Source organism: Dermacentor variabilis, chromosome 11, assembly GCF_050947875.1.
Source record: "Dermacentor variabilis isolate Ectoservices chromosome 11, ASM5094787v1, whole genome shotgun sequence".
Classification (NCBI taxonomy): Eukaryota; Metazoa; Arthropoda; class Arachnida; order Ixodida; family Ixodidae; genus Dermacentor; species Dermacentor variabilis.
Window position 1 is genome coordinate 25,058,742 of NC_134578.1, and position 142,853 is coordinate 25,201,594.

Consider the following 142,853-nt stretch of genomic DNA (forward strand, 5'->3'; position numbering starts at 1 on the left):
TACATAATTGACTAATTACTAAAATGCACTTCTTAGGTTTTGAACTGGTTTAAGGCACATATTGTGATTTACAAGTTGCAGCCCGTGAGACTGCAAGCAGGTACTTTTTGAAAGAATTCTGTGAATAACTGTTTTAGAGATAAGCGCCATAAGTGCCTCAAAGGGAAGCTGAAGAGTCTAGAATACAATAAGACGCTCATATACGGATGCGGGAACCTTATAAATCATGCAGGTAAAATTATTTTTTTTTGGGGGGGGGGGGATTTTTCACTTAGGAGCGACGTAATCGTCGGTTGAAATTGCACTGTCGCTACGCCCATACAAACGCTGGGCCGATTTGAAGGATTTCTGTTTAGCATTTGAGAGTGAAAGTTAGATTGTAGCGACTGCAGGGAGCAGAATTTTAATTTAATGCCTGGAATGTATTTTCTTAACTGTAAAAGATCGGCAATATATTCGAATAAAACAGAAGCACGAAGTTTACAAATCCCAGGTTCGGCACCTAAAAACATATTTCACAGTTTTGTGAACTGCGTCCTTTAGAGCACCTAGCGCCTAAGTCGGACAAACTTGATGGGTGAATTTACAGCATACGTGAATTCGCTACAACATTTACAAAGGTTTTGCAAAAGTCCTGCTCACAAATTAGCGACATATTTCTGTCGTGACTGACAGGCCAGGCCACGTGCGTGCGGGTGGGAAGATCGCGACGCCGGCTGGCAAAAAAATGAGCCGAAAACATTGCTCACGTTCCACGCACTGTGGGAATCGATGTTATGAGAAGCCTTTTTGCACGTAGCTGGCTATGAAGCATTGTTTAGGGTTCCGCAAATTGACACCCGTGGTGGGCCAGCGTGTTTGCGCAAATTGAGTAGTTGCGTGTAGGTCGCGAGGGTGCGCTACTGCTGCGACGGCAGCTCGATGACGAACGCACGGAAGACGATCGTACGACGGCCGCGGCCTGAATTCTGCAACCGCCATTCGACGTCAGCTTACGACATGGTGATTGTTGGGTTCTGCATATGTACAGTAGGATACAGCTAAAAAAGAACAGCAGTTGGCAACCAAGGCACACGGAGTTGTGCTACTCCGCCTGTGTTACTCCGCCTGCCAATCACGGACATCGTCGTCATATGAACCTTTCAAAATGGCGTCGTCCTTGATACCTCCGGTGCGGTTGCTGTTCTTGAAGAGTCTTCACCGGCGGAAGCGATGACGTGTGCAACAGACATGGACGAAGTGTGTGGCGTCTGAGCATATGTTTCACTCTTCAAAAGTCCGCGATACGGTTCATTCCACTGCTGACACCGTTTTACTGATGAAACTCAAAGCCAACTGTAGTGAAACCTTGCAATAAATAGTTGCAGCGAAGCAAACGCTTTATTTCAGTTCAATAAAGAATTAGGCTTTCGCCGTTCCGCTATAATACACGAGTGAAAGCGTACAAAATTACGCGCTTGTAATTTTATTTTTGTGGTTACAGCCTTATTTAGGTAACAGGGAAAGTTTGAAGTCCGATCTATTTGCAACTTCGCGGAGGAAAAGTAGCTGGCGGTTATAAGGACGTGGCCGGGGCTTCACTGCAGACTTGAGTTGTATTCGATTATAGTCGGCGAGCGTAAGTGAGGGAAACGCGAACTGTATGGTCAGTAAAGCCACGAACGGGGCTAGCTGGTGCACGTTCATGATTGCATTGCGCTTAGTGTTACACTGACGAAAGAAATGATGGGCGAACATAACGGAACAAATTTAAACGTGAACGTACGGGGCGCAAACTGCCAACTCATTTAATACAGTTAGAGAACACGCTTATATACAAAGTGAGGGGGGGGGGGGCTATAAGGTATGACAAGGTGACGACATGTGATGGTGCGGTGGACCGGAACAGCAGCGTTCACTTGCACCCGTGGGCCCTAGCATACTCGACCCCAGCTTCGATGAACATGATGGGCGGAGTGCTTCCGCACTATTTTTCTTTTGCTATCGCAAGTGTTTCCCATATTTTCCGCTACGTTATCGTTTTTGCTGCGCCAATGGCTTTGGTGCTTTCTAGCTGCGTAGAGCACATTTGCACTGTTTGCAGTGCCTGGCCAAGTGGCTAGGTGCTGTCAGGAGCTGGCTCGTGTATTTGTGCTCCCTTAATCTGTCGTTTAGGTGCAGCGTCCCGTTTGCCCAATATACACGTTACCGAAATCTAGTGGGATGTGGTAAACTACGCAACTAGCCCATTCCGCGCACTTTTTCACGTGCTTAGTCTGAGAGAATGTTGCACTCGTTTCTTTTTTTTTTTTTTTTTTGTGGGGGAGGGGGGGTTCCAGCGTTCATCCTCTTGCACATGCATTTTAGCTTTTGAGGAGCGGAGAACAGTACTTCGTGGCGTTGGGCGCTGTCGTTTTTATTCTGTGTGACAGTCCATGTATGCGAAGCAACACCACGCGTTCTTTTTTCTATTTCCTGTTTTATGCCCTTTTCTGTTCGCCCTGATTTCCGGCAACATGTTTTCACAGATTTGAACCACCATGCTTTTGGGGTACCCACTGTTATTTAAGCGACTTACGCGCAAATTAATGCTCTACCCCACAGAACAGCGGCATGATTTTTCAAATGCTTGACTGATGCACGCCTTGACAATGCCTCATTTTATTAATTTTCAATGGCAAGACATGCCGCAGGACTTTTTCATCTCCTCTAGTTTTGAAGCACGTGCGAGAGCCGCTGAGCCTTATGCTTGTGTCAAGATACTGCAATCGCCCTTCGGTAGGAGTCTCGTACGTGAATTCTAGACCTTCGTGCGCTTTCTTGAACATGCCGATAACAGTGTCTACGCTCTCTGGTTCGCTCTGGTTTTGTTCCTCTGGTTCTCTACCCGCCTTGGTTGCTCAGTGGACACGGTCTTGGGCTGCTGAGCACGAGGTCGCGGGATGGAATCCCGGCCACGGCGGTCGCATTTCGATGGGGGCGAAATGCGAAAACACCCGCGTACTTAGATTGAGGGGCACGTTAAAGAACCCCTTGTGGTCAAAATTTCCCGAGTCCTCCACTACGGCGTGCCACGTAATCAGAAAGTGGTTTTGGCACGTAAAACCCCATAATTTTCTCTCGTTCTGCTCTGGTTTGAGTCCGGGTGACAGAAAGCTCGCCGTCTTATTTGAGAAAACTAACGTAGCTACCTGTTTTATATATGCTTACCATTGTTTGGTGTGCATGGAACGAAGTCACAGCGAACCTTTGAGACTTCACAGATGTTTTGAGCCCACCTCCCCCCCCCCCACACACACACACACCAGGAACACTTTCGAAGCCTGTAGTTCGTGTTGTGCGCGTAATAATTGTCCCTTTCTGTCATCCGGAATTGGTGACGATTACAGAGTGGTGTACATCACATGAATTTTGTCTGCTTTAGATGCATTATTGGGCGAAATTTACAGAATTGTGATGTCGTTTTTCATTGCTGTGTCAGAAAGTTATTAACTTGATAGTTTCGCCTTCTGAATATGTTTAAGTTGCAACAATTTCTACAAAAATATTGACTGCCTATATAAAAAACTGCTTTCAAAATTCACTGTATTTCAACTTTCGCAAGTTTAACAAACCTCGTCAAATTCGGTGCCGTTCACGATTGCCAAAAAAAAAACGATTTCTCCTTTACATGGATTTAAACAAGAGCCCCCCAGCTGAAGATTTCCTCTTAAAAGAAATTTTTCTGAGAAATGTTGTATAATTGTTACCACATTTATGTATTGTAGTTTCTTCTGAACCGTGCAGGTTGATTCATGCAGCAGCGAAAATTACCTTTTGTAAACCTTCTGGCTCTTCTGAGAAAGCCTTGTGTAGCTTCGGGGCAGCGGTATAAGTGCTCAGGCAGAGCAAGTGGACGCGTCCTTTCAAACCCGGCAGGCAGCCTCCTCGACACCGAAGCTGTTGACCGACAACGTCGAACTAGTCGAACAATGCTCGACCCGCTATCGTGTCAGCCAAGAAGGAATGAGCTCGGCAGATCTGGAGTTCTCGACCTTACGCCACCGCTTTCCGCTCGACGGGCGCTTAATGAGAACGTCCATCATATGGCGTCAACACAACTGAGATTGTTTCTTGTTTTGTTTTTTTAACCTTTCTGTTTTATCGTTCTGAAGACAGCGCAGGTTTCTTCCGAGTCCCAGCCGCGGGGCTGCCACAGTGGCTCAGTTGTAGTGGCGTTCTATAGCTAGCGTTAGCACAGCCTCCGAAATATTGCGGCGCACACAGCGCGCGCCACCCAATCTCGGAGGCAATAGCCCGATGTTTCTCCTTTGAATCCCTGCTGCAGCTGCTGCTTCTGAAGGAAGCAGAAAGCGACGAACACTCGTGTGCACTTGTGCTTGGGCACCCTTTTCAGCTTTTCTCTCGTAATAATAATTTCTTTCTAACAAACCCGTGGCCAAAATAAAGTTGAAGTCCGCTGCCCTCATGAATATATCAATTGCTTTGAAACGATAAATCCAATGAATAAATAACCTTTTAGTGTTAATAGTTTTTTACCGCAAAGAAGCGCATGGGCACGAGAGAAGGCACACAGGACACAGGGCTACTAAAAACTGACGCTTTATTGTAATATGCGTTTCTTGTATTGTATTGCGTTACTTCGGGCTAAAAACTATTAACGATACCAACTAGCCCACCATCCTGCTTTGCTAGACAAACCTTTACCGCGCCAAACCACGACGAATAGATTAACGTTTAAAGGTGCATTGCGGGCAATGCGAAAAAAGTGAACCACATAATAAAACTACTTCAAAGATATTAGTAATATTAGGTAGACAGATAGGGGAGACATTCGGCGAAACATGCAAAAGGCTTGGTAGCGCAACCCACCACCCAGTTTCAAAGAGAATACTCATAGCATTCGTCCAGCAATCCTTACTTTTTTGTTTTGCTTATTTATATCGGCAGTTGAGCGCTTGTAGATTGTGCGTTCGAGCTGTTGTGGCGCCGGCTCTCGTGGGTCCATTGAGTGAGTATTTCGTTTGTATATTTCTTTTAACTCTTGCCAGGTTTGCTGCCGGCAAGCGCTTGCATTTCGCTGTTTATTCTTTGCGAACGAGCGATAACGTCTCCTATGCAGAGGGCGCCGACCCTCACGACTGACATTGCAAGCGACGCAAAAATAGGAAAAGAAAGAGCGCGGCGCCGGTTTTATCGGGCTAGTGCGGTGCAAGCATGGGTGCAAGTGCACTGATTTTACTTTCTCACTTTGCCGCGGAGTTCTCCATTCCTCGAATTCGGCGAAGGTCGGCAGCCAACCCGGCATCTAGTAGTGCGAGTTAACTATTGGAAATCTTGCGGTAATTGCCTGTTACTAGCACTTGGTTATGCAAGGGTTGTTTGAACGGTGGCATTGAGCTTATGTCGTTCCGCTGTGTTACGGAACGCCCACTCACGGCTGTAAAGTGAAAGCTTCCAAACTTATCCCATCGTGGGCCGCAGTCTCGTTTCGTGAGCCCTCAAGCTTTGTCAATTTGGTGTGCGTACCTGTCGCAGTTACTTTTGCGAGGCCGGTTCATTGAAAGTAAGAGAGTCGGAAGAGTTGTGACGAGTGCAGAAAAGTGTTATTGCTTTGCTACCTAAATTACAAGCACTGCACTGCGAGTTAGTGCTGGCAGATTTACAAACGAGCATGCAAGAACAGCAATGTAGCCTTGTTACTGTTGTGCCTAATATTAGTTTACGTTCTGTGCCGCTGTTTATTTTCTTGTATTAACACAGCACTGTGTTACATTTCATCTGCACATTTCCTGCACCTTTGTTGCCTGCCTTTCACTGTGGCGGTATTCTTGGACGATCACCCCCGCGTGCCAATACACGGTGGCATCAGCCAATCAGCGCGCACTGAAAGTGATATCTCTTAACGTGATCGTCCGAGAATTGTTCCTCTATACACAGTTCATGAGGTCTTTATTAATACGGCGTGATATTGGAATGGGCGTTAACTGACGGACAAAACTAGCAGAGACTCGGCAGGCCATTTCATTTTATGAATGAAGCTTGCTTATATTGTGTTAATTCAACTGGTTACGGCAGACTCGGTACTGTTACTAATAGTGGTTGCTAATTTACATTACTTCTAATAAATTACTAATCAAGGCCTTGATGTTATTAATGTGTCAAACCAAACGTATAACATGCAAGACTACTTCATTATTGTTAAATTGATTTGTGTATAGCTTGCAACCGTATACTAATCGTCGTTGAGTAAAGGCGCTTTCCCACAATCATGAAGAAGCTGGTCTTTTGCGTTCAAGAAGGGCTGTGGGTAGACATCTGTCTGTTGAACTCCTTAAACCTGGTGACCCTGGTGGCATTGCAAGCAGATGCACTGAAATGTAGCCACTCTTTTCAAACACAAAGGCCACATTGTTTATGCATCTATAGAAATACTTCTTTATGAGACGAGGGTCGCTCACATATGTGACACTTTTTGCTGAGACACATACTGTACTACGGCATGTAGGACTGATGTCAAAATTGTCACTGAGAGTCATCTTTGAAGCTTTATAGACATGCAGTCCAGTTCTTTGAAAGCCTAGTCAGTGGCATTGCTTTAATACAGGCAAAAGCATAGCCACAGAATGCATGGGATGCCACATAATAAATATCACCTGTGGCGTTCCTCTCTGTAGCTCTGTTAGTTTTCAGCCTCTGCAAGAGTGACAAGAAACAATTCTTGGTAGATGCACTATAGTCGGATATAACTTAAGTCTGCAGTGAAGCCGCCCCGCCCATGCCCTCATAAGCGCCAATCACTGCTACTCCGTGAGGCTGCAAATAATTAGTACTTCAAACTTCTCCTGTTACCCAAATAAGGCGGTAACCACAAAAATAAAATTACTAGCACATAATTTCATACATTTTCCCTCGCATATTATAGTAGAATGGCGAAAGCCCAATTCTTTATTGAACTGAAATGAAATGCTTGCTTCGCTGCAATTATTTATTGTCAAGTTTCACTTCAGTTGGCAGTGAAATTTCATGAGTAAAACGAGCTCAGCAGTGAAATTAACTGTACCCCAGACTTTTGAAGATTTAATTATGGGTTTGTCCGTACCAAGCCCATCATCTGATTATGAGGCATGCCGTAGTGGGGGACTCCGGAAATTTCGACTGTCTGGGGTTCTTTAACTGGCAGCTCAACACTATTGTTGACTTTACAGAAATATCTGGAAATACCATACAATACCAAATATTAGTCTGTGCCTTTCAATTTACCTTAATTTACGTACCTGCTCAACAGATGTAGTCACGAAAATGTTGACCGTGAGCAGTAGCAGATGTTTTGGTGACGAAACTCAAAGACCTCATCAGTACCATCTTAGTGTACGTGGTGGTCATATTATCACTAACGCAAACATTTTTTCCTTTAAGAAAGCTAGTATTTTTTTTCTCCATTGAGGCACATCTCAAGAACACACATTTACTTTGCCAAACCAAGTGCCAAACACAAGTTTTGGACCATACATTTGCCTCTAACCAGCTGGCCAACAATATTTTTGACTCGCTATATCTCACTTACTTTTCAGAAAAACTATTTCATATTTTATTTGGTATGTATTTGAACAATATCAAGAAGAAATAAAGCAATAAAAACATTCAAGGTCAGGTGTTTCTTATCCTGCCAGTTAAAGGGCTAACATGCACCTAAATCTAAGTACATGGGTCTTTTCACATTTTGCCCCCATCGAAAATGCGGTCACCGCAGCTGGGATTCAATCCCATGCCCCCGTGTTCAACAGCCCAACCAAGGTATATGTAAACTGGTAGCGAAACTTCCATAGAAGCCCACATGTCAAGAAAATGGGGCTCGTAACTGTCGCCATCTACGCATCGTGGGGACAACTAACAGCAAGCAAAAATAAAAAAAATTAAAGAAGTGACGTCACAACCGGAAATGGCAGTGACATCAAATGTTATGCTGCTTGGCATGAATGTTTGAATTTCTTTAGCATGCAGCATTACAGCCGCTACGACAGCAGTTACTTTTCTTTCGAGGCTGAGGCAAGTTTGCGACTCATGTCGGCTTAAATGCCAGCGTCTTCTTTAACACTTAGGAGTGGCGTATGTCTTAATGTGATTGCAATTAGCCCGTTATTGACAGCAATTGCTTCAGTAGCTTTCTTAGGAAAGTGAGTGAATAGGATGGAAATAAATGGCACTGCCAAAGAGCTTTCAAAATCAACTTCACTTTTATTCATCTTGAATAATGCAACCATTATAACTGACCAAAGAAAACATGTTTCAGTGATGAAAAGTACTATGGCCAGCAAACAGTTGTAAGGCACAGCAACATATGTGAATCCTTTTCACAGAATCATTCATAATTCCTTGCGACACCATGTATTCATATCCGAAAATTATCGGACAACATTGCCCCACGTTATCATTTAGAAAACATTCCACTTACTAGTTTTGCTGCCTGTCGGACACTCGGAGCCTGTGTTGCAGAGGGCAAGCATAGCGCGACGCATCTTCGCGGGGCGTTTTGCATTTATCGTTACAACAAGACAACCGCGTCAGATGCCGTAGCGTGAACTTGCATGATAACAAAAAAAAACCTGCACTCACACCTTTCACCAACGAATGCAGTGTGCTTGTTCATGCAAAATTTGAAGTTAAGTGCACGCCACACTTTGAAGGAACACGCAAGGAAATAAAAAAAAAAGAAACTCGGATAAAACTGCCGCGTTCAAGGGAGCAACGCCTTTCCTCATGACATAATAGCTGGCTTGCACAGCCTTGCCAAGTCTTGCACCAGAATCACTGGTTGGTTGGGGTCGCCAAAAAAGAACTAATAAATTGTGAAATAGAAAATAACTTTCATTCTTCTTGGGCAGGAAAAATATCTGAAACGGAAAGTTTACTCGTATGCCAGTGTTCTGGTTAAAAATTTTAGAGAATTTTCGTACACATAGGTTTTCTAATTTCAGTGTTTTTACCACCCTCACCTAGTCACGCTTCAATCATGCACCACTGATACCTTTGGAGATAGGTTTTGGCAAACTTTTCGTTCCAAGCTTCGCTTGGTCCAACATCATAGCCACTAAGCAACTGCGGCAGGTAGACTTTTGAAGAGTAAAATGCTCAGACTCCATACAATTTGTCCATGTCTATTGCACACCTTATTGCTTCTGTCACTGAAAAGACTGTTCAAGAACAGCAGACGCTCCAGAGGTATCAAGTACGGGGCCATTTTGAAAGGCTGCATGACGATGATTTTGTTTGCTTCTGTGATTGGCTGGCGGAGTAACACAACCCTATGGGGTTCGTGTGCCTTGGTTGCCAACTGCTGTTTTTTTAAGTTGTATCTTACTGTAACAAAAATTATACATAATTGTTAAGACACTATATGAACCACTTAATTCCAGATTCCTTTCCTCTTGTCATTCGTTTTCACACACATTACAGCGATAGATCTCACCATCGCTCCACGCGTTATCGTTGGTGCCACTAATGGGATCGGGCCCGTGCCCTGCCTCTGTGAGAGTACAGGACATGAAAGTATTCATACTCTTATCTAAAATGTGCTTTCTTGAAACCTATACACAGCTTCTGTTTATTATGCACATTTCAAACTTTCATAATTAAGCACCATCGTTTTTATATGGCTATATACCGCATTCACCACTGAGAGTACCATTTCTTCTTAACATACTTGCAATACTAGATTTTAGAACATTGCTAGTTCTGGCACTATCTGGCTATGGATGACCTTACACAATAACATACCATTAGTCGTGTACCAGAGGTGGGCTGCCTTTGTATCTATGCTGCTCATGAAAACAAGGTATGCACCAGCACATGTCAATGGGATATGGCACACATAACTCCATCGCGCTTTCATAATAAAAAAAGGAGTGAGAATTGCTTTTTCATAAAGGTGTACTGATAACATGCAAGTCGTCCAGCTGCGTTATCTCTGTGGCCACTGCAGTTACATGAATAACCTTATCAATCTTTTGCCCGCTGGATATGATACATTCTCAGAACAGTGGGCTGAAGCTGTGATGATGTACATGAATACCCAAGTGATGTAAACACAACTGTACTCACCATAAATGTACTCGTGAAACCTTTCATTAGGGCAGTGTCCTCTCAGACATACTTCCTGCTGCCAGGTCAGAGCAACAGCATAAACTACTCCTCTAGGGCAGTTCACGAACCTATTTCTATGTTTTACTGTGCACTCTTTCCTGCAAAGCACTTTTGAGGTCGGGACAAAGTCATTCTGTGATGAGCTTCATGTTCTTAATAAAAGAAATGAAAGCAGAAGAAAAGACAACTTCCTGCTTGCGGGAGCTAAATCCATGACCTCCACACAAGGCTGTACACAGGAATTTTTTCGTGTTAATCAGTCACATCATTGACATGTAAAAACATATAACTAGGGTCCTTTGCTTTCAGGTAAAACCCGATAAGGCTAGATTTTTGCACTTTGAACAAAATTTATCAGGTTAAACCTGATGTCTCCCTGAAGTTTTCCTTAAACAATAATAGTAAATGCTGGTGTGACAGAACTAATGGACACTGCTGACCTTTTGTTAAGATGTATTGTAATAATTATATGGTGCAACTGTGGCATATGGACCTCTTTTTCACTTAACACCAGCAATAACTGGCATATAAAAATATATTTCTTGCCTACTGACATGTGAACAAAAGCTTGTTGCTTTATTAGCAGCATTTAATTGAATGCAACAGTGGTGTACCATATTACACTTCCCTCTCGTCACATACATCTAAAAAGCGGTAATGCGCTAGGAATTGAAACAATGCAGCACTGATGGTGCTTTGCATTGTGAACAGTAGCTGTAACATCGAGATGTTTACCTAACTACTTTATGTTCAAAGACAGGTAATTCTGTTCATTTTGTTGCAAGAGCATGCATTGGGAAACGGTAAAGCAGGACGGCAACAAGCAAGGTCGAAAAGCCTGACAGGTCTAGCATGAACGCAGAAATGCTTGCAATGCATATGATAAGGTATGTCAATAAGGGCTTGCAAAATAAGGAAAAGCACGACACCTTCTGTGCAGTATGCCTATGTGCACTGTTTTTTACGCTTTTCTTTTCTTTATTAAAAAATATGCAGACGAAATTCAAGAATGGATTGCCAAACCCATCTCTATTTGTTGTTTTGTTAATGTGGTTTCTTTTAATAATGCCTGGCAATGAGTATTTGTAGATATGGGTTCTCCATATGATTTGCGAGCAGCTCTATTTGCCATTATGTTATCCTGCAAGTGATTTCACTTGTTTAAAAAATGTTCGTGTCCAAAAGGAAACCATCGCTTGTGCCAATCATTTATAAATGTTGTGGAAAATCACTAATGTTGGACTATCAGACAACAAAAGCCTGAATTTCTCCCCACTCTTCCTCTTTAATATTAACACCCAACTTTTACCCCTACCCCCTTGAATAAAAAAAATACAAAACCCGAAAATGAAGGACCCTACATGTAATGCATATATTGACATGTACATGTAATATAATGATATGAATGTAAGTTGGACTGGGCAGTACATCACCGCAGTGATCATGAGGCTGTTGGGACTCCCTAAACCTCCACTTGGTTACAGACCTGCCTTCACATGACGCTCATTTTTTAATTGAGCTTAGACAGTGGCTGTCTCCCCATTGACTTCCTTTGGTATTCGTGCACATGTGCTAAACCTAAATATAATCCTCATTTGTAATTCTGCGTTTCAGTTCAAGAAAACGAAAGTTAATTTCTCCTATGCTTTTTTTTAACTTCCTAATCCTATAATTTCTCAGTTCCTAGTGTAGCACTACAGGATGTTTCATGTTGCAAAATTTTCCCGGCAGTGATTAAGCGAAGGCGGAACTTGAGGGGGCATTGCTCGCGATTTTACAACCGGCATTTCAGGGAGTGACTTTATTACGTCCTGTGCATGCCTGCTTAAAGGCTCAGAAATGGTCTGCTTGTGCTACATTGCCTGCTTACGACCTCTGCTGCAGTTTTTGTTCCAACTGCAGCTGCACCTGTGACAAGAAATGCCTCCCGAAGCGATTATCAACCTGTCGGGCAAGGTGGCCATCATAACAGGTAAGAGACGGCCACATACTCAAGTCTGCCACAGTGGCCCGGTGCCTATGACTGGTGGGCATTGTGTGAATGTTTAAAATTTCAAACACAAATGAAATGCTTCTGTTCTATATCGAATCGGTCAGTTTAAAATTTTCGTTTCAATTTCTCAGGATATTCGACACCTTGACCAAACATTAGCACTTGATACCTTTGTCAGAGCTAGCCTACTGTGAAAATAGAGGGTATATGCATAGACGAGCCATTCCAAGTTATTGTGCATCGTAAACCGACCATGAAGTATGGCAGCATTTTGCATTTTAATCATTTTGACACTGCCCCATTGAATACACTTCCAAATGCTATTTCTTGTAATGAAGGGAGTAAAAATATTTTACCGCCTGTTTATTCATGTGATATTAAAGCCCGCATATAAGGAAAAACTTGTGTTTGATTTAAATTGTAATAATTTTAATACCCTTAATTGTGCCATTCTACTGACAGCAACTAAGCTCATGGGTTTACAGAGTTGTGACATTTATTGCTGAGCTTGAGCTGCAAACCGAGCTCAGGCCTTAAAGGTGATCAGGCCTTAAAGGCTACACTGATATTCGTTGAAAATGCTTCTCTGAATGCTGCATGGAGTGCTGCCAGGAAAAACGTAATAACAGTACTTTTCATTAAATGTTTGCACAATGAAAGTTGCATGAGTTTCACACCATAAGGGTTCACTAGTACTTCGCTCAATGAGTGCTGACAAGTTTGTGCAGCGTTGCACCCGCACATCACATACATTAATATCATTCATATCGTATCATTCATACATTCATATCAGAGGAATAATCAGTCATCTTGAACCAGCAGAAGATGCCTTAGTGTCAGTCATTGCATTTTGCATTTAAAATAATTGTACATCTTTCATCAATCACATCTTTTTAAAAGTTCAAGGTCGTGCTGATTTGCTTCGGCACATCTGTGCAATGCTTTTCTGTATCTTGTCTGTGAAGCAATCAGAATGCGAAGGGTGTGCTAATGCATACAATTGCTACAGGTGCATCTTCGGGTATTGGCTGGAGCACAGCCAAGCTGTTTGCGAGGCTCGGGGCCAGGTTATCTCTCAACGGCCGGAAAGAGGATAAGCTAAAGGAAGTTGCAGAAGCATGCCAGCAGTACATGCCGCAAGATGCCAAAGTACGCAGTTCACACCTTTGCCTCATTTCTTGAATGTTAGTGTTCTAAAAGCTTTTACAGTAAATATATTAGTGGGACATCCACAACCTTTTTCATGTGGCAGCAGCATGCGGTGGTGCGCTCAGTATCAAATCAGTGCCAGCAACACAACCCCTGCGTTGGAGTCCCCAATTTTTGCTTTGAAGCATAATTATCAACGATCATAAAAGTAACCTCGCATATTTGTCACTCGAGTAGACATCAGCTTCTTTTTACTGTTCTTTTAGCCAGTAGTTAGTCATTTTTATTTTGAAACACAGATTTGTAAAACACTTCAGTGTACTTTAAGCAAATATTCTAGAAGGACGATCATGAGGAATGTCAAAATTAATTGTGTTAGTAAAATATGTTTAAAATACTGTCAAGGTCCCCTCCTATCATTACCTGAGGCTTGGCAAACCAGAAAATAACCTGCCATAGTTGCTTAGTGGCTTTGGCATTACGCTGATGAACATGAGGTCTTTGGACCAAATCCCGGCCGCAGTGGCATCATATTGACAGGGGTGAAAAGCAGGAACACCCGTGTCCCGTGCATTCGATGCATGTTAGAGAACCCCAGTTTGTCAAAGGGAATCTGTAGTCCCCCACTACGGCATGCTTCATAATCAGATCTTGGTTTTGGCACGTAAAACCTGAGAATTCAATCTAATTTAAGCCAGAAAGTAAACAAAAATGAAAGATGGGTTGCAGTGCCCCTCTGATGCTCCTATACCAGCTCCCCGTGGGACTGTGACAGGTTGCCGTGATCTTTGGTAAATTCTTTGTCGACAAATAAAAAATGCATTTGCATTCCAGTCAAACCAATTGCTTTGCCTAGAATACAATCGGAACTTTTTCTGCACAAAACCTTGAGTATGAGAAAATACTTTGCAATTTGTCATCACATTGGCATACTGTAACCTTGACTTTGATACTTTAAATAAAGTTCTTTGAAAAAAAAGGAGGGGGGCATGAATTCCAACCGTAATCTTTTTTTCTCTTAATAACACTTTATGCAGTGATGGAATGAAGAGAGTTTTCATAGAACTCGTTTTCAGTCTAAACTAATTTACTATTGCTACTTAGTGCCCCTTTAAGCCACCACTTTATCAATTATCTATTAGTTGGTGCCTTACCTATACCTAATCCGCATTAAACATAGCTTTAGTCCTAATGTTTTTCTTTGCAGTCCCTTAAACTTTTCTTCACAGCTTCATCTTCTGAAAACTTTGGTAGTTAGAGGTATATCAGCTCTCAACTAACTGCTGCATTGAATGCTAATGGTGCTCCCTGTATGTTGATGTGCGTTCGTACTAGTCGTGAATGTCTTATTTTTAACTTTTAATAACCTTGCTTATTGATAAAGTTTCAGTGCAAAAGTTGGGAAGGACGTAGACGATATGACCGATAACACCCTTTAAAGAAACCTAACTTTCATGCAGTCCTCTTTTGCTGATGAAAAAAGCTAGCCCATCAAATGTTAAGAGAACATGTGGAAACATGTTGTCATGGATTAAAATTCTCTCAAGCGTAAAGCTCATTAAGTGTGAGCATAGTTCATCACGCTTAAACAAACAGCTCCGCTTCTTCCCTGCTGCATCAGCTGCTTTCAGTGTGCATCCTTGCTCCATTTCAAAGACAAAGCTTTGAATGTAAGGCTCACAGCATATCTAATGATGAGGCTTGCGTTTGAGACTACTGCTATGGCTGGCACACAAGTGTATTGTTGTAATTCTTTTTAATTTCACAGGCATTCTTTTTCTACTTTTTTATTTTTTGTCATAAGTAAGGTTCACACAAAACGATTTGTTGACGTTTTGTCGAAGTCCGTTTTGTTAGACAAAACATAGGTTGTTGCTATTACCAGTAATTTCTCAACAACCTCCATGACTTTTGGATTTACACCGTATTCTATAGGCAAGTTGATAGGAGTTAGCGAATTAAACTTATGGCGTACTCTGTGGCTATGGCATTGCACTTCTGAGCTCGACGTCGTGGGTTCAATCCTGGCCGCAGAAGCCACATTTCTATGGGTAACAAATACAAAAACACTTGTGTACCTAGGTTTAGCTGCTCATTAAAGTACCTCAAATGGTCAAAATTAATCGTAATTCTCCTATTATGGTTTGCCTCGTAATCAGGTTGTCGTTCTGGCATGCAAAATTCTGTAAATCCCCAAGCTAGCTTGACCTCGCTCGTGAAAAAAGAAATGCCCATGATTTTTTTTTTATCCTGATGACATTTAGTCCGGACAGCCATTATAAGGTGGGAATTGAATCTGTGCATAAAATTGTTGAATGCAATGTGCATAAAAATACCTTTCCTTTTCAGATTCTCCAAACTCCAGGCGACCTAAGGGACACCCAGTTGGCAGAAACCCTCATAGAATCAACAAGTAAAAAGTTCGGTAAAATTGACATTCTGGTACGTCCCTACTTTAAATCATTTTCTCCCTGTTACATACATTGAACCTCAATATAGTTAATTGTCAGATGTGATCAAGCAAACCTAAAATGTCTGTCAGTGATATCGGCATGTAAGGAATGCATGCTCATAACCAATATTGGACATAACAAAGTTAAATTAAAACCTCGTTGATATATTCCCATTTCATACGATTTCCTAGCACTAACTTCTGCGATCATGAACACAAAAAATTACCCAATACAGTTACGCTTCTTCCTTACCAGTTAATACATTCCCGAAAAACGCTACCTTTGGCGGCAACGTTCAGTACATCGCCAAACTGCGATCGTATAATGTTTTACAGCTGTTACATCCCACATGAACATGTAAAGGCGCGAGGCACGCACGATCGAGAGCGCGTAGATTCCCATTGCGGCAGGTTACCCGCAGTCGTGCCACGTCATGTGAAAATGCCAGTGCATACTCGGTTTCCTCGTCCCGTACCAGCAAATCTCCTCACGGGTCACCGCATGTCGCATTCACAGTTATGGCTGCCAACCCTACTGTGATTAACATCTTCACCTGTTCCACGGGATGTGCGGCATAGTGTCTCGGAAAGTGCACTGCGTGCTTTTTGTAGGCTATAACCCAAATGCGTCGCCGTTCCCTGCTGGCGTCGGTGGGAAGTGATTGTCGTGTTTCAGTTTGGCAGCAATGTATTCTGGCGTTGCTCACCAGCTCGATTTTGTTTCGGTTTCCCTTTGCTGTCTTAAAATACTGTGCAATAGGAAATGGCCCCACCAGGTCTGCGTGCGTTCGCGTCTCATGCTTTAACAATTTGTGCAGCACTTCACATTACGTAAATGTCGGCTAAAGTTCAGTCTGCCAAATATTTTAGTGACTTCAGATCGTTAATTCCCATCGTTAGTATGCTTTCCTCACACATTTTTTCTTCTTTTTCAAAATGTATCAACAAGGTTTCACTGTATTTTGTCATATGGGACTTCAGTGTAGTGAGGGTCAACTGAATCTTTTAGAACTGATTGATCATGTTTACTGGAAACTTTTGTGAGATTCTGGTGCTGTCAACTAGCCTGTTGTTCATTTATTCGTACAGGTCAACTGTGCAGGCATAATTGCAAATGGGAGTATTGAGAACACGTCTCTCGAACAGTACGACGAAATGTTTGCCATTAACGTTAGGTACGTATTATCCAAAGTACTATTAGTACTTTGGGGCCTACTGTATTTCATTTTCTTGCGTACTGATTTCCGAGCGGATCAGAAGCACTGACCTTAAAGTGGGGCTAGTACTAGCACTTTTCCTCTAAACAATTTGCAGTGTCTCTTTAAGTATAATCTGCTGATCCCATGCTCAATTCTTTTTTTTTAGTCTTTTTTTTTTTTTGTGAGAGACGATAGAATCAAAAACTTCATTTTTTACGTACTTTTGCCCTGTACAAGTGCATCGCAATGAACAGGTCTTGCAACTAATATGAATGAAGCAAAAAAATCCTTGCAGCTTACTGGACGGTATAACTTGGATTTACAGCTTTCCAAGGGAACTTGAAAGTGGTTCTCTGTGTATCATCAGATCAATTGACAGTGCTGTCAACTTTAGGGAAATTTCCCTAGATCTAGTTATTTTGTGCCTAATTTATGGAAATAGTGACATTTGTTCAAATGTAAAAAAATGTTGTGCTGTGACATTGAAGCTGCAAAACTGCTGATGTGATGGGGTGCTTTGATCTGCCACTTGCAAATTACCTTCGTATTAAAATACAAACTGTGACTTTTGATTGTACAGCAGCACAGTGAAAACATCTAGTCCAGTAAAAGGCGGTGTGTAGATGCCTTGGGCTTGTTAACGAAGTATTGCTACTGTGATTTTGCCTATCATTCCTCCAACTGGGCTGTCGATGTCCATACAGTCTGAGTGAAATATTTAATAACTGCCAAAACAAACGTCTGCTGGAACGTCAAACAAAGCAGCACAGGCAAATCTGTGTATAAGCAGGCACATGTACCTTGAGCAACCTTCAACAGTCGCATTAGTCGTGTGTGGGCGAATTTTGCTTTGAAGGAAACAAAAATTAACCGCGTATCTTTGTGCTTTGTTGCAAAATAATGCAGCGTGTGGTGATGCTACATCAGTACACAGCATTAAAAAATGTGAGGTCAACCCCTATGTGTACATTGGGGTCATAAGCGGTGCACTTTTTTGACACTGCTACATTCTGTAATGGAGGTCCGGTGCCCATCCTCCATACAATTCAGTTAAGCTTCTGTATAATCTCGGCACTTTGGTCTAGATGCAAAAAAAATCTTCAGGCAACAACACAGTGTATAAATGCTGACGTCGTCTTCTGTGAATATGGCTTTGAGCAGGAAGCTGTGTTGTTAGCATAACAACTTGCACTGCGGCATCATTTTAGCTTGAGTCCTACGACTTTATTATTTAAATATATTGATAGAAAAGCGCCAAATGGTCCATTGAGCAAAAATAACCGGCAGCGTCCATAGCGGAGTAGCTTCCCTCTGGCTGCAACGCTACATCAGGAGCACACCTCATCGCTCATGACGCTGGGTCACGCTTGCACACTCAGGCCTCGATGGAGCAGCATGGGCAAAAGGGAACACCTTCTGCCGCGGTATTGCGTGAGGGAGAGGACATTGGCATGACACCATGTCTCCCACGATCTCGCTCTCGGAAGCCATCTTCCTTGTCCGCGCAAACTCTCACCTGCGTTCTCACTGCGCCTTGGTAAGGCAAGATCAAAACGTGCTCGCTTGCCCGCGAGGAGTTTCATAACTCAAAGGACCGCTCAGCAGCATTCAATTGGCCATTAATGCTTTCACATTCACAACTCATAAAACGTGCTTAATAAGTGTCCTCAGATTTTTTTTTAAAATGAGCTTTGAAATAAATAAAACTTTCCAGTCTATTTCATAACGTAAAGCTTTATTACTGAAATTGTACTGACAACCTAAACATTTTGCAATATATCTAGGGAATCTATCTAGGTTGCCAATCCCGTCCGCAGCAGCCACATTTCGCCCCGGCAAAATGCAAAAAGCACCTGTGTCACATGTATTGGGGGCACATGAAAGAACCCCAGGTGGTCAAAATTAATCCGGAGTCGCCCACTACGACACGCCTCATAATCGGGTCGTGGTTTTGGTGTGTAAAACCCCAGAATTAAATTTTTTGAAGCCTCCTTTAACTAAAGCAGTGTGCGCATACTGTCAAACTGCAGTAGTCTGTTGCCACTGATTTGCTGTGAAAGAAATTAAGAGTGAGCCTAAAATAAAAATGCGAGAGACAGCATGCCTGCCAATTTTCAGTTTTGTCCGCAAAAGCCCATTTCTAGCTGTCGTTTGTGATTGTCATATTGACACAAATATTTTACGGTTTTTCATGTGCATGTAGCTTAAGGCGGAAACAACTTTGAAAAAAAAATGTAATGTCACTAAAGGATTTTTTATAGCCCAATATTTGGAGCTATTCATTATATGCGCATACCTGCACATCGGGGACATCAACTGATAGAACCAATGTACAACAGCAACCAAATATTTGGCAGCTGTTACATGAACGTTGCATTAATAAACTTCATAAACATAGACGCTTGTCTGCGGCACAGATCATTGTTGCTGCGACTATATAGAGCGGAGTGCCTGTTCATAGAATCCCTACAGAACAATCTGAATCTTTGATAAAGAGTAAGCATATTGAGCAATCAAATAATTTTGTATTTTTTACATACCACTATAGGGATTTTTGAATTCTAAGGTTTGCAGGTCTGCATTAGGTACATTTTATATCTTTGAGTGTTCAGATAAAAAAAAACACCACCCACAATAACTTTTCGGGTTATCTTAAAAGTGAACAAATTTTCAAGGCCGTTGGCCGAACAATGTCAAGTTGCATTCTTGTTATCAAGTTAAGCAGCTTTGCTTGCTGGAACAAACAGGAACACAACACAGCCAGTCTATCAGCTGCATGTCTCGTTGATATGGAAAAGTCAACATACCTCTGATGGCAACGCATTTATCACTGTCTCAATATTCGTTCCCATCTGTGCAGGACGGTCTTGCACCTAATGTCTCTGGCCGTGCCACATCTGATCTTCAGCAAAGGAAGCATTGTCAACGTGTCTAGTGTCACTGGTATCAGATCGGTATGCCTCAGCTCCTTCCTCCATTATAATACAGAAACTTTAATGTCAACGTTACAAAGATCATTCAACAATCTATAGATGTAGAGATTTCTAGAGGGATTCTAGAGGCACACATTGAGTTAATCTATAACTTTGGATAAGCTTGTGCAGAATTCAAATGTTTGTTTCATGCCGTGAGATGACTTGCAGAAAAAATTGCAGCTGGAAAGGCCATGTGATTGTGGACTTCTAATCGCCCTTGGCATGTAGGGTGGTTTGTCAGAATCGTAATCTGCCTCTGCAGTATTGCAGATTATGCTCTTCCCTTTTCTAGTGCTTCAGTGTAAGCACTGAGGGGACAATACCAAAATAAATTCCATAAAAAATTGGCCAGCATTATTGTTCAGCAGGCACGGGTACTATTGTTGCTCAGTGCACAGTCACTTTTGCCAATCCTGATAAGGATTATAATCATTCATGCTCATCCACAGCAACTTTAATTTTGTCATACTCTCATGTGAATGATGTACATTTTTACCATCTTTAAGGACATAAAAAACACTGACTATGCGAAGCCAGAACAATCTGTCACGTGATTATAGAGTACCACAAATGTCTGCTTATAATAAGCGGAACTTGCCTCCTAAATACTACTTTATTGTAGCATGAAAAGTCATAGACTGAGATTAGAACACAAGATGAGTGCTATCCATCTTTCCTAAGTTTAATTTTCCTTCAGGGTCACTTTTCTTGATGCACAATCGCACTTGTCCTGCAACAAATGAAGTATATACAGTCATACCCAGTTATAACGAATTGACTTATGCACTAAAAACAGTTTGATAATGGGCCCCTCGGTTAACCCCCTTTCTTCTTGATATACTATTTAGTAATCTGATGTACGCAAAGTTGCCTTTGGTGAACTTGAACGAACGTTTGTGATGCATTCATTACATAGTCAACGTCAGATGATTTCTTAGGGCTCTCTACGGACCCCAAAAGCATCCGAAAAGCCGGGAATTCCGAAAAAAAAAACGAATGTGTGCCTTCAATTTTCCTCAAGGGCTCGAATTGCCACAGCCACGTCCCTAATAGCTTTAATGGCCTGCCAGTACAATTATTAGGCGCCTTAGTGCTTTGACTGCCACAGGAGACGGGGTGCATGCAAGTATAATTAGCACATTTTACATTGGGTATTGTTGACCCTATAATGCTGCTGTATTGCAGCAAAGCTGACTTTTGGGAACCAGCATTATGCAACGCTTTAAGCCCTTGCCGTTGTGTCCGCACTTTGACACCATTGACAGAGAATGACAAAGGCTGGGTGTGCACCATTAACGACAGGGTAATGAGGGTAATTGGGTAATGAGGTAATGGCAGAGTAATTTCTTTAAATGAGAAACATGGCAGTGTATAGCAGGAAGCTCGATATCAAATGTCGAAGTAGTAGGTCTAATTTAGACAGCGCAAAACGACGACTGTGGCTGCCAGTGAATCAGCGTGCCAGTGAATAAATAGCGGCGGTGGTGACTTCAATAAACGCAGTTTCATACTTGAGGCTATGGCAGAAAGTCAGAAAAACTGGATGACAATATCTTCTCCTACGTAGAAAAAAAAGCCAAGATGGAATTCGTTTATTGAAAACAAAACTACGCCTAGTAGGCAGTAATTTCTAACAGTGCTGTGAACTTTTTCTCAGCATCATTAAAAACATAGTTCTAGATGTGCAAGATTGTGTAAGCCTGCCCCAGTCCACTCCAAAAAGAAAGTATACCCCGAACACATCTTTCACAATGGGAAAACGGCTTTGCGGCTATGGCAGCCGACGCCCCGAGTTCTATATATCTAATGTCCACTTCGTTATGAGGGAATTATTTTACGTCAGAATCAATCAACAAATTTTGTACCTTTGATGTAGAGGATAGTTCACTTTATTAAAGTTTTGTGATATTCTGGTTCAATTGTATATATCTGCGACAAACTTTGTGTTACAGTAAATTATGCATTGACTAAAGCCCAAACAGACCCTGGTGTATATGTGTCTGGCTACTCGTCTGTGTCAGCTTGTGTTTCAAAATCTGTATGCACCTAAGGGCAGAACGGGCGACTGGCCTTACAAGGTGCACACAAATGTACGCTTCTTCCATGTAACGCCATGGCCTGCGGTCCAGCCACAGTTGAAAAGGCTACGCTCATGTGATCGCCATCAAGTACAGTTTGAATGCGCCACAGCGTTGAATACACGTTAACAGGGAATTTGCATGTACCAGTTTCGGCTACCCTTGATCCATGAACCTCTGCATGTTGGGGCACACAGCCAGTCGCCTCAACGTGTGCGCCGATATCCGACATGGGTAGATTGGCATGCGCAATGTTCCATTGAAGTCTCTGATATAAGGACTTCTATCTGTGCATTTTTCATATCTCTTTTTCTTTTTCTGATGCACGAAGTCACTCTTTGTTATTGTTATGACAGGCATGTAGCTACTGGTTTTGAGAGACTTAGGGGTATGGTCATGTGCATGTGCCATTTTTTGTTGTGGATTGCGCATAAGACAGATACTAGCAGTATTCTTATGCTGTATCTGCATAAGTATACAATACATAGAAGTTTGCTGTTACGAGGCGCATGCCAGTGCTTGCTTCAATGGGATGGAAATTGAGCCTGAGCCTGCTTTTGAGCCTAAACTTTTGGACTTTCACAGAGGGGTGGCCCCATAAACATTCAAAGTATGCAGAGGAGTTCCTGTCCAAAATTTGAGTGCAACATTGAGTACAAATTAAGCCCTTCATCGAACACCCACAAATAGTCATTACATGTCTTTTACTTTATGCTTGGTTTTCTTTTTTCCAGTTTCAAAACGTGTTGGCCTACTGCATGTCCAAAAGTGCTGTTGATCAGCTGACCCACTGTTCGGCCTTAGGTAAGGTCACATTGCTTTTCTTACTAGGTTGAGCATTCAGCCGTATTATCACGTGATCCCTTCGCCTCACTTGTACTGCCTGTCATGCTGAATGTTGTGTCAGTACGAAAGCCCAGTATGACTGGCTCTCCCAGTCAAGCTGATAGCCCACTTTTTCTCAGGTTGTGTACAGGGTAGCTCAGAGGTAGTGTATAAAGTTAAAATTAAATCATTAGGCTGAAGCAGGATGATGCTTTCTCAGAAATGTACCGAAAAACATTGGGATTCCTTAAATAAAAAAACTAGCAGTCTCATGCTGCAGCCACTACATTTCGGACACAGCTCCTGCCGAGGGGCTACTGTACTTATAGGTTGCTTGGTTTACCAAGAAAAATAAGTGTGAATTTTGGTTACCATGGTTACCACATCATGCACCCCCCCTCCTCCTTTCCCACATTGAGTAATTGAAACCGCTTTCGAATGCCATGCTTTGCGGTACTGCAGAAGCCGGAAGTGACCAGGTGATGCCATAGGCACTATGTTTCAGACATCATTTATGCAAAGACTTGGCAGCGTAGGCAAATTCACATTAGTTCATTTTCTTTTCTTTTTCTTTTTTTGCGAACCATGCAAGTGACAGCTCCAAGTGTTGCCGTGAAAATCAGGACCACAAAATGCAATCTTGCTGTGGAATTTGAGAAAACATGAAGCAGCAGCAAGAGCAAAATCTTTTTTTAATATTTGAGATAAAAACTCGAGTCCCCATACTATTTGAATGATTAAATTTTCACTTTTTATGGTTACCTTTTAAACCTCCCTGTATGTCTTAGTGCATGGCATCAAACACTGTTTGCATGCAGTATACTTGCCTGTTTTGTCTGGAAGAAATTAAAAATGCTGCATGTTACTTGGGTTGATGCCAGACAAACAAAAGTAATGTTATCATCTATCATAATTGCTGCTAAGCCCGAGGGCACGGGATCCAATCCCAGCAATGGTGGCCACATTTCACTGGGGGCGAAATGCAAGAATGCCTGCGTGCCGTGCATTGGTTGCGTGTTAAAAAAAACCAGGTGGTCAAAATTAATCCATAGTCCCCAAATACGGTGTGCATCATAATCATATTGTGGTATTGGTACGTAATGCTCCACAATTAAATTTTCATCATCATCATCATCGTCAGCCTATTCATGTCCACTGCAGGATGAAGGCCTCTCCCTGCGATTTCCAATTACGCCTGTCCTGCATCAACTGAATCCAAATAGCACCAGCAAATTTCCTAATTTCGTCACTCCATCTAGTCTTATGCCATTTAATTTAATTTAATTTTAGTCTATCAAAATGGGGCTGGCCACCTGATTTAAGAGGGAAAAAAATTCGCTGTGGATAAAATGTAATGTAGAGCAGTTTTGCCTTTCTTACAGCAGGTTTTAGTGGCACTGAAATCTTCTCAAAGCTTTCCAGGTGTACATTCACTCCACAATTAATTAAACATGCTTGAATATTCAGACATCTTCACAGACCTGCCACAGACATTATATACACAATGTATCCGAACAACCAAAATTTTGGGCTCTGTTCAGCACTGCTTGGTAATTGGGACTTTGCAAAGAGCTGCGTTTTTCTTTTGATGCATCACCAGCACATCCTCGAAACCAAAAGTAGTGAAGCCTAGTCAGTCATATAGTAGACGGCCATGTCGAAACCATGGAACAAGTCTAGCCAATCTGCTAATTTTTCAATGTTGCATTTGCATTTGCCAGTGTGTGGTCAGCTTGGTCCCACTCCTGTTCGACCCTTGTTTGTTCCTCTACATGTTAAACAGTAACACTGTATCGGGCGACTTTGTCTTTGACTATTATGAACTTTTGTCTCAGAATCGTCAAGCAGGTTCAAATGGCACTAATTCCATTCTTGCTTTGTCGCCGACGAGGGCAGCGATAAAGCCAGGGAACTGCCAAACAGTGACTGTTTTTAAGGGACCTACTCATTTTGGCTTTCGAAGTGGGGTCGACTTCTGTAAAGTTATTAACGAATGCAGATTTAGGGCATACATCAACAAGCTGTTGCAGCAGAATGACAGTGGTAGAAGTAGACTGACCAGTTTGCGTGGAAGCATATGTATGTGAAGCAACACGTTGACAGACTTTTGCCACAAATGTTTAAATATATGCTTATCTTTAAGCAAATCTGTTATTTTCTGGCTCCCAGTTATTAATACTCTCAGGTGGTCCTCGGCGACTCCAAATTATAGGTCAGAAATTGCATTCGGAGACGTTATTCTTAAGATCATGTGTGTCCTGAATGTATCATGGAGTCAGGTGCATAGTAATTAAATTGAGGGAATTGGTCACTGAAGTCGGACGTGATTTTTTTTTAATGAAGGCGTACACAGAAGATAAAATGCAGTAAGACATCTCATGTCTCTACTTGAATTCCTGTGCAGAAAGCAGATAAAATTAAATAGAATTTCACTTGCACCTTCTGGAAGGGCCAGCATATATCAAATTTCAAAGTGACGTGTTCCATCCTCCCATCCCACACTAAATCACGATAACATTAGGATTTGGTGCTGCAATATGTATACATTTAACAATGACCTTCCTCTTTCAACAGAGTTGGCAAGCAAGCAAGTGAGGGTCAATGCTGTCAAGTAAGTTTTTCTGCACTTCAGTCATTGTCGCATTTTATGTTGTTGCACATGGCTTTGCTATTGCTGTAAAAAGTGTGTGCACTCATGCACACATGTGTTTGTGTGTATGGTTGTCGTACAGTCTAACAATGTGAGCAGATGCAAACAACTCATTCCCGTGACACTCGCAGCCAAGCCTAACTTTGCTTTGTATGCTCTTCATTCCAGCCCTGGCGTAGTGGTCACAGAGCTGCAGAAGCGTGGAGGCATGTCGGACGAGTCCTATGCAACAGTGAGTTGAAGATCGAGATCAAGTTGTTGCTGTACTACGGAATGTACTATGGAATGCATGCAACCATGGAATCTAGCAGATTAGACGGAGTGATGATATGTGAAAATTTGCATCTGGTTGATGCAACAACATGAATTGGAAGTGTCTTTTGAGAGACCTTCGTCCTGCAGTAGGCCGAAAATAAGCTGATGATGCTGGTGATGATTATATTGTTAAGTCTAAAACAGGACCGATAACACATCTCACTAAATAATATCCTTTTCATTGCCTTTGTCATTATCATCACCACCTCCACTGCAGCTGTGCAAGTGCAGGAACTAAAGCGCATTTGCTTTTTCTTTGTTCTTAGTTCCTGGAACACTCAAAGACAACTCATCCCCTGGGCCGAGTTGGGAACCCAGATGACGTGGCCAAAGCCATTGCATTTCTGGCCTCGGACGCCGCTTCGTTCATCACAGGAGTCACGCTACCAGTGGACGGCGGGCGGCACGCAACTTGTGCCCGATAACACTTGGCATTGTCAGCGTATTAGAGAGGCGGGTTTCTCCCTGGCGATTCCCCCGGTGATTACTGTGAGAAACCTGCTATGATTTCTACAAGGAGCTTCTGCGGACACATTTCTGAGTCGATTTGTTCTTGTGGTTTGTTTTGCTGTTACGCTTATTTAAGTGCTCTGTTTAATTAAAAGGAATATGTATACTTCACAGATGTTTGCTTTGGTTTCTTCACTCGACTACTCGGACATTTTTGCACGTACAACCGCCACCAAAAATTCAAGGAAATGTAACAGTAGTGTCGAAGTGCTAGTTATATGCAAATTTAGCCTTGAGCTGCAAGGCCACATCACAAGGCAAGGTGCTTCACCATTCGAAGTTTAGTTATCGCCTAGGGAGTTATCGCCTCCCCACCCCTGAGTGTTGAAGCTCCTTTCTCCCCTTTTCATGGTTACACATTCTCCCCTTTACGGGTCACAATTTTGCATTTAGCAAGCGAATAGTGCATGCAGCGCTAGCAAACTCGTGCGTCATTTGTTCCCGTGGCACTGCCTCAGTCCATACGAACTACTCTGTGAAATGGCGGAGAGCCATTTCATCGTAGGGATTTTCGGCTCAGTCGCATTCGCTCATTGCCCGTGCGAGGGCTGCTCCATCTGCACTGTCATCCTGTGTCGTGTGAATGCTAGCTGCGAAGTGATCCGATTCACATCAGATTTCACTTGACTAATTCATCTTCAATCATATTCGTCGTGTGAATCCGGCTTAGCATCACCAAAGGTTTGGGGGGAGGGGGTTAAAGAGCCGCTGGCTGAAGTGGATGAGTCATGCAAATGTAAATGCAGACGTTTTGCAAAGGTTCTAGCATTGTATGCAGTTCTTCTTGCGGGTTATATGTGCAGAGTTTTTTTTTTTCCTTTGCCGTGTTGTAATTGAGGGTGTGGGTTATATGTAGTCGCCGGTTATACGCAGTAAAGTACTTTATTTACTGTTTGTCATAAGGGTGGACCAGGCTGACTACAGGCTGCATTAGGGGGCTCCTTTGGTAAGGCAGAAGTCGCAGCATCCTTGAGAGTGAAAAGAACTTTTGCAATTGCCATCCAGAGATCTGAAGTGTCAAAAACACCACATGAACCACACCACACGGCAATAGGACCAGGGCTACCAAACCTAGGAAAACTTCCCTAGATCTGTGGATTTGGGGCCTGGTTTAGGAAATATTTTCCATATCTAGGGAAAATTTGCGCTAACAAGTGGAGGAAAGAAAAATTGGTCGTTACGTGGAGCTCTTGGCGTGACGGCATGCTTTAAGTTGAATCGGTTCAAATAATCTTCGCATTAGCATGCGAAGTACGACTTGTGGTCACATTGCAGTTCAGCGAATGCCTCTCGCCAAGTAAACGACGTGTGGATATGCCGGGCTTGTTAATGAAGCACAGCCATGCCGCTGATTTATGCGCCCTTTGAATCAAATATTTGTGTAACCGTATCTACCGACGCATATCTACCGCCGAGCACAACAAGGCATTTTGGAAGCTGCGTCGAGGACCTGTGCACACAGATTTACCTCTGAACACAGAACAGCATTTTGGAAAAACTATGCACACAGATTTAATAGGAACTGTCCACAGGCACAGAAATTTTCTACAGAGTCGCATTTAGAATCCTCATGGTCGCATGTATGGGGGAATTTTCGCATGAAGGAAAGGAAAAAAAAATCCTGTTTCACCATAAGGGCGAAGCAATGAATGCGGTAGCAACATGTTAGAATATTACATGAAGTGCAAGACTGGTAGCTATAGCAGCAGCATGAATTGAAGTAAACGTAAGCTGACTAAGTAAAAACAATCTGTTGTGCTAGGAGCACTCTGTTTGATTCCTGCCATCGGGCAATTTCATTTATGTTTATTATTTAAAGCCAACGTTTTTCTTGGCGACTTTACAACCACTCTTTCGTGTCGGGTATGTTTCAAACCTCTTTCCTGGGCTGATCCCAGGGGTATTGCACAATCGTGCCAATAAGCTCTTATTGTTTTGCACTTCTAATATTTAGGTCTGAGAACATTAAAGATAAAAGGCATGCACTGTTGCTCTTTTGTTTCATGACATTTGCTTGAGGGCTGCCATTCTCAAAATTCTGAAGGATAATTTTGTCAAGAATGCAAGACCTGGTATGAGCAACTTTAGTGGTAGAATGGTGTGGCAATATAACCTGCATATGCCGCATGTCATGTAGCATGCGGTGGCATATAGCATACATATACCTAAATATATATGGTACCTCATGGCACCGACGCCAGCAAAAATTCGCTTTGAGTGTCCATATGATTCCTAGCGCAATAAAAAAACTCGACGCCTGTCTGCAAGCTTCACTGCAAGTAACTTGTAATTATGGGAGCGTGGTGGTGCAGTGTCTGTACATCACGGCATGCAACAAAAATTTATTGCACGTGCATTATATTGGTGTTGTGAAGTCACGCACTGTTTTGACACTGCTACATTGTGCAATGGTCGCCCGGTTCAAGCTTCCTTACAATTTGAATAAGGTACCAGGTCAATCTTGTCATTTTGCTGTTGCCCCAATTTGTTTTGCACCTAGATCGAAGTATAAACATGCTGACATCGTCTTGTGTGAATAATGTTTCAAGCAGGATGCTGTGTTAGCACACAACTTTCACTGCAACATTATTTCAGTTCGAGTCCAGTCACCTCATGATTTAAATTTATAAATACAAGCTAGGAAGTAAATTTAAAGTATAAATTTGATGTGTACTTGCATAAAAAAGAAAGCTTGTGTTTACAAAAATGATCATACTGTCAAACTGAACAACTGTATCTTACAAAAATCTAGGGAATTTCTTTATCCAAACTAAAGGAAGACTGTCTTTGGATGTGGGCAGCATTGCAAACGAGAATGTTGAAGGCACACAGTAGCCTTATATACACATTTAACAAAGGCTATACACTATAGGCCAAACTTGTGGTGGACACAGTCAACCTTTAACTCACGTAGCACTGACTTCTGCATTTCAGCTGATTTATTTAGACAAAAATAAAGGTGGTCAGTATTGTATGTTTCGTCTCCTATCAAATTCCAATTTCCAGGCGTCGGTATCTTACCTCAGACACGATCAGGGATCAAATACTAATGGGGTATGTTCATTTCAGTCGAGCGCGTCCTGTGCAGAGGGGAAGGGGGAGCCAATATGAAAAGCAAGATGTTATATATGCATTAAACGCTTACGTGCCTTCATTTCTTACTGGAAATTTCAAAAATGCATAGGAACAGTTTCCTTGGCAGCACAGCTACTTGGCAATTATTAGCGAACATAGTGAAAAATGCAGTTTGGAAATTTGTTGACTTACCCGCCGCGATGCACCAGTGGCTGTAGAAATTCACTGGTGAGCATGAGGTTGCATGTTCAGTTGTGACGGCATGTCAATGTTGGTGGAAGGCAAGAACGCTAGTGTACCATGCGTTGTGTCGACGTATGCGAAGTGGTCAAAAATTTCGAGTCCTGCATTATGTCGAAAAAGAACTTGGAGGACTCCATCATAATGCTCAGTTTTGGAACATTAAATACCAGCTATATTTAAATTTGTCGACCGGAACAGCAGTGCTTCTTGCCACTTGTTTTTGGTGCACCTTTCTCAAAACTGAGGTGAGACACAGGAAATTTATAAACGAGCAATGCATATACACTGGTTAGGTTCAATTCTTTAATTACTATGTGCCCCTAGAGTTCATTACGTGACTTATTTCATCAATTGCAGTTATTATATGTGCCTTGATGTCTGCTCCACAAATGCTATGCCGCCAAAAAGCTCTGTCGCAGTCTTCACTGTGCTGTATTTCATAGTCGCTCACCTCCCCCACTATCCCTATACACACGCAATACAAACATCTTGTATATCTTTCATTTACGCTGTTCTAAATTGAATGTGCAATGCTATTGGAGTTGATTACGGGTGTGCACAGAGTTTATATTTTGCTTCACCCAACTGTCCACACGGTCAGAAACGGTGTTTTTTCCCGTATTTGCATGGTCGAGACTGTCAGATGTGCCCACTCTGTTGTTTTGCCTCACAGTCATCATCATTAGCAGTCTTAGCAGCTTCTGCCCGGGGTGATAACCCTGATAATGTAGTGGTTGATCTGCGAGCTACTCGCATTATGTACATGGTGCAGGGCACAGAGCATTGCACATATTTAGGTGGGTATGTGGTTGGCACACATAGCTAAAGGCGTCTGCAGACATTGCAAGTCTGATTCTTTATTCACACACCAAGCTGGGCCATATTCATTAGCAATAGCTGCTGAACAATTGACAAGTTTTTTTATTATTTCTGTGCATTGAAAGGACGTATTGCTGATTATGAGGTAGGAAACACATGTGACTTGAGAAGTTCACTTGGGCACGCACACACACTATTTCTCTTTAAACTGTCATCATGCTCAACCGTCCGAACATGCTTCTTTCGTGGCCTCTGCTATCAGCGGCATCGGTTGTTCTCCCCATCTTCATCCTCGTCATCATCAAGTAGTCCCAGCAGCCTTTGCAAGTGCCTGATGTAGCTGATGGCATAGCGCAGAGTCTCTACTTTGCTCAGCCGACGGTCCTTGTCTCGTGGGGGAAGAGGCAGTCGACTACGCAGTCGCTCAAAGCCATCGTTCACGTGCCGAACCTGAAATTATATGCGCTGTCAGAAAACTAGAGTGAAAAATGGTTAGCGCTTAGATACGGGCAATCGTGACTTATGCCAAACTGCCAGAATTGTATGAATGTCCGCTCTTGAAGACAACAGATATCACTGATGACCCATTGAGCATTTCCGGCACCCACTTGCAAATATTGCCACCTTGCTGTGCTTATGCCAATGGCTAGGTTGCCTCGAGACATGGTCATGGAGTGCTGTAGTGCAGTCACCCAGTCATAACTACAACTGCACAACCATGTTTGATTGGACCCAAGAGCAGGTAACAAGCTTGTGTATAATGAAACCATCATGAAATATTGTATTGCTCTCATATAAGACAATGAGCATACGAGAACAGGGTGAAAGCCGGAGCCAACATTTCAACAAGCGGACTTGTCTTCTTCAAGGCCTTTAAAAAGACAAGTCCGCTTGAAAAAGCCAAGTCCACTTGTCGAAATGTTAGCTCCAGCTTTCACCTTGTTCTCGTTTGTCTTGAATTTCCATCTCCCGCCTTCCCCGTATTTCCCCTGTCCTCGTATAGGAATCACTTCTGTTGAATTATTTTTAGCGCATGAGGCAATTTGTTAAAATATGGTTTGATTAGTCTATCCAGTTCATTATAAACCGGGTGTTGCAGTCCATGCACTTAACACCAGTGGTCCAGAACAGCACCCGTGGCGACTGGGCGTACATGACCTAGCTGTCCTTCCTATCCGAGAGCCTCATCACGTTCTTACCCTCTGTCGCTCCCGCTCATTCCGGCGCCGGATGAAGGTGGGCTCAAGCCAGTAGTCGTACGGGGAGTACGGAACCGGTAGCGGGATCTTGCACTCGGGGGCAAATGGATCGGCCGAGCCTCCCTGCAGATGGATGCACACCAGTCGCCATACCACAGTGGCACACGTGGAACTCCGAAAGAACATTTAAGATAAACTAACACTAAGATAAAACATGAAGTTCAAAGGACGCTAAAGAATAACTATAAATCGATTGGTAATTGGAAAGTATTTTTGAGCGTTTCTTCTGATTTACTTGGCCCTAGAAGTGTTACTAGCTGAGAAAATGAAGGCTTAGTTTTCCCCTATTGCATTTCACGCACAAACTGCGTCACTGGTATGTCACTTACTTGAATGTGTTTCCACATGGTTGGGCTGTTTCTGTGCTGAGGAAGTTCTCAAGGTTTAGTCTTGCCTTTTTCATGCAATGAACCACTTTGTTTAGTGCCAGAATGTTAATTAGTGCTGTGCATGCAGGCACTGTCCATGTACGAGACGCCGCGAGCAGATAGTGCGGGACCGCCATACTGGTGTCGTCACCCGTGTTTTGTTTAACCTTACAACGCGTGTGATGAGACTGGTGTTTTTGGTGTCCGAGGAGCCTTACTGAGTGAAACCGTGCATACTATTCTTTGAGAAATTTGGATGCATCAGAAACAACACGTAAAAAAAATGTGTATTAACTATCGAAGCAAACTGTCAAAGCAAAGCTCATACTGTTATTTATCCTACTGTGGTCATACCTGTTCTTTTTTTTCCCCCTTATATAGTTGAAGCATCGTCTTGTGCAGCTTTTTCACGACTGCATGTCGCAGTCCAGCGCAGGTATGACAGCTAGATGTGCGACTGTGCATGAACTTCTTCGTGAACATTTGTATCGTTTTTCTCGTGTATAGCTAGTGTTGCATAAAACACAGTGCCAGGCGCGTTCTTTCTAGCGCCGACCTGAGCCGATCCCGAAGGTGTTGAGTGGTGTCACATAGCGTATCAAAACGCTAGCTACCATAGGAAGGGATGGCGAATGCTGTCGCTCTCTTTTATAAGTAAATTGTTGCCATGCGATGTGACATGTGCATGCCCAAAAGTCTCAAGACGCTAGTTTGCACGAGTGAATGTGTGGTAGGGTTGTTACTCTCGCTTGCCATGGACATGCGGCTGTGTGGCTGTACTTTCAAGACATTTCTTCCATATTTTGCAGGGGAAAATTATGCGGATCTAACCCACATAAGCTGGAATTGATATATGAAATGAATTAAGCATTCGTGAGGCAGTGAATCAAATACCATACGATTATGTTCTGCACAGCGCTCTGCGCAATAGCGATTACATGCCTGCAAGCAAGACGAGGAGACCCTCACCACGTGACCCCATTACACACTGTCTCTGGGATGCGACTTTGCAATTGCTATGAAGTACAGCGAGGCGTGGCATTTCCGGAGGCACCGGACGTTTCTGCGCCTGCCTGAGTAAGAGTGGGCGCGAGAGAAAAAAATTTGGGAACTTTTGCTCCTTGAATATCTGACTCTGCCTAGGCATTACGGAGGAGAAGTTGTGTTTGTCCCTAGGTGTGCCGGCATTGCAGAGTGTGATCGATCAAGACTTTTAGCGTGTCCGCTATTCCGGCAAACCGGGGCAGTTTGGGCGGATTACCGGATGGTCGGGGGCGTAAACATGAGCGGCCGGAGCGTTGCAGCTGCCTGGTGTTGTAGAGCTCAGACACAGAGCTAAAATTGCGGCAACCTACTTTATTCTGCTTCGCTGCTAGTGCAAATTTCGGCAGCGGCGTAATTGTGCAATTACGCCGCTGTCGAAAACTTACACCCCAGCTAAGAAGAATATAGTAATTGGCTGTGTTTAGGTGGCTGAGCTTTCCGCCACCAGCTGGCGCCACCAATCTGGCCGCTCACGCTTACGCCCCTGACCATCCGGTAATCCGCCCAAACCGCCCCGGTTTTCCGGAATAGCGGATACGCTAAAAGTCTCTATTAGAGACTTTTAGCCTGCCCGCTATTCCGGCAAACGGGGGCGGTTTGGGCAGATTTGGGCGTAAACGTAAGCGACCGGAGCGGTGCAGCCGCCTGGTGGCGTAGAGTTCAACCAGACAAACACAGAGCTAAAACTGCAGTACACCCATTATATCCTGCTTCGCTGGTGCAAACTTTCGGCAGCGGCGTAATTGTGAACACAATTACGCCGCTTTCGTAGATTTGCACCAGCAGCTAAGCAGAATATAGTAGTTAGCTTTGTGTTTGTGTGGTTGAGCTTTGCGCCACCAGCTGGTGCCACCAATATGGCCGTTCACGTTAACGCGCCCGCTCAACTGGCAAACCTCCCACGCTTGCCGGAATACCAGACGCACTAAAATTCTCCAGTTTCACTCGGATGCTGGCTGCCGGCGCGGCGAAACAGGTGAAGCAGCGGGCACTGACGCCCCATTTGGTGATCGTTGCGTCGGACAGGCTCTCTCGCACCTGCGGCGCTCGTGCTGAATCAGTAGTCTACGGATTGTGCCCTTCTCGCGCCATACGGCGCTCTACTTTCAAAGTATCATCCTCAATTTTCCCGGGGGAGCAGTAGGGACCGTAGAGGCCGGACCGCATATAATGAAAATCTAGAAGGTACAGCGTGCTAGCAACTGCGGTTGAACGCGACTGGCTGAAAGGCCGTCTGTGGCGCTCAATAAACGCCTTTGCAACCGCTGAGAGAGTACGCCGCGCCATCTTAACGCCTTTTACGCTAGCCTTACCTAACGTGCGCGAGACGCAAGGGCAATAATCTTCACGGCGTGACATCAAGGCGTCGCCTGCGGCGTTTCAGCCAATCGCGTTCAACCGCGGTTTCTAAGGCGCTGTGCCTCGTAGATTTACCTTTAGCTTCTGGGAGTCGCCTACGCCAGACTTAGCTTTAGACAGCGATCAACAAATGGGGCGTCCGTGCCCACTGCTTCACCGCGCCGGCAGCCAGCGTCGGAGCGTAAAAAACAAACACGACCCCACTCCGCAACGCCGGCACGCCTAGGGACAAACGTGTACAATACGAGCACAGAAAGCTGTCCCCGTAGTACCCAGGCAAAGACATATATGTAAGGAGCAAGAGCCCCCATATTTTCTCAGCTACACTTACGCCTGAGCACAAACATCGGGCACGCCGGGAAATGCCACGCCCCGCTGTCGCCTCCGGGATTGGCCCCATTTGCTGTGACACTCCAGCTGCAGGGTCGGCACGCCCGATCCTGTAGACAGTGTCACCCCAAATCCTACGAATGTAGGCATAGAAAGGTTTGCTTTGTTAAAGGAATTCTGCTCTTGGTGACTTCGTTGCAATGAGAATGTTTAGATGCCATTTCTTCTTTCACTGTGTAATTCTGTAGAAAATAAGGCCTGCAGCCAGTACAGCTGTAAGGGTAGTAACTATGGGAATGCTATCCTGCGTGTGAGCTGTTCGGCGATAAAGCAGCGTAAAAGTGGAAGGAAAAGGCGGAGAAACCTTTTTAAAATTTAAAGAAAAAAGGCAACAGGGCGCAGTGTCGTCATGCTGTCAGCTCTAAGAGACGGCATGGAAGACATTTGTCAAAAAGAGCTTCTGCTGAAAGATCGCATGACGCCATAGGTGCTTCTCAGTCACTGGATGTTTCACGCGTTACATCGGCTTACTGTGCAGCATTTGCTTTTACCGCGGCAAACGTCTACGAGCCCACACCACACAGAGCACTAAGGTACGTATGACGTCATGTCGTGCAGCCGAGCCGTATATGGTGCAGTATATGTTGCATTCAATATATACAGACAAATGCCCTTTAAAGGAAGCCTTCAGTGCGTCGATGACGGCCAGAACAAAATGAGTATTACTTCGTCCGTCCTTTTTCCGTCTCGTTCACGTCCTTCGGCACGTCGGGATAAAGTCTAGAAATTCAGTGCAAGCTCCGGCCACAACATAGCGTAAGGTTCCTAGGTAAATTTCAAGGTAGAGCCATTCTCCATCTCCGGCTCCCTTCCTTCTCTAATCCTCCTTTGACATGGAACGCCGCTAGCGTCCCGAAAGGTTCCAAGCCTCTCAACACCGCGTGCATAAGCAAACGGCTTCTGGTTTCTGTCGTACTACATTTGTCATGAATACTCGTTTTGAAACTATACTCCGCGCAGTAAGTATCCCTACTCTTGCGTACGCTGGCGTAAACAATACTTTGGAACCTTTTCCAAGAAATTTGAGAACCAACCCCGGTGGCTATCCAATAAAGCGTTTAGCATATGCTTTGAAAAGTTGTGTGGCACTGTGTTGCACTATGTGTTACGGGTGGCGCTACCTTTACCATCGTGCCTTAACAATGGCCTTACCCGTACGCGGGAGCCAACCGGTATTTCGAACGCCGGTTCAGAGCCCCTTGCAGCGTCTGCGTCTGCAACTAGGTCAGAAAATTTGGTTATGGGAGTCCATGGTGTTTTTTTTTCTTTTTTTTATTGTTTAACCTAGGTAGGACATTAGGCAGTATAATAGCAACAGCTTGGTGGCGCAACCCACCGCCCCGTTCCGAAGGGGACGCTCATAACATCCATCCAACGTCTCAAAACGCTAGCTGTCACGAGGTGAGAATGCGAGAAAGCGCTCCATTTACCACCGTTACCACCATGCTGTTAGACGCTCGAGAAATCGCGGTTAGTTCCAAAAGAAACACAGTGAACGCTCGTAATAACGAACTTTTGCAGGCGCAGTTGTACAAAACATGATACTCCTCCGATAGACGAAGAAGCACCAAGGAAAAAAAAATGGCAGTGGCTTAGCTCGGCTATTCCAGGATATACGTATCAAAGGCTAAGGCATAGCATGGTTAGCCTTGGTTAATCTTGAATGCAAGTCCAGGTTAGTCTGGTAGTCTAGCTGTGTTGCGGCGTTTAGCCGGTCGTTCGGCGCGCTGGTCGTCTGTTTCCTGGGCGATTCGTTTCCTCTTCACCTCGTTCCAATGTCGATTCCAGAGCTCCTGCTTATCAGAATTGTCGCCGTTCATACTGCCGCCTCAACTGTGGTTGCGACGCACGCGAGCTCTCCTTTTCATTCCTCCGACATGTTATCAGGCATGCGACGCAGCTGGCGAAGCGAGCGGAGGCGAGTGCAACGACGAGGAATGCGGTGCGACGTCATACCAAACGGCGACGGCGGAAAGGTGCGGCGCTGCGCAGCGGCGGAACACCTGTGGCTCGTTGCTACTAGTGGCGCATGCGCAGTAGTGACTAGGGAGCGAGAGAGAGAGAGAGAGAGAGAAATATCCGCGGCGAGGCGCGCATTGTGACGTCATGTGCCTCCTCGGAGCACCGCCATGGCGAAATCGCAAGTTCGCGGCCAGTAATGCTTTCGCTTTAAAAGCGCTGCAGGTCTCGTTCGCAGAACGTGAATAAGCGAGAACTTACACGGTAAGATTTAGCACATTCGGAAATATCACGGTAAGGATTAACGCGAGCTGATAGTTTCCCGCGTAGCCTAATGCACCACGCGATGGCGCTCGGGTGGCGCTAAACGCTAACTTCAGTCACCCCTGCGTGACACACAGTGAGGACACTGCTTTCGATTGCAAAGCGCAAAGGATTGAGTGTGTCGCAGAGCTGGAAAGAGGGAGCGTTCCTTTGTGAGCAAAATATGGCTCAGCGAGCTTCGGCCGGTTCGTTGTAAGCGGGGTCCCTGCCAGCGCACTTTGAATAATCAAGTGCGCTTCTATCGGGACCACGGAAGACGCCGATTAAGGCGATAATTCGAATAAAGGGATGTTATTATAACGAGGATCCCCTGTCGTTCTCACTGTACACCCATATCGGAAAAAAAGTTCGCCTCCGTCGCGGCACGCTACAGAAATGAGCTAACGTAATTTGCTAGCCCATCTATGCGAATTGTCGTGGTGTTGCACAGCTGTGTATATGGTAATGCATGCTTAGGTTATTGTCGAGTGTAAACGTTTGTATATCGGAATGAATGTGGTACTGCCGGGTGTGTGAAGGCATACTAAAAAGACAAAAATATCAGCATTCATTAATTAGGCCTTTCTACAGTTCCAAAAATGCCTTATCGACAGGAACATTAGAAAAGACGCAAAAATGGACAAAACAGGGGCGACACCACCGTGCAATTCCCGCACCAGCTTGCTATGACGTCATAAATTTTTGGCGGCGTCTGCTCGGACTTAGTGTTATTTTTTCGCCCGTATACATTGTCAAATAATTTACACCCTTAAATGTTAATAAGGGTGTAAATTTGTCTAGAACTCGCACCATATATTTTTGGGTGTAAGGATGTGAGTTGCAGATAATTTAGACACTTATTGATTTTTACGGGTGTACATTGTTTTACAATGTAGAGTGGACATGATCGCATTATAGAGGAGATAATTAAATGTTGAATTTAGGGAAGTTTCGACCGCAATGCCTAAGTACAAAAAAATACTTTGAAGTCCGTGACGTCACGCTTACATACCGGCGCTTTGATATCGACGTGAAAATTAACAAAAAAGTCCTTATTTTATCTTCCATATAGCATTCATCCTATTACCTCGAAATTACCGAAAATGGTGTTCTGATGGAATACTTTTTTGAGCTCGAGGTCGCTGTTTGACACCGGCCGCATTTCCTATGGTGGCAGAGTGCAAAAAAAAATGCTCGTGTACAGCGCATTTCATGCACGCTGGAGAACCTCCGGGAGTCACAATTACTCCGAAGCTCCTCCCCTACTATGGCGTGCCTCAATTACGATATCATCGAGCGATGCTCAAGAGACGAGCCGCCGCGAGAACGATGATGAAGTTGGTGGGTGCCCTTGGCGCGAGCGAATGTCGGACTTCCACCTACATGATATCACTTTGATGCATGGTACTCAGCGTCAATTGCTAACAGACCGTGGCCGTACGTTTTTGGCCAAAGTCATTGACGACATCATGCGTGCCTGGTCAATACGGCATAAATTTACCATTTCCTACCACCCCCAAACGAACGGCCTCACTGAGCGTTTTAACCGCACCCTTACAGACATGCTACCCAAATGTTTCAGAAGACCACCGTGACTAGGACCTGGCTCTACCTTACATTACCTTTGCGTACAACTCTTCCCGTCTCGAAAATGCTAGCTTTCCCCCGTTTTACCTCTTGTATGGACGCGAACCGACGCTACCACTGGACAGTGTGCTTTCGTCCGCCACAGCATCAACTAGCTATTATGCCCGTGATGCAATCGCCCATGCTGACCATGCATACTCGCCAACTTGCGCGCGCTCGTCTACAAGTGTATCAAGACAAACAGAAGCAACGCTACGACCTCCGTCACCGTGATGTCCATTTTGTCACCGTGATGTCCATTTTGTGCCCGGCACCCTCATATTGCTTTGGTCACCATCGCGTAAAGTTGGCCTTTGTCAAAAACTGCTTTCCTGGTACACAGGCCCATATCGAGTGCTCCGCAAAGTGACCGATGTCACCTATGAAATCTTTCTAGCCACGCCCACTACGTCCTCCGCTGTGACAACCAGTGACATTGTCCACGTCGCCCGACTCAAGGCCTACAACCCTCCATGCGCCTTCGATATTTAACAGCACCGTGACGGCGCTTTTGCCGCCGGGGGGGGGGGGGGGCGGTAGTATTACGATATCGTCGAACGATGCTCAAGAGACAAGCTCAGCGAGAACGACGATCAAGTTGGTCGATGCCCTTGGCGCGAGCGAGTGTCGGCCTGGCTGCCTGGCTCCAGTGTAAATATCCTGCAAATAGCCTCTTCCGTCTGTGTCTATCCATACGTAACAATACTGTGGTTTTGGCACGTAAAACCCTAAATATTGCAAGAATACTCTCGATCTAAAGTGATAGTGTTTCTCTTTAGCTAACGATGGCTCCAACCTCCTTCTTCAGCGGTCCTTTACAAATTTTATGTTCACCGTTCCTCACACGCCAAGGAACGCTGGGAGACGGAGTTACCTTCTCCGACGAAGAGTCGTCCGAGTCCGAGTTGACCGAGAAGTCGGGAGAGGGAACGCCGCCCACCGCGGGCGGCAGGTCTTGTAGCTCGATCGATGTCGTCGACGTGGTCGTCATCATCTCCGGCACTGCGCCGCCGCAGAAGAAGGTCGGGAACACGGCCACCGTCGGCGGCTGCTGGTGGTGCGGGTACAGCGTCGGCTGCAGCTCCACGTGTTGGTGCACGTGGTGTGCGCCGGTGTAGGACATCGGTGCCACCGGAGTCAGGGTGGCGTACTCGCTGCCACCCGTCGACAGCTTGCTCCCGACGGGGCACGGTGACGCCTCGTCGTCCATGCTGCGTGAAAAAAAAAAGGAGTCAGGTGCCGAGTTGCCAGATTAGATTTAAACTTGGAAGAGAGGGAACGCTCTGTATTGAACAGTAGAGTGGTTATCCGGCGTGTTTTCTCCAATGAAGCAGAACAACGGGCCTAGAAGAAGGTGGGCAGAAGAAGAAAAAAATGAAAGAAAAAGAAAATGCAGGCTTTGTGATTTTAGCGGCAGCAGAGTAAATGTCCGAGGAGGCGAAGGTAGCAAATCTTGTTAAAGCTAGACAGTTAATCCAGGCATAAAAATATGTAAAAAAGTATCCGGCGATTACGATACTCCCTAATGCGAAATTTGAGCGCAGCTCGATACGTGCTTTCATTTCGCGATATGTTGAGGCAAGGAATATGAGACAGTAATCAACGAACCGACTGGCAGTGTGCCAATGTCGTCAGCGCCTTCGCGAAGGTAGGGGCAGTACGGGAACGCTGGCATGATGAGCGGCACTGGAGCCAGCTGTGGAAGACGACGACGACGAACGCGCGCGAGCAGTGGCATGAGCGCGTTCGCGCGGTTACGCCGAGGGACGCCGACGCTCGACCTATACTCCGTTTCATACATCAGATGGAACGCTGTGGAGGCTAGAGATCCTTTTTGCAGTGGCTGCGTTCGCACTTAGAAATAGCTTCGCGTTCTTTGACTCAATTATTGTGAAAATTTTCTATATATAAGCTGTTCTGAACGAAAAAAAAGAAGAATTGGCTCTCAGAAACAAACAGACCATGTACTCATACGGCTGCTAACACGTTGTTTTCAATCAATTTGTTTTTCGTTGCCCGTCGCGGCAGCCTCACGTGCATGCTAGCGCGACCAAACGCCTCCTGGCGTGCAGCGAAGCATAGACGGGAACGCGCGGAGTGATACATTTTGGTGACCGGACTTCTTGCGCAGCTTCCACAGCGGTGCACCTGATGTATGAAGCGGAGTATAGGAACGGGCGCCTAAGAGCTGCGCTCTAAAACAAGCAATCTCTTTGCTCTGTTTTCATCTGCAAAGCCAGGGACCCAGCATCCGTGTCCAGTGTCAAGGGACCTTGGTCGAGCTCTTCCATGTTCATTTTATGTCGATGTCGCTCGTACCTGCAAGCTGGGCGCTCAAGCAAGATATGCTCTAGAGATTTAGATTTTAGATTACATTTAACGTAGTAGTTCAGCGGAAACCCGCAAGGTGCAGGGAAGTAATGAATAAAGGGAAAATCCACCCGTTCGTAGCAATTGCTACCAACGGGTGGATGTCATATTTTCCCTTTGTTCATTAGATTAGATATAGATTTAGATCTAATCTAAAATCTGAACATCTCAATTTCCTGTCTTGCAACATCTGAAACAGATGTTGCAAGACAGGGGTAATTGGAGATCGCGTATAGAGGCCTTCGTCCTGCAGTAGCTATGCATAGGCTGACGATAACGAATAGATTATATTTGCCAGCAAAAAAATAACCTTTTTTTTCACCAAAGGTTCGTACTTATTATGAGAAGCAAACAATCCGATTCTCAGCCATGAAATATTTATAATCACTTACACGTCCGCACTAAGACTGCCACATGCCAAGTTTCAAACGATTTCTAGAAGTACATATCTTCTGATTCTTACTACAAATCGTTGTATTCCGGTCCGTTGCCGCACTTCCCTCTTCCTGATGCTTCTTTCAGTTCTACATTTCCAAGTGTCCTTGGCGTTGCGCTGAAGAGCTCGGGGTCGTGGGTTCGATCCCGACCGAGGCGGCCGCATTTATACAAGGACGAAACGCAGAAAAAAAAACGCACGTGCACTTATATTTAAGTACGCCCCATAAAGAAACCCACTGCTGTCAAAATAAATCCGGAGTCCCCCCACTACAGCGTGCCTCGATCACATGTCGTGGTTTCGGCACGTTAAGCCTGTGTCACATTGTGTAGAACGGGGTGTGCACAAGAGCGCATGCGCGAGATCCACTTTACGCCAATGACATATACGACTGGGATGGGCGAGGTTACTAAAGCATTTGATTGACCGATTCACAAAATCTTCGCATAGGCTCCAAGGCGTGCGTTGGACCTGGATTTATCTTTCACTGGTGAGTATACTCTGCGGCTATGCTATTTGTCTACAACATACGTCGAAGTCATTCTCATCCATTTGTCTATACCGTTTACTTTTTCTCACTGGTGACGGCGTTACCAAACTTCCTAAGGCGAGGTAATCTCGTCAAAATTGCGGCTTTTCCCCACTCGTTAGCCCCCCCCCCCCTCCCCTCTGCTGATTGTTGCGTAAGATGAAGATTCACTGCATTTTATTGGATTGCATCGCCAGCCCCTATTTTAGGGTGATGTCGGACGAAACGAAGTAAAGGACGTCCTACTGACGAACCGTGACATTCGAAATGTAAATAAATTACATTGTTCTTTCTTCCCCATGTAGTGCAAGTTCAAATTACAGCGCAAGAAATACACATGAGGATGCTAGGAAATCAAGAGTTCGACGAAAACTCGTCTGGTCGAGATTGGCTATAGTCAAGGGTAAAGCGGAGGCCGACCAAAAACATTAAAAGAAGAGAAACCAAGACGTTTCGGCTTCCCATGGGATCCGAAACGTCTTGGTTTCTTTTCTTTTAATGTTTTTGGTCGGCGTCCGTTTTACCCTTGACAAAGATGCTACGCTCCGAAAGTAGTTCCCGGCCGCATACAATGCAGCATAGCTTTGAAAATCAGATTGGTCGCCTGTTGGCAGCGGGATTTCCTGAGTTGCTTGTTGGTGCAGTGGCCGAATATCTCCTGCAAAAGGCAAAGAACAGAGCCGGAACGGAAAGCGCGGAGACCCAGCGACGGACGGCGAGGCCTTTATACTATAGTAACGCCTTATATGCATAAGGTCTCGCACAACCTGAAGAAGGTCGCAAACAGGCATAGTATTCCTGTAGTCTTTACGGCTCCCAATAAGCTTTCCAGGCTCTGCCCTATAGGATTTGCTTTGACAGCAAGCGATATCGCAAAACCAGACATGACCCCCCCCCCCCCTTTCCGTAGGGTGTACGACAGGAGTAGCATGTTCGGTTCCCTTGAAGTGTGGAAAAGTGTACATCGGCCAAACCGAACGGTGCATCAACGACCGCCCCAGAAAACACGCGCTAAAAGTTAAGAAAAAAAAGGACAAATATGCACATTTGGTTGCCCATATAATCGCGAGTGGTTGCGAGGCACTTTTTTCTGCGATTGCTATCTTAGGCAAGTCCAGATATACCACACGGCTTGAGTGGCTTTATAAGCATTCTCTATCCACAAAAATTCACCTATCTGTGTAAGCGAAGCGTCCATTCTTTTGCACAGTGCCGAACTGGACTTCTTGAATTCTGCTATCTAAAGCAGGCAGCAGTATAGTTCACCTTTTTAGTTTTTAGTTATGTCTATCACCTTCGCATGGGATAAGGGGCGTGCCAAAAGTGCGTGGCTCACTTTATAATATCGGAGGGTATGTCGATTGCAATAAACAGTTGGATGTAGCGCTTTTCCGCATCTTTCGTGTCTTGTTTATGTGTATGTGTATCTTCTTCGCTGTAATTAGAGTTTACAGTGTTAGACCAACTAGCCCAACAAGACGGTCCTCCTTCTGGAGTGTATCCCTACGTACAACTGCGAGGCTTTTCTTTTGAGGAACCCGTATCGGTTTCCTTTGTAGCAATTGCTATGATTGGTTGGATGTCTCACTTTCCCTTTATTGTACACTGAAAATTTTCATCTTTGATGCGTTGTAGTACTTAAGATATAAAAACTGCAATTTTGTAGCGATTATCTTTAGTGTTTCGATGTCCTTATTATTACAATACGATGCGAACATATTTACTACGACAATGGCGTTCTTAAAGAATTCCAGTGCGCTGTACTGAGAACTTTAGCACATGTTAACGGCGCTACAGGTGATGTACGCAATTATACGCAGTACGTACAGAATCCCGTGTCACGTACTGTGTGCCATTAGCTTCAAGTTTACCAAGAACACATAAATAAATCAAATCAAACCAAATGAGAAATCGATTGGAACTGCATAGAAAGCGGCTCACCTGAGCGCCTGTATGCCACTCTACGATACCGCGTATCCCGGACTCCAGTCTGCCGGCCCGTTGCGAGCGTGCGACATCGACATCGCCTCCTCCTGCACCTGTCCGTTGAATAAACGGGAGCGCGCATTCATTCGGCCCGGTCCCCGACCGCCGTACCTCCTCCGAAGCGTAGCAGGCCGATGCGAAAAGGAATAAATGAAACAAAAGGCGCGTAACAACTCAAAATCAGCCACGCGCAATAAAAGGGCAAAGCGCTTCCGAAACTGAAACGAAAGCGTCTACTCACCTGCAGCCTCTACCGGCTCGCCTCTCGCTACCGGTCCTCCTATTGGCGGATGCGGGGAGGCGGAGCCAGTGACGTCATGAGTGCAAAGCAGTGACATCGCTGTTTCGTGGTTGGTATTTAAATGCGCTCCTGATCACGCTTGAGTCGGAGGCGTTCATTCATTTTCAGTTCCTGAAGTGGTCTAAGTTTGTCGTTCTCCGCGGAATATCACAATGGTCTACATTTCGTTTGTGTTTGTATAGTATAATGTATTGTTTATCTAAAACCGCGTATATTTATTCTGGCAAGGCGCTGACCTATTCCAGCCAATTTTCAAGGCATTTTTGTCTGGGTTCCTGACATAGTGTACACTGTTCGTATGATGTCATATTCCACGCACTTCGACGGATTCATTTTTATGGATATGTCCTTAAAGTATAATGTTTTATATTTGTTATAGTGTGGCACGGGTTGTAAGGCCTTTGCTGTGCATGACTTCAAAAGGTTATACCTAACTGGTAGCGAACTTCGGCGAGTTCTTACTCGTAGCAAACTTGCCAAAGTGCAGTTGCACACAGGAAATAGGCAAAAAAGAAACAGCAGCTAAAACAAGCACAAGCAGAATGTTATAGATCTACTAGTTTCTTTGTCTATGTGGTCTTTTCTATAACGCGCTTTTGCAAGTTTACAAACTTATGCTTACGTTTAATAGCCTTTCGCACCGTCGTGACATATAGATCGTCTAACAGGGTACAGTGATGTCTTAGAAAAGAGTATATTACGTGATATATTATTTCATTGAAACGAGATGATACAGCACATGCCACCAACTATATGCCACGTCAGGCGAAGTTTTTATTACTTTGCACTTTTGCGCTCCCACGACCTCATATAGAGAAACGTGTATGCCCCCTTACACGGGACAAATACACATGTTACTCAATTTGCAACAACAACAACAACAACAAAAAAAAAAACTCGCTCGGCCATTTAATCGTTCAAGCAGTTCGATTCTCGCAATTGCTAGTGTCCTCAGATCATGGCTTCATAGGTCCGCCTCTTTTCGCGCCTATGTCTATAGCCCGTCGACGCAGCGCACTCAATTATTCAACGGGAAGCAGCCGTGGCAACCCGGATCACATTCCGGCGCTCATCGGACGCGGTGACAGGTTTAGGTTTATACCGAGAGCGGCGCTCCGCGCTAATGCACTCGGTCATCGCAGATCCTGCACCTGCGTTTCTATTAAACCGTGCAGCGTTGCGCATAGCTATGAAGCCGGCGGAAGCCAAGCTGATGTTGAGGTAGCACCGCTGCACCGTTTTATTCCTCCGCTGGTGCGAGCGACGAGCAGACGATCGTCTGCTCACAGCGTCGACGCTTCACATGAAGCCACCGACGAGCGTCAGGTCCGTATGCGTTGTGCCAGTTTTAAATGAGAAAAATGAAACATATGTATGCACATCTTGGTGCCTGCAGAGTCATACGCAGCGGATAATGGTATTGCCGCCCATTCCTGCGCAATCTCGTGCAATTATGGCGAACCTTGTGCCAAACTTACCTAATTTGTGCTTTGTGTGTGTTTTCTTTAACCCACTTTTTTATGTATATATTTCACATCAGAGACCTTTCTTTATTCGCCTGTGGCAAATTGTCATTCTACTGATTGAGCTGGATTACTCGGGAAAGCTAAATGAATAATTGACTAATTAACGAAAAGATTCACTTTTTCTGATAATTTTACGGAGCACATAGGAGTTCACGGCGGTGAGTCTGCTCACCTAGAGCAGTTTACAGACGCGATGTCCTGCTTCTACGTGACCACCTTCTGCGTCGTGACACAGCCACCTCATGGCAAACGAAACCGAAACTGGCTGTAGCTAAAGTCATGTCGCCATTTATGCGCTCTGAGGCTTGGCAGTATATATTTTAGGGTTTCGAGGTCCCGGACCTTCTTTTAATGAGAAAAGAAAATAAAGCGTCGAAAATATGTCGGTGATAGAAACATAGGTGCGAAATCAGCGGATTTTACCGCACGTTTGACGGGCTCTATCTGAATTCTGGTGCCAGGGCGGTATTATGTAAAGGTTTTTTTCGTTCGATTCAATTTCTTATCATCCGTACCGATGAGTGGCCGCGATCTCGGCGATAGTGCGGGCACGGCTAGGTCCAAGCCAATTGCTAGAGGCAAAAAGAATGCAAAGTGAAATGACTCGTCACGTAATACGGGCCCCAGATTCAAAATTCAAGTGCACGTGCATTGCGAACTCGCCTGCTTCTGTTTCACCAACTTGCAATACGTGTGCGCCCTGAAGGGACCAGCTAAAACCGAAAATAGTCAAATTTCGCTATTTTGCGAGACACCTATTTTGCTATGCATTCTCATACATTTAATGTCTACCCCCCATAGTAATCTATACATCAGTGTATAATATGCCTCGAGCGAATTAAAAGCGTTCTGTTAGGGCTGAAAAAAAAATGAACTGATATACCGTTTGTCCCAGCCAACGTACGCTAGCCAATCTGTTCAAAGAAGAAAAAAAAGATTGAGAAAAAAAGGCACGGGGCAAGATTCGATTAAACGACCTACGATGTTGGATTTTCAGAGGTCTGGCGACCAAACACCATATTTGGCACTGTGTTTTTAAGCCTTCTTTTTATCTTTATTTGAACAGCTTGGTTAACGTTAGCTGGGACACCGTATATCTGCGTTCGTTGAATTGAATATTTAATTGTTGTAAATAATTCGTTTTCAAATAAAATACCTGTTGGATGCAGATCCAGACGTAGACGTAGAGCCTACGCGTTAGTGGCACATACCCACTATGGGGGATTGGCCAGGAACCGAATAGTTCAATATAACAGTAAGGAAGGAAGCTCTTCTGCGTGTCTTTTCTTTCGTCCTCGTTCTTCTAGGCACTGTTAAAGTCGGACATATTCAAGCAACAATGAAGCCCAGTATGTAGTAATCATGTTCACTGCCACCAGGGGGCGCGATCGGGGATCGTTGTTCGGAGCGCGCGTTCGGTTGCACCGCACGCGATTGGCCTAGGCTAATGGCACGGGGCGAATTACTGAACGCAAACTGAACGTGCATTTCGAACAGCTACCTCCGATCGCGCCCCAGGCCGAAATGAACTCGGCGATGTTAGTAACGCAGGCACTGAGGACCCGGAAATGATAAGCACTTAACAGCTACTCGCAGCGTAGAAATTAAAAGTAGCCAACACCCGTCAGCTGCTGGATCATGTATATACGTGGCTGGGGGCACCGCTAGGAGCGATAAATATATATAAGATCTAAAAACGTGTTGAATTGTAACGTATAACTTCGATCGAATTTCACTTTGTGGTCTACCTTCCTTCTGTACTATACTCGATCCGATTCGATTCCGAGGTTTTACGTACCAAAGCCACGATATGATTATGAGTTATGCCGTAGTGGGGGCCTCCGGATTAATTTATTGCGCGGCCGCTTTTTGCATTTCGCCCCCACCGAAATGCGGCCGCCGTGGCCGGGACTCGATCCCGCGACCTCGCCGGGCTTAGCAGCGCAACGCCAGAAAATAAAGAAACAAAAAACGCTACGCCACGTACCACGGCGGGTGTGTTCTATGTTCGTGTAAGTTTATTGTACTTGTGATTATTGTCATATGGAAGCACGCACTTCGTACGGTGTGTAATTCCCGAATTGTCGAATTCCGGAATAACTGTTCAACGTTCACCCAAAAGATAGTTGACCTTGTAGAAAAAACTCCAACACAATTAATTCATTCAAATCTCGCGTCAGAAAATTTTGGCTGCCTTAGTATAATTTATACGTGTGTTGAAATTGTGAGCGTTCGAATACATTCATATAATGCTAGAGCCTGACCCAGTCCAAAAAAACAATTGACACCATTTGGAAATATCAATGGGTCCAACTGGAAACGGCAATTTCCAATTGGACCAAGTGTTTTCTCCAACAGGACCATTTGGACCAGTTAGAACGGCCAATTGGTTCATATGGAAACCCTCCCTTCCAATTGGGCCAGATGGAGTCTCCAGCAGGACCATTTGGGTAAATCCGAATTGCCACATGGTCCAATTGGAGTTATCAAAACCATTTGGATAAAATTTAAGTGAGAAAATGTTAATGTCTCTTGTGTACAAAATTTGCAGATTTCTCTTTTCCTTTTGAGATTTCTCTTTTGAGATTTGGACGCGAGATTCGAGATTGGATTCGTGAGATTGGAAGACACTATTTGGCATTTGGAGGGCAAGTAAATGGGGAACAACCGTAAAAAAAAGTGGTCGCGATGTATTGATCATGTTAAACAGTAAAAAAAAAAACTTGCACTTTTTTATGTGTTTCTTAAACACACGACTCAAACAACTTTTAGGCATAATGCAATTTGTAATTTAGCAATATTGTTTAAATTTTATATTTCACATCTCTGAAATAATTCTTCCTTGGAATATAAATTTTGTCTCAGCGTCATTTTTCCTTGGTGACCGAACGGGACAGCATAATCGACATCAACATTAGCAACATGTGCTCGTGTGTGCAGGAACCATGGCAGCAACAAAAACAGTCGTGCATGCGTGCTGCACTACATTCTGCCCTTTGTCCTGATCGCCTTGCGTGCTTCGTGCGGCACGAAATCGACAAACATTTGGCAATTGTGCCAGTGACAGACATAAAGAACTTCAAGCCTGACGACGACTTTTCGGCGGGTTTTTATATGGTGAAGTGGACAAACGCGGCCGGCACGTGTGCCCACTACCTTGCCAGAATTTTGCAGATCGGAGGTAAGTTTCCGCGTTTCCAAAGCTCTTGTAATTAATTTGCATTACTGCACTACACGAGTGCACGGGTCACGCACACTCGTTTGAGTTAAATGATTGCACAGAGATATATGTATACGCTTTTGTGTAATGTAGCAAATATGCATGATGCACTGAACTAATTTCGACAAAAATGCTTCAAGTGTATTGCATGAGCGTTTCTTTAAAAGCAAGGTTTCCCCGAGAGCGTCGTGACAGCACTGGTGAAACGTATGAATCACTACGTGGGGGAGAACATTGCTGACATTGACAGAACAGCGAAAAATATATACTGATTAGAACAATTTTCTTGCATTTGCTGCTTGAACCTTAGCTACATAAACCGCAAATTGTGACTCTCTTCAACCTGGTTGGATTGCTGGATATTAAAATTGAGGTGCCTTTTTATCTAATATCAGCTTGCCTGTCGTGCCAGCTTTTGAGGGCAACAGGTTTTTCAGGATTCCATACACAATGCTGTCTTTCTTTTTTATCCATTTCTGCAGGTTGTGGCGTGACTAGACCAGAAAAGGACCATGAACAGTATCCCGAATTGCATTTTTCTCAGTAATAAAGCTTTAAATCCTACTTTTCACTTGTTGCCTCATTGTCACATGTAGTTATCATCTTAAGGAAGTAGTGGCTCCTTGTGTGATATGATGTGAAGCAAGAAAAGCATGGGGAAGAGTATTAATGAAGAGATTCTCTTTCTGTGCTGTTCGTATTGTATTGCATCATATTAGATCACAATATATATGAACCAACTAGCCGAGCAACACGTAATAATGTGGTTCCTTATTGCTGTGCTAGTTTGCCAGATTCACACAGCGCAGGCAGGCGGTGCACAGTCGAAACCATTTGACCCGTCGAGCGGCTCCATTTGCACCATTTGGTTCCATGCCAATTGGCCCAATTGGTTCTATGCCAACTGCACCATGTGACCCAATTGGCAACAACCAATTGGTTTTATGCCAACTGCACCATTTGAGCCAAATGGTATACAACCACTTGGTTTTATGCCAACTGCACCATTTGAGCCAGATGGTATACAACCAATTGGCCCAATTGTTCCAAGTGGCCCAATTGGGTACTAATACACAAATGGGACCAATTGGAAACAAGTGGAAATTTTCCAATTGGGTCCAATTGTTTTTTTCAACTGGGGATACTTACGCTCCCCTTCTCTCTTCCAAAAGTGCATGCAGAGTTTAGCAGACTATAACACACCAGCTCAGGTCAACCTCCCTGCCTTTTCTGTAGATAAGCTCCTTCCATGAGTCTAATATTTGATTACAAATCTATAGTCTCGTACGGACATTGCTCTCATTACCATAAAGTATGTATTATTACTGCCGGACGTGTAATCTACATTTCGATCTTTATCTTCACAGGTACGCGTCATAGGTACACGGAGTGCCTTTTTTTACATTGCTGCACACATAATTTACAAAACTAAATATGTGGTTGTAATCGCGATACTTTCAGTGCTGTTCCGCTAATATTGCAACGTGACAGAATCACAGGCCACGTCGGGTGTTCTATCGACGCCTTTTGCCTCGCCTACCTTGGCAGAGATGTATGTGCGTATATGTACGTATGACTATACAGGGTGTCCCAGCTAACTTTAGCCCGAGTTTAACAATAGAGAGTTTTAGAATAGGGGCCCCAAACGTTTTGGGGCCCCAAAGAAATAGCGTCGAAGCCACTGCGCATGCGCAAGACGCAAACTCCGTTTGGGTTTTGTGTTAGGAACGCTATTTCACCGATTTAGCGGGAGCCCAAATAGCGGCCCCAAAAGCTTTGCGTCGGCAAACATGGCGGCACCCATCGAAGCGACGGCTCTAACCTAGCACAAGACTGGGTTCGATTCGCGGTAACGCGTGAAGTTCGCAAGCTAGGAGAAGTGAGTGCGGTTATCGCTTTCTCTCAACTAGCGTGTGTTATGAAGATTGACTCATTAGACGCCGCTGATTTTGAATTCGATTGTGTATTTTATGGCTCGTAGGCCTAACACGGCTAAGCTTGGCTGGTGAAGGCTAGTAAAGTTGGTTTGCTCAAAACTAAGTGCAACTAATTGTTTGCTGCTTACAGAGAATAACCTCTAAATTGTACTTAAACGCGAATACACGCAAGTAAAAATTATTATTCCTATCATAAAATGGTATACTTTATTTAATTATTTCTAAATGTTTTTCTTTGACGCCGTAGTGGCGCTGTCAGCGCAAGACGCTATCCGCAAAAGTCAAACCCTATTCTAAATCTCTTCACTCCTACGTGCCTCAACGGTAACACCCGCAAAGCTCTTTGGGGCCCCAAACTATTGGGGCCCCTATCCTAAAGCTCCCTAATATGCGAAGGCTACGTAGCCGGACAGAACAAATGTAATGTTGTTTTCCGTCGCCTGGAAATACTCAAACTATTTTTTTTCATTCAGACTAATTAGATAGTTAGTCTTAATTAATTTATCAACTTCTCAAATATATTTAGATAGAAAGTGTCAATGAGAAAATTGTAGAGTGACATGAAAAACTCCCAAAACAGTTTTCTGTTGTTCAATAGATGCTACATAAAAGCTTTCTTTTTTTCGAGCGTGAAAGAAGCCCGCGAATACACGTAAAATTGCCGCGCGACTGACTGCTCGAGGCACTTTGTAATTATGTAATTAGATAGACTGAAAAAAATTATCTGAGTATCTCCAAGCGACGGCAAACGACATTACCTTGTTTCTGTTCAGCTACGTGGCATTTGCATATCTTTAAACTCTGGCTAAAGTTAACTGGAACACCCTGTTTGTATATATAGGGTGTCCCAGCTAACGTTAGAAAAAAATATTAAGAAAACAGGGTACAAGATAGGATCTTAAGATCTACTGCGTTCAGACGTCAGACCTCTGCCAACCGAACATAATAGGTTCTTTATTTGCATTTTGCACCGCCTTTTTAAAATCTTTATTTTTCGTTCAACAGCTCGGCTAACGTTAGCTGGGACAAACCGCATACCGTACGTACATGTATTTGTGTTGTACATTTTCGTACTGCCACAATAAATATTACTACTACTACTGCCTAATGCTTATTCATAATTTCACTTCATGCGGGGGCGGGGAGGGGGGGGGGTTGTCCATCCGAGTCCGTTCCCGTACCTGCAATTTATTTTTACGTCCAGCTTTCGATTCTCTTATCCGTTTTCTTTATTCTATTCGTTTGCGCCGTGTGCATATACATCGGTAAAAAAAGGAGGGGGCAGGGTATTTAAAGCGGATGCGGGGTGTCCGTGGTTGGTTCCGTTTCCCCCTCCAACCGTTCTTTCCCGCTTGTTCTCGGATCCGCGCATTCTCTTCGGTTTACGTAGCGGTGGGAACGTGCCGGATTTCGAGGGGACGACACGCCATCGTGTCTACGGGCTCGACGCATTGCCGCGTGTGTGGAGTTATTCTCGGTATCCTAGTTGGCGTACTACGTATACGAGGATGATTTGACCGCGCTCTTGTGTGCCTTGAGCCTTCATTGCCTACCCCTTTAATATATATATATATATATATATATAAACATTAACCATCTTTGATTATATCTTCCTGAGACCTGAATGCAGCGCACAAACTCAGCTTTAATTCGAGTCGGTTCTTATTACTGACTGGTATGTCACAAATGTGAAAAAAAGAAAGAAATGGCGATGCATCTATCTTTTTAAAGGTGATCGGCGAATTTAATGCTACAAGAAAGATATATCTTACAGTTCGTGGGCTGTCCGTTGATGGTATGTTTTATATACGCATCGGGTGTTCCGGCTAAGGGCTTCTCGAGGTGTTAGAAGCACCCTTTTGGGGAACTGTCAACTGGAACGACAATGTATTTCGTAGCGCATATCAAGGTAGCGCATCTAGAAAGTGGAGCTATAGTTAGAGAGAGAAAAGGAAACAACTTGTCGTCGGTGGGGGGCGAGACCACAACCAATTGTGCTATACGGCATTGGGTGTTCGCACATCCACGTCCTTGGGTGTTTTTTTATGTACGTGTACAAGATGTAACCCTGGGAGTGTTGGCCAGCGTCACTCGTGGTCACCGCGGAGGGTGTGGAACATCTTTTTCACCGACGGTATCACGTATAGTACGTGAACTTAGGAGCAGGAAGCTGAGCAGTAAACCCGCGCATATGCTACCTGAAGGCATCAAATCGGTCGGAATCGGGACACTCGCCGTGTAATGAATGTGGAGGGTGAGCGAGGGGCCTGATTTGTTTTTACTTAGTTACAAACTTATGAAACTAGCAGAGAACAAAAGCATGGAAAGCATAGGGGAAATTACTTGCAGCTTTGATTGAACCATAGAAATGATGAGCTAGAGGTAAAATGAAAGGGAACGAAAAAACAACTTGTCGATCCACAACAACCTCCGTATTACATTTGTGTTGCACAATACCAATTGTACCGTTGCGCACACGCTATTGCAACGCACGTGTAATGCAGAGGTTGTGGGTTCAGCTCCCACCGGCGGTAAGTTTTTTTTTCGTATTTTTCTGAGAATGAAGTTCCATGGATCCGGTGGAAGATGCAGTCGAAGAAGACATTTACGAACGTATCGGCAGGTGGCACGTCCTGCCTTCGTCACTCTCGAACGAAGGCAGGACCACTAAAGCCCCTTAAACCAATCGTAAAGTAGCGACACTCTCCTCCTCCACCTTCACTACTCTTCGTTTCTCCTCTCTTTCACGCTCCCTCCTCGATCGTGGCGCCGCGTACACCGCTGGAGCGTAGCAACGGCGCCAACGTGGGCTCCTCCCACTCTGTAGACGCTTCTCGAGCGAAAATGGCGCTAAAGCATGGCGCGACGGCCCACGTGATGCTATTCGGCCAATAGCGACGCGGCGTCGGCCTCGGTCATAGCGCGCGAGGAAGAGGCGGCATTCTTCAAAGGGTGGCGCTACCTTACGAAGTTTTAGAGGAAGCTTTAGCTCGGGTAGCGCCTATCTAAATACATGTAAAAGGAGAATTCGTTTTTCTCGGCAGCCACTGCACCAAATTTGACGAGGTTTGTTGCATTTAAAAGAAAAACTTAAAATCTGGTGACTGTTGTTTTCGAATTTTTGAGTTAGTTCGTCAATTCTTTCTTCAAAATTGGCAAAAATCGAAAATTTTCAAAATACGAAACTATCAAGTTTACAACTCTGTAACACAACAACTACAGATGATATTACAATTCTGTGAATTGCATCTAATAGTACATCTAAAGCGGACAAAATTGGTATGTTACACATGAATATAAAAAAATTTTGTGATATGGTAATAGAGCTTTTGCAGAACCCTTGTAACCAACATAACAAATTCACGTAGGATGTAAAATGACATATCAAATTTGTCTGCTTTGAATGATGTAATGGATGCCGTTTACGGAACCTCGCTATATGTTCTTGATGGAGAGCTATGAATTTGTAAGCTTCATGCTTCTTTTTCTTTTCAAACTCTTGAATATACGAACATCGTTTTAACAAAATTTAGGCGCGAAACCGAAATTCCGCTTCCAGCAGTCAGTAGTATTTAACTTTCTCTCTCAAATGCAACAAACTTCATAAAAATCGCTCCAGTAGTTATCTAAAAAAAACGTTTTTGCGTTTTACATGTATTTGAATAGGCCGCGTCGGAGTTGGGCCAGAGCCAAAGCCACCTACCCGAGCGAAAGCCTCCTCTTAAGGAACGACCACCACCCGAAACGTTAGTAGAGTTGTGTTTGTGTTCGCATGCTTGTCTTCTTCAACGACAGACAGACACACGCACGCACGCTTGTCGCTGTTTGTGAGCTAAGCAGCCTGTATGCACCGTCCTATTCGCATGCGCCCCAGCTGTGCCTCCGCGCCCAAGCATCCTGACGACGTAAACGCGCCAAGTGCCCCTTTGGATTGTCTAAAAATTAAAATATCAATTAAAAGACATCAACGAGTGGTAACTTGCATTGCGGTTTGTCCTTCATATGTACGATTTGCACGACGTTTCCAGGAAAGGGTAAGCAAAAACCTCTTCGAGCACCCGATCATGAACGGTAGTTGTGCAAGATAGCCGGGAGCAAGAAAGATCGCACCGGAAATGATTAGAAGCAAAGAGAGTATTGTTGGCTCTGAGCAAACACTACTCTGAAAACGTGCCGTGTACACAATTCTTGGTACTTCGTATATGTTATCGTCCTGGTGAATCTGTGCATTGATTGCGACTCTGTGTTGGTATCGTCTCCTGCTGAAATAAACCTTTTTTTTTCTAAACACATCTGTTGTTTTGGTACTTTGCATAAGGTTTACCGAGTTTTTCTCAAGACTGCCTGCAACAACCCTAGAGTTCAGTGGAAAATACACCACTGCCCACCTCTAAGAGGATTTGTATAAGTGCACCAGTCAATTATAGGTTACTCATTTCCATAACATGACAATGAAAGCAAGCTTCCTTCAATATCGACACCTCTCTGGAACTGTAGCTGTTTTGTAAAGCGGGGACAAGCACGGCAGGTGCAGTGCCATTTTGTGGCGTAACTCGTATCGAGTTATTAAATTTTTCGCCGAGTATGGCAAAGATGCAGTGCACGTATCAAAGAGTATATTCGACCGTTTGCGGATATAAGGCGCTGGTATATCTGTAGTCATGGTCTAATTAATATCAAGCTCTTTTCTAAACCGCGAGCGTGTCTGTCACGGTATGTGGAAGTATCGCATCATTCTAAGCGTCAAAATAAACGTATCGTAAACGGCTTTGGGGTCTTTGCAGGCTGCTTAACTCTGCTATCTCAACACACGACTACAAAGACCGAAGAGAATATGTCACAAATTCAGTGCGCCCTCTTCTGCCTCACTCCCCAGTTAGGGTGTTTCCTTCAATGCTTTAGTAAAAAAAGAAACCTGGCGTTACTGTCAACGGGAGCTGCAAGGGTGACGGTTAAGCCAAAATCGGTACTATACCGTGCGATCTACATTAACGAAAAAGAAATACCTTCTTTAAATATGATTGAACTGATGCGATGATGCGTTGTTTACTACTAATTCCTACTCTAGATTGTCGAGTAACCGCCGCAGTCCGTTCGCTAATTAACTAAGATTGGCTAACGAACTTTTTAAATACTGGGGGGGGGGGGGGGGTCTTACTGCAACGTTGCAATGGCATCATTGGAGGAGGGCGCCGCAAGAGGCGACATAAATTTACGTGGTTTTAAAAACGGGCCACCAGTCGTTGAGAGATTCGGCGGCGACAGTTAGCCTTTTAACGCGACAGCGTTGTGTTTAGAAAAAGTTTATTGAAACAAGGCACGATACGAACACTGAGTCACAATGACGGCAAAATGGCACCAGGACGAAAACATATAAAAGAAACGAAGGATTGTATTGAAGCGAAAAGCTTCACTACGCTAGTCAACACCGCGCTTCGCGCGAGCCGACAATACAGGCGCGAGCCAGTATGTCGAAATTGGCTCCGTAAGCCTGTTCGGAGTCTGAATTGGCTCCGTAAGCGTGCTCGGAGTCTGAATTGGCTCCGTAAGCCTGTTCGGAGTCGGAATTGGCTCCGTAAGCCTGCTCGGAGTATCAATTGGCTCCGTAAGCGTGCTCGGAGTCTGAATTGGCTCCGTAAGCCTGTTCGGAGTCGGAATTGGCTCCGTAAGCCTGCTCGGAGTCGGAATTGGCTCCGTAAGCGTGTTCGGACTCGGCGCAGGTGGCCACTGCCGCGCGCTATGCGTCATCGTTTGACGTTCGCCGCAAGCGCGTGTTTATCGCGGAGGCCGACTATATGACCGCTTGCCAGAGAATAGGCGTGCGCATTCAACATGGAAGGAGAAGAGAGTGATACTACCGATACAGAGAGCTGTGTTTATGGCTGTACAGAAATCGCAAGACAATGTGCCCCACGATGATGAATAAAGAAGTTTAATAATCCTGCATAACTTATGGTATATATCATTGATAAGCAATTTGCATAACTACACAAGGCACACGTATAACATAACCATAAGCTAACCAAAGCATATCCATAACTGAAACCGTAAGTATAACCATAGGCTAAATCATAAATCATAACCATAAGCTAAACCATAAGCATATCCATAAGTTAAATCGTAAGCATATCCATAGGCTAAATCATAAAGCATAACCATAAGCTAAACCGCAAGCATCGCCGAACCTTTTCGCTTCGAGATTTCCAGGCTTAACCTTAGCTAAGGCCCCAGCCGATTTTTTATATGGCGCGTTCTCAAAGTAGTGTCCGTTAAGGAGTGCACATCGCAGAAAATTTGACCTCAATACCAAGGGAATTTCGACCCGCGCAAATTGCGAACCACGCATACCCAACAACTTCTCTACCCCCAAAGTTGCTCATACCTCGTCTTTGATTCTTTATAAAGTTATTCCTCGGAATTTTTCCTCGGAACGGCAGCCGAGAAACAAATGTAATAATAAAAAGGAATAATGACAGCGCATGTCATTTATGTTAGCTCTTCTCAGACTGAAATATTGAACGTGTGAAACAACAGGAGATCGATCGCGTTTCGACCAGAAAGCCCATTCGTGCGTAGCGTTCGCAGCCACCGTTTCCCGGTAAACGTTACGGTTACATAGGCTGCAGTGGCCGGGAAGCATGAAGAGCAGTAAGGGGTCTTTGAACGCCATCGCGTTCCATTCTTAAAGGCGAAGCTTAAGCGTCCTCCAAATTTTTGTCGCTCTGATGTGGAAACTGGTATCAGATGCATGGTGAAAACGAGAAGACGGTGAAAATATACGGTCAAACCGAGAGAAAGTAAGTCTATACGGTTATAAGCGTATGCGGTTGTCCAATAAACTTTAGTTGGAAGACACTGTTGCGTACTCGTTGCGTTCTTGCTTTCTGCGCTTTTATTTTTTTATGTGAAAGCGCGAAATGGCTCAATGAGCGTAAATGCCGGTGTCCTGCGTCTGTATCGGCAAAACGGCACCTATAAAATTCCCATTGTCGGCGACGCGAAGACACGAGCGCGCCTCGACGGATCAGAGCCGACGAAAAAGGTCACGTGTTGCACCAGTAGCGGGGTCACGTGCTGCACAATGGCGGCGACGCGACGTCACGAGCGCGCCTCAACGGAGCAGAGCGGGTGAAAGCTAGGGGTCACGTGCTGGACCAGTAGCAGGGTCACGTGCTGCACCAGTAGCGCGCCAGGTGTTACTCGAGGGGAGAGAGGCGTCACAGCGACGACAGTTCAACCTAGATTTCGCGGGTCTGTGTCATCCTCGCGTTCTTTCCTGCGCTAGCTCTCGCCTGCGTTCTAACTGCGCCTCGGTAAGGCCAAATCGAAAACGCGCTCGCTTGCCCGCGAGGAGTTCGTAACTCGAAGGCCCGCCCATTGGCGTTCAATTGCACATTAATGCTCTCGCTTTCACAACTCGCAACAACTACTTAGGTATCTCCCCGAATTTTGTTGTCTATCCGTTGTTTCGCGTAGAGCGCGGATCGCCATTATGAAAGCCCTTGTCCCAGGAAGGCCTGCATGTCCGAAACCGTGATGGCGAACAGATCCGCTCAAACCTGCGAGGGTATAGCGGGACGCTGCGGACACGGCACGCGTTTCCGTAAATTTTTATTTCGTTGTGCGCGGTGCGGCGATACGTTATATAGGTGCCAGGTGGCGCGCCTCATCTGACTAAGCTCCCGGCCCTGGAACGGGTCGTGGAGTCTTGCAGCGAGCCCTTTCGACGCACGACCATGGCGGGCGGGGGTCCCGGCAACAGCACGGTCTGCACCATCCCTTCGCGGTTCGCGTCCGCGTGCTCCGGACCTCCGGTGATCTGCGCGCGCAAAACCGTCGCGTTGGTTTCGGAATGCGTAAACAAAAAAATCAACATTGACAGCCGCCTTAGCACACGCCGAAGAAGGTGAAGGCGAAAGCGTGCGCGCTCAAGAGGCATCCGCTAAATTGCTAGACATTCTCGTTCGAATGCGCACCCGCTGTGGTTGCTTAGTGGTTATGGTGTTGGGCTGCTAGGCACGAGGTAGCGGTATCGAATCCCGCTACCTCGTGCCAGGGCGGCCGCATGTCGATGGGGGCGAAAACACCAGTGTATACTTAGATTTGTGTGCACGTTAAAGAACCCCAGGTGGTCTAAATTTCCGGAGTCCCCCACTACGGCGTGCCTTATAATCAGAAAGTGGTTTCGGCACGTGAAACCCCATGGTTTATTTTCATTCGAATGCGTGGTCACTTTTCGAACTTCTTAATACTTGTTTTTTCCCACTGAAGGTCGTGGTTACTAGTGCCTTAATTAAAGCCGCCTTGACTGTGCCTTAATCAACTTCGTCCTAATTAACACCGAGGGTCGTGGGTTCTAGTACCTTAATTAACTCTATATTAATTAGCCGTGCATTTCTTTTTGGCATGATTAGTTGCATCGATGTGGCAACGACGTGGAAGACGACGAAGGCGCGCAATGGCACGAGCGCTCCGATTTTCTGTACCTCACAACGCGACCTTGCAACAGAGATCTAAGGCTTCCGCCTTTAAAAGAAAGTCATGTAATGGCCAACGTAATCGTATATGCTATAGGCTGAGTCTACCCTAAAATGTTGAGGGGGGGGCTATCCTGTAACTGTCCATTTAGTGCACAAATCAATTTCATCTGTTGCTGAATGTGTGATTGGATGGGCTGCGGTATGCGTCAGAACTTGATAATTTGTTTTGTCGTTCCAACTTATTCTTCCTAGTGAACCTGCCATAGCTGCTTAGTATAGCTTTCGCATTCCGTTGCCAAGCACGAGGCCGCGGGATTATATATCCCGGCCGTGGCAGCTGCATTCCGATAGGAGCAAAATACACAAACGCCCGTGTACCGTGCATTGTGTGCACGTTAAAGAACCCCAGGTGGTCGAAATGAATCCGAGGTCTCCCACAACGGCATGCCTCACAATCAAATCGTGGTATCGGCACGTAAAACCCCAGAATTTTATAATTGCTTTCTGCTAATTAAGTTTATCATGATGGGAGGTCCTCGTATAGTATCCGACTATGGGACCCCTTCCTGTATATGACACGCATCAAAGTATATGTACAACTGATGAATATAGTGTTTCGTGGCGCAAGGGCCGAGTATGACCAAAGAGCGCCAGGCCAGTATGTACAACTATGTCGCGGTAATAAAATCTGAATACGATGGCAGCGGACGCCAGAGTTCGATATAACAAATATGTCCCGCTCGGTATGAGCGAGTTATATTTTTTATTACTATTGGACAGCGAGTTCCGCGTGTTCGATTTAGATGGTAATTCGCGTTATCCGGGTTTGCTATAGTATTCGGGTTCGACTCACCACTACGGGATACTTGTTGTACATGATCTTGAAGACGACGCCGATGGCAAGAAGCATGAGCGAGATGACGAACAGCGCGATCAGGTACAGCGTGAAGTCTTGCTTGCCGGCGACTGCGAGGAAGACAATGCTTGAGGCTGAGCGCTTATGTCAGCCACGCAAACAACATGCTTAGTCACCGTCACGGTTAAAAGCTGCGTTATAGATATAATATCCATATTTGAAAACGCGCTAGAGCCCGATGAGGATGATGATGATTCTGATGCTGATGATGATCGACGAGGAAATCGCCTGTGAACCGGGTCGGCAACAAATAACTGTAATAAGGTTTTACTGTGTTTATTGCAATTTAATCAGAAATACGATGATGATGATGATGATGATGATGATGATGATGATGATGATGACTAATTGCGCGCATACCTTTTCTATCGGGTTGGCGACGAACAAATATGTTAAAAAGATCAAATAACAGATAACAAAAGCAATAACAAGCAGACAAAAACACGGTGGTAGGTGAACGCAAATTAAGTTAAAACAGTGTTATTTTTTCAGGGATGCAGGATGTCGATTTTGGGCTGAAAGCTGCATAAGTGGCTTGACATGTCTCGAAAGACCTTACATGACGATAGCAGGGGAAGCAATGTGTGCACAGTTAACCGTACAGGTAATAACTAAAAGCAAACGAACGCTGCAATTGCTGAAAATGCGACACCTGAAGAAAAGAATACGAGTAAGATAGTTCAGCATTGTTCTCCACAATAGAAAGCAAGAACGCAAAAGAGAGTTGTAAATACTTGGAACATCTCGCAACAGTAGACGTAGGTTCGACATGTTGGACAGCTTGACAACGTCAGAAAGGAACCTAATTGATAATTATAATGAAACTGGCTATGAGCACACATTAGCAGTCGACACAAGAAGAGCGGAAGGCATCACGAATGAACGAAGTCTGACCGTTGCAGCTTTCGACAGCGGTGATCGACATCTTCGCATTTATTTAGATTAAAGGGAAGGTTGTGTGTGAGCATCGAGGAGCAAACATCACACGCAGTTTGCGCAAGCTATTCTGAGTCCGTTTTCGGAAGTAGTGACGCTAATCCTTATGTGGAAGCTTAGAATAACTGAAAGTTGAGCTATATAGTTAGTAGTAATTTATGTTAGTATTCATCGTACCGCCACTGTGCGACCTTTTCATTTCATAGTCGGCGTTCGTGCTGTTCATTTCCCTCTTCTTGCGTCCGCCATCTGCACACCTAACTTTTTTTGTAACATGAATCTCGCGCAAAATCAAAACTCAGATTGTCGAGTCGATTCGGTCGAGTCGACACGACTCGACCGACTCGACTCGACAATCCGAGTTGGTCGAATCGACGCGACTCGACCGCGTTGTAGCAAGCGTCCGCACTCACAGCAGAGTCGTTCGTCGCTGAAGTCGCCGCAGTTGTCCTTGCCGTCGCACTTAAAGCCGCTCCAGACGCAGCGGTCGTTGGAGCAGCGGGTCATGCCCTTGGCACAGCCGCTGGACTCTGCGTCGCGCGGAGAAACGGAAACCGTTGACTTTCTTAACAGTGAATGATGGAGTCGCGGTTCCAGCGATGGCGGCATTGTCTGAACACCCCCAATATATACCGTGCATGTAACTATTATACCGTGTATTTAACTATTCAAGGGTGGCTAGAGTGGAGTACCCGTGGGTCATATAGGCTGTGCGTCTTCACTTTCACTTTGTTTCCTTAAGGGCCTCATACTGGCGGCATTGCATAAGAGGTGGGAGTAAGGCAAAAACATGATTCATGAGGGCGACCACGTTGTAGAAAACGTCGTGACGGCGTCAGTACATGACGGTTGATGGACTGGTGACAGCTTCGACGCTGTCATCTAATGTTGCATGCCACCAGTTGAAAATGCGTTGCTTCGATCTCATTTTATTTATTGCTTCATATGAAATAAAAACTGTCTCGCGAAGTACAAAATGCGGTACAATATTCAGTAACGACTGCATTAGTATATTAAGTATAGGGGTGTGCGAATATTGAAATTTTCGAATACGAATCGAACACGAATAAGGCAAAAAACTCTCTTCGAATATCGAATCGAATATCGAATATGTGTGTAGTATTAAAAAGTTCAAAACGACGTAACAATAGCTTTATTACCCTTTTGAAAATAATATTGCATTTTACAAGGCTGCTTCAGGTTAAGGAGGCATTCATTATAGGTAATGCACTCAGGTAATGCCAAGTAATGCTCTCAGTCTGGTAATGCGCTCGTTACAGGTTATTTTGAAGAAAAATTAACCACTCAACATGTTCAGAAAGTAAGCGCTCGCTATTCATTGTGACAACATTTCCACCAGTAGAAAAGGCTCTTTCACTAGGAACTGAGGTGGAAGGAATGGCCAAGTTCTTCTGTGCGAGTGCACTTAAAAGTGGCTACTTGAAGCGGCCAATGGACTGCCACCACTCACAAGGATGCTACCCCCTTTCCAGAATAGGCTTTTTTGCATAGTCTGTAAGTTCCCTCTGAGGGGCTGATGCCCAATGTGTCTTCTCCGTGTTCATCACTAGATCGTCAGAAGCATTCCATACACTCATATTTTAGACACATACATATATATACACTACATATTTTATTGCGTATACTTATGAACCCTAAAGTACATCATATATCGTTATGACAGAGTCCTGGAATAAAGCTTGGTAAAAAAGAAACTGGAACTGATCATGTATCACGGGCGGGATGTAGATAGACTGAAACAGAGCCTACAGATAATGAGCGGATCATGCGAAGTTCTTAGTGAACAAACATGTTCTTAGGAGAAAGCGGAACAAGCATATAATTCGTTAATTGCTCAATTTACCGCAGCCTGTCCTAATATTCGCCGTTTCTACCGTTATTCGGCCGTCCTCGAATATTCGAGAATTTCCGAATATGCATTCGTCGAATCGAATACGCTTCGAATAAGGAAAATATTCGATTCGTATTCGAAATTTCGAATATTCGCACACCCCTAATTTTAAGCCTTTAAGGCACATTCAAGCTTTTCGTCAAAGGCTTTCACCTAGAGTACTTCACCGGCCTTCTATGCATCTCTCTGTGTGAACGTTACGTTTTACGTACGTCTAATAGTAAGTGTTATAAACTGTGTTAGTAGATTACGTTTTTGAAATTGCAAAACCCTCGGGATGGTCTGGCCACGCCACCCTGATGTAGCTGGCAAAGTTGACCGCCTTGACTCGAGTCTAAAAGTGTTTATCGGCAAACTGCATTGCAGGACTACATCGCATTCTTAATACCACTGACTTGTATACTGCTACCCTGCAATTTTCAGAAAACACTTTCTCCTTAAAACGACCCAAATTTTAGAAAACTAATCAGAATAATAAATAGTCATTGATGTAAGGCTATTAAGTTTTGGCGCGAAATGGAAAAAAAGAAAGAGAAGGAAAGTTGGGGGGGCCAAGCATTTTGTTCGGCAATAATTATCATTGTCCGTGTTAAGTGAACGGAAATATAATTTTGGAGTAATCTCTTACACATTTATTTATTTATTTATTTATTTATTTATTTATTTATTTATTTATTTATTTATTGCGCCTCACAGGCTCCTCGTTGAAGCATCGTGTAAAGGGGGTTACAATACATGTAGTGGTAAATACAATAAGAAACTACAATACATATCAGGCTGTTTCACGTTTTGAATCAAAAATGGTTCACCGCAGCTGAATGAAACTGACGGCATATGGTTTGCCGCCGTGTGGCGCTCCTTAGACTATGTTCTTATATTCCGCTTAATTAGTTAATTAACTAAGATGAATTATGCAAAATTTGTAATACTCACTTTAAGCCCAAGCGCGTTTCGTTGCCCTGTAGAGGGGCTTCGGAAACGACCCCGATCCAATTTTTTGTGGTAACGTACATGCTGCGCGGTGATTTTTTTTTCGGTGTTTAAAAGAAAGCCCCCCGAAATACGAAACGAAGCCACGTGACTGCGCTCATGCGCTATCGTATTGCAGCGCCCTCTACCGCGCTTCGTGCGAAAGAACCATGCGCGCGGACCGTGGCGAAGTGAGAGGCCGCGGCTCTAGGCATCGGCTTCGCATTGCGTCAGCATCTTTGACGGTGGCACGCGGAAAGGAAGCGCCGTCGTCCCTTGTAAGCGACAGGCTCGAAGCACGGTTGGTCATAAAATAGGTTTGTTTATTTATTTTCAGCGTTGCTGCTCTCAGCTGAGAGCATAGCGGGAGGGCAGTACAATATGCGAAACGCTTAGAAAACAAATAAATATGTAAACAATTAAATGAAGAAAATGACAGGTTACAGTATAATGCATTACAACAACACATACTGGTTACACGAATACAGACAGTGAACATCACTTTAGTGTTACTAAAGTTTTAGCAATATTCATACGATAAAGTAATTAAAAAAATAAGGTTGATGGTGACGATGATGACGATGATGACAATTTTACCTTGTTCCATTTTAGTCAAAATTGTACATGAATTTAAAAACAAGGGCAAAAAAAACACCATGAATAAGCAAATTCAGTGACCGATAGTACTGGAGAGCAGTTACAACATTATTTAGGCGTGAAATGCGTAAAATCTAGGCTAGTTCATTATTGTTATTCAATTCCTTTCGTTTCAACCCAACCAGCCGACTGATTGTGCTGCAGAAGAATTTTCGGCTGTACAGTGAAGCTGATATTTGGTGTTCCCGCAAAATGTTCCCGTACAGCGCGATCGTGCCGGCATATCTCACCGGGCTGCTGGAATCCGGTGATTACGATCTCGAAGCCCCCGAGCCGCTTGAGCACCTCTCGGGCGGATACCGTCCAGCGCAGCGTTAGAGACGAGCTAGCCTTGACCATGCTCTTGGTACCCGTGTAGTCCTTGCCGCAAAGCAGGTCTGTCGTCTCGGTGCTTGACACCAACTGCACCAGAGAGCCGCACGTGCTTTTATTATTTATTTATTTATTTACCTGAAAATACCCCCGTTGCGAGGTTTTACGCGAGCAATGGTTAACTGTTCGTAGAAACAATTCAACAACAGGAAAGAAACATTAACTACATAAATGCAAAATAACTTTGAGTAACAAATGCAAACATGTAGCAAATACAACACGTCTAGCAGTAAAATTAATAACTAAATGTAGACATGTGTAATATTTAGCGCATTAAAGAAATGTTAGTTCACTTGATGTATACATGTAAAGATTTCAATGCAGCGTCTTACAACCTGAAAAGAGCGAGCAATGCATAACAATAATGTCAGCCAGAACCGCTTTAAATTTATCAGGGTCGGTATTGTTTACAGCATCTACAACTTGTCCCAAACTTTTGCCGTTTGGACGTAAGATGAAGTCATTTGCGCGAAAGTATGGGCATGTGAGGAATGAACGGCTTTTTGGTGACTTATGCGAAGCGATAGTCGATGAGCGGCAGTGACGACGGCGGAGTTAATCGACGAGTGATAAAATTTGTGAAAAGTGGTAAGCCTTGAAATTTTGCGGCGGCATTCAAGACTGAGGAGGTTGGCCCGGGATTTTAGTGCTGTGACGCTAGTTAGATAAGAGCATTCTGAATAAATTAACCTTTCAGCGCAATCTTTGAGCGATTCCAACATGTTTGAGAGTTTAATCTGATGGGGGTCCCAAACTGCGCTGGCGTATTCGAGTTTAGGTCGTACCAGCGTTTCACAAAACACGGGGTGTGATGCAAGTTCCGACTTAAATGACATATGTAGCGTGAACGGCTGCGTACGGTTTCGTTTCGAGGGAGTGTTGCCAGCCCAGAGCTGTGTGTAACAACGACATTTCACTTTGCGGTGCCCTCGATTTCACTGCATGTCGCACATAATATAACATAACAACTTGATGCAAAATGCTACTTCATACTTAATGCTGAGATATAATGGTGAGTTTTCAAGTTACATAATCATAATAATATGTCTATGATGGAGGCTCTTGCAGCAATCTCCTATAATGACTGTCTTCCGCCAGCCGACAGCATCCTACGTCAAATATCGACGTCAGAACGTCGATATTTTCGCTTTTGTTTTGCCGCATTTTCACAGTCCCATGTCTAGTGTCGTCGCCTTCACCTACCGATCGTATAAGGTTTCACACAGCAGTAACGTCACACAGCAACGTCCGCAGCTGCGCAAGAAATATTCGAAATGTCTTCGTGTTACGTTTAGAAAACGTCTACAGCGAGAAGTGCATGAAACAACTTAGTAAAGCTGCTCATTTTTTTCCGAGGCGCCCATAAAACATTCGTTTCACAGCGTCGAGACACCGTTTACTTTAAAGCAATTGTAGGCTGTATTTTCTTCTCACTTTTAACTTTTCGTAGTGGTGGCAACGAAGGTACCCCTCGAGCAACACGTAAGGGAACACCCAAATTGATTTCAAGATGGCTTATTGGCGAATACGTGTGCCCCGCCTAAAAGTGCTGCGTGAGTCTCAATGAACGTTCAATGGGAGAGCTAGTTCACGCACATTAAAGCTCCAATAAGTTTATACTGATAAAGTATTTTTCCAAGTTCTAGTTTCGTCAGTTTCACGGTGCTAAATTGATTGATAGAAGATAAAATTTAGGCCAAAGTTCCATTTCTTGGCATTCGCACCGAAACCACTGCGCCAGTATGTGTGACGTCACGGATTTGAAATATACATGCATAAATGGTATCTGCGGCGTTGTAGCTCAATAAATGTTCTTCAAACTTAATGAGGTTAGTCTTTGGCTTATCGAAAACACAGTGTAGTCGATCTTTACCGATAAAAAATCAACTGAGCTCTCGCAGACGCCGTCTAAACCTGTGACGTCACGTCTAGCTGGAGCGGGGACTTCAAGGCGGCGTCGCCACCTGCATTCAGCTTTTGCGAATCCTCTTCCGAAGGTATGAGGTGCTTTGCTGATATTGTGTAAAAGAAATTTAGTATTGCAGCTGAAATTATTAAGGTGAAAGTCTTAGGTGGCTCATTGGTCGAAAAATCTGATGTCCGGCGTTATGGCACCAAAATTCGTGGTGTCACCATGTCACTTGGTGTCACCAACAAAACTTGTGGGTTCGAGTGCTTTAATTAACTCCACCTTAATTAAGGTAGAATTAATACACTCTAACCCACGAACTTTGGTGTTAAGGCGAAGTCAATGCGCAGCTAATTAGGATAGAGTTAATTTAGCACTCGAACCCATGACCTTTGATATTAACTAAGGCGGATTAAGGCACAGTTAAGCTAGAGTTAATTAAGGCACTCGAACCCACGACTGATGGCGTTAATTAGGGCAATGTTACTTAAGGTTCGTATAATTAGGATAGGGTTAATCAAGGCACTCGAACCTACGACCTCTGGTGGGAGAAAAGTAATAGGAAGTAACAACGCATTCGAGTGAGAATGCCAAATGATGTCTCGCGAACGCGCACGATTTCGCCTTCATCCTCATTAGTGTATGCTAAAGTGACTGTCATCTTTTTTTCTCTCTCCCTATATAGTGTCCCGATAAGCGTGTCAGATTTGAATTCATACATCGCAAGTGTATATATAGTTGTCGAAAAAACTAATTTCGCCGTGAATTCCTTCTCATATTTCTCGCGCCCATTACGCATTTCAGGTCGCGCGGGAGAACTCACCTCCAGGTACATGAAGCAGATGAAGGAGTCGGAGACGGTGTCGAAGAACCGGAAGGAGAGCGTGAACTTGGCGGCGTTCTCCACCTGGAAAGGCAGCTGACAGACGCTAGAGCGGGGCGTCGAGTTGCGCCGGTGCGAGTAGAGCACGACGCCCGCCTGGTCGCTGTGCAGCTGCAGGTGCACGGGCAGCGCCTTCTGGCCCGCGTTGCAGTAGTCGTTCATGTAGTCTGCGCGGAAGACCAGGCGCGCATACCTTCACCGTATAATGCACAGAAATTTTAATGGGGCCAGGGGGGTCACGTTCCTGCTGCGCCCGCCGCCCTCCTGCCGCCCACCGCCGGCCAGCTACCACACCCTAAATTCCTACACGACTCTGAACCTCCATACTTACAGCTCCGGTAGATACGATAGCTCGCCTATTGTGATGTTTTGTAGAAAACTTCATACAGTATACATTTTACGGGACGGGCGCATCGATAGACATGTATATACTCACACGCCCGGTAGCTACCGTCCATGTCGGCAGGCTTGGTGCGCTTGATGGGTGACGTGGACTCCCCGGCGGCGTGGGCCATCAGACGCTCGAAGCTGCGCGGGGGCTCCTGGAAGCCCGCGTCGTCCAGGTCGTCCGAACGGTCCAAGCTGCTCCGCGGGTACCGGTAGCTGCCGTCGTCCAGGTCGGCCGGGTCGCGACGCCTGTGGGACGACTTTCCGGCGGCCTCCATCAGGCGCTCGAAGCTGCCCTGCGGTTCGCCGGTAGCTGGAAGAGCCAGCGCCCAGGACAGCAGGATCAACGCCGCTCCGAGGCCGCTGTTAATCCCAGCCTGTGGAGGCGTCGACACTGTTCTTCTCCGGGCATACCGCGACGTCGACGACGGTGTGCAGGAGGCGGTAACGCGACGCATGGTGGCCTGGCGAGCACGCCCGCGTCGTCCGCTTCGCGCGGAGCTTGGAGCGACGTGGGCTCCCGGACGTCGGCGCCGTGTCGTCCGCGGTCGTCGTCGTCTTCCTCCTCTTCTTCGTCCCACGGCGTCGGCACACGCCACGAAGCCATATCGGCGAAGCCTCGGGGTGGAGAGGTGCTTTGTCATATCAGGAGGGGGAAAAGAAAAGAAATTTCACGAAAGTTAATCCACGGCTTCGGAGGAACCGAGTTATCGGAATGGCTCCTTCCCCCTTCGTCCTCTTCTTCTTCGTCGGTTTGCCGACCCAATATCGGCTTGTGGGTCTAGGGTGTTGGCACACAATCAGCTTTTGATAAATCCTGCCGCTCTATCTATCTATCTATCTATCTATCTATCTATCTATCTATCTATCTATCTATCTATCTATCTATCTATCTATCTATCTATCTATCTATCTATCTATCTATCTATCTATCTATCTATCTAACCGTTTACCCGCGAACGTTGGTCTCTGGGCAGTCCATGGTCGAATGGACATCGCGTCAGTCAGGTTGCTGTGCGGATGGAACAGAGTTCGAAACGAACCATCCAACCAACGGGGATATTGGGTATGTCCAAGTTGGACATTGCGTACCTATGTGCCGCTCTTCAACGATGCTCCTTGACGCCAACATGGTCCCCTGGAAATGCGTAACCAGAGAAAGAGAGCAATAAACGCGAGCAAGGCAGGTGACGATTGTTGTGGGACAGATATACGCGTATACACCCCAAAGGCTTTAAGAGTGTACCGGTGGTCCCACTCCTGAAGAGTGGTTATTTGACACTTCAAGAGCCTGTATGCCTGTGCGTGAGTGCGTGCGTTCGGCCACGTATGAGTGCTGCAGGCGAGCAATGTCATTTGTTCACATTAACAGAGATATCGAAATGTATGCTTCTGTCATCGGCCAATGTTTCCCGTAATCCTTCAAAAGACGGCTTCATTAATTATTAGAAACAGTAACTGAGAATGTTGGTGCGTTTCGTGCTGCAAAATAGCACAGATGTGTATTTACTGAACGACGTATTCACGTTGCAATATTGTTCAATTTCCTGCAGTGTGTGCATATTGCGGCTCGAGTTCTGTTAAAGCAATTGCAACAGCCGTGACACATTTTGCTGTAATATTAACACCTGCACCAATATTTGGCAAGTGCACAAACTAGAGGAATTAATTGGGTTTTCGTTTCTTCCTGTGTGAGTTGTCAAAGACAAGCGCTACTCCTTTCTCGCTCACAACTAGAAAATTAAATTGTCTTTCAAAAACTGTCTTTCTAAACGTCAAGTTCGAATTGGTTGGGGAATTTGCGCAACCTAGTAACAATATAGCAAAAGCTACGCTACACTTTGCATGGCTTCCGAGATTTGTAAAAATGAACATCCTGGAGTGAAGAATGCGTTCCGGTAATGAAGCCGGGCCAACGCCATCTTGTTTAGAGCACGAAAAGAAACGTTAACGTTCAGCAATAAACGGAAAGCGTTCTCTTTACATTTACTGCGGGTTTTCCTTGGCAATTCGCTCGACATGAATACCGATAAATTTTGACACTGTTTATGTCCAAATCGCCTCCCGTAACGACGACATTATTGGAGAGTCTCGGAGGCCCCTCTACTGCAGGCTTGCAAAAATAAACTTACAGCCAGTCTTTTTCATTTTTCTTTTACCCGCCGTAGTTGCTCAGTGGCTATGGTATTGGGCTGCTGAGCACGAAGTCGTGGGATCGCATCCCGGCCACGGCGGCCGCATTTCGATGGAGGTAAAATGCGAAAACACCCGTGTACTTAATTTAGGTGCATGTTAAAGAACACCAGGTGGTCAAAATTTCCGAAGTCCTCCACTACGGCGTGCCTCATAATCAGAAAGTGGTTTTGGCACGTAAAACCCGATAATTTAATTTTTTTTCATTTTTCTTTTTGAGTTTGCAGCATTAGACACACGCACGTCATGGTCGACTTGCTTAAAGCGTGCAAAACATGATGCTGTTACGTAATTTTGACTTTTGCTACCCACAGAGACCCATCGCTTGGGTAAAATCGCTTACTACGTCACCTACTTGCAGCCGTGCTATTAATATATGTACAGATAGTTAGAGAGCAAAATTATTCACACTCTGCGCTGTTTCCAGCCGACACGTCCGTGGTACCCATGTTTGCACTAAGTGTTTGCAACGTCTTTGAGTTTCACTGGATGTTCTAGTACAATTCCAGGGGACGTTTATAGCAAGGTTGGTTTATACAACCAATGTTTGTTTCAGGTAAATTCCACTTCTGCTGGAACTGATCAAACATGAACATAGTTTTTCTTCCATAGGTGGTGTCCAAGTCTATGTCCCATAAGGTTACTGTATATGCTACCTTTGGTAGCATATACACTAACTTTAATGTCCCAAGAATTTAAAGTGCAAATCTTGAAGGCTATCCTTTCGCTGATTTAATGTAGCAGCAGCAAATGCGGGAAACAGAAAATAGACGATGGAGTCTTGACATCTGATCTCAGAGGCCATTTATGTTGAGAGTAGGTGGCGCAGCGATCGATCGTCTTTCTCGAATTTTCCTTCGAGCCAGCGGCGCCAGCGCGATTGTTCAAGCCGACAGGAGCACGTTAAATAACTAGTTGAAAGCCGGCCGGAGCACGCAGCGTGAAGTCAGCGACCGGCGCTTCCAGAGAGTTCTGCAGTTCTGCGGGCATGGCTGGTGACAGGCGTGAAGAGGTAAGCACGACGACGTAGTCCAAAGCGGCCGTTGTTTTCCTACATATCGTTTAGGAGAAAGCGGTAAACGTTTGAAGGGCGCGAGTTACGTAATTTCTTGGAAACAGCGATCTCGTGGGACGCTCTAGCACGAGTGCCGGCGTCGGTTTTTTCTTCATCAGGTAATTAATGATCTAGGCACCGTTGCGGTTGGTCACTTTGTGCAGGTGTTAGCCTCTCAGATTATTGAGGTTGACTAGAATCGACGTCTACCAACCACAAACTGTCTTTTTCCTCTAAACAAGTTGAAATCACTTGCACGAGGTGTCTCGGGATGTTTCTCCCGTTAGGCTTATAGTTGTCTGCACGGCTCTGACGCTGTAATGCAGGCGCTGTTCGTATTTAATTTGTTGCCATTGGTAACGAGTCTTCGTCACTGTCGTGTGCTGTCCCGCGGATTATGTCGCCTACGCCAGCCCATTTGCATAAGCCGGCATCTCGCTTAAGGAAACGTGTAAAAGCAGTGCTTCACATGAGTCTGAGCTCGTCGTAGTTTTTGTTAAGTGGCGTCGCCTGGTCGGCTTTGTTGAGTGCTTGTTTATGGTTAGGGAGTCTGAACGTTTCAAGGTCGCCCGCGTGATTCATAGTTGACCTAATGAAGATTGGCGAACACTGAGGTGTCAAGCTCTGCTTCTGTACCCCCCCAGGTGCAAGAGGTGTTTTGCCTAACATCTCTTCAACGCGTGCAGCGTCTCTCATTTGGACTCCTACTCGAAAAACTGCTGAATTGGCTGTTAGCATGCTGTCGGCTGCGGCGTGTTTGTTTACGGGCTAGCCCCGAGGTATCGCGTTTTGAAACGCCCACAACTTCCCGTAGTTATCGTTCTTTGATCAGACACGGGTTTCGCCTTCGTGTTCTGAGGTTTCCGAGTTTGCTTTGCGCTAGAGATAGCGCTTGGCGTCGGTTGTACGTTGAAAGGCACTGTCATTTACACGTTCCATTCGAGTGATGCGTGCTCGCCGTTAGACTAGAGGAATTCGCGTGGGCCGGCTTGCGAGCGTTTCGTCCGATTACCTGCCGGTCGTCGTCTGAGGAAACGATTACTGGGCTTCCTAGATCACTTGGCCACACATGTGATGCCGCGCTCCTACGCAGGAATGAATTACTCGCAAAAATCAAGAATGCTAACGAACCAACAGAAGTACATTGCTCTAGCACACCAAACAGATGAGACGCCCATGCGCTGTTTCGCGCATAGCAGACAACGGTACGAAGGCTAGATAGACTGTTGTAATTCGATCCCAAAGACAGGCTTGAACTTTAAAGGCACAGCAAAGAGAAAATTTTGTGAGCTGTACATTATTAAATTGCCATTCTACAATACCGAAAAAGGCACTCTTAAACTGAAAGAGGCTTAAGAGAGGTGCGATAAATCAGACAGGTGGCAATGTAACCTTGAAGTTCCCTCACCGGCTCACTGTAACATCGTCAGTTTTGACGCCACCTGTTGGGGCCTGGTGAATTTTTTTATTGGTAAAGATGAATTGTATTGAATTCTAACAGAGCCAGAAACTGAACCTAGGAAGTTCCAAAAAATTTTACCAAACCACAAGGGCGTGAACGTTGTAACGCCTCATTATGTAACGTCACACTGACATTCTGGTGCAGTAATTGTATGAAATTTAGAATGTTGAAGGCAATTCAATGTCTAGTTGGAAGTTGATGAGACCTGTCTTCCTGGGCAACTTGGGGGGTGAGAATGGGGTGTATGAACCATATATTTTATTGAGAGCCAGTTGTGCTGAAGCGACAATGTTCGATTGATGTGAGCTGGAGGTCGAACGCTTTCAAGCATTTTTTTGGTGTTATTAGCAACTTCTAGCACCCTGTGCAAGTTCTTCCTTTCGCTCTTTCAACATCCGCTTCTGTTGGCAATTTGTTTGGGCACAGCATGACCATGCGAAGGCAAGTAGTGTGTAAGCAGCAGTCTCTTTTCACGCCGCTCTTCTGACGTACTAAAATTGCTCAGGCGTGGGAGCAGCATAGCGCTCTTCCACATGCTGAAGACGGAATCTCTGCAATGAGCACTTTTATCGCGTTGCCTCATGTGAAGGGCATAGGAAAATCATCAGAACTTTAGATAGCATCTCTTTCGGGATTGGCCTACATGTTTAAACTGCGCTATCATCGGCTCAGGAATGGGAGGCTAGAAATTAGAAAACACACACCCCATACATAAAAGAGGTGGTAACTCGCCGAGTAAGGCAGTCCTGAAAAAAGAAATATTTAAATAGAACAGTAGCCTCCATTTTCTCTTCCAGCAACCAACCGATTACTGGGAAAATTACCCCCCCCCCCAAAAAAAAAGTTTTCAAAGACCACTTTAGCAGTCTAAACTAATTTTCTGTTTCTCTTTAGTGTCTCCTTAAGACAAACAAATGCTTTCATTATTTTTTCTTCAGGCGCTCGCAGCCAAGGAAGCCGGGAATGTGGCATACCGCAAGCGAAACTTTGAGGCCGCACACCAACATTATGACAAGGCCATCGAGCTGGACCCGACGGACATGTCATTTAGGACCAACAAAGCTGGTACGTTGTTCGATCTGTCTTGCCAAAAAACGATGCTGTGCAATTTTTTGCATAGATGGGCCATTCTCATTGTCTGCCTTCCAAGGCATAAACATTTATCGCAAGCAGCCAAGGGATCATGTGTTTGCGGCTGCTCAATGCAGTTATTGTCGGAATTTACTGATGTCTGTCTGGGCTAGTTTGTACGTAGCGCTTGCTTTAGCTGCCAGGCAGTGATGGTTGTGCCGAGCACTGTGTGTACCAACTGTTTCAGTTTGAGTAGTAGTAATTGTCAGCTGAATGAGTGCTGACACTTAGTTGCGAGGTACAAACCCTACCATGTGCTTTTTGCATGTAAAGGAACTGCACCTGGCAAGTATGGACATCGGGGAAATTAGTTTCTGTAAGGCTAGGCATGATGGTGTTGCTCATAGACATAAAGAGGCATGGTGCAATGTGTGTGTGTGTCTTATTATTATTATTTTTTTTTTATGACCGCACTTGTGTGACAGTTCCAGTGATGGGAACAAAGTGAGCCAGAATAGTGACATTGGGACGCACCTACCTCCTTCCTATATACCAAAACGAAAACTGGTTTGTAGAAATAAGTATGTAGAAAATATATAGGGTGCTCTAGTGCTTGCTGGTATTTTTTTTTTTCTACGGTGTAGAGGGCATTAACCTTCAGTAAATGCAAACAAAAATGACAGTTGAAAAAGTCGTGTCAGTACTCCTTTTTGAATGCAGTCATTGCTGAAATGTAGCTACTTTTGTGCTACTTACAGATTGAATGCTTATCTTATTGTGTAACCTGGGTATAGCAGACCTCAAAAACAGGGGTACATTATTCACGCCTGTGGACAGGAGAAAATGTCATTATCCCACACCTGCCAAGTCTCCCAAATTTCTCATAAAGCTTATGAATTTTTGGGCTCGTTCTATGCTTTTATGAATGTTGCGTTAAGCTTTACGAAAAACAGATTCTGTGCGCACAAATGTTTTAAAGCCCTTGAAGGGTGGGGCAGTGGGAAAGAGTGTAACGGAATGCTTGTAAAAGAGAAGTGATTGTACCTGCGCCACCCTCATGTGACAGGCAAGGTGCCATAGAGTACTTGCTTCAACCAAGCTTATGCCTAAATAAAAGGGGCGAAATTGGCACCAGCGGGAGTTGCTAAAAAAGGTCAGTTATTTCTGAAAGTTCGCAACCCAGCTTCTTTCATTCACCACACTTGTACAACATACCGATTCTCCAAGCAAGCGAATCTGTGAATGATGACTGTGATAACTGTGGAATGGCCAAGGACTTAATTTCTCTTGCATGCTGCAGGCTGGTTAATGTAGTTAAGATGCTGATTGTTGTCGCTTGTCTTGTTCGGCAGCCGTTTATTTCGAGCAGAAGGATTACCAGAAGTGCATCGCAGAGTGCAATCAAGCCATTGAAGTTGGCCGTGAAAACAGGGCAGACTTCAAGCTCATGGCAAAGTGAGTGTTGCGTGGAACTTCTGTTGTGTGTTCTCTAATAGTCTTTTAGTGTTAACCATTTTGCATGGTATGCGCTTGAGAACTTAATTTCTACGACTTTAATATTTTGCATTTTCAGACTGTCCTTTTTGTTCGCAATAAATTGCGAGTGCTTGACTTTAGGAAATTAGCCGACCCAAGGTGTGTATTGTGACACAAGTGCACATTTTTTTTTCGGAACCGCTATCTCGTGAAGTGTAGGTTATTTGCAAAAATCTCAAATCATGTAGCTTGCAGTATTTGTAATGTGAGTTACAACTGCTAGGTCTGCAGGAGAGATACTGTCATTAACAGTGCATGTACGACAAACTTAAGGGGCCCTGAAACACTTTTTGAAGATACTGAGAAATTGTTGCCAATGTGTAGAAGATGCTCCTGTGAACACGTGAGGCAAATATTGTTGCCTAGCACGCAGCAAGGAAAATTTACAGCCTCTGGTCAAAAACGTAGAAAAATCAGTTGCTCCTGCCTCTGCAATGTCATCATGCAGCGTGATCGCAAGCAGTAATGCCTGCCAGTAGCTGTTGGCTGATTTCGTGATCGTGAGAACATTCTCAGTAATACCGTTACGCTAATTTTGAGTAAATAAACTATATATGCCTTTGAATCTCAAAAAGACAGAAAAATCATTTCATCTTGGAACTGCCGGTCTACATATGACGGTTGCGTGTACCTTCGCACCTAAAAAGTAGCAAGTACAATGGCATTCCTTAGTTCCCACATTTCTGCTGAGCTTGTTTGGTGTTTGCAAAGCAGCTTATACTAGCAGAGCTGCCAGCTCAGAGCACTATCTTCTGCTCCTTTCCACTGCAGCTGACTGATGTTCAGGTGCCATCAGCATACTAAGTAGTTTTGTTGCAGTCAGCAGGCTTATCTGTCAAGCAGTCCCTCTTCCTTTGTTGAGCTAGAATGCTCACGTTTGTCTTATACAGTCTCTGGATCGAACTGCATTTGACCTTTGTTCAAATTTTGATTATTACCAATTTCCTAATCTCCCCCTGCAATGGCTCAGTCGTTATGGCCTTCTGCTGTTAAGCCCAAGGTCATGGGTTCGCTCTCAACGACTGGGGTCCATGTGGTGATGTGCAGAATGCAAAGGTACTCATGTACTTTGATTTAGGTGAATGTTACCCACTGCCATGGTGTGCTATGTAACCGACTGTCCCATCAGGCACCAATTCTATGCAGTGAAAAATTTCGTTTCACCACATTTCTTGGGTCTTCAGGATCATGAACATTGCTTCAGAATGGACAAAGAGTTGTCAGTTATTCAGCGAGCTTTGTCATGTTTGCAGCATAGTGAGCTCTATGCGAGAGAACTCCTTAAAGAACCAGTCACTTGAAAGAGATGCCTGATGTAAAAAACAGCGAAGCAAGCCCACTTCAGGCCCGTTGCACGGTGACACCAAGAGTAAATACTTGGCCATCTACCTCCCAACTAACTCCCTTTACTGAAACACTTTACGCATATTCAAGTTTGCAGTGCAGGTCCAATCAGAAGTGTTTTAAGATGAATGCGGTACATTTTAAATATTTTTATCGGTGCGTTTGCTTTGATGCAACAACTTGGCGTGCACAATTGTGCACGTGTAGCCTGAAGGGGCTATTTCCAATTCCCCAGTTGCAATTGAAATGGAGAGTGAGTTGCAGCTGTTCTGAAAACTTTAATGAATGTCTATCAAGCTAGAGTACTCACGATTACCGTCTAATCGTGCGGTAGCTAGAACGGACCAAGGTAGACTTTTGTTCACAAAGTTTGAGCTGTTGCCCGCAGCCATGATGAAAACCATGCGCGTCATCTGACTGGCCTTCCAACTGTTGGATCACCTTTGTTTCTTTGCGTCCCTCGGTTCTCGGGGTGATGAAAGATTATACAAGGAGGTCTGGCGTGGAAAGCTCAAGATGCTGGCTTTTTCTGAGCTTGCCGGGCACAAACATCTTTATTTATTTATTTATTTATTTATTTATTTATTTATTTATTTATTTATTTATTTATTTATTTATTTATTTATTTATTTATTTATGTATTTACCTATTTCTGTAAAATGCCTTACATAGGGAATGCAGGACATGTGGAAATTGTTTGCAGGACTGGCGTGTTTGGGCTGTAGCAACTGACAGATAAAAGTGCAGTCATTGCATGACGCCAAATCTCCATTCCCTGTTAACGCAGAACAGAGCTCAACTCCGCACCCATGCCAAATGAGCAAGTTTTTTTTTCTTTTTTTTTTCCCCCGCAGCAATCGTGTGACTCTTACCACCCCTCATTACTGCCTTTGTCGGTGCAGGCGTCTTGTGGTAGAATCGGTGCCATTTGAAGCTGCTTCACGATTCTGAGCCTCAAAAATTTTTAACCACGAAATCCATTAATTACTGGACGTGGGGAGCATGCACAAAAAACCCCTCAAGTTCAGCCTCAACGACATGGCAACATAGCTTGGCTCATCCCATGGCTTCTTGCAATGACTGCTGTATCAGCTAGACTTCTGCTTGTGATGAAGCACTGGTGATATAACAGAGCATAAAAGTCGTACTTTCAGCTAATTTCGGTGGCCCATTTAGTTTGCAGTCATGCAGGCCAGGTAAAAAGTATTAAATGGTGCTACGTAAGGTGTACAAAATTTTGGTCATCCTTTTATACATTGTCTATGGAGCAAGTGACTGTGCTGGTAAGTTGTTCATGAAAGTGAACATATCCCAAATATTGGTCGGTGACTTTAATTGTAATGAGAGTCACGACTGTTAATGATGGGCCTACAGGAGCAGCCCTGTCATAGCCATGATAGGACACAAACTTCTACTCGCATATCTGCACGACACAGAACTCATTGACATGTGGCAGCAGATGCCTGAAGAGGAAAAGTAGTAAACACCTTAACCTGCAGTAAAGTAATAAAAACCTTAGCTAGCCAACCAACCAAACTTAAGTTGTTTTTGATCACCAATTGTACAGGGAAAACTGAAACTGGGAATGTCGTGACTGCGACTGTGGCGTTGGTGTGGTGACACACTGCAGCGTCAGTCTAGTTTGAGCAAGTTGAGCTCACCAGTAGGCTGGCCTACTTTGCAGTTGAATTGCTCGTTAGCGTTCCAAGGCGGTCCAAGCAGTCGTTGCGGACTGGCACTTTGATGAAGCGCGTGATCTCTCGATGCCAGGTAGTACGGGGGCACCGACAGCCGTGACCTTGTCGGCTGTCTGTGCCAGTGAGTTGAGGGATTCAGAGGACACACTCAAAATCATCTGCGCCTGCTGAGTCAGTCTCTGCAGGAAGAGTTCGTGTAGAATCGATGCGTCCAGCGCAGCAGAGTGATCGACGATGAGACGCCGCATGTGATGCAGAAGCTTCGTGGGCTTTTGGTCACATTCCTCTGCGGTGAGCAGCCGCTGCAGCCTATGCTGTCCTGACTCAGTGGTTTGCCGTATAAGTTCTGGGTTCGGAATGTAGTCTAGGTTTTCAGGAGGCGGAGAGCACTGAATGCCCCTGACGATGGCAGTGACAGCAGGCAGTGGCGCACTTATGACATAGTCATAGCTCGCAGTTTGTGGCGTCATGCGGTGTCGTCAGAAAAGTGGCTCGACGCTCGGAAACCAGAGTTCAGGGTCGGATTGCCAGAACTCCAATAACTTGATAGTAGCGACGACAGGGTCAGTTGCCGTGGCATTCGGCGTCGTGTCATTGAGGGGTGATGTGTCCATGATCTGCTGTGATGGTCCGTACTCAAGGCATTTGCTGTCGTGACCCAGAAAGCGATGGAGAAGGTATGAGCAGGTGGTGCGTTGCCGTCCGGGTCACCACTTCTGGGGAGACGTGAGGAGTTTCTTGTCCCACATTTTATTTATCTTCGCTGAAAACACAGACAACCACGGGACCCTTCTATCTTGCCTGGACGTTGTTCTCTACTGCTCTGGCTCGAGCACACGGAGATGTGAAGGCACAACTTGTCGCCGCCATCGTTGTCGAGACGCTGACAGCTCGCCATAAGTTGTTAGCTGCCTCCAAAAACTTTGCGCCAAATGTCTGTTAAGCTAGAATGCTGAAGTTTGTCTTATTCCCTGTCACACGACTGGACCATTCCTCCTTGGAGTTGAAGGGGTTGCCCTCAGCCATGATGAAAACCATGCGCGTCATCTGACTGGCCTTTCAGCTGTCAGGTCCTCCTTGCTTCCTTGCGTCCCTCGGTTCTCGGGGGACTAAAGACTCTGCGAGGAGGTCTGGCATGGAAAGCTCAAGATGCTGGCTTTTTCTGAGCTCATAGGGCACATACTCCACCTTCACACAGAGTGCCCCCCCCACCATGGTGTGAAAAGTGCACGTGCACAAACATGGAACGTAGAACCAACTATTATTGAGTATAAAAGCCAAGCAAATTAGGCAGAGTACTTTTCCTTGCGTGTGCGCATTTTATATGGGCACGTGGACCTACAGTTCATATATACCAGTCGAGTCTGATCGGCAGCTTTGTGCAAGGAAAACACCTTACTTTTTACAGTTCTTGTTGGTTTGCTTGCTTAAATGCGTATGCAGGTGTCACAAATTGGCCAATAACGAGAGTTCTTGATTGTCAGTCAGCCTCGATAACCTGTGCAAGTGTGTGTTTATCCAGGTGAATTAGTCTTGGCGGGGGGCCTGGATCACAAGGAGGAAATTTGGGGGGGGGGGTCATACTCAGTCGATCCCTGATGTATTGAACTTGAAGACGATAGCGAAATAGCTTGATATATAAATCATTTGAAATATAGCATATGTCTATCTGAAGCCTATATGTGACCTCTGCAAGTATTGGACATATTCCCAGGGTCATGAAAAGGGGTAATTTAACATTTTGCTACTTTCAGGCCATCTGGGACTGGGAGAAATTGGGGAATGTGCAATGAGAGGTGGAGTGAAAAATAATAGGCGTAATGTTGAGAGACTGCAGCAAATTGGGGTAGGCTAGGAAGTAAGCAGGTGTTGCCAATATTTTAGTTGACATGAGGAGGAAGAAAGAGTTTGGTGGGACATGTAAAGCATAGGGCTGATAACCGGTCCATAATATATGCCAAGAGGAGGGAAGTGCAGTCAAGGACAGCAGACAACTCTGTAGTGCGATGAAATTTGGAAATTTTGCAAGGTCATGGAATTGAATCTTGACCGTGGCGACCGCATTTCGATGGGGCTGAAATGCAAGAGTGCCCTTGTACCATGCATTTCGTGCACATTAAAGAACCCGAGCTGGTGGAAATTAATCCGGAGTCCCCCATTACAGCATGCTTCACAATCAGATCATAGTTTTGTACCTAAAACCCCAGAATTAAATTTCATATATATATATATATATATATATATATATATGCATTGGGAAATTTCGAGACATAGGATGTGGCACTTGACTTCCGTACAAGTCGTTGATTATTAACAATTTTCCAATCACCTTTGGCAACGGTTTGGTGGCTTTGACCTTCTGCCGCTGAGGTCCTGGGTTCGGCTTTCGCCCACTGCTGCTACATGGTGATAGAAGCCAAAACTGTACAGCTATTTTGATTTACGTGAATGTTACCCTCCACTATGGCATCCCGCTGCTCAGTTTTGGGCGATTACACCTCATATTAATTCCATGTTTGTAATGCAAACAGGAATGAAGAGCAAATTGTAGCTGTTCTCTAAAATTCAGTGAATGTCCATTATGACGTTCGCTGAATGTATATTTTTTTTTTTATCTCTCTCTATTTGGACAAATGAATGAAAAGCTAAATCGCCCACAATTATGTCTTCTCGTGTACCACAGCCAAGCAGCTGTAGGATGCAATTGGCCTCATCAGTCCTTCTCACTGGCTCTTTGTTGGCGCACCCAACATCCTTACGATGTTCAACACGTATTGTTGCGTGGCCGGTAGATTGGACTGCATTCCACCTTCGTTGAGTTGAAGGGGTTGCCTGCAGCCGTGATGAAAACCATGCGCGTCATCTGACTGGCCTTCCAACTGTCGGGTCATCCTTGCTTCCTTGCGTCCCTTGGTTCTCAGGGTGACGAAAGATTCTGCGAGGGGGTCCGGCATGGAATGCTCGAGATGCTGGCTTTTTCTGAGCTTGCAGGGCACAATCGAAATCTTTGTGCAAAGCATTCCCACTGTAGCGCAAAAGGTGCTTGTGCACAAACACCGAATGTGGCATCAGCTATCATTGAGGAGGAAAGCCAGTAAAATTGGGAGAAGTGCTCTTTTGTGTATGCTTGTTTATAGTGAATGTGTGTGTTGTGCACTTGAGTACAGTATAGCATCGACATATCAAGCCTTCTCACTGGCTTTTTGTCGGCGCACCCAACATCCTTATGATGTTCAACACGTATTGTTACACAGCCGGTAGATAGGACTGCATTCCATCCTTGTTGAGTTGAAGGGGTTGCCCACAGCCATGATGAAAACCATGCGCGTCATCTGACTGGCCTTCCAACTGTCGGGTCATCCTTGCTTCCTTGCGTCCCTTGGTTCTCAGGGTGACAAAAGATTCTGCGAGGGAGTCCGGCATGGAACGCTCGAGATGCTGGCTTTTTCTGAGCTTGCAGGGCACAATCGAAATCTTTGTGCAAAGCATTCCCACTGTAGCGCAAAAGGTGCTTGTGCACAAACACTGAACGTGGCATGAGCTATCATTGAGGAGGAAAGCCAGTAAAATTAGGAAAAATTCTCTTTTGTGTATGTTTGTTTATAGTGAATGTGTGTGTTGTGCACTTGTGTACAGTATAGCAGCGATATGTTTTTCAAGGGGCTTCGGGGGGGGAATTGTAATGACTGGGAAAAAACAGTGGTGAAAGCTGCAGATTGCTACAGCAGCATCGGTGACAGCTCTGAATGGCTGCCAGTGCAGTTACTATTCGACGCCTTGGCGTTCTCACTGGCACCAGGGGCGTTGCGTGTGCACGTGTATAGTTAACAGACAACATACAATGTTCCGTGACAGTGGCCTCTTATCACTCTTGATATGCTTCACCGCATAACACAGCTTTATCGTGGCAAAGCTGACTTAAGCGAACCAGCAATTATGCAATGCATATAAGATCCTTGCCACAACCAAAATGAATGTTGCCATGCGGTTGGAGGACTTGGCCCAGCATGCATTGTTCCCAATAGATTTTAGTTGATGCACAATTCTTCGGGTGCTTCGCCAACTTTGGTTGACTGTTGCAATGTACCGATCGCTTGAATGTTCCAGTGTATACATTTATCAGCTTTATAAAACACCTGAAAGCAAATTTCCATCCCTCTGCTAAATTTACATGGCTGCCATGTTCAAATGCAACCTAGGAAGCGGGAACATTGCACAATGGCAATATCATATAGGAACATAATACATGGGATTCAGGTAGGAACCACTGAAACACTAATAGCAGCCGGGAAATTGCAACAGCGAAGAACATATCAGTGGGGTTCCATTGTATGGGGTGTTCTTTATATGGACACATTAATCCAGATTTAATGCAAACCATTGTCTAGCTGGCAACTTTGTCCAAGGGAACTAGCTTTCTTGGATCTTTGAAGTTTGGCATAGGTTTGCTTGATGAAGCCTTCTTCTGTGCCTTTCTTGGGCTCTTGGCTTCTTGAAATTTGATGACCTGCTGTGTATTGGGACTAAAGGAAATTGTTTGCAAAAGCAACACTTCCTAAAATGTTGGCTCGTTGCAATAAATTTCAAAAATTTATGAGATTTCAGTAGTTGTAGCAAGTGCCATGGCTGTTAGGAATGGGGTCTACAAGAGCAGTACTGTCAGTAACTAGACTAACGTGACAAACTTGAGATTGAGTAGCTTTTCTTTTTGTTATCAATTTTCCAGCCTCAACCAGAATGAAGAATAAGCTAATAGAACGTCTGTTTAGCTAGAATGCTCAAGTTTGTCTTATACCCTGCCATGTGATTGAAGCATTCCGCCTCGGAGTTGACGAAGGTGTTGCCTGTAGCCATGATGAAAACCATGCGCGTCATCTGACTGGCATTCCAGCTGTCAGGTCATCCTTGCTTCCTTGCGTCGCTCGGTTCTCGGGCGACAAAAGACTTTAGCGAGGATGTCTGGTATGGAAAGCTCAAGATGCTGGCTTTTTCTGAGCTTGCAGGGCACAACCTACATCTTCATGCAGATCTACCGCCACTGGAGTACAAGAAAGTATGCATACAAAAACTTGGAACACAGCATGAGCTATTATTGAGGAGAAAAACCGGCAAATGTGGACAGTGTGCCCTTACATGCTCACGTTGATATTTTCTATTGAAACACGTAGACCCTACATTAGCGCATACCGGTTGAGTCTCGTCAGCAGGTTTGTGCAGTGAAGCCACCATACTTTTGGTAGTTGCTGTTGGTTTGCTAGCCAAGTGTGTGTGTGTGTGTCACAAGGCTTCCAATCACAAGTATTTGTGATTTTTCAGTCAGCCTCGAGAATATGCAAGAGTAGGTTTTTGTAAGCCAGTTAGTCTTGAGGTCTCTGATCACGAGAAGGAAATGTACAGTAAAATAAAGTGGTTGGGTGTGGTTACAGCAGGCATTGCCAAGCCGGGACTGGTAGCTTGCCACAATCCTTAAAAAGAAAAGTGTACAATCTTTGCGTTATACCTGTACTAACAACAAACGTTATATACCTGTCTGCAACAAATGCTGTATGGGGAAAATCTTTTGTGTTGAAGCTGGTTCTTTTTTTGCCCATTCTGCAAAGCTGCTGTCATCCCTGCAAGAATGTTCAACGCCATCGGTGAAATTCTAGACTTCCCATCGCAATGCCATTACCCGGACAAATCCTTTTATTAAGCCATTGCAAAAGCACCATCTTTTATGGAAATCACTGCCGTGTTTCCTTTTTAAAAAGTTACGTCGAAATCTTTTTGATGCCTTCACCGTGTTCTGATAGCTTGCAATATCCCACTCTCCCACAGGGCCTACGCTCGAATGGCTGGAGCATACGTCAAGTTAGAGGACTACCCCAATGCTAGGACCTATTACCAAAAGTCCCTGACCGAGCACCGGATACCAGACACGTTGACCAAGCTCAGTGAGGTGTGCAATTGTGAAACTAGAAGCGTCATTTTCTCTTCTGATAAACCTGTTACCATGAAATCTGCAAAAGTAGAGCTCTTCAAGAAAATGTTATCAGTCTTAAACTAGTGCAGTGTGCCTTTTTAGTGTACCTGTAAAAAAAAAAGCATGAGCTAGTAGAAAGGATGTTAGAAATTTGTAGTTGAAATTTTGAACATTCTTGTTTCCGTGTTAGTGGTTGTGCAAGTGGTTGTTTTAGTGGTCTGTCAACTTTTTTTCTGGTGCGTATTTTATTACTGAAGTGAGAAATTTGTTTCGTGCATCTAAATGACAGTAGACAAGCACAGATCAATATTTAGGCTCACTGCAGTTTCCGGCAGCCTATGAAACGCTTTTCGCATGAATTGCCAACAAATCAAGGCATTGGAGGCAGCGTGTGGTTCCTTGAACTCCTTAATTCAGTCGTAATGGTGTGGAGTGCAGCCTCTAACAAGACCGTTTTCGTGCCGCCTCAGGCGAGTGATGCAACATGATCGTAGCGTATAGCAAGTGATTAGAACATGCAGCATGCTCCAAAATTACTGTGGAGAGCCCTAGCCTCAGTGGGTATGTAACGTGCGGACATTTGCAAAATATAGGGGAGAACCACATTTATCTGTGGCATCGAATTGGCAAGCGATGTCATTGAAGTTGCTGATTCTCCGATTTCCAAGATTAGTTTGGTATTCGTTCTCTGTAGGATATTTCCTACAGAAATCATTGGGCCAGAAAGCATTAAAGGGGCCCGAACCACTTTTTATCGGACCACTTTTATCTCTTTGATTCTTTTTTTCTCAGTGGGGTTTTTTTACTTCACATCTTGTTAAAATTTTCATCACTCATGCACTTTGACATGCTGATTTCAATTGTGCAGGGGATTTTACTGTGCAACAGGTAGTTTCTAAAAATTAAGAAGCATGGTTTTTTACTTGAATCTCATAGAGATTCAACCTGTGTTTCATAGAAACACAGGTTGTTATTAATTTGTGACCAGTTCCTAGACGATTTAGTCACTGTCATAGTGGGCTCGAAGAGTGTAATACCTGCTTTGAGCTGATGAGCCTGCATTTTTCTTCACAGGTTGAGAAAATCATCAAGGAGCAGGAGAGAAAAGCATATATTAACCCAGAAATATCACTAGAAGAAAAGAACCAGGGCAACACGTTCTTCCAGAAAGGCAAGTCTGCCCACTTCTCTCAGTTCGTTGTAGTGGGTTAAAGGAAACACTAAAGAGAAAAAATAATTTGAGCAGTATTAGTAAATTGCCCTTCTACAATGCAAAGAAAGCCCCTCTTAACCACGAGGAGGGGCATTGTAAATCGGGGGGGAAAAAAAACGGAAGACAGGGGGGCGACGCAATCTTGAAGTTGTTGCACCAGTTTGCCGCAACGTCGTGAATTTCGACACCATCTGCTTGGGTCTAATTGATTTTGCAATGTTAAAATGAATGACATTGTATTCTGACTGAGTCAAAACTGAACTTGGCAAGTTTCAGGAACCTTGCAAAGCATTGGTAACGCTCCAAGTGCGGGCCAAAAATCTAGAAATGCGTCCAGAAGATAATTTTTATCGCACATTTGGATAGTGTCTTTTGCAAATTCGAAATATAAATGGGGGTAGTACATTCACAAGGCCGTGTCTTGAAGTACACAAATTTGGGCACTGGCGGGAGGTTCTGCCCATCTGACTTCGTTCCTTGCCTTGCCATAACGGAACTGTCGTAATCGGCAGCATCAGTCACTGGATGCGTCTATAGCACAGAAAGCAGTTCCACCACCGTCAGTGCTTTCATGCAAAAGCAGATCATCGAGGGGGCTTGATGAAATGAAAACCGCGCTTTTGCGACTGGCATGGCAACTCTTGAGTGCCCAGACACGTGGACGAGACAGAGCCGTCCTCTGCATTACTTTTAAAAACAATATTTTAACTGAGTAATTGTCCACACCACTTGGGGGAAGGGTTAAAACCAATAACGCTTAAGTGGGTTCGACTGTTTTTTCCATGAAACCAGGTTATCGCAGTGAATATTGTTAAATGGGTTCAACTGTACTGACCCATGTACACTTGAATTTTCATAGCAAACAAACTTGCCAAGCATAGCTGTGATGAAAACCATGCGCGTCATCTGACTGGCTTTTCCATCTGCCGTCCCGTCCTCGCTTTTCTGTGCCTCTCGGTTCTCGAGGGCAGAGATACATAGCGGAAGGGTCTGGTTTGGAAAGCTCGAGATGCTGGCTTATTTCTGAGCGTCTTGGCAAAAACATTGGTCTAAACTAGAAAGGCATTAACAAAGAGTTATTATTATACCAGGTGTTTTTTCTTAGATTATACAGACGAGAAAAGGTAATTTAACTTTCATTGTCAAATTACCGTTCTACAATGCCAATAAAGCCACTCTAGCCATGATAAATGACCCGGTAAGTCGTAGAAGACGCAAAAGCAAGACTGGTGGCGATGCTGCCTTGAAGTTACTGCACCAGTTCGCCATTGCATTGTGGATTTGACGGTATTTGCAGCAAGCCCAGTTTATTTTTTTCAGGGTTCGTCAACCTCATTGAAGTCCTTAAACTACTTTTGATTTTGGGGGAAAAAAAATTCAAGGGCACCGAGAACTTGAAAATAAATGTGCTTGAATTCTTTCAAAACTGCGGTTGGGTTGTGACTTTTTGAACATTAAACTGACAAACCGCATAAAAGCTATGACGTGGACACTGTCTATTGGGAAGCAATCCTTGATATTTTCTTTTGAGATTGTTAGCACACAATTGCTATGTGGCATGTCCAAAGCCACTAACGACATGCTTGTTTGCATCACCGTTGCCATCGTGGAGCTAGACAAAGCTAGATCAAAGTGACCAAGCCGTGCTACTGATTTGTTATTTCGCTACAAACGAAAAATTGATTGCTCACATCAACTCCATTATGAGTCCATTTTCAAGCCACTTGGCTTTGACAAGACGAGCTGAAGTCGTACACAACAAAACATCATGCCAGAATGCGTTGAAATCATTACAATTGGGACGTAAACTTGGAAAAGCGACCTGAAGAGCTTGAAGCGTGTGTCCGACTCGGCAACGGCTTAGCTACAAGGAATTGCAGCTGTGAAAAAGGTTTCATTATTTCTCAGTATATCTGCACAAATAAGGCTTGTTTTCCCGTCCTTGAATTTTGGCCTTCGGTATCCTTGAGATGTCGTTGAACTTGTGTCAAATGTTCAGTACGAGCCCTGTTTATTAATAGTGATGGGTTGCATTCTGTTCTAAGGGAGTCAAAAACTTAAACGTAGTGAGTTTCAAGAACCTTGGTGAGCATCAAGGGCCCCATTACAATATAGTGGTTTGAAGTCCATGACCTTCATTTTACTCTTTTAATAATCAATGTGTTAGCACAAAATTAATGAAAATTAAGTTCTTAAATATTTTAGCAGTCTTAAACTGATATAATGTTTGTGTCTCTTTAATAATCGCTGTTGGCAAATAGCACAATTCCAGTATTTTAGCTTGATTACTCAAAGAAGCGATATTACTTTCACCAGAAATAAAAATGCATAATTGTACAAGAAAATTTCGTTGAACTTTTAACTGATTACAAAACATATTGCAATATTTTAGTTGTAGCTGGTGAGTTGCCTACTTGGAATGAATTCTCAGGATGGCGCAAATTTCAACATACCTTTTTAAATTATGCAACTGAGTACATTGGCATCAGTTATTCTTGCACTTCAGGGCATAAAATGCCGTGTCATTAAAATAGATGGAGGAGCACGGTATTCTTACTGCTAGTCCGACGGCGTGTATATAAAAATCAGTGCCATCCTCGGAATTATTCCCAGTGGATATTCCTTGCAGCCTCACTGGCTACAGTTTGCAAATTGCAATTTGTGCTGCGCAATAATCAGTGAGATCTTGTCTGTGATTTAATTGCGCATTGAAATTTAATGTGCAAGTAGTGTCCGCCTTTTCGAGCAGTTAAGTTCAAGGAATAGTGTTATATCTGCCACGCACAATTTGTTCAAGTGCTGTATAGTCTAATAAAGGACCTGGTATACACATGTATACCAGGTGGGCAGCCAAGTCACAGCCATGACCAACTGCAATGAAATTTTACACTACATAGAGAGCCTAGTTCCAGATAGTGTAACTAGGGAGTAGCCTCCTTGCAAAATTTTGTCTGAAATGCGAGTCGCATCACGAGAACCTTGCCAAAGTGGGCATTTTTTTTATTACCATTACCACTCATTGGAAACGACATACAACTGAGAATGGTGAAAGAGGGCGTGGCAGCACCCGCGCATGACCTTGGAAATTGGGTGTGCCGCCCCCAGTGCACTGGGGGATCTCGGAGGCCGTATTCTTGGAGCTGTCGCATCTGCTAACCACCAATTTGTTGTCGGCTCAAATGAAATAAATGACTAGAATGGGCATAAAGTGAAGCCAGCTGGTGCAGCACACGGTAATTGGCAATCACTGGGAGAGGGGCCCTTGTCTTGCAGTGGACACAAACAGGGTGACTGCTTGCTCAACCAATTTAGCCATAGTGAAGTATCGTTGCGGTTGGGCCTTTATCATTTCTCTTTAGTTACCCTTTAAATGTGCTTGCATGCAGGCGACTACCCCTCGGCGGTGCGTCACTACACAGAGGCGATCAAGCGCAACCCAGACGATGCCCGGCTGTACAGCAACCGGGCCGCCTGTTATCAGAAGCTGGCTGAGTTCCACCTGGCCCTCAAGGACTGCGAGGAGTGCATACGCCTGGACCCCGAATTTCGTATGTTTCGAACATCTTTCCTTCTTGTAGTACGGTTATTTTTGGGCAGGGTTCATTGGGGCACATTCCAGAACCAGAGGCCGTAGTCTTGTAACAATTCGGTTTTCGCCATAATTGGTCACGTTACAGGAAGTGTGACTACGTTTAAGGCATTCACACAAATAGCCTTGATTCTCCACAGTAATGGAAAAAGGGCACAAGGATCCTACTTAGAAATTTCAGCTGTTTTCACACTGTGCAGTATTTTGTTACATGTTGTCTAAGCAATGCATGTGTCTATTTGCAATGTCCATACCTTTTGAGGGTATGAAGTGCTGACAGATAATGGGGGGAGGGCTGCGTTTTTTCACCGAGCCAGAGGATGGAGCTGGTTACTGGAACAAGCACCATAGCAGCAGGCAGTAACCGAGCCGTTGTAATACCTGAAAACTAAACGGAGTTCGATGTGTGTGTGGCATACCTGTGCCTTAGCGCATGTACAAACCGACGACGGCACTCTGTTAAACCTGTTATTCCTCCATCACTCTCATGGACACCTCCATTTTCAAGTTCACCACTCTGCACTCTTCTGATCGGTGTTTTCCGTTTCACTCTTCTTGTGTCGATGTCTGAACGCCTTTTTCTAATCCCACCAACTGGCTAACTGTGTCATTCTGGAGGGCGTACAGTTGTTCCAGCCCATGCCACTTCCATCTGAAGCTGCCTGGCCAAAAGCTGTGATGAAAACCATGCGCGTCATCTGACTGGCTCTCCGGATGCTGGGTCCACCTTGTTTTCTGGCGTTTCTCGGTTCTCGGGGAACACAGATATGGCACGGTGGTCTGGCTTGGAAAGCTCAAGATGCTTGCTTTTTTTTCTGAGCTTGTTGGCACAAACCGCAGCTCCACATCAACTGCCACTAAGAAGAAAATTTAAAAAACAGCGAATTCCACGCATGCCTGTGAATCAGTGATAAGTGAAGCTTCGTTTGGTGTTTGCTAAAATGTCTTCCTCTCCTCCTTATACGTAGGCCAGTGCTCCTGGTCGAATGCATGCTCTGGTCACAATTTGTCTGCTCCTTTCTCCACGCTCGGCTGCTTCTGCTGTCAGCTTTGCGACTTCCTCACTTCTTGCCTCTTGTCCTGCTTGTCTATTTGGGCACCTACACGGCGGTACATACCCATTCTGGGCGATTGGCCAAGAATGTTCACCTATACCCAGTGGCCTTAGTTGTATACCCGACATGAGAAGTGATTCTGAATAAGAAGGGGGAAAGGTTGGCGCTGTCCTCTGCAACCCTACTAGACAACCGCCAGAAACATGCACCTGCAATGTAAGGGGAAGAGGCAGGGAATGTTTCACTTTAGATAGATGTTACCCGCCACGGTGACTCGGTGTGTGGGGCCCTGCACTGCTGAGAATGAGGTTGACGTTCGATTCTCGATCACAGCGGTTGCATTGGGGTAGGGTTGGAGCGCAGGAATGCCTGTTTACCATGCTTCAAGTGCACATTAAAGGTAGAGGGCCCTGTGTGGCACAAATTTATTCGGAGCCCTCCACTACAGTGGCCCTCGTAATCCACTGTGCTACTGGGACACTGCTACTGGGATCCACTGCTATTGGGACATTAAAGTCCCACAATTAAATTTTTTTTTTAAGATGTGAAAAGGGACACTGAATTTTCAGGTCCCAAAGCCACACGTCGGCCCTTGTCAGACTTTTGTGCTCGTGTGCTGTGCCGGAAAGCAGTTGTGCTGATTCCTATGTTCCCTGGTGACTGTTGTGTAGCTTTGGTTGAAAATTCACAATCTGGCTTTCTGTGTGCTCTGGTCAGGAAGCGGCTGTGTTGATTGCACCTCCGCTTCCTTTGTTGCAGTGAAGGGGTACGTTAGGAAAGGCATGGCTCTCATGGCAATGAAGGAGCACTCCAAGGCACTCACTGCATTCCAGAAAGCCCTGGAAATTGACCCGAACAATCAGGTAAGGCTGCAGTGCTCTGCCGAGTGGATGAATGTCGCTTCAGACAAGGGACGACCGCAATCTCCTTATGCTCATTGTTAGACCGCAGACGGCGACCAGGATTGTGACAAGGGATGAATGCAGTCTTCCTTTGCCTAATGCACTTGTGGTTCACCTATTGTTAAGCACGAATTAGCCAGACTTTCTGTTTTGGGGAAGTATAGAGCCTGATCGACAGCAGTAATTAGTCGCCATCGTGGCACTGGCCTCCACCATGAGACAGCATTTTCTTGCCACTTTTTCCTCAAGGACTGGACACTGGCGACATTGAGAGCGTTGGCCAAAGTTCCTGGCATCCTATTTTTGAGGAGAAACCAGTGAGCTATGCTTGAGGGGCACCAGTGTAGCAATGGGATGGATGACGGCTGTTACTAGTAGGCCTAGCTCTGCTGAGAATGCGGTGGAAAGTTGTCCATAAAAAGGGATCACTGTCTTTTGATATCTCTCTTCAGCATTTTGTACACTTCCTTGATGTTGAACTATATGCATTTCTTTTATTGTTTACAACAGGCGGCAGTACAGTATTTCTGCAGTTTGTAATTTTAAGAGCAGTGAGCTTGAAAAAAGGACTTCAGGTGTGATGTCAAAGAAAGAAAAATATCTACCGATGGGCAGAGAAAGAATTGTGAAATTGTACTTAGCTGTGCTAAAGTCGAATTTGCACTGCTTTTAAACCTGGATTCATAAGACTGAGTAAATGTCAATTTGAAGTTGCAGATTGCTCATCACTGCATTTCGCATCACCCATTCCACCTGTACATGTGTGGTCTGCATGAGGTAATTGATAATGTGGCCAAAATCTCTGTTGGGATTTTGGGCAAGAAATACTCGCGGAATGTTTTAGTCTGGCGGAAGTCATCTTCGATTCAATTAGTGAAACAAATGCTTGGCTTGCACTGTTAGTATGCACCCGTGCCATGGCCCGTGCTTTGGGAAGTGAGCGTGGGGTCAGGTCCTACGTGTAGACAGCATTTTTATATGCTGTCTTGTAAAACACTGGATGCGAAGTGATCTAATGTACAGGCACCGACAAAAGTGGTACAGTCGCCGACCGATTTTCCGGACTCCAAAAATTCGGACATGCCCGATTATTCGGTCAGCTTCGCGGCACCGCCATTCTCCCCATAGACCATAATGTATAACAACTGCCGAAAGTTCGGACACCTTGCAACCTCTCGTCCGATTTTTCGGACACTCCTTTAGCTAACTCGGTCGAGAGCACCATGCACCGACTCTGACCGGTGCATGGTTCGGCTTGCTGAACGCCATTTTTGTTTTGAATGGAGCTTCCTTGCTGCCCCACGAAGTGGCGCTACTAGAAATCCCCGCTCATCATCATCGTTTCTGCCTGGTTAGATAGAGCAGCTCTTTAGCAGTTCCGGTTTCAGCTTACTAAGCCATGTCAAGACAATCGAGCAGCTGATTTGTTTCCTCGCGCAAGCCGCTGCGAGCAGGCCGCGTTTTTCGTTTGTGTGACTAGTGTCGGCACGGTGGTGTTTGCTTTGTGTGCTGTGTCGAGGTTTCGGTGATCCAACGCGGCATACGTAAACATCGCGTCAAGGGTCTAATGGCGCCGACAGTGCCCGCGCAGACTGCGCTGGGGATTGCCGGCAAGCGGGTGCCGGGAGGCCTAAGATTTGTCGCCTTCCGATGTGCTCCCTACTGACGCGGAAAATGTTCTGCCGAGACCTGCGCAGTGGTGGCATTGCGATTCCGGACACCGTCTCATTTGACAGTTTCATAGGTGCTGACACTGCTGTATTGACATGCGCAGAACTCGACGACGGCAAGATCATTCGTTAGGTTTCTGCTGCACCGCCGGACGATGACTCCGAGTCGGAAGATGACGCACCATGTGCTACGCTGCCGTCGCATGCGGAGCGTGTACAAGCAGTGACTGTGCTTTCAGCCGCCAATAGTGACCGTACGACCCTCTCAGAGATTCAGGCTTATCTGATTGCGCGTAAACGGAACAGCGTGCAACGGCGCATTCACGATTTCTTCCAAGGCTACTGCCGAGCCCGAATAAGTGCGTGGAAATAAAGGATTTCATTTTTTTTTCTTTATCTGCTTTTTCGGACACCTGTTTATTCGGACATTTTCGCAGTCCCCGTGAGGTCCGAATAAACGGTCGGCGACTGTATACTCCACACAGCGGGAGCCGGAGCAACGGCAAACCGCATCGCAACGCCATCTACAGGCAGCATCTGGGATCGAGACAGGCAATGGGTGCCCTTTATTATCTGCAGGCATGTCGCTTGACTCGTGTCAATGTAGATGGCGTCGCAATGCAGTGTGCTGCTGCTCCGGCTCCCGCTGCTTGGAGTATACTACTTTTGTCGGCGCCTGTACATCATATGTCAGCATGACTGATTCACATGGGATGAGATCCATCGCGTGAATGCAGAGCTCTACATAGGGAATGTGAGTCATGTTCTTGCAATTGGCTTTATTGCAACAATGGTTCACGGTTGGCTTGTGTCGCCATCTTCTGGCTGGCAGGACGCGCTAGATGGATACAAGCGGTGCCTGATGGCGTCGGACGCGGACCCTGAGGAAGTCCGCAAGCGGGCCATGATGGATCCAGAGGTGCAGAAGATCCTGGGGGACCCCGCCATGCGCATCATCCTGGAGCAGATGCAGAGTGATCCCAAGGCGTTGCAGGAGTGAGTATGCCACCTACCATGAACAGCAGAATATATACTTAAAGGGACACTAAAGCGAAACAATAAATCAGTTTAGACTAATGAAGCATTGTTTGAGAACCCTGCAAGCAGTCATATCAAAAATAGTTTGATTATTAGGTGAGAAAATGAAGGTCCAAGTATCAGTATTTGAATTTCGCGCCGGTACCTCAGCGTGACATCAGGGATTCCAAAGTATGTTTTCGCATTTGGGCCACGTTGGCTGAATAAAGGTTCCTGAAACTTGCCATGTTTAATATTTGGTTCCTTTAGAACACAATGTAGTCAATCTGTACCGCTATATATGATTAGTAGGCCCTAGAAGATGCCATCAAAATCCTAAACGTCACAGCCCCCAGGTGCGGGTACTTACGTAGGAGTCACCACCCGTATTACGTTCTTGCGCCTTATCTGGCTTACCAAACGTCTTATCGTTGTAAGAGTGTCTTTGGTTGTCTTTGGTGTTTTAGAAGGGTAATTTACTGATGCAGAAGAAATCATTTTTCACTTTAGTGTCCCTCTAAACTTAATCGCTTTTTTGTAGTAATCTTGCAAATGCGCAAGCCTCGTAATTAGATTGTAGTTTTGGATGGTAGTTGCAGCTGCCCCGGAATTTAAACGTGCTAACCGGCTAGTGTGTTCAATCATCGTTGCGGGTACAGGTAGTAATAACTGCCCGCGCACTTTCGTTTTCTTTTGAAACGCAGGCATCTGAAGAATCCCGACATTGCTGCCAAGATTCAGAAACTCTTGGAATCCGGACTCATTGCCATTCGTTGACGAGACAACCTCGAGCAGATGGGAAAAAGCGACACCGCCTCGCCACTTTTCCGCAGGATGGGAAGTGACGAGAGAACATCGCCTGTTTCTTGGGACAATGTAACATCCTCAGACTGCTCCCCTCAGGCTACTCTTGCTTATATAATGTCAAGTGTCTTTGTTTCTCTTCCCTTTTTTTTATTATTATTATTGTTTACCTTTTCTGTACAATTTGCAGAGGGCACTTTGTATCTGAGTCTTGTGTTTTTTTGACACATTAAAAGAAACTCTGTTGCATTTCTTTGTCTCGTGTCCATTTTCAAATTTAGCTGTTTTCTTCTTTTTTTTGCGAACCTTCCCGGACTTTAGTGACCGTGGTTGCCGAGTGCTGCTGCCATGCCTAATGGCTCTTAGAAAAAAGCTAAAATAATTGGATGTACAATGGTGAGATCGAACCTGGGTACCCCAGGGCGGCAACCCTGGTGCTCTAACCATTACTTTAGGCCACAGTTGCATGCACATTTCTCTTGTGCCGATGTCAAGTGGCTCTTCGAGAGAATGTGTCGCAACGGCTTTGCTTTACAAAACCTTCACATAAGATTCCAACATGTTTGTTAAAGCAGCACAATTTTTTGCCGAAATAAAGGTAGTTGTCGATGTAGCTGCTTCGGTGTTCACAGTGTTAGGCTACTGAGCACAAAGTCCGGGGTTCCATTCCCCGACGCCAGCAGCTGCATTCCAATACATCGGGTGATCGGAGAGCCCCAGCCAATAAAAATTAACCAAAGCTCTCCGCTACAGTGTCAAGTCATAACACAGTGTGTAGTTTTGCGGCAAATCCCGCAATTCATTATGTATGTGTTGATTGCGAATACATCAAGCAATATTTTCTGGATTGGCACAGACATATTTGTGAACTCTCTACAGTTCCCGATTTCTGGAGCTTGTTTATAATAGTGGTAAAAGCAATAATTTTGTTTATTTGTGTTCGTGCCGCAAAGGAAGTACTTTCGAAAGATGTGAATACAGTTGCCAACGGTATTAGCTGAGCTCTGTATTTTTGAACTGGTTGATTATTAACATTCACAGCACTGCCGCCCGCTTGGTGTAAATGTATATTGGCAGCAAAAATTTTGGCTATCACATCAAAATTTTTTAACATAAACCTGAGTATTCTTTGTGGCACAGATCACTGGAGCTGTGACTGTGGAGCAGTCTGTCTCTACATAGCATTTCTACAGAACAGTGTCTGGAAATTTTACTAAGCAGTAAACATCCTCATAAAGAAAAGTGCATTGAACACAAGGTTTAAATACTTGACTGACTGTAGTAGCTTGCATATAATGTGCAGGATAAGGGTGAACAGGCAGTGCAAATTCTGTGCTACCATGTTCCTTCCGCATTGTCACTAATGCACTACTGCATGTGGGCCAATAGCATTTACACGTTATGCTGTGTTCCAAATACGGCCTGCAGTGGCAGCTGGATTGGCAACAGGATTATTGTTTAACCTGCAGGCTTCCAGCCAAGGGGCCTAGGCATCTTGTTTGGTTGTGGAAAATTTCAGATGTCAATGTTGTTGTGCTCTCAAATGCCAACACAAAGCTCTTTGCATGGATAAGCGCTTGCCCGTGCTTCTGGTGACCTTTTAGGTATCTGCAGCAGCTGCGACATACTCTGATGTTCTTTTGTAGCACCCTCAGGTGAACAGAGCAGTTGTTTTGATAATAGTTTTTTAGGTAATTTGTGCAGAAGTGTATGTACGGCAAATGCCTCGTCATTTGCACAATAGGGTGCTCCAGCCACAATAGTGTTAATACCTTGATGGCTATGGTGATGAAAAATGATTGCTCTGCGTTGGGAATTGGCTGCAGGTTAAAAGATTCCCAGGTGGTCAAAACTAACATGGTGCCCACCATTAAAGTGTTCCTCATTACCCTCTGTCCAGCATAGGATAGAGTACTGAAATGTAAGGTGATGAGGTAAAGCTGTTCTTGGTCTCAGATCTTGATAGCTTCCCCGGAAGGAGAATTCGCAAACTGACAAGCACCTGTGGCCATCAAATTGCTAAGTGTTTATAGTAGCAAATCCTAAGTGCACTCCTTTGGGGGCCCTTTGCATTTCGTTACAATTTTAGAACATGTGCAGAAGGGGAGATAATTGTTTCAAATGTGGGGATTTGCTAATTAAGCAATGTGCTGTGAATATTGCCTTCCTTGAACATGGCCTACTGTGTTGCTGAACCCACAGTTGTTGCTATGTGCCAGCACATAGCGTAATGCAACGGTAATGTTAGAGAATTTATAATTGCACGGTAAAAATTTGATATGGCCAAGTAAATAAGCCAGCAGGCATACAAAAAAATTTATATCAAACATCTTACGCCCTTTTTTTTTACCTTTTGTTGGATCACTTCTCAAAAATGGGTCACAGAAGTCCCTGCATTTTATAAAGATATGGGAACTCTGATTCAGCTTTATGAATGCTACAAAAATTGAGAAGCTTTTCTTAAAAAAAATAAATCTACCTTTCGGTGAAAGCTGTGCATTACTGAGCTGCCTAAGTCAAAGGAGGGCTTGTGGATGAGGCTTGTTGCAAAACACTTGAATAAATTAAGGCGATGAGCAAAACGAGAGCAAGGTAAAAGTGGGAGGTGCCACTTTTACCTTGTTTTCGTTTTGCTCATCGTCTTGAATTTCCATCTCCTGCCTTTCCCGTGTTTTCCCTTGAATAAATTAACTATTTCATGTGGGCTGTGGATTATATTTGTCCACTTTAGGTGCTAATCAAATACACTTTACTGAATTTCACTATCTGTATTTGGTGTGAATTACATCATGGAGCTACACGTAAATTCAAAGCTTCGCTCTTTTTTTTTCTTTGACCAGTTCTATTAAATTCTTGTTAAGCTGCGAGACCCTGCATCAAAGTGCTGCTTACATTAATTAATACAACTTAATTTATTTTTTATATGCATCATATTCCGCAACTGCCTAGGCTGAGCACTACTGTACATACTACATTTGTATTTCAACAGGAAAATGCAAGTTGGCCAGGCATTAAATATCTTCCGCACGTTAAGCAGCATGCCCCTGCTGCAGTTTAACGAAAATTTTCTCTCACTCTGTCTTAACCAGCAGTTGCACTAGTTAGTCTAAACTTTGTAGTTGGAAAAATATGCCAATAAGAGGATCGAGAATGAATGTAAATTCAAATACTCTGTGTCATGTCGTTATGCCTACTAGCCCAGCCACAAAAGTGTTCAGGGAAGAACGTAGCTTCTCATCTTTTCACTTAAAACCAAGCTGATTGTCAAAGCTACTCCAATTGCTCTGCATTGCATCACCTGTCATTTATAAAATGCCTTAAACGCAGAATATATATAGCAATATAAAGGGAAATGCATCCTGCTGCGACGTTGGCAAAACGTGGCGTTTAAATTCGCTAAGGATCGAACTGCCCAACTTACGATGATTCAAATATCGAAACTCGTGATTCACTAGTGGACGGCAAAACGCACATATACTAGTTATTCATTTTAATTGTAGCTCAGGACATTTGCATCTTCGTTCGAGGATAATATAAACCTTCTCGCAGTGATTAATCAATCCTGCATTAGTGGAAAACTGCACAACTCATTCAAGGCATGCCAGACTGCAACATGTCATGGGTCACCTGATATTCTAGAGCCATACAGTGACATCACATGCCTTCAAGACTTCAGTTAATGACAGCTCTATTCGTGCATTCACAATCGAGTGCACCACAATTGAATAATGCTTATTTTGGGACCATCTAATTGACCACCTCGACGCACCACGGCCATTCTGAAGCATGCGTCCCCCAACAGACAACCTGAGTTCACACCTTTGAAGAAGGTTGCATTTCATTTTCCATCACCCTTATCATGTAAGCATCGCTTTGAGTGGCTGATCTAGGGAGGAAATGAACTATTTCGTTATCATGCCTGCAGAAATAAATCGATTGGATCTATTTTTTTCTTTGTGTTATTAAACATTTCCCTTGGAATTCTTCTACCAACAACAAGAAGAAAAGGGGTAATCCGAGGGGCCCGATTTGGTTGTGGGATCGTTCCCCACCTGCGGCAAGTCATTTTTCATCCACTTTCATTTCCATTAATTCATCTTTTCTTTATTTCATTTATTAAGCACATGTAATTTCCCGTATGTTGTCCTTGGTGTCAGTGTTCGTTGGTTTCTTATGATTCTACCAACAACGCTATTTGCACCGTCTGAAATGATGACTGAACTTTAACTATTGGTCACATTTGACAATTTTTGGCAGATTGGAGAGTCTGAAAGAACAGAACTTCATTTGGAGGTATCGTCGAAACTAGCCTCCAGGGCTCCTAACACTTCCTCAATAACGCAATCCAAATTTGTGCTTTGATTGACTCGGCAACATAATTTTTAAATCAAAGCACCAGTGAGGGCACAGAAACTTCTGTTGGGCTGTCTAATTTCCTTATCTGATGTCCAGGCTGTTTTAACGATGTCTCAAACAACAGTAGGTGCTCATGAGTATGTGTTATTTTGACAATTATGTTCGGTTAATATGAAGTGCAACTTATTTTTCACACTGTAGGTTGCTTTTATCCATCAGTATTTAGACAGTGTATGTAAAAATTATTATAAGCAATCCTTCCCGTCGTGTGCAGTTTTCATTCACACAAAAAAAGCATGCAGTCAATTTCAGACTGAGCTTTGACTGAAGCTTGACTGCAGCAGTCTAATCTCTGAGCAGCAAGTGCCTTAATTCGTTACTGTACAATATTGTGCAGCAATCCACACTGCTGTACAGTCCTGTACAGGAACTGAACAAAGCACATGGAGGCTCCAGCACCAGTTGAACACACACTAGACTACCTAATTGCTTTCACAGAAAAGCTGATTGAACACAATAATCAAATAAGGAAATTCTGCATGATCCCTGACCTGACAACCATTGCTTCTCAACCCTAAAGAATGCAGTAAAAAAATGAACCAGGTGCCTTCTGCAGTGAGTAAAAAATGCTCCTGTGTGATAGGAACTTACCCATTTTCACATTTGTGAAGCTATTGCTTTCCCGCATAGCATTGGGAATCATTACGGTGGCTAGTACTGATGCCAACAAATCGTAATAATATTTTTGCATTATCTGACTTACAAAAGTTACAAACTAGGAGCCAGGTGCATATATTGTATATTCCACTTCTTTTAGCCTATAAGTAGCTAATTATTAGTTTCATTCGTGTTCCTCGGGGTTCTCAAAAATTCTCAAAAAATTTATGAATAATTGTTACTGATATACATCCATTGAAAACGTTGCAGGGGTCAGGTTATAATTTTATGTATCGCGGTGCTCGTTGCGACTACCATCCGTCTTGAAATAAAACGTTAAACAATAAAAAACAAAAACCGACAATGAGCACATGTCTAGTGATCAAATCGTGGGGGCTTTACGTGCCGAAAACCACGATATGATTATGAATCATGCCGTTGTGGGGCGCTCCGTATTATTTTGGCTTCCAGGGGTTGCTTAACGTGCGCCCCAATGCACGGTACACGATCGTATTTGCAGAAAGTTTGCTCACGTGAAAATGTGGCCTAGCTCGGATAGCGCCCGCGGCAACGCCATATAGGCGCGGCGGCTTCATCTAAGTGGCAAGTTGGAGTCGTTAACGAAGGGCGAAAGTACGTAAGAACTAAATTCATCGTTAGAATACAGCCCCCCGTTTTTAGGCAACCAAAACCACCGAACGCAAATCGCCGATCGTACCGGAAAGTGTGGCGACAGAATGGACAGCCTTCACCCCCGACAAGCCTCGCGCCAACGACTTGGAACATTTCTGAGCGTTAAAATACAGCCTCCCTCCCCGGGTACCAAAACCACCGAACGCAAATCGCCGATCGTACCGGAAAGTGTGGCGACAGAATGGACAGCCTTCACCCCCGACAAGCCTCGCGCCAACGACTTGGAACATTTCTGAGCGTTAAAATACAGCCTCCCTCCCCGGGTTTTGGCAACCAAAGCCATCGAAAACAAATCGCCGGTCGTACGTACCGTACCGGCGCCAGATGGGTAAAGGACTTAGCATCCATCCGGAAGTGCCGCGTCCCAGAGATTACATGTTCTCAACCCAACATCATTCGGTACACATTTGATTCCGGCACAACTGGTACGCCTTCCTGCAAGGGTTGACTACGTGTTCCGCATAAAAGTTCCATGCTATGATATAGAATGTTTTAAAAAGTTCACTCGGCCACTCAGACTGAGTCTCCGCCCTCCCAACAGCCAATCAAGGCTGAAGGAACGGTCATCAATGGCTGGACTCCGGGCCGAAACCCAGAATTCCGAAGCCGGCTTCGCGCTCAGGCGGAGACCCTCGACTCGTCATCGTGGTCGAGTGTGTTCCGAGTTCGCGGATGCGTCTCGGCGATCGTACTATAGAAATGATCCTATGAAGCACGATCTTAACTCGACACACTGAAAGGATCGCACCCAACTTATAGCGGCCCTATCAAAAGTACAAGTTGGTTGGAAAGCTTATTTCAGATTTCTTACCTATTATCGAAATAATTTCCAAATTAATTAAAGAAAGGAAGCTGTAAGCTTCCTTGCAGCAGCCTTTTATACTAAAATTGTAGTAAATTGTGTCTAAAATGCAAGAAAATAGTTTTAGCAACAGCATTTCTTAATCTGCAGAAAGACACGTTGTTGAACGTCAGAGTAGCGACCACAGTGGAGATAGCCCTTTAGAACGACGCTGTCGTCCCGCCTCCGTGGCGCAATCGGCTAGCGCGTTCGGCTGTTAACCGAAAGGTTGGAGGTTCGAGCCCTCCCGGGGGCGTGCATTCTTTTTTTCATTTTTTTTTTATTTTCACCATTGCTCATTGTTGCTATTTTCACGTTTATTTTATATATTACTGCATTTGTTAAACATCGTCATTCTTTGTAGGCCTATCGAGCGACCGCTGCTAACGCTTCAAATTTGTACGAAGGCTCTGTACAAATCAGAATTCCCACACGCCTCTTCTCGTAGCTCAAAACGATTCCTAAACAGTTATGCTTATCCTATCCTATAAAGCAACTCGAGAAAGTTATAATACGAACCATTCTCAATATAAGCCGCCTACGTGGCATGTTCGTCGGTCGGCAGAATAACATCGAAAGATATCAAGGTGAATCCGAGCTTGAGTGAGTGTCGGGTTGACATGAGGACTTTAGTCTGACGGGGTCACAATGAAATCGTGTTTGTGCGAGTGTGCGAATTAACCTAATTATCCCTGAATCAAATGTGATATGCGTTACCGAGTCTGCAGAACTACGCGTGCAAGAATGACTCGATCCACGTTCGTCTGAATTAAGGAAAGATAACACCCACGATATCGTCGTAGTGTGAATCTGATTGTGTGTCCTCAAGCGATCGGTGAGGACATGTTAAAATAGCAGAGTAACCAAAATTGGATAAGCCTATCTGTGTGAACATATGGGCTATTGACACGCAACTGGCCGATCGAGGCACCTTTTAATTGTGTGTATTCGCGGGCTTCTTTCACGCTCGGAAAAACACTTTTATGTAACATGTATTGAGCAACAGAAAGCTATATCGGCAGTTCTTCATGTTGCTCTGACAATTTTCTCATTGACACTTCTCATCTCATTTTAATCTTTGAGAAGTTTATTGATGAATTAATACTAATGATATAATTACACGAAATGCAAAATATAATGTATCTCCGAGCGGCGGCAAACACCTTGGTTAATTCTCTCCAGCTACGTACGGAACTTGCACACTTTTAAATCTTGGCGCATATGGTAATTGGCACACACTGTATAATGCGTCCAAAAATAAATGCACCGCAATCCGTGACGTCACCCTGGCTCACCAACGGCGCTGACTTCGGGAAGCGGAAGTCTGCAGGCCATATCATTATCGTGGCTACACCCCTGCCTTTCAAAGTGATGAACCGTTGGGGCATAAGCTGCGTTAGGAATGTTCTATACTATTACTGAGTATACTGAATTGATTACATTTTGTGAGATACTGGTGCGCGACCGCCCGCCAGATATCGATGTAAGGATGATCATTGCGCAAGCTAGCTCAATTAGCCGATTAGCACGCTACGACTCCTTGCGCGTGCTTTCAAGAGAGCTGGAGCCTGGCGTTTCAGTGAAAAAGTCTTACATTAGGAAGAGAGAGAGAGAGAGAGAGAGGGAAGTTCATTCGCGAAAGTGGCAAGCTAGTTCATGGGCTCCTCGGGAAAGCCAGATGGCCACCAGGCTATATGCGTGACGGCGACCTCTCCAGGGACATTTCTCGTCCGATTAGCGACATCTGAAAAAAAAAAAGATATATATCGTCAGGGCGAATGTCACTGAAAGAGCGTGCCTCGGCCTACGCACCGTAATGTGGTGTCGACGCGGTGAGCACGTTGTAGATGATCTAAGCGCGTTGTGAAGTGATTCTACAACGCAATGATCCCAGGAAGCATTAAACGGTCACACAGGTTCTTAATGAGACATTTTCCTGCCTGTAGCACATATTGTGCTAGGTAAGGCATGTCCTTCCTCGCATTTGGGACCCCTTCAACAAAATGTGTCCGGTGATGAGATTAGAGCCATGGGCCCCTCGACTCTAATGCTCTACACATAGGTCAGATGCTCCACTTCTTAGGCCATAGTTCGCAGACATGGAGAGAATAATACAGATTACGGAATACCAGAACGCCAGAGACGTCGGCGGCAGTATTCATGGGAGCGCCATCTTAGCAACAAAGAAGCCCGTGATGACTTTGTGCTGCGAAATGATCATTTAAGTCATCATTCTGAAGCAAGCAAGCAAACAAACAAAAAAGGTCCATTATATTGTTTAACAGGTTTTCACTTCGTTAAAACCATATTGTCGCGACGTCGAAAACTCGGGAGCATATGGGATGCATGCAGGGAAGCTTTAGCTCGTGCGCTCCTATCTAAATACATGTAAAAGGGGAATTCGTTTTTCTCGGCAACCACTGCGTCAAATTTGACGAAGTTTGCTGCATTTAAAAGAAAACTTAAAATCTAGCGGCTTTTGGTATTGAATTTTCGATTTAAAAATTTTTTATTAAAAGCTGGCAATATCGAAAATTTTCAAAAAACGCAACTATCAAGTTTACAACTCCGTAACTCAATTCTGTGAATTGCATCTAATAGTCCATCTAAAGCGGACAAAATTGTTATGTTACACACGAATCTAGAAATATTCCGTACTAGGTAAATACTGCTTTTGCAGAACCCTTGTACACAACGTAACCAATTCAGGTAAAATATAAAATGACATACCGAATTTGTCCGCTTTCAATGTTCTAATGGATGCCGTTTACAGAACCGCGATATCTGTTCTTGATGTAGAGCTATGAATTTGTAAACTTCCTATTTTATTTCGAACTTTCGAATTTTTGAAAATCTTTTTAACAAAGTACAGGACCTAAATCGAAATTCCGCTTCGAACAGTCACTAGAATTTAACTTTCTCTCGGGAATGCAATAAATTTCATTAAAATCGGCCCAGGGGTCAACTCAGAAAAACGTTTTTGCGTTTTACATCTATTTCAATAGGTCGCATCGTGGTTGGGCCCAAGCCTCCCGAAGCTTCCTCTTAAAAGTGGGTGACGGTGGTGGGGCGGCGACCAGTATAGCATGAGTGCACACACACAAGCTATATATATATATATATATACCGCAGTGCTACTGTTTACCTGGCGAGGGGGGGGGGGGGGGCCCGGTCTCCCACTGACTTTAAACACTCGATGAATGTGTATACTTAAGAATTTCAAGGGGAATTATGATTACTTCGTTATCTGGATTAGTTCTTTATTACCTATTTCGTTACAAGCAGGGAGAATTGATGGCAGCCTCAATGAGTGGGGGAGGGGAGCTCATCAGAATAGGCGGAAACGGAGGCGAACTCTGCATACTTTGTACTGTGACTGCTAAATGCCCGTATTTTAGAGGGGGAGGGCAGTGGCGTAGCTAGGTCGTGAAAGCTAGGTCGTCTGGCTCCCGGGGCCCATAGGTCTTCTGTCATCCCTCCTCCCCCCCCCCCCCCCCCGGTTGTAGTCGAGGAAGGCGAGGATATCGACAATTTCCGGGTGTCCTCAGACGTATATGACCCCCCCTCCAATGGCCCCTTGCACCCGGGGCCATCATCGGCCCCCCGGCCCCCCCCCCTTTGCTATGCCACTGGGGGAGGGGGGAGGCAGGCTCCCAAACCGCCCCTCCCCTTCTGGCACCGCCAGAGGTTACAACGTTGTTTGCGTAGAGCAATACGTGCTCTAGTTGATGTCGCTAGCATGAGATGGCGCCACCAGTGCTGTCTCTTCGTCCCTCATGCCACCGCTCTAACTGTACGTTGTCACGGTTCTGCCCGTTCCTGCACTTCAACGCAGAACTGTTTTTGAAGGCGCATTTGAGCGCCAACATTTCCTGTGTACAAACTTAAAAAAAACTGTTTTATCATTTTGTTGTCAGCACATTACTTCTCCTCGCTTCTCGTCCCCGGGGCAGCCGTGATCGTATAGTGGTTAGTACCTTGCGTTGTGGCCGCAATAACCCAGGTTCGAATCCTGGTCACGGCAAGTTTTTTTGAGTTTTTTTTTTTGCGTGTGGGGATTACAAACTGACTACTTCTGCTCGTTCATCGTCCCCGGTGGCCTCCACTGTTTATGGAGGGCTCGAATGGCCGGTTTCTTTTGTGAGCCTGACAGCCGGCCTGCGCGGCTGCTCTTCCGGGAAGCTATTTCCAAGTTCATTGATGTAATTAAAGAACAAGAATGTCCTCCGGATTGGCTGGCGAGGATTGAGCCCCTCGCCACATTAAAGGAATTTTAAACTTGACATGGCCAGCCACAATGTGACTGACCGCACAATATGCATGCGCACAAAGTTGAATGTGTGTGAGTGTATATTTATGTATCGCTTACCTTATTTCAAGAAATGATGCCCTCTTTGTTAGCTTGGTGAAACTTCCGCCAATAAAGAAAAAAAAAAGTGACAGCCGTGATCGTATAGTGGCTAGTACCTTGCGTTGTGGCCGCAATAACCCACGTTCGAATCCTGGTCACGGCAAGTTTTTTTTTGTGTGTGTGTTTCTTTTTGGCGTGTGGGGATTACAAACTGACTACTGCTCGCTCATCGTCCCCGGTGACAGCCGTGATCGTATAGTGGTTAGCACCTTGCGTTGTGGCCGCAATAACCCAGGTTCGAATCCTGGTCACGGCAAGTTTTTTTGTGTGTGTGTGTTTCTATTTGGCGTGTGGGGATTACAAACTGACTACTTCTGCTCGTTCATCGTCCCCGGTGACAGCCGTGATCGTATAGTTGTTAGTACCTTGCGTTGTGGCCGCAATAACCCAGGTACGAATCCTGGCCACGGCAAGTTTTTTGTGTGTGTGTGTGTTTCTATTTGGCGTGTGGGGATTACAAACTGACTACTTCTGCTCGTTCATCGTCCCCGGTGACACCCGTGATCGTATAGTGGTTAGTACCTTGCGTTGTGGCCGCAATAACCCAGGTTCGAATCCTGGTCACGGCAAGTTTTTTTTTTTGTTTCTTTTTGGCGTGTGGGGATTACAAACTGACAACTTCTGCTCGTTCATCGTCCCCGGTGACAGCCGTGATCGTATAGTGGTTAGTACCTTGCGTTGTGGCCGCAATAACCCAGGTTCGAATCCTGGTCACGGCAAGTTTTTTTTTGTGTGTGTGTGTTTCTATTTGGCGTGTGGGGATTACAAACTGACTACTTCTGCTCGTTCATCGTCCCCGGTGACAGCCGTGATCGTATAGTGGTTAGTACCTTGCGTTGTGGCCGCAATAACCCAGGTTCGAATCCTGGTCACGGCAAGTTTTTTTTTTGTTTCTTTTTGGCGTGTGGGGATTACAAACTGACTACTTCTGCTCGTTCATCGTCCCCGGTGACAGCCGTGATCGTATAGTGGTTAGTACCTTGCGTTGTGGCCGCAATAACCCAGGTTCGAATCCTGGTCACGGCAGGTTTTTTTTGTTTCTTTTTTTGGCGTGTGAAGATTACAAACTGACTACTTCTGCTCGTTCATCGTCCCCGGTGACAGCCGTGTTCGTATAGTGGTTAGTACCTTGCTTTGTGGCCGCAATAACCCAGGTTCGAATCCTGGTCACGGCAAGTTTTTTGTTTTTTTTTGGCGTGTGGGGATTACAAACTGACTACTTCTGCTCGTTCATCGTCCCCGGTGACAGCCGCGATCATTCTGCTTCCGGCTCCCGAGCTGAACGGATCGCGGGATCATGGGCTCCAATGGAGCGGCATATGCGGCTGTTAGCCGCGGCAACAGGCTTTCGACGGAAGAAGATAAAGATTACCAAATAATTTTGCCTCGCCTACCTACAGGACGTATTGTTTTGAACACAGTTTTTTTGCACGGCGACGCTCGTGTTCGCCCGTTTCGTGTAGAAGATTTTCGAGACGCGCTTCAAGCTGTTGGTATGCTCTCTGGCGTCGTCGCCCTTGGAGCATACCAAATAAACCATGTATGGGCGGTGACGATGAAGACAGCCGAGGCTGCCGAAAAGGTGGCGGCCCTAAAGGAGCTGCAGGTGAAGGGGCGTCGCTGCCTGGTCATCGACCCCAAGGAACAACAGGTGAAGCTTCGTATCCACTGGCTTCTGCATGGGGTGGACGACGAAGACGTCAAGACCGCGCTGGCCTCCTTCGGCAAGGTGACGGAAGTGACCCGGGAGCGCTGGCGAGTGGATGGCGTTACCGACAAGGGCTCGACGACCCGAGCAGTGCTGCTGCAGCTGAAGGCAGGAATGAAAGTCGACGACCTGCCCCACCAGATCCGCGTCGCCGGCGAGCTTGCGCTGGTGGTAGCCCCAGGACGTCCCATGCAGTGCCTGCGCTGCCGGGGCTCTGGCCACGTTCGTCGTGAATGCAAGGTTCCCCGTTGCTCGCGGTGCAGGCGTTTTGGACACAACGACGCGGACTGTGTGCGTTCATACGCAGTAGCCGCGGGTTCGGCGGAGAGCGAGCCGTCGACGTTAGACCATGTAATGGACGTGACCGAGGCGGAGGAAGCGGCCACGGGAGCTGGAAACGGCAAAGTGGCGGCAGAAACCGGCACGACGACCAAGCAAGCCGAAGGAGGAAGGAATATCCCTCCCCCCAAAGAACCAGCAGCTACAGTCGAGAGCGTGAAGACGGCCCCGCAAGAAAATGAGAGCCACCAGCCAGCTACGGATGCAACGCAGGCAGAGGCGGACGACAACGCGACCCCTGCTAGCGCCCGCGTCGAATCCGTCTCGGCACCGGTCAAGAGATCCCTGCAGCACGAGGAGAAAGTCGACGGAAAGGCCGGCGGTGACTCCGAGGCACCACCCGCTAAGACGCTACCTGGAAGGCGCTCCACCCTCAAGCCTAAGCCGAACCTGGAGACTGACCGTAGGCTTAACCCGAAGCCGACCAAAGAGGAACCCGGGCGACGGCCGCCGGATGGCCACGGAGGCGTCTAGCGGTCAGCTAGACGTTAAGGTGAGCACCATGCTCCGGGCCTTCTCCCCTTCCGGTTTTCACCAATAATGGCTACCAACCCGTCGCTTAGCCTCGGCACGCTAAACGTTCGAGGTCTGGCCGCCAAAAGGAAACAGAGTCAGGTTTACAGACTACTAGTGGACCACGACCTCGACGTTTTAGCAGTGCAAGAAACCAAGGTAGACGGCGAGGAGGAGACCGGGAGCATGGTGCAAAGGTTCACGTATAACTACTATACGGTAGTGAGCCACGCCTTAGGGACTTCGGCAGGATGTGTGCTGTTCGTGAGGAAGCTCCCTGGTCTTGTTATAGATGGTTACTTCTCCTGTACTTCTGGTCGACTTGTCTTTTGTGACTTCAGCTATTGTAATGTCAAATGGCGCGTGTTTTGCATTTATGCGCCTAATACTGTGCAAGAGAGGGCAAATTTCTTTTTGAGTTTAAAGCATCATTTACATGTGCAAAAAATGATAGCCTGTGTAGGCGACTTCAACTGCGTATTGAAAGCTGAGGATAGGTCTACGCGTCGCGTGGTTTGTGACAAAAGTAGTGATATCCTGGCGCAGATCACACACGAATTCGAATTAGAAGATATCGCAGAATGTTTTCGCGGTCACGGAGACGTAAGCTACACTCACTTTCAGGGCACAAGTCACGCACGCTTAGACCGTATCTATCTTTCATATGATTTAGTTGAAAAATGCCAGTGCTACACAGTTACGGCCATATCATATTCTGACCACTGCCTGGTAAAATGCACGGTGGGCAGGAAGAAAGAACGAAACAAGTTCGTCTGGGAACTGTGGAAATTGAATGCAGAGCTGTTACGGGATGAAACTTTTAACGAAAATGTAGTGGCTGCTCTGAATTCTTTTGGAACAGACAGTTCTACGAAATTTGGTGAGGAATGGGAGTTGCTGAAGCAAAGCATTAAACTGAAGGCAATCGAAAGAAGTAGCGTACTGCGATATGAACAAAAGGCCAGAGAAAAGGATTTAACAACATTGCTAGAAAAATTTGCGAAGCTTGAATGCATGCAACCTGGCGCCTATCAACAAGATATGCGCGCCGTTAAGAAGAAGCTCGAGGTATTCGACGAAGATCGCTTCCGAGGTGCGCTAGTGCGCGCCAGAGCAGAAAGGCTATCATGCGGGGAAACGCCAACGAAAAGAGCACTGGGGTTAGAAAAAAAGCACTCGAGACGTAAGCAGATTGAGGCTATCGAATATGAAGGGGTGGTATTAACGGATAACAATAATATAGGGCGTGCTTTCTTTGAGCATTACAAAGAACTTTTTACATTCAGGCCTGTCAACATGCACGATTTCAAGAAATTATTTTTGCAACGAATCCCACAGCTGACGAGTGAGGTTAAAGAAACCTTAGAACGACCATTAACAGAACATGAAGTGATGAAAGCCATCGAAGACCTGAATCCTGGGAAGTCGCCAGGTCCAGACGGTCTTTGTGCCGCATGGTACAAATCGTTCAAAAGCCACCTAGCTCCTATCTTAACAGCAGTTTTCAATGAAGCATATGAACTGAAAATACTTCCACCATCCTTTGGCCAGTCCCATACAGTACTAATACCGAAAACAGAAAAGACCGAAAAGCTCAAGCAACTTTCCTCCTACAGACCCATAGCGCTTACTAACTGTGACTACAAAATATTGATGAAGGTGTTGGCACGACGGGTCCAGTCAGTTATTCAGGAAGTAGTCGGCCCACACCAGACGTGTGGTATTCGTGGAAGAACCATTTTCACTAACATCCATAAAATGAAGTGTGTGCTGGAGTGTTGTGACGCCATGTGCGATGCAGTAGCCATCCTCCAGCTAGACTTGGAGAAGGCGTTTGATTGTGTTTCTCACGACATATTGCTTACCATCCTTGAACACGTTAATTTTGGCCACATAATCACTGAAGGGGTGACCATGGCGTACCGGAGCTGCTATACCAGACTTATAATTAATCAGATGTTGGGGGCCCCCATTAACGTGAAGCGCTCCGTTCGCCAGGGTTGTCCACTCAGTCCACTCCTGTTTTGTGTCTACATAGAAACGCTATGTCTGGCCATCATTGAAAATGAACGTATTAAGGGGTTTAGTCTTCAATCAGCAGAAGTGAAGCTACTGGCATACGCTGACGATGTGGCTGTGTGCTGTAAGGACAAACAAAGTGTATTGAATACTGTTAATATCGTCAAAAAGTTTGGTAACGTCACTAACAGCTACGTTAACTGGCAGAAATGTTTGGGGTTTTGGCATGGAAGATGGGCGTCTACACCAGACCACTTTTCGAACGTAAACTGGGTCACGACGCCAGTTAAGTACCTTGGAGCACCCCTTGATGCCTACAAGGACAGTAGCGAGTACTGGAAGGAGCGGACAAAACAACTAAAAGAAAAAGCCGACCGATGGAACGCCTGTTACCTATCAATATTCGCGAGAGCTACAGCGTGCAACATGTTTCTCGTGACAAAGATCTGGTACGTAATGCAGGTACTACAGCGCTCTCGTATTAATGTGCAGAAACTGCACCGCGTGTTCGCTGTATTCGTGTGGGCATCAAGCTGGGAGCGATGTAGCCGAGATAATCTCTTCCGGCGCGTGAAGGATGGTGGTCTGGGGTTGGCGCACCTCTTCTTGCGTCAACTGGTGAATAGATTCTCCTTCTTTCGAGATACAAACGACCCATTTCTGCGCACGGTGATCCAAATGAGGCTGTCAAGATCACTTCCCGAATTCGTTGTAGGTACGGAAATAATGCCAGGACCAGTCCGTGGTTTCTTTCGGGAAATAGTTCAGAGTGTTTCCTTTTTGCGTGTTCGTTTTTCAAGTGCATATTTGTGGAGTGTAAAACGGAAAAAGTTATATCGTGATTTATGTGACAGTGTTTTGCTGGTACCTATGTACAGAGCCCCGTACAGTGGAGGCCCAGGCCTAGATGTATTGAAAAGGGTGAAGAAGATGCCAGTTCAACCAGCCACTAAATCGTTCTTTTTTAAATTACACACTGGTACTGTACCTGTTAAAATCTTCCTTGAACAACGTGGGTTCTACATGCCATGGGGAACCCACTGCCTTATATGTAAAAAAACAGAAAGCATAGATCACGTCTTCATCCACTGTTGGGAAGGGGTCTTTTTCTGGGACGTGCTACAAAGGACTCTAAAAAAGGAGCTACCTATAGATCCCCACGGAATCAGGTTTCTGCCAGTATATGACGACGAAGGTTTCCCGTACGACCTGATCATGCTTACGGGCCTCTACAGTTTATGGCGCGCAAGAATGGCGGGTTACCATTGTGACCCGGATGCCCGACCGGCGCGTCTGTACTTTTGTGAATCCATGCAACGGTATGTGGAAGTGATCAAGATGCAACAGCCTGTTCCTGAGTGGCTGTCGAGGGTTGAACCCCTTACAGCACTAAAGGAATTTTAATCCGACAACGTCGTGCCACAGTAGCGGACGGCAGCGAATGTAAATATTACTGTTCCTTGTTCCGTTTGTGTATTCATCCCTTTTTGCTTCTTTGGTCTTTGTTTATATCATTTAGGAAGTTGTGTTGTGATATGTCGAGGACTGGCAATAAAGAAAAAAAAAAAAAGGTGACTGCCGTGATCGTATAGTGGTTAGTACCTTGCGTTGTGGCCGCAATAACCCAGGTTCGAATCCTGGTCACGGCAAGTTTTTTTGTGTTTCTTTTTTGGCGTGTGGGGATTACAAACTGACTACTTCTGCTCGTTCATCGACCCCGGTGACAGCCGTGATCGTATAGTGGTTAGTACCTTGCGTTGTGGCCGCAATAACCCAGGTTCGAATCCTGGCCACGGCAAGTTTTTTCTTGTTTCTTTTTTTGGCGTGTGGGGATTACAAATTGACCACTTCTGCTCGCTCATCGTCCCCGGTGACAGCCGTGATCGTACGGTGGTTAGTACCTTGCGTTGTGGCCGCAATAACCCAGGTTCGAATCCTGGTCACGGCAAGTTTTTTTGTGTTTCTTTTTGGCGTGTGGCGATTACAAACTGACTACTTCTGCTCGTTCATCGTCTCCGGTGACAGCCGTGATGGGATTTCTGCTTCCGGCCACCAAGCGTGACGGACGTATGATGACGGGCTCCATTGGAGCGGCTTCAGCGGCCAGTTCTGGCCGCGGTAACAGGGCTATTGAACAGGAAACCGACTACCAGGTTGTTCTGCCAAGTCTCCCAACCGGGCGTTTAGTTTTAAATACTGTTTTTTTTCACGCGGATATCAGGGCCCGCCCGTACCGGGTGGAAGATTTTCGAGACGCGTTGGCTAGGCAATCGCTGCTCTCGGATGTTATCGCCCTGGGGGCGTATCGGATGAGCCATGTCTGGGCCATCACGCTGAAGGATGCGGATGCCGTTAAGAAGATTGCAGGCGTCGGTGAGCTGCGCGTGAAAGAACGCCGCTGCTTGTTTATTGACCCAGCGAACCAGGACGTACGTCTCAAGCTCCATTGGCAGCGCTTCACACCGTGCCGGACTAGGACGTGCGTGTCGCGCTTGCACCATACGGAAAGGTCTCCGAGGTGGCCCGGGAGCGCTGGCGTGTGCACGGCGTGTCAGAGAAAGGCTCAACGAGCAGGATGGTCACGCTGAAATTGAAAGCTGGCGTTAAACTGGACGACTTGCCGCACCAGCTTAACGTTGGGGGTGAGTTGGCACTCGTCGTTGTGCCTGCATGGAAGGCCTCCGTTATGTCTTCGCTGCCGAGGTACGGGACACATTCGTCGGGAGTGCAAGGTCCCGCGATGCGGAGCTTGTCGACGTTTCGGTCACGAAGACGGTGAGTGCCCCCGTACTTATGCGAGCATCGCCGGCCCTGGAACCAGTGAAGATGCCTCGGAGCATTTGATGGATGAGGCGGACGCAGAAGAGGCAGCGAGGACAACTGGGAAAACGGGGACGAAAGATGGGCCTTACTTTTACGCCTCTGGTTAAGCAGAAGACAACGACAACGTTGACGCCTCCTGCAGTGGTGGCAGCTCAGCTAGCGCAGCGTGGCCCCCAAAGCGACAGCGGTCACAGTGCGGTGGCCGCTACGAAAGTTTCGCTGAAAACCCCGGACTGCGTGGAGCCTCGCATTGCCGACGCCATGGACGCCGACGATGAAGCGGCTGCCCTAACCGCTGGAAAACGGTACCGCGAAGAGAGCGCCGGAGAGAACCTGCAGCCTGGTGGTAGTAGCAGTGGGGAGCCGCCTCCAAAAACGACAGGAAGTCGACGTTCGTCGTTGAAGCCGCAGCCGAACCTCTTGGTCGAGTCACGGAAGGCGGGTAAACCGCCTCCGTAATTTTTTTATTCTGTGTTCTGTGGAATGTCAGCGTCGGTTGTGTGTCGACCGACACAGTGTTTTTGGCTGACATTTCGAGTTTGCGCGCATGCAAAGTGGAGGATGCGACGAGGAAGTGCCTCAGACCACTTCGAGACAAACACCAGACAACCCCTTGGGTGGCCAGACAGACCCCCTGAACGTCATTGCGGAACATCAGTCGGGAGAATCATATGGTCGACAGAGGTAGGCGTCATGCGGAGCGCGCCCCTTTTTATTACGCTAACGTATGGTAGTTGAGCTAAGAGCCCCATTGCTTGTAGCAACTTTGAATGTTAGAGGGCTGGGAGCACGAAGGCGGCAATGTCAGCTTAATCGCCTGCTCATTGATAATGACCTTGACCTAATAGCTGTGCAAAAATCAAAGATAGAGCGCAAGAACACGCTGACCGCATGGTGCCCACTTTCCGCGCCAACTTTGAAGTGTGTGTGTGTCACTCCGTTGGGACATCGGGTGGATGCCTTCTCTTCATTCGCAACACACTAGGTATAAGTGTGGAGTCAGTATTTGCATGGGAAAGTGGTCGCCTCTTGGTCGTTATTTTTCTTTTTCAAGCTTACACTGGCGCTTTGTATGTGTTTATGCCCCCAATGTTGAAAGTGAACGTAAATGTTTTTTTGATTCCATTGAGCCGTACTTGAATTGTGACAAGGTGCTGCTTCTATTGGGAGACTTTAACTGCGTCTGTGCTGCTACTGACGAGTGAAGTGTAGACCAGTGAGGGATAAGAGCGCGGAACTCTTGATTGAACTTGTGCGCGATCATTTATTGGAGGACGTTGGAAGTGTGTTTTCGGCTGGGACACGGCTTGATTACACACACTTTCAACGCGACAGTCACGCAAGATTAGATAGGCTGTATGTTTCTGCTGATCTCGTGCCACTATGCACAGCCTATGATGCAAAACCTGTGTCGTTTAGCGATCATTGCCTTGTGAGCGCGACTTTTGGAACGAAGGGAAGGAAATCACGCTTTAATTGGTACCTTTGGAAACTAAATGAGAAAACTTTATACGATGAAGGATTCGTAAAGGAAATTAAAAGCGATCTCGATGGTGTACTAGCTGAGCAAGCGGACTGCTTTACCGTTGAATGGGAAAGTTTCAAAGAACGAGTGAAGCTTAAAGCTATAGAAAAAAGTAGCGCAATTCGGTATAAACAGAAAGAAAAAGAAAAGGAACTTCGCGAACAACTCCAGTGCTTGGTTAGCGTGGAAACAAATCAGCCAGGAAATTTTAGTAAAGAAATAAAAGACGTGAAGTGTCAGATCGAAACAATTGACACTGACAGGTACAGAGCAGCAATAATACGCTCAAGGAGCGATAACTTATGGGCAGGCGAAGCGCCTACAAAGCGGGCGCTATCAGATGAAAAGCGGTACGCTTGCCAGAAGGAAATCAGGCAATTAAGATACGAGGGGCACATTACAAGCGACCCTAGCGAGATTCAGCACGCTATTACGGAATACTTTGCTGAACTTTTTAGCAATAGGCGCGAGCATGCGCAAGGGTTTGAAGGTGATTTCCTACGACTAACGCCAACACTCGAAGATGATGTAAGAGAGCGTCTTGAATTGCCTATTACTTTGGAAGAGATCGAGAAAGCAATAGATAATCTTCCGTCTGGAAAAGCTCCGGGGCCAGATGGGCTGAACGCTGCCTTCTATAAAACCTTTAAACATTATGTTTCTCAGTTCTTGTTACAAGTGATAACAGAAGCCTATGAACGTAAAAAAGTACCATTGTCCTTTGGTACTTCGCACATTGTACTTATTCCCAAGTCTGATGATCCGGAGAAACGAATGTTAGTTGGTTCCTACAGACCTATCAGCCTCACTAATGTTGACTACAAGGTGTACATGAAGGTACTAGCCAGACGACTTCAGAGTGTAATCGACAAATTAGTAGGGCCGCACCAAACCTGTGGCATCAAAGGTCGCAGCATTGCAACAAATATACATGTGGCCAGAACCGTATTGGAATGTGTTGACGCGCTTGGAAGCCAGGTAGCTATGATACAGCTGGACTTGGCCAAAGCGTTCGACCGCGTTTCACATGACATTCTTTTCTCCATTCTAGAGCATGCTAACCTGGGTAGCGTAATAGTAGAAGGAGTAAAAATGGCGTACGCAAACTGTATGACACGCATTATAGTTAATGGTGACCTTACTGAGCGCCTCACAGTGCGTTCTTCGGTGAGGCAAGGTTGTCCGCTCTCTCCCCTGCTTTTTGCAGCGTGTCTAGAGCCTTTATGTCTGGTCATTATCAACAGTGATTACGTCACGGGTTTCAAGCTGCATACTGCTCAGGTGAAACTTCTTGCGTATGCGGATGACATAGCGGTATTTTGCACAAACAGAGAAAGCATTTGTGAAGTTACAAACATTCTGGAAATGTTTTGTAACCAGACTGGATGTCACGTAAACTGGGAAAAAAGCTCTGGATTTTGGCACGGGGAATGGGATATTACACCGCAATTTTTCTCACGGCTGCAATGGTCTCCCATGCCAACGCGATACCTTGGTGTGCCCCTAGAATGTTATCGCGATCCCAGCCCACTTTGGAACGAAGAGATGTTAAGGGCGAGAGAGAAAGGGGGAGCGTGGCAAGGAAGGAATCTATCAATTTTCTCACGTGCCTTTGTCTGCAATGTTTTTCTCATTTCAAAAATATGATACCTCATGAATGTGCTGTGTGCTTCGCGGACCTCTATTCAAAAATTGCATCGTATATTTGCCGTCTTTCTTTGGACTTCGACCTGGGAAAAAACGAGGAGGACGAACCTGTTTCTTTCACTGAAGGGTGGAGGCCTTGGACTGGTTCATTTGTTTTTGCGTCAAGTGGTATCACGCTTTTTTTTCTTTCGTGATCAAAATGACATCTTCTTAAGAACGGTTATGCAAGTCCGATTGCAGAGGCTACTCCCAAGAAACATAGTGTCCTCTGGTGAAAACATGTGCGGTGCTGTAACCGGATTTTTGCGCGAGGTTGTGCTTTCATGTAAGTTGTTAGAAGTGCGTTTTTCCCCAGACTATTTGTACAGTGTTTCCAAGAAAAAGCTGTACAAAGATCTTGTGGATAGGATGCTGCCGGTGCCATTGTAGCGTGCGCCTTACCGTGGAGGCCCAGGGCAGAATATTTTAAAGCGAGTGAAGAAGATGCCAGTTAGGCCAGGCGTGAAAACATTCTTTTTCAAGTTACACTCTAACACATTACCTGTCAAAACGTGGCTTCAAGAAAAGGGAATCTTTGTCCCTTGGACAACGAACTGTCTGTTATGTAAGAGGCCAGAGACAGTCGAACATGTTTTTCTGGACTGCTGGGACGCGATATTCCACTGGGACGTCCTACAGAGAACTATAAAGAAAGAGTTACCACTAGACCCTTATGGTATCAGGTTTTTACCGGTTGATCACGAAGATGTACCGTATGATTTGTTCATGCTTCTTGGCCTCCACAGCTTGTGGAAAACACGAATGCAAGTAAGGCATGCAGATGTTAATACGCGCAGTGCACGTGAAAACTTTATTGAAAGCGCTGCTTAGCTTCGCGAATGTATCCGGGCACAGCATGACCCACCTCAGTGGGTAACACTTCTGGATGATTTAGTGAGTTTGAAGAAATTTTAACTTTGCTCGCCTCAGCTCAAGCGCAGCTGAAGTGCTTTATCGTTTGTGACTTATTGTTCCTCATGTGAACTTCGGAAATAAATAAAGGTGACAGCCGTCATTCTGCTTCCGGCAGCCGAGCTGAGTGGTCAGCAGAATCATGGGCTCCAGTGGAGCAGCGACAGCGGCCACTTTTGGCCGCGGAAACAGGCTCAACGATGATAAGGATTATGCTTTTATTTTGCCGCAGCTGCCTAAAGGACAACTGGTGATTAACACAGTCTTTTTGCACGGTGATGTACGTGCGAGGCCGTACAAGGTGGAGGATTTCAGGGATGCCCTTCTGCCGACGGGCCTGCTGCCGGAGGTGGTATGCATAGGGGCGTACCAAATCAATCACGTCTGGGCAGTGACCCTCTGCGATGCAACTGCAATGAAGAGGCTGCTTGCCCTGAAGGAACTTCAAGTGAAGGGACGACGGTGCCTCATCATTGACCCGCAGGACCAACAGGTGAAGCTTAGGCTTCACTGGCTGCTCTACGGCGTTGCCGACGAGGACGTCCGGACGGCTTTCGCGGCTTTCGGCAAGGTGGAGGAGGTGAGCCGGGAACGGTGGCGCGTCGAAGGCATGGGAACCAAGACCTCAACCACCAGGACCGTCCTTCTCAAGCTGAAGGCCAGCATGAAGGTGGAAGACCTCCCCCATCAGATCCACGTCGGTGGAGAGTTAGCCTTGGTCGTCGTTCCCGGTCGACCGATGCAGTGCCTGCGCTGCCACGGCACGGGACACGTCCGCCGTGAGTGCAGAGTCCCCCGATGTACCTTATGCAGACGTTTCGGCCACGTCGACGATGACTGCGTAAGATCTTATGCCACCGTAACAGGCCCAGTAGCTAGTGACGTTGCGGCAGAGCACGTCATGGACGTGGCCGAAGCGGAGGACGCTGCTAAAGGAACGCTAGACAAGGTCTCGACAGCGACAGCCACTGGGACGACGCCTTTGGGCGTGGTCAGCAAGGTGGCTGATACTACCGTGAAGCCGAGTGGGATGCTGCAGGTCGCGACCGCTGAGGTCCAGTCTACGCGGAGCAGTAGTGAGAACCCGCCCGACAACGATGCGACGGCAATGCAGCAGGAGGAGGCCGTCCTCGACTGCGACCGGACTTCGACTCTTGGAGCGCCGGTCAAGCGCCCCCATGACCAGACTAAGGACCGCAACGACGGTGCGACCGGCACCAGCGAAGGGCCGCCGACAAAGACACCTCTTGGGAGGCGCACGAGCTTGAAACCAAAGCCGAACGTCCCACCTGAGAGAAAGCCTGCGGACAAAGTGGCGCCCACAAACAACGCCGGGAAGCCGGGAGGTCCCGGAGGCGGCTAGCCGAGGGCTGGTCGTGAACGGTAAGCACCATGCTCCGGGCCTACTTTTTTCTTTAGCTCAACATGGCACAGATACCGTCCCTTAATATTGCCACTTTAAACGTGAGAGGGTTGGCGGCTAGTCGTAGGCGAAGTCAGGTGCTACGGTTGGTCACTGACCACGATATAGACGTACTAGCCGTCCAGGAGACTAAGGTTGACGGGGAGGAGGAGACCGGGAGCATGGTGCGCCGTTTCACGACCAGGTTTTTTGCGGTGGTAAGCCATGCCTTAGGCACCGCTGGGGGGTGCATTCTTTTTGTGAAGAAACTGCCTGGACTGCACATTCAAAGTATTTTTTCTTGTCAGTCTGGAAGGCTTGTTTTTTGTGATATTATTTTGTGTGATGTTCAGTTCCGCGTCATACGTGTATATGCGCCGAATTCAGTAGACGAGCGCGCCCTTTTCTTTTCGAACATTTCGCAGTATGTTCGATGTGATAAGCGCGTTATACTGCTAGGAGACTTTAATTGTGTAATGAGCGCTAGAGATAGAGCCAATAATGCTGGTGTGCGGGACAGAAGCAGTGAAATCTTATCAAAACTAATTAGTGAAAATGAACTCGAAGACGTTTTTGAGTGTCTGGAAGGGGGGCGTGATGTGACTTTTACACGTTTTCAGGGCAGTAGCCATGCGCGGTTGGACCGAATCTACATTTCGCTGGATACAATTCCAAGATGCCACGGTTATTGTGTAGTACCCATATCGTTCTCAGATCATTGTCTCGTAAAATGTAATGTCGGTATAGGGAAAAGCAAACATGCGTTTAATTGGGAGATCTGGAAAATGAATGCGTTGTTATTAAATGATGAATCTTTCGTAAAGGGAGTACGGGATGCTGTTAATGAAATACGCGAAGATGCAGCTGAAACAATAGCAGAAAAGTGGGAATGTTTTAAACAAAAGGTTAAAATGAAAGCCATAGAAAGGTCAAGTTGTCTTAAATTTGAGAGGGAATATAAAGAAAAGGGTTTGCGAACACTACTTCAGCAGCTGATAACGCTTGAGTGCAGAGAGCCTGGTCTGTACAAAGACGATGTGCGGAGCGTCAAGGAAAAGCTTGAACAGATCGACAAAGAACGTTACCAAGGTGCCATCGTGCGAGCAAGAGCAGATTCACTAGCGGCAGGGGAGACGCCCACTAAAAGGGCGCTCGGGTTAGAGAAGGCTCACGGACGACAAAACCATGTCGATAACCTTTTAATCAATGGAGCCGTTGTTGACGATAACGAGAGCATAGCCCACGCCTTCTTCCAGTACTACCAGTCGCTCTTTGCATTTCAGGAAGCGAATTTAGAGGGTTTCAAAGCAGACTTTCTGCAGCGCATGCCGCGTTTGAGTAATGAAACTAAGGAGCGATTAGAAGGGAAAATAATGGAGAGGGAAGTCGAAAAGGCAATCGACGACTTGAACTTGGGCAAGTCACCGGGACCAGACGGACTCAGTGCGGCGTTATATAAGACATTTAAAAGAGAACTGGCCCCTATATTAGTAGGAGTATTTAATGATGCGTACGTGCAGAAATCATTGCCACCTTCTTTTGGGAAAGCGCACACCATTCTAATTCCGAAGAATGATAAATTAGATAAACTGAGATTAGTATCATCCTACAGGCCCATATCACTAACAAACATTGATTATAAGATATTTATGAAGATCTTAGCGACTAGACTTCAAGGCGTAATAAAGGAAATAGTCGCAGACCATCAAACATGTGGAATCAAAGGGCGGTCAATTTTTTCGAACACCCATAAGATGCGATGTGTGCTCGAGTGCTCTGACGTCATAGGTGGCCGTGTTGCAGTGCTTCAGCTCGACCTAGAGAAAGCGTTCGATTGTGTCGCTCACGTTATTTTGTTTGCCATCTTAGATCATGTTAATGTCGGTTCCATCATCACTGAGGGCGTGGCCTTGGCGTACCAGAACTGCACAACAAGATTAATTGTTAACAAGTCTCTGGGGGCCCCCATTAACATCAGGCGTTCAGTGCGTCAAGGCTGCCCCCTCAGTCCGCTATTATTTGCTATCTACGTAGAAGCAATGTGTGTAGCAATTAATGAAAATGACGGAATACGTGGTTTCAGATTGGCAGCGACCGAAGTGAAGTTGCTCGCATATGCAGATGACATTGCAGTGTGTTGCACTGACAAACCAAGTGTAACGGAAACCATATCTGTAGTACAACATTTCTGCGCCGTAACGGGTAGCAGAGTAAACTGGGGCAAATCGCTAGGCCTGTGGCACGGGGACTGGTTTTCTGCACCCGACTATTTCGCGAACGTGAACTGGGTGAAAACTCCGACCAGGTATCTGGGTGTTCCCCTCGACAGGTATAATAGCAGCGACGAATACTGGAGGAACCAAACCAAGGAACTGAAAGAAAAAGTAGTCAAATGGAAAAGTACTAACCTGTCCATTTTTGCAAGAGCGACAATTTGTAACGTGTTTTTTATTACTAAGTTATATTACGTCTTGCAAACGCTGTATTGTTCTAGAGTAAATGTGCAAAGGCTGCACAGAGTGTTCGCAGTTTTCATCTGGGGATCAACATGGGAAAGGTGCAGCCGAACAAATTTGTTCAGAAGGGTGAAGGACGGGGGTGTGGGCTTGATGCATCTTTTTGTTCGACAACTTGTCAACCGCTTTTTGTTTTTTCGAGATGTGCGAGATCCGTTTCTGCGCACCGTATGTCAGATCAGGTTGAGCGACGCATTGCCGACACATGTTGTTAGTACGGCAAGCATGACCGGAAAACTTCGAGGTTATTTTAAGGAAGTGGTCGACAGCGTGCGTTTCCTGTCAGTTCGTTTTTCAAATGATTATCTGTTTGAAGTTAAAAGGAAAAAACTGTATAATGATGTGTGCGACATTGTGTTCCCAGTGCCGTTATACAGAACCATATACAGTGGAGGGTCAGGACAAGACGTCCTTAAACGGGTGAAACGAATGCAGGTGCCACCGGGGGTTAAAACCTTCTTTTTTCAGCTCCACACAGGAACGCTCTCTGTGAAAACGTTTGTGGAAGAACGAGGCTGTCTTGTGCCGTGGGGATCCCACTGCTTGATCTGTCAGAAGCCGGAGACCATTGATCACGTTTTCTTGCATTGCTGGGCGGCTGTTTTCCTTTGGGACGTGCTAAAGCGGACGCTGAAAAAGGAGTTACCGGTGGACCCCCAAGGGATCAGGTATCTGCCAATTAAAGATGAAGACGGAGTACCGTATGATCTTATTATGCTGAACGCCCTCCACTCTATATGGCGAGCTCGCATGGCCGGGTACCATTGCGACGTCGACGCTCGGCCAGCGCGTATGTATTTCAGAGAGTGTATGTCCTTATTTATTGAAATGCAGAAAATGCAAAAGTGTGTACCGGATTGGCTGTCGAGGCTCGAACCTCTGACAGTCATGAAGGAATTTTAATTCGACAACGTCAGTCCTATGCGGATAGACGGCTTTGTAGCGCTTTTTTGTTTCTCGCCTTCGTTTTCTCTTGCAAGAGGCTTGCATTTGTGTCATGAGTGTGAAATTCATATGTACGATGTTATATTGAAAACCGGTAATAAAAAAAAAAAAAAAGGTGACAGCCGTGATCGTATAGTGGCTAGTACCTTGCGTTGTGGCCGCAATAACCCAGGTTCGAATGCTGGTTCCGGCAAGCTTTTTTAATCTTCCTTTTTGGCGTGTGAGGATTACAAACTGACTCGCCCCCTTATTCCGATCCACACCTCGCTTAAACCAGTTTCGTGATAGTTTCTCTGCTCTTGCTGATTTCCTGATACTTCTTTTATCCGTGTCTATGCTGCGTTGCGTCTATATATCTTCAGCGTATAATGAAACCGCTAACCTAGCAACATCTTTTCTTTTTTCTCTCCCTCTTTCCTTTTTCTTTGTTTCTTCCTTTCTCTCTACTGTATCCTTCAGCTGTGTGATATGTTCTATGCTCTTTTGAAAAATTATCTTCGGGATCGGCCCACGCATGGAGAGTGCCTATCGCCTGCTTCACCTCCACCGCGGGTCGGCACGGAATTGCACAATCTTCGGTATCGGCCCACGTATGGGGAGTGCTTAACGCCTGATTGACCTCCGCCGTGGGTCGGCTCGGCATTGCACTATTTTTGAAATCGGCCCACGCAATTGGCGGCGTTTTATTCTAGAATGACCGCGTCAATCACAGCGCGCTTCCGACGACGCGATAGCAGGTGCCGTCTGACGCGGACGCTGGAGGAGAAGGCTCGAGTTTCGAGTCGACACACGGACGAGATCCTGGGGGAACTAGAGCCTATAACAGCTCCGCTGTAAAAAGTTTTGTAATGCTGTAGTCGACACCCCATTTCGCCCAGACACAGATCACGGCTGTCCCTGGGGACAGGCGTGAAATTATAGTGGTTGTGGCTGCAAAGACCCAGGTTCGAAACCTCGTCACAGCGAAAATTTTATTCGCTGTTTTTTTTTTGTAATGAAAACTGACATTTCCACTTTGTTTGACACCGTACTTTGCTCCGACCAGTTATGCGAGAATTTTGCTTCTTCCTCCTGTCTGTCTGTAACATAGTTTGTCCTTGGGCATATATGCTACGTTCCATCTGTATCCTTCACCATACTGCGCCAACCCCGCTACAAGGTTCCCTCATGCTTTATATGCATCCACTGCAATGCGTTATGCAATGTTCTAAAAATTATATAAATTATAGTTTTCCGCACCAAAATCGCTTTCTGATTATGAGGCACGCCATAGTGGGAGACGCCGCAAATTTCGACCACCTGGGGTTCTTTAACACGCTCCTAAATCTACGTACACGGGTGTTTTCGCATCTGGGGCCCACCGAAATGCGACCGCCGTTGCCAGGTAAAATAATTAATGAATAATGTAATTATTATATGGTGTGTTGGGGGCCAAACCACAATATGATAATTAAGCGCGGCACGGGGAATAATTTCGACACTTTGGCTTTTTTTACATGAACAAAATGTACGGCACATGAACACATTGGCATACAAACACATTGCATGCTGCCGCCACTGTTTAAAATTATTTTTAACAGAACCTTAACACATAATTCAGTGTTTTTCGAGAAACTTACTCCCTGCCTATTCGTTTATTTACCGCCTAAATAATAGCCACCCGTGCGGGGGGAGTCCTCTCTGCGAATAATTGCCACTTGCCAGTGCATTTATTTTGCCTCTCCGAAACGATATTTTCATGGGCTATAGGATTACTGTATTTTTTTCATTTTGGGGGCAAAATTATTCTTTGCCTGATCGTTTACTAATCGCGTTAAACGGCTTCTACGCATGCCCAGGGACTGATATATGCCGAGAACCGGCGCTTTCCAGCCACTTTATTTTTCGTCTCAAAAATGAAATTTTCATGGGCTATAGGCTTAATTGTTTTTTCCATTTTTGGGGCAAAATTATTCTTTGCCTGATCATTCACTAATCGCGTTAAACGGCTTCTACGGATGCCCAGGGACTGATATATGCCGAGAACCGGCGCATTCCAGCCACTTTATTTTTCGTCTCAAAAATGAAATTTTCATGGGCTATAGGCTTAGTGTTTTTTCCATTTTTGGGGCAAAATTATTCTTTGTCTGATCGTTCACTAATCGCGTTAAACGGCTTCTACGCATGCCCAGGGAATGATATATGCCGAGAACCGGCGCTTTCGAGCCACTTTATTTTTCGTCTTAAAAATGAAGTTTTCATGGGTTATAGGCTTACTGTTTTTTCCATTTTTGGGGCAAAATTATTCTTTGCCTGATCGTTCACTAACCGCGTTAAACGGCTTCTACGGATGCCCAGGGACTGATATATGCCGAGAACCGGCGCATTCCAGCCACTTTATTTTTCGTCTCAAAAATGAAATTTTCATGGGCGATAGGCTTAGTGTTTTTTCCATTTTTGGGGCAAAATTATTCTTTGCCTGATCGTTCACTAATGGCATTAAACGGCTTCTACGTATGCCCAGGGACTGATATATGCCGAGAACCGGCGCTTTCGAGCCACTTTATTTTTCGTCTCAAAAATGAAGTTTTTATGGGTTATAGGCTTACTGTTTTTTCCATTTTTGGGGCAAAATTATTCTTTGCCTGATCGTTCACTAATCGCGTTAAACGGCTTCTACGGATGCCCAGGGACTGATATATGCCGAGAACCGGCGCTTTCCAGCCACTTTATTTTTCGTCTCAAAAATGAACTTTTCATGGGCTATAGGCTTAGTGTTTTTTCCATTTTTTGGGCAAAATTATTCTTTGCCTGATCGTTCACTAATCGCGTTAAACGGCTTCTACGGATGCCCAGGGACTGATATATGCCGAGAACCGGCGCATTCCAGCCACTTTATTTTTCGTCTCAAAAATGAAATTTCCATGGGCTATATAGGCTTAGTGTTTTTTCCATTTTTGGGGCAAAATTATTCTTTGCCTGATCGGTCACTAATCGCGTTAAACGGCTTCTACGCATGCCCAGGGAATGATATATGCCGAGAACCGGCGCTTTCGAGCCACTTTATTTTTCGTCTCAAAAAGGATATTTTCATGGGCTATAGGCTTAGTGTTTTTTCCATTTTTGGGGCAAAATTATTCTTTGCCTGATCGTTCACTAATCGCGTTAAACGGCTTCTACGGATGCCCAGGGACTCATATATGCCGCGAACCGGCGCATTCCAGCCACTTTATTTTTCGTCTCAAAAATGAAATTTTCATGGGCTATAGGCTTAGTGTTTTTTCCATTTTTGGGGCAAAATTATTTGCCTGATCGTTCACTTATCGCGTTAAACGGCTTCTACGCATGCCCAGGGACTGATATATGCCGAGAACCGGCGCTTTCCAGCCACTTTATTTTTCGTCTCAAAAATGAAATTTTCATGGGCTATAGGCTTAGTGTTTTTTCCATTTTTGGGGCAAAATTATTCTTTGCCTGATCGGTCACTAATCGCGTTAAACGGCTTCTACGCATGCCCAGGGAATGATATATGCCGAGAACCGGCGCTTTCGAGCCACTTTATTTTTCGTCTCAAAAATGATATTTTCATGGGCTATAGGCTTAGTGTTTTTTCCATTTTTGGGGCAAAATTATTCTTTGCCTGATCGTTCACTAATCGCGTTAAACGGCTTCTACGGATGCCCAGGGACTGATATATGCCGAGAACCGGCGCATTCCAGCCACTTTATTTTTCGTCTCAAAAATGAAATTTTCATGGGTTATAGGCTTACTGTTTTTTCCATTTTTGGGGCAAAATTATTCTTTGCCTGATCGTTCACTAATCGCGTTAAACGGCTTCTACGGATGCCCAGGGACTGATATATGCCGAGAACCGGCGCTTTCCAGCCACTTTATTTTTCGTCTCAAAAATGAAATTTTCATGGGCTATAGGCTTAGTGTTTTTTCCATTTTTGGGGCAAAATTATTCTTTGCCTGATCGTTCACTAATCGCGTTAAACGGCTTCTACGGATGCCCAGGGACTGATATATGCCGAGAACCGGCGCATTCCAGCCACTTTATTTTTCGTCTCAAAAATGAAATTTTCATGGGCTATAGGCTTAGTGTTTTTTCCATTTTTGGGGGAAAATTATTCTTTGCCTGATCGTTCACTAATCGCGTTAAACGGCTTCTACGCATGCCCAGGGACTGATATATGCCGAGAACCGGCGCTTTCCAGCCACTTTATTTTTCGTCTCAAAAATGATATTTTCATGGGCTATAGGCTTAGTGTTTTTTCCATTTTTGGGGCAAAATTATTCTTTGCCTGATCGTTCACTTATCGCGTTAAACGGCTTCTACGCATGCCCAGGGACTGATATATGCCGAGAACCGGCGCTTTCCAGCCACTTTATTTTTCGTCTCAAAAATGAAATTTTCATGGGCTATAGGCTTAGTGTTTTTTCCATTTTTGGGGCAAAATTATTCTTTGCCTGATCGTTCACTTATCGCGTTAAACGGCTTCTACGCATGCCCAGGGACTGATATATGCCGAGAACCGGCGCTTTCCAGCCACTTTATTTTTCGTCTCAAAAATGAAATTTTCATGGGCTATAAGGCTTAGTGTTTTTTCCATTTTTTGGGGAAAATTATTCTTTGCCTGATCGTTCACTAATCGCGTTAAACGGCTTCTACGCATGCCCAGGGACTGATATATGCCGAGAACCGGCGCTTTCCAGCCACTTTATTTTTCGTCTCAAAAATGATATTTTCATGGGCTATAGGCTTAGTGTTTTTTCCATTTTTGGGGCAAAATTATTCTTTGCCTGATCGTTCACTTATCGCGTTAAACGGCTTCTACGCATGCCCAGGGACTGATATATGCCGAGAACCGGCGCTTTCCAGCCACTTTATTTTTCGTCTCAAAAATGAAATTTTCATGGGCTATAGGCTTAGTGTTTTTTCCATTTTTGGGGCAAAATTATTCTTTGCCTGATCGTTCACTTATCGCGTTAAACGGCTTCTACGCATGCCCAGGGACTGATATATGCCGAGAACCGGCGCTTTCCAGCCACTTTATTTTTCGTCTCAAAAATGATATTTTCATGGGCTATAGGCTTAGTGTTTTTTCCATTTTTGGGGCAAAATTATTCTTTGCCTGATCGTTCACTGATCGCGTTAAACGGCTTCTACGGATGCCCAGGGACTGATATATGCCGAGAACCGGCGCATTCCAGCCACTTTATTTTTCGTCTCAAAAATGAAATTTTCATGGGCTATAGGCTTAGTGTTTTTTCCATTTTTGGGGCAAAATTATTCTTTGCCTGATCGTTCACTTATCGCGTTAAACGGCTTCTACGCATGCCCAGGGACTGATATATGCCGAGAACCGGCGCTTTCCAGCCACTTTATTTTTCGTCTCAAAAATGATATTTTCATGGGCTATAGGCTTAGTGTTTTTTCCATTTTTGGGGCAAAATTATTCTTTGCCTGATCGTTCACTAATCGCGTTAAACGGCTTCTACGGATGCCCAGGGACTGATATATGCCGAGAACCGGCGCATTCCAGCCACTTTATTTTTCGTCTCAATAATGAAACTTTCATGGGCTATAGGCTTAGTGTTTTTTCCATTTTTGGGGCAAAATTATTGTTTGCCTGATCGTTCACTTATCGCGTTAAACGGCTTCTACGCATGCCCAGGGACTGATATATGCCGAGAACCGGCGCTTTCCAGCCATTTTATTTTTCGTCTCAAAAATGATATTTTCATGGGCTATAGGCTTAGTGTTTTTTCCATTTTTGGGGCAAAATTATTCTTTGCCTGATCGTTCACTAATCGCGTTAAACGGCTTCTACGGATGCCCAGGGACTGATATATGCCGCGAACCGGCGCATTCCAGCCACTTTATTTTTCGTCTCAAAAATGAAATTTTCATGGGCTATAGGCTTAGTGTTTTTTCCATTTTTGGGGCAAAATTATTCTTTGCCTGATCGTTCACTTATCGCGTTAAACGGCTTCTACGCATGCCCAGGGACTGATATATGCCGAGAACCGGCGCTTTCCAGCCACTTTATTTTTCGTCTCAAAAATGATATTTTCATGGGCTATAGGCTTAGTGTTTTTTCCATTTTTGGGGCAAAATTATTCTTTGCCTGATCGTTCACTAATCGCGTTAAACGGCTTCTACGGATGCCCAGGGACTGATATATGCCGCGAACCGGCGCATTCCAGCCACTTTATTTTTCGTCTCAAAAATGAAATTTTCATGGGTTTATAGGCTTAGTGTTTTTTCGATTTTTGGGGCAAAATTATTCTTTGCCTGATCGTTCACTAATCACGTTAAACGGCTTCTACGCATGCCCAGGGACTGATATATGCCGAGAACCGGCACTTTCCAGCCACTTTATTTTTCGTCTCAAAAATGATATTTTCATGGGCTATAAGCTTAGTGTTTTTTCCATTTTTGAAGCAAAATTATTCTTTGCCTGATCGTTCACTAATTGCGTTAAACGGCTTCTACGGATGCCCAGGGACTGATATATGCCGAGAACCGGCGCATTCCAGCCACTTTATTTTTCGTCTCAAAATGAAATTTTAGTGTTTTTTCCATTTTGGGGGGAAAATTATTCTTTGCCTGATCGTTCACTAATCGCGTTAAACGGCTTCTACGCATGCCCAGGGACTGATATATGCCGAGAACCGGCGCTTTCCAGCCACTTTATTTTTCGTCTCAAAAATGATATTTTCATGGGCTATAGGCTTAGTGTTTTTTCCATTTTTGGGGCAAAATTATTCTTTGCCTGATCGTTCACTTATCGCGTTAAACGGCTTCTACGCATGCCCAGGGACTGATATATGCCGAGAACCGGCGCTTTCCAGCCACTTTATTTTTCGTCTCAAAAATGAAATTTTCATGGGCTATAGGCTTAGTGTTTTTTCCATTTTTGGGGCAAAATTATTCTTTGCCTGATCGTTCACTAATCGCGTTAAACGGCTTCTACGGATGCCCAGGGACTGATATATGCCGAGAACCGGCGCATTCCAGCCACTTTATTTTTCGTCTCAAAAATGATATTTTCATGGGCTATATATAGGCTTAGTGTTTTTTCGATTTTTGGGGCAAAATTATTCTTTGCCTGATCGGTCACTAATCGCGTTAAACGGCTTCTACGCATGCCCAGGGAATGATATATGCCGAGAACCGGCGCTTTCGAGCCACTTTATTTTTCGTCTCAAAAATGATATTTTCATGGGCTATAGGCTTAGTGTTTTTTCCATTTTTGGGGCAAAATTATTCTTTGCCTGATCGTTCACTAATCGCGTTAAACAGCTTCTACGGATGCCCAGGGACTGATATATGCCGAGAACCGGCGCATTCCAGCCACTTTATTTTTCGTCTCAAAAATGAAATTTTCATGGGTTATAGGCTTACTGTATTTTCCATTTTTGGGGCAAAATTATTTTTTGCCTGATCGTTCACTAATCGCGTTAAACGGCTTCTACGGATGCCCAGGGACTGATATATGCCGAGAACCGGCGCTTTCCAGCCACTTTATTTTTCGTCTCAAAAATGAAATTTTCATGGGCTATAGGCTTAGTGTTTTTTCCATTTTTGGGGCAAAATTATTCTTTGCCTGATCGTTCACTAATCGCGTTAAACGGCTTCTACGGATGCCCAGGGACTGATATATGCCGAGAACCGGCGCATTCCAGCCACTTTATTTTTCGTCTCAAAAATGAAATTTTCATGGGCTATAGGCTTAGTGTTTTTTCCATTTTTGGGGGAAAATTATTCTTTGCCTGATCGTTCACTAATCGCGTTAAACGGCTTCTACGCATGCCCAGGGACTGATGTATGCCGAGAACCGGCGCTTTCCAGCCACTTTATTTTTCGTCTCAAAAATGATATTTTCATGGGCTATAGGCTTAGTGTTTTTTCCATTTTTGGGGCAAAATTATTCTTTGCCTGATCGTTCACTTATCGCGTTAAACGGCTTCTACGCATGCCCAGGGACTGATATATGCCGAGAACCGGCGCTTTCCAGCCACTTTATTTTTCGTCTCAAAAATGAAATTTTCATGGGCTATAGGCTTAGTGTTTTTTCCATTTTTGGGGCAAAATTATTCTTTGCCTGATCGTTCACTTATCGCGTTAAACGGCTTCTACGCATGCCCAGGGACTGATATATGCCGAGAACCGGCGCTTTCCAGCCACTTTATTTTTCGTCTCAAAAATGATATTTTCATGGGCTATAGGCTTAGTGTTTTTTTCCATTTTTGGGGCAAAATTATTCTTTGCCTGATCGTTCACTGATCGCGTTAAACGGCTTCTACGGATGCCCAGGGACTGATATATGCCGAGAACCGGCGCATTCAAGCCACTTTATTTTTCGTCTCAAAAATGAAATTTTCATGGGCTATAGGCTTAGTGTTTTTTCCATTTTTGGGGCAAAATTATTCTTTGCCTGATCGTTCACTAATCGCGTTCAACGGCTTCTACGGATGCCCAGGGACTGATATATGCCGCGAACCGGCGCATTGCAGCCACTTTATTTTTCGTCTCAAAAATGAAATTTTCATGGGCTATAGGCTTAGTGTTTTTTCCATTTTTGGGGGAAAATTATTCTTTGCCTGATCGTTCACTAATCGCGTTAAACGGCTTCTACGCATGCCCAGGGACTGATATATGCCGAGAACCGGCGCTTTCCAGCCACTTTATTTTTCGTCTCAAAAATGATATTTTCATGGGCTATAGGCTTAGTGTTTTTTCCATTTTTGGGGCAAAATTATTCTTTGCCTGATCGTTCACTTATCGCGTTAAACGGCTTCTACGCATGCCCAGGGACTGATATATGCCGAGAACCGGCGCTTTCCAGCCACTTTATTTTTCGTCTCAAAAATGAAATTTTCATGGGCTATAGGCTTAGTGTTTTTTCCATTTTTGGGGCAAAATTATTCTTTGCCTGATCGTTCACTTATCGCGTTAAACGGCTTCTACGCATGCCCAGGGACTGATATATGCCGAGAACCGGCGCTTTCCAGCCACTTTATTTTTCGCCTCAAAAATGATTTTTTCATGGGCTATAGGCTTAGTGTTTTTTCCATTTTTGGGGCAAAATTATTCTTTGCCTGATCGTTCACTGATCGCGTTAAACGGCTTCTACGGATGCCCAGGGACTGATATATGCCGAGAACCGGCGCATTCCAGCCACTTTATTTTTCGTCTCAAAAATGAAATTTTCATGGGCTATAGGCTTAGTGTTTTTTCCATTTTTGGGGCAAAATTATTCTTTGCCTGATCGTTCACTAATCGCGTTAAACGGCTTCTACGGATGCCCAGGGACTGATATATGCCGCGAACCGGCGCATTCCAGCCACTTTATTTTTCGTCTCAAAAATGAAATTTTCATGGGCTATAGGCTTAGTGTTTTTTCCATTTGTGGGGCAAAATTATTCTTTGCCTGATCGTTCACTTATCGCGTTAAACGGCTTCTACGCATGCCCAGGGACTGATATATGCCGAGAACCGGCGCTTTCCAGCCACTTTATTTTTCGTCTCAAAAATGATATTTTCATGGGCTATAGGCTTAGTGTTTTTTCCATTTTTGGGGCAAAATTATTCTTTGCCTGATCGTTCACTAATCGCGTTAAACGGCTTCTACGGATGCCCAGGGACTGATATATGCCGAGAACCGGCGCTTTCCAGCCACTTTATTTTTCGTCTCAAAAATGAAATTTTCATGGGCTATAGGCTTAGTGTTTTTTCCATTTTTGGGGCAAAATTATTCTTTGCCTGATCGTTCACTTATCGCGTTAAACGGCTTCTACGCATGCCCAGGGACTGATATATGCCGAGAACCGGCGCTTTCCAGCCACTCATTCCAGCCACTTTATTTTTCGTCTCAAAAATGATATTTTCATGGGCTATAGGCTTAGTGTTTTTTCCATTTTTGGGGCAAAATTATTCTTTGCCTGATCGGTCACTAATCGCGTTAAACGGCTTCTACGCATGCCCAGGGAATGATATATGCCGAGAACCGGCGCTTTCGAGCCACTTTCTTTTTCGTCTCAAAAATGATATTTTCATGGGTTATAGGCTTAGTGTTTTTTCCATTTTTGGGGATAAATTATTCTTTGCCTGAGCGTTCACTAATCGCGTTAAACGGCTTCTACGGATGCCCAGGGACTGATATATGCCGCGAACCGGCGCATTCCAGCCACTTTATTTTTCGTCTCAAAAATGAAATTTTCATGGGTTTATAGGCTTAGTGTTTTTTCGATTTTTGGGGCAAAATTATTCTTTGCCTGATCGTTCACTAATCGCGTTAAACGGCTTCTACGCATGCCCAGGGACTGATATATGCCGAGAACCGGCACTTTCCAGCCACTTTATTTTTCGTCTCAAAAATGATGTTTTCATGGGCTATAAGCTTAGTGTTTTTTCCATTTTTGAAGCAAAATTATTCTTTGCCTGATCGTTCACTAATCGCGTTAAACGGCTTCTACGGATGCCCAGGGACTGATATATGCCGAGAACCGGCGCATTCCAGCCACTTTATTTTTCGTCTCAAAAATGATATTTTCATGGGCTATATATAGGCTTAGTGTTTTTTCGATTTTTGGGGCAAAATTATTCTTTGCCTGATCGGTCACTAATCGCGTTAAACGGCTTCTACGCATGCCCAGGGAATGATATATGCCGAGAACCGGCGCTTTCGAGCCACTTTATTTTTCGTCTCAAAAATGATATTTTCATGGGCTATAGGCTTAGTGTTTTTTCCATTTTTGGGGCAAAATTATTCTTTGCCTGATCGTTCACTAATCGCGTTAAACGGCTTCTACGGATGCCCAGGGACTGATATATGCCGAGAACCGGCGCATTCCAGCCACTTTATTTTTCGTCTCAAAAATGAAATTTTCATGGGTTATAGGCTTACTGTTTTTTCCATTTTTGGGGCAAAATTATTTTTTGCCTGATCGTTCACTAATCGCGTTAAACGGCTTCTACGGATGCCCAGGGACTGATATATGCCGAGAACCGGCGCTTTCCAGCCACTTTATTTTTCGTCTCAAAAATGAAATTTTCATGGGCTATAGGCTTAGTGTTTTTTCCATTTTTGGGGCAAAATTATTCTTTGCCTGATCGTTCACTAATCGCGTTAAACGGCTTCTACGGATGCCCAGGGACTGATATATGCCGAGAACCGGCGCATTCCAGCCACTTTATTTTTCGTCTCAAAAATGAAATTTTCATGGGCTATAGGCTTAGTGTTTTTTCCATTTTTGGGGGAAAATTATTCTTTGCCTGATCGTTCACTAATCGCGTTAAACGGCTTCTACGCATGCCCAGGGACTGATGTATGCCGAGAACCGGCGCTTTCCAGCCACTTTATTTTTCGTCTCAAAAATGATATTTTCATGGGCTATAGGCTTAGTGTTTTTTCCATTTTTGGGGCAAAATTATTCTTTGCCTGATCGTTCACTTATCGCGTTAAACGGCTTCTACGCATGCCCAGGGACTGATATATGCCGAGAACCGGCGCTTTCCAGCCACTTTATTTTTCGTCTCAAAAATGAAATTTTCATGGGCTATAGGCTTAGTGTTTTTTCCATTTTTGGGGCAAAATTATTCTTTGCCTGATCGTTCACTTATCGCGTTAAACGGCTTCTACGCATGCCCAGGGACTGATATATGCCGAGAACCGGCGCTTTCCAGCCACTTTATTTTTCGTCTCAAAAATGATATTTTCATGGGCTATAGGCTTAGTGTTTTTTCCATTTTTGGGGCAAAATTATTCTTTGCCTGATCGTTCACTGATCGCGTTAAACGGCTTCTACGGATGCCCAGGGACTGATATATGCCGAGAACCGGCGCATTCAAGCCACTTTATTTTTCGTCTCAAAAATGAAATTTTCATGGGCTATAGGCTTAGTGTTTTTTCCATTTTTGGGGCAAAATTATTCTTTGCCTGATCGTTCACTAATCGCGTTCAACGGCTTCTACGGATGCCCAGGGACTGATATATGCCGCGAACCGGCGCATTCCAGCCACTTTATTTTTCGTCTCAAAAATGAAATTTTCATGGGCTATAGGCTTAGTGTTTTTTCCATTTTTGGGGGAAAATTATTCTTTGCCTGATCGTTCACTAATCGCGTTAAACGGCTTCTACGCATGCCCAGGGACTGATATATGCCGAGAACCGGCGCTTTCCAGCCACTTTATTTTTCGTCTCAAAAATGATATTTTCATGGGCTATAGGCTTAGTGTTTTTTCCATTTTTGGGGCAAAATTATTCTTTGCCTGATCGTTCACTTATCGCGTTAAACGGCTTCTACGCATGCCCAGGGACTGATATATGCCGAGAACCGGCGCTTTCCAGCCACTTTATTTTTCGTCTCAAAAATGAAATTTTCATGGGCTATAGGCTTAGTGTTTTTTCCATTTTTGGGGCAAAATTATTCTTTGCCTGATCGTTCACTTATCGCGTTAAACGGCTTCTACGCATGCCCAGGGACTGATATATGCCGAGAACCGGCGCTTTCCAGCCACTTTATTTTTCGCCTCAAAAATGATTTTTTCATGGGCTATAGGCTTAGTGTTTTTTCCATTTTTGGGGCAAAATTATTCTTTGCCTGATCGTTCACTGATCGCGTTAAACGGCTTCTACGGATGCCCAGGGACTGATATATGCCGAGAACCGGCGCATTCCAGCCACTTTATTTTTCGTCTCAAAAATGAAATTTTCATGGGCTATAGGCTTAGTGTTTTTTCCATTTTTGGGGCAAAATTATTCTTTGCCTGATCGTTCACTAATCGCGTTAAACGGCTTCTACGGATGCCCAGGGACTGATATATGCCGCGAACCGGCGCATTCCAGCCACTTTATTTTTCGTCTCAAAAATGAAATTTTCATGGGCTATAGGCTTAGTGTTTTTTCCATTTGTGGGGCAAAATTATTCTTTGCCTGATCGTTCACTTATCGCGTTAAACGGCTTCTACGCATGCCCAGGGACTGATATATGCCGAGAACCGGCGCTTTCCAGCCACTTTATTTTTCGTCTCAAAAATGAAATTTTCATGGGCTATAGGCTTAGTGTTTTTTCCATTTTTGGGGCAAAATTATTCTTTGCCTGATCGTTCACTTATCGCGTTAAACGGCTTCTACGCATGCCCAGGGACTGATATATGCCGAGAACCGGCGCTTTCCAGCCACTTTATTTTTCGCCTCAAAAATGATTTTTTCATGGGCTATAGGCTTAGTGTTTTTTCCATTTTTGGGGCAAAATTATTCTTTGCCTGATCGTTCACTGATCGCGTTAAACGGCTTCTACGGATGCCCAGGGACTGATATATGCCGAGAACCGGCGCATTCCAGCCACTTTATTTTTCGTCTCAAAAATGAAATTTTCATGGGCTATAGGCTTAGTGTTTTTTCCATTTTTGGGGCAAAATTATTCTTTGCCTGATCGTTCACTAATCGCGTTAAACGGCTTCTACGGATGCCCAGGGACTGATATATGCCGCGAACCGGCGCATTCCAGCCACTTTATTTTTCGTCTCAAAAATGAAATTTTCATGGGCTATAGGCTTAGTGTTTTTTCCATTTGTGGGGCAAAATTATTCTTTGCCTGATCGTTCACTTATCGCGTTAAACGGCTTCTACGCATGCCCAGGGACTGATATATGCCGAGAACCGGCGCTTTCCAGCCACTTTATTTTTCGTCTCAAAAATGATATTTTCATGGGCTATAGGCTTAGTGTTTTTTCCATTTTTGGGGCAAAATTATTCTTTGCCTGATCGTTCACTAATCGCGTTAAACGGCTTCTACGGATGCCCAGGGACTGATATATGCCGAGAACCGGCGCTTTCCAGCCACTTTATTTTTCGTCTCAAAAATGAAATTTTCATGGGCTATAGGCTTAGTGTTTTTTCCATTTTTGGGGCAAAATTATTCTTTGCCTGATCGTTCACTTATCGCGTTAAACGGCTTCTACGCATGCCCAGGGACTGATATATGCCGAGAACCGGCGCTTTCCAGCCACTCATTCCAGCCACTTTATTTTTCGTCTCAAAAATGATATTTTCATGGGCTATAGGCTTAGTGCTTTTCCATTTTTGGGGCAAAATTATTCTTTGCCTGATCGGTCACTAATCGCGTTAAACGGCTTCTACGCATGCCCAGGGAATGATATATGCCGAGAACCGGCGCTTTCGAGCCACTTTCTTTTTCGTCTCAAAAATGATATTTTCATGGGTTATAGGCTTAGTGTTTTTTCCATTTTTGGGGATAAATTATTCTTTGCCTGAGCGTTCACTAATCGCGTTAAACGGCTTCTACGGATGCCCAGGGACTGATATATGCCGCGAACCGGCGCATTCCAGCCACTTTATTTTTCGTCTCAAAAATGAAATTTTCATGGGTTTATAGGCTTAGTGTTTTTTCGATTTTTGGGGCAAAATTATTCTTTGCCTGATCGTTCACTAATCGCGTTAAACGGCTTCTACGCATGCCCAGGGACTGATATATGCCGAGAACCGGCACTTTCCAGCCACTTTATTTTTCGTCTCAAAAATGATATTTTCATGGGCTATAAGCTTAGTGTTTTTTCCATTTTTGAAGCAAAATTATTCTTTGCCTGATCGTTCACTAATCGCGTTAAACGGCTTCTACGGATGCCCAGGGACTGATATATGCCGAGAACCGGCGCATTCCAGCCACTTTATTTTTCGTCTCAAAAATGAAATTTTCATGGGCTATAGGCTTAGTGTTTTTTCCATTTTTGGGGCAAAATTATTCTTTGCCTGATCGTTCACTAATCGCGTTAAACGGCTTCTACGGATGCCCAGGGACTGATATATGCCGCGAACCGGCGCATTCCAGCCACTTTATTTTTCGTCTCAAAAATGAAATTTTCATGGGCTATAGGCTTAGTGTTTTTTCCATTTGTGGGGCAAAATTATTCTTTGCCTGATCGTTCACTTATCGCGTTAAACGGCTTCTACGCATGCCCAGGGACTGATATATGCCGAGAACCGGCGCTTTCCAGCCACTTTATTTTTCGTCTCAAAAATGATATTTTCATGGGCTATAGGCTTAGTGTTTTTTCCATTTTTGGGGCAAAATTATTCTTTGCCTGATCGTTCACTAATCGCGTTAAACGGCTTCTACGGATGCCCAGGGACTGATATATGCCGAGAACCGGCGCTTTCCAGCCACTTTATTTTTCGTCTCAAAAATGAAATTTTCATGGGCTATAGGCTTAGTGTTTTTTCCATTTTTGGGGCAAAATTATTCTTTGCCTGATCGTTCACTTATCGCGTTAAACGGCTTCTACGCATGCCCAGGGACTGATATATGCCGAGAACCGGCGCTTTCCAGCCACTCATTCCAGCCACTTTATTTTTCGTCTCAAAAATGATATTTTCATGGGCTATAGGCTTAGTGTTTTTTCCATTTTTGGGGCAAAATTATTCTTTGCCTGATCGGTCACTAATCGCGTTAAACGGCTTCTACGCATGCCCAGGGAATGATATATGCCGAGAACCGGCGCTTTCGAGCCACTTTCTTTTTCGTCTCAAAAATGATATTTTCATGGGTTATAGGCTTAGTGTTTTTTCCATTTTTGGGGATAAATTATTCTTTGCCTGAGCGTTCACTAATCGCGTTAAACGGCTTCTACGGATGCCCAGGGACTGATATATGCCGCGAACCGGCGCATTCCAGCCACTTTATTTTTCGTCTCAAAAATGAAATTTTCATGGGTTTATAGGCTTAGTGTTTTTTCGATTTTTGGGGCAAAATTATTCTTTGCCTGATCGTTCACTAATCGCGTTAAACGGCTTCTACGCATGCCCAGGGACTGATATATGCCGAGAACCGGCACTTTCCAGCCACTTTATTTTTCGTCTCAAAAATGATATTTTCATGGGCTATAAGCTTAGTGTTTTTTCCATTTTTGAAGCAAAATTATTCTTTGCCTGATCGTTCACTAATCGCGTTAAACGGCTTCTACGGATGCCCAGGGACTGATATATGCCGAGAACCGGCGCATTCCAGCCACTTTATTTTTCGTCTCAAAAATGATATTTTCATGGGCTATATATAGGCTTAGTGTTTTTTCGATTTTTGGGGCAAAATTATTCTTTGCCTGATCGGTCACTAATCGCGTTAAACGGCTTCTACGCATGCCCAGGGAATGATATATGCCGAGAACCGGCGCTTTCGAGCCACTTTATTTTTCGTCTCAAAAATGATATTTTCATGGGCTATAGGCTTAGTGTTTTTTCCATTTTTGGGGCAAAATTATTCTTTGCCTGATCGTTCACTAATCGCGTTAAACGGCTTCTACGGATGCCCAGGGACTGATATATGCCGAGAACCGGCGCATTCCAGCCACTTTATTTTTCGTCTCAAAAATGAAATTTTCATGGGTTATAGGCTTACTGTTTTTTCCATTTTTGGGGCAAAATTATTTTTTGCCTGATCGTTCACTAATCGCGTTAAACGGCTTCTACGGATGCCCAGGGACTGATATATGCCGAGAACCGGCGCTTTCCAGCCACTTTATTTTTCGTCTCAAAAATGAAATTTTCATGGGCTATAGGCTTAGTGTTTTTTCCATTTTTGGGGCAAAATTATTCTTTGCCTGATCGTTCACTAATCGCGTTAAACGGCTTCTACGGATGCCCAGGGACTGATATATGCCGAGAACCGGCGCATTCCAGCCACTTTATTTTTCGTCTCAAAAATGAAATTTTCATGGGCTATAGGCTTAGTGTTTTTTCCATTTTTGGGGGAAAATTATTCTTTGCCTGATCGTTCACTAATCGCGTTAAACGGCTTCTACGCATGCCCAGGGACTGATATATGCCGAGAACCGGCGCTTTCCAGCCACTTTATTTTTCGTCTCAAAAATGATATTTTCATGGGCTATAGGCTTAGTGTTTTTTCCATTTTTGGGGCAAAATTATTCTTTGCCTGATCGTTCACTTATCGCGTTAAACGGCTTCTACGCATGCCCAGGGACTGATATATGCCGAGAACCGGCGCTTTCCAGCCACTTTATTTTTCGTCTCAAAAATGAAATTTTCATGGGCTATAGGCTTAGTGTTTTTTCCATTTTTGGGGCAAAATTATTCTTTGCCTGATCGTTCACTTATCGCGTTAAACGGCTTCTACGCATGCCCAGGGACTGATATATGCCGAGAACCGGCGCTTTCCAGCCACTTTATTTTTCGTCTCAAAAATGATATTTTCATGGGCTATAGGCTTAGTGTTTTTTCCATTTTTGGGGCAAAATTATTCTTTGCCTGATCGTTCACTGATCGCGTTAAACGGCTTCTACGGATGCCCAGGGACTGATATATGCCGAGAACCGGCGCATTCAAGCCACTTTATTTTTCGTCTCAAAAATGAAATTTTCATGGGCTATAGGCTTAGTGTTTTTTCCATTTTTGGGGCAAAATTATTCTTTGCCTGATCGTTCACTAATCGCGTTCAACGGCTTCTACGGATGCCCAGGGACTGATATATGCCGCGAACCGGCGCATTCCAGCCACTTTATTTTTCGTCTCAAAAATGAAATTTTCATGGGCTATAGGCTTAGTGTTTTTTCCATTTTTGGGGGAAAATTATTCTTTGCCTGATCGTTCACTAATCGCGTTAAACGGCTTCTACGCATGCCCAGGGACTGATATATGCCGAGAACCGGCGCTTTCCAGCCACTTTATTTTTCGTCTCAAAAATGATATTTTCATGGGCTATAGGCTTAGTGTTTTTTCCATTTTTGGGGCAAAATTATTCTTTGCCTGATCGTTCACTTATCGCGTTAAACGGCTTCTACGCATGCCCAGGGACTGATATATGCCGAGAACCGGCGCTTTCCAGCCACTTTATTTTTCGTCTCAAAAATGAAATTTTCATGGGCTATAGGCTTAGTGTTTTTTCCATTTTTGGGGCAAAATTATTCTTTGCCTGATCGTTCACTTATCGCGTTAAACGGCTTCTACGCATGCCCAGGGACTGATATATGCCGAGAACCGGCGCTTTCCAGCCACTTTATTTTTCGCCTCAAAAATGATTTTTTCATGGGCTATAGGCTTAGTGTTTTTTCCATTTTTGGGGCAAAATTATTCTTTGCCTGATCGTTCACTGATCGCGTTAAACGGCTTCTACGGATGCCCAGGGACTGATATATGCCGAGAACCGGCGCATTCCAGCCACTTTATTTTTCGTCTCAAAAATGAAATTTTCATGGGCTATAGGCTTAGTGTTTTTTCCATTTTTGGGGCAAAATTATTCTTTGCCTGATCGTTCACTAATCGCGTTAAACGGCTTCTACGGATGCCCAGGGACTGATATATGCCGCGAACCGGCGCATTCCAGCCACTTTATTTTTCGTCTCAAAAATGAAATTTTCATGGGCTATAGGCTTAGTGTTTTTTCCATTTGTGGGGCAAAATTATTCTTTGCCTGATCGTTCACTTATCGCGTTAAACGGCTTCTACGCATGCCCAGGGACTGATATATGCCGAGAACCGGCGCTTTCCAGCCACTTTATTTTTCGTCTCAAAAATGATATTTTCATGGGCTATAGGCTTAGTGTTTTTTCCATTTTTGGGGCAAAATTATTCTTTGCCTGATCGTTCACTAATCGCGTTAAACGGCTTCTACGGATGCCCAGGGACTGATATATGCCGAGAACCGGCGCATTCCAGCCACTTTATTTTTCGTCTCAATAATGAAATTTTCATGGGCTATAGGCTTAGTGTTTTGTCCATTTTTGGGGCAAAATTATTGTTTGCCTGATCGTTCACTTATCGCGTTAAACGGCTTCTACGCATGCCCAGGGACTGATATATGCCGAGAACCGGCGCTTTCCAGCCATTTTATTTTTCGTCTCAAAAATGATATTTTCATGGGCTATAGGCTTAGTGTTTTTTCCATTTTTGGGGCAAAATTATTCTTTGCCTGATCGTTCACTAATCGCGTTAAACGGCTTCTACGGATGCCCAGGGACTGATATATGCCGCGAACCGGCGCATTCCAGCCACTTTATTTTTCGTCTCAAAAATGAAATTTTCATGGGCTATAGGCTTAGTGTTTTTTCCATTTTTGGGGCAAAATTATTCTTTGCCTGATCGTTCACTTATCGCGTTAAACGGCTTCTACGCATGCCCAGGGACTGATATATGCCGAGAACCGGCGCTTTCCAGCCACATTATTTTTCGTCTCAAAAATGATATTTTCATGGGCTATAGGCTTAGTGTTTTTCCATTTTTGGGGCAAAATTATTCTTTGCCTGATCGTTCACTAATCGCGTTAAACGGCTTCTACGGATGCCCAGGGACTGATATATGCCGAGAACCGGCGCTTTCCAGCCACTTTATTTTTCGTCTCAAAAATGATATTTTCATGGGCTATAGGCTCAGTGTTTTTTCCATTTTTGGGGCAAAATTATTCTTTGCCTGATCGTTCACTAATCGCGTTAAACGGCTTCTACGGATGCCCAGGGACTGATATATGCCGCGAACCGGCGCACTCCAGCCACTTTATTTTTCGTCTCAAAAATGAAATTTTCATGGGCTATAGGCTTAGTGTTTTTTCCATTTTTGGGGCAAAATTATTCTTTGCCTGATCGTTCACTAATCGCGTTAAACGGCTTCTACGGATGCCCAGGGACTGATATATGCCGAGAACCGGCGCATTCCAGCCACTTTATTTTTCGTCTCAAAAATGAAATTTTCATGGGCTATAGGCTCAGTGTTTTTTCCATTTTTGGGGGAAAATTATTCTTTGCCTGATCGTTCACTAATCGCGTTAAACGGCTTCTACGCATGCCCAGGGACTGATATATGCCGAGAACCGGCGCTTTCCAGCCACTTTATTTTTCGTCTCAAAAATGATATTTTCATGGGCTATAGGCTTAGTGTTTTTTCCATTTTTGGGGCAAAATTATTCTTTGCCTGATCGTTCACTAATCGCGTTAAACGGCTTCTACGGAAGCCCAGGGACTGATATATGCCGCGAACCGGCGCATTCCAGCCACTTTATTTTTCGTCTCAAAAATGAAATTTTCATGGGCTATAGGCTTAGTGTTTTTTCCATTTTTGGGGCAAAATTATTCTTTGCCTGATCGTTCACTTATCGCGTTAAACGGCTTCTACGCATGCCCAGGGACTGATATATGCCGAGAACCGGCGCATTCCAGCCACTTTATTTTTCGTCTCAAAAATGAAATTTTCATGGGCTATAGGATTAGTGTTTTTTCCATTTTTGGGGGAAAATTATTCTTTGCCTGATCGTTCACTAATCGCGTTAAACGGCTTCTACGCATGCCCAGGGACTGATATATGCCGAGAACCGGCGCTTTCCAGCCACTTTATTTTTCGTCTCAAAAATGATATTTTCATGGGCTATAGGCTTAGTGTTTTTTCCATTTTTGGGGCAAAATTATTCTTTGCCTGATCGTTCACTTATCGCGTTAAACGGCTTCTACGCATGCCCAGGGACTGATATATGCCGAGAACCGGCGCTTTC

The 142,853-nt window shown here is 44.9% G+C and overlaps 4 protein-coding genes, 1 long non-coding RNA gene and 10 other non-coding genes across 18 annotated transcripts; 11 read left to right on the top strand and 4 right to left on the bottom strand.

Moving 5' to 3' along the window:
* Positions 1-4,883: 4,883 nt before the first annotated feature.
* LOC142564566 (3-oxoacyl-[acyl-carrier-protein] reductase FabG-like) lies at positions 4,884-26,381 on the top strand. 2 transcript variants are annotated; one of them, XM_075675614.1, is made up of 10 exons: positions 4,884-4,990; positions 12,007-12,094; positions 13,125-13,264; positions 15,614-15,706; positions 16,806-16,891; positions 19,776-19,869; positions 22,703-22,772; positions 25,368-25,404; positions 25,612-25,675; positions 26,025-26,381. In XM_075675614.1, the coding sequence occupies exons 2-10, from the start codon at positions 12,043-12,045 to the stop codon at positions 26,181-26,183; spliced, it is 795 nt and encodes a 264-aa protein (XP_075531729.1). In that variant the 5' UTR covers positions 4,884-4,990; positions 12,007-12,042; the 3' UTR covers positions 26,184-26,381. The 2 variants fall into 2 exon arrangements, with proteins under 2 accessions (XP_075531729.1, XP_075531730.1); XM_075675615.1 differs by having other exon boundaries at positions 4,908-4,990; positions 12,025-12,094.
* Positions 26,382-30,487: 4,106 nt separating this feature from the next.
* LOC142564836 (achaete-scute homolog 5-like) lies at positions 30,488-33,231 on the bottom strand. Of its 2 annotated transcripts, none has more exons than XM_075676013.1 (3): positions 32,387-33,231; positions 31,605-31,727; positions 30,488-30,855 (listed from the first exon to the last, which is right to left on the bottom strand). In XM_075676013.1, the coding sequence occupies exons 1-3, from the start codon at positions 32,513-32,515 to the stop codon at positions 30,664-30,666; spliced, it is 444 nt and encodes a 147-aa protein (XP_075532128.1). In that variant the 5' UTR covers positions 32,516-33,231; the 3' UTR covers positions 30,488-30,663. The 2 variants fall into 2 exon arrangements, with proteins under 2 accessions (XP_075532128.1, XP_075532129.1); XM_075676014.1 differs by lacking the exon at positions 32,387-33,231 and adding an exon at positions 31,994-32,380.
* A 6,609-nt stretch (positions 33,232-39,840) lies between these two features.
* LOC142564834 (uncharacterized) lies at positions 39,841-69,232 on the bottom strand. 2 transcript variants are annotated; one of them, XM_075676012.1, is made up of 7 exons: positions 68,489-69,232; positions 67,993-68,219; positions 65,119-65,290; positions 61,764-61,880; positions 60,352-60,464; positions 43,990-44,087; positions 39,841-39,924 (listed from the first exon to the last, which is right to left on the bottom strand). In XM_075676012.1, exons 1-6 carry the CDS (start codon positions 69,081-69,083, stop codon positions 44,010-44,012), a joined length of 1,302 nt encoding a protein of 433 aa, XP_075532127.1. In that variant the 5' UTR covers positions 69,084-69,232; the 3' UTR covers positions 39,841-39,924; positions 43,990-44,009. The 2 variants fall into 2 exon arrangements, with proteins under 2 accessions (XP_075532127.1, XP_075532126.1); XM_075676011.1 differs by lacking the exons at positions 39,841-39,924; positions 43,990-44,087 and adding an exon at positions 58,619-58,837 and having other exon boundaries at positions 68,489-69,231.
* Positions 69,233-71,488: 2,256 nt separating this feature from the next.
* On the top strand, positions 71,489-95,257 carry Stip1 (Stress-induced phosphoprotein 1). Its single transcript, XM_075674721.1, has 9 exons — positions 71,489-71,644; positions 74,087-74,213; positions 75,572-75,674; positions 84,614-84,734; positions 85,833-85,929; positions 89,358-89,519; positions 91,375-91,478; positions 94,020-94,183; positions 94,909-95,257. The coding sequence occupies exons 1-9, from the start codon at positions 71,621-71,623 to the stop codon at positions 94,979-94,981; spliced, it is 975 nt and encodes a 324-aa protein (XP_075530836.1). The 5' UTR covers positions 71,489-71,620; the 3' UTR covers positions 94,982-95,257.
* LOC142565118 (small nucleolar RNA SNORD10) lies at positions 86,850-86,983 on the top strand. The gene has a single exon (XR_012824803.1). It is a non-coding gene; the product is annotated as a small nucleolar RNA SNORD10 (small nucleolar RNA).
* On the bottom strand, positions 93,947-101,568 carry LOC142563967 (uncharacterized). The gene is made up of 2 exons (XR_012824453.1): positions 101,025-101,568; positions 93,947-94,196 (listed from the first exon to the last, which is right to left on the bottom strand). It is a non-coding gene; the product is annotated as an uncharacterized LOC142563967 (long non-coding RNA).
* On the bottom strand, positions 101,223-101,436 carry LOC142565108 (small nucleolar RNA U3). Its single transcript, XR_012824794.1, has one exon. It is a non-coding gene; the product is annotated as a small nucleolar RNA U3 (small nucleolar RNA).
* Positions 101,569-101,737: 169 nt separating the features above from the next.
* On the top strand, positions 101,738-101,811 carry TRNAN-GUU (transfer RNA asparagine (anticodon GUU)). The gene has a single exon. It is a non-coding gene; the product is annotated as a tRNA-Asn (tRNA).
* A 3,696-nt stretch (positions 101,812-105,507) lies between these two features.
* On the top strand, positions 105,508-105,579 carry TRNAH-GUG (transfer RNA histidin (anticodon GUG)). The gene has a single exon. It is a non-coding gene; the product is annotated as a tRNA-His (tRNA).
* Positions 105,580-106,150: 571 nt separating this feature from the next.
* TRNAH-GUG (transfer RNA histidin (anticodon GUG)) lies at positions 106,151-106,222 on the top strand. Its single transcript has one exon. It is a non-coding gene; the product is annotated as a tRNA-His (tRNA).
* A 391-nt stretch (positions 106,223-106,613) lies between these two features.
* On the top strand, positions 106,614-106,685 carry TRNAH-GUG (transfer RNA histidin (anticodon GUG)). The gene has a single exon. It is a non-coding gene; the product is annotated as a tRNA-His (tRNA).
* Positions 106,686-106,771: 86 nt separating this feature from the next.
* Positions 106,772-106,843, top strand: TRNAH-GUG (transfer RNA histidin (anticodon GUG)). Its single transcript has one exon. It is a non-coding gene; the product is annotated as a tRNA-His (tRNA).
* Positions 106,844-106,920: 77 nt separating this feature from the next.
* TRNAH-GUG (transfer RNA histidin (anticodon GUG)) lies at positions 106,921-106,992 on the top strand. The gene has a single exon. It is a non-coding gene; the product is annotated as a tRNA-His (tRNA).
* A 5,130-nt stretch (positions 106,993-112,122) lies between these two features.
* TRNAH-GUG (transfer RNA histidin (anticodon GUG)) lies at positions 112,123-112,194 on the top strand. Its single transcript has one exon. It is a non-coding gene; the product is annotated as a tRNA-His (tRNA).
* Positions 112,195-112,421: 227 nt separating this feature from the next.
* Positions 112,422-112,493, top strand: TRNAH-GUG (transfer RNA histidin (anticodon GUG)). The gene has a single exon. It is a non-coding gene; the product is annotated as a tRNA-His (tRNA).
* The last annotated feature ends 30,360 nt before the right edge of the window (positions 112,494-142,853 follow it).

Coding starts and splice junctions, on each gene's coding strand:
- LOC142564566 (XM_075675614.1), top strand. CDS start 12,043: ATGCCTCCCGAAGCGATTATCAACCTGTCGGGCAAGGTGGCCATCATA. Junction 13,265..15,613: donor ACATGCCGCAAGATGCCAAA/GTACGCAGTTCA, acceptor TTTCCTTTTCAG/ATTCTCCAAACTCCAGGCGA. Junction 25,676..26,024: donor CGGACGAGTCCTATGCAACA/GTGAGTTGAAGA, acceptor CTTTGTTCTTAG/TTCCTGGAACACTCAAAGAC.
- Stip1 (XM_075674721.1), top strand. CDS start 71,621: ATGGCTGGTGACAGGCGTGAAGAG. Junction 71,645..74,086: donor CTGGTGACAGGCGTGAAGAG/GTAAGCACGACG, acceptor TTTTTTCTTCAG/GCGCTCGCAGCCAAGGAAGC. Junction 84,735..85,832: donor CGTTGACCAAGCTCAGTGAG/GTGTGCAATTGT, acceptor TTTTCTTCACAG/GTTGAGAAAATCATCAAGGA.
- LOC142564834 (XM_075676011.1), bottom strand. CDS start 69,083: ATGACAAAGCACCTCTCCACCCCGAGGCTTCGCCGATATGGCTTCGTG. Junction 68,220..68,488: donor GGACGGTAGCTACCGGGCGT/GTGAGTATATAC, acceptor TCTTCCGCGCAG/ACTACATGAACGACTACTGC. Junction 65,291..67,992: donor TCTGCTTCATGTACCTGGAG/GTGAGTTCTCCC, acceptor TCTCTGGTGCAG/TTGGTGTCAAGCACCGAGAC.
- LOC142564836 (XM_075676013.1), bottom strand. CDS start 32,515: ATGTTCACGAAGAAGTTCATGCACAGTCGCACATCTAGCTGTCATACC. Junction 31,728..32,386: donor AGGGGGAAAAAAAAGAACAG/GTATGACCACAG, acceptor ATCCATCTGCAG/GGAGGCTCGGCCGATCCATT. Junction 30,856..31,604: donor ATGAGCGGGAGCGACAGAGG/GTAAGAACGTGA, acceptor ATATAATTTCAG/GTTCGGCACGTGAACGATGG.